This window comes from Callospermophilus lateralis, chromosome 2, assembly GCF_048772815.1.
Source record: "Callospermophilus lateralis isolate mCalLat2 chromosome 2, mCalLat2.hap1, whole genome shotgun sequence".
In the NCBI taxonomy this organism is placed as follows: Eukaryota; Metazoa; Chordata; class Mammalia; order Rodentia; family Sciuridae; genus Callospermophilus; species Callospermophilus lateralis.
In genome coordinates this window covers 36,324,440-36,438,183 of record NC_135306.1, presented here as the reverse complement: position 1 = coordinate 36,438,183, position 113,744 = coordinate 36,324,440, and the positions used below count along the sequence as shown (strand labels likewise).

General features: G+C 42.5%; 4 protein-coding genes across 7 annotated transcripts; 2 read left to right on the top strand and 2 right to left on the bottom strand.

The window, feature by feature from the left end:
• Nucleotides 1-2,061: 2,061 nt before the first annotated feature.
• Rusc2 (RUN and SH3 domain containing 2) lies at nucleotides 2,062-60,912 on the top strand. 2 transcript variants are annotated; one of them, XM_076845845.1, is made up of 12 exons: nucleotides 2,062-2,333; nucleotides 45,911-48,007; nucleotides 54,073-54,714; nucleotides 54,923-55,108; nucleotides 55,281-55,421; nucleotides 57,280-57,356; nucleotides 57,551-57,725; nucleotides 57,816-57,921; nucleotides 58,581-58,627; nucleotides 59,050-59,881; nucleotides 59,974-60,111; nucleotides 60,196-60,912. In XM_076845845.1, the coding sequence occupies exons 2-12, from the start codon at nucleotides 45,979-45,981 to the stop codon at nucleotides 60,395-60,397; spliced, it is 4,575 nt and encodes a 1,524-aa protein (XP_076701960.1). In that variant the 5' UTR covers nucleotides 2,062-2,333; nucleotides 45,911-45,978; the 3' UTR covers nucleotides 60,398-60,912. The 2 variants fall into 2 exon arrangements, with proteins under 2 accessions (XP_076701960.1, XP_076701961.1); XM_076845846.1 differs by lacking the exon at nucleotides 54,923-55,108.
• An 84-nt stretch (nucleotides 60,913-60,996) lies between these two features.
• Cimip2b (ciliary microtubule inner protein 2B) lies at nucleotides 60,997-62,858 on the bottom strand. Of its 3 annotated transcripts, none has more exons than XM_076843308.1 (6): nucleotides 62,797-62,858; nucleotides 62,208-62,431; nucleotides 61,869-62,121; nucleotides 61,658-61,709; nucleotides 61,386-61,515; nucleotides 60,997-61,122 (listed from the first exon to the last, which is right to left on the bottom strand). In XM_076843308.1, exons 1-6 carry the CDS (start codon nucleotides 62,856-62,858, stop codon nucleotides 61,034-61,036), a joined length of 810 nt encoding a protein of 269 aa, XP_076699423.1. In that variant the 3' UTR covers nucleotides 60,997-61,033. The 3 variants fall into 3 exon arrangements, with proteins under 3 accessions (XP_076699423.1, XP_076699422.1, XP_076699424.1); XM_076843307.1 differs by having other exon boundaries at nucleotides 61,386-61,583; nucleotides 61,904-62,121; XM_076843309.1 differs by lacking the exon at nucleotides 60,997-61,122 and having other exon boundaries at nucleotides 61,460-61,515; nucleotides 61,904-62,121.
• An 18,990-nt stretch (nucleotides 62,859-81,848) lies between these two features.
• Tesk1 (testis associated actin remodelling kinase 1) lies at nucleotides 81,849-86,732 on the top strand. The gene is made up of 10 exons (XM_076845842.1): nucleotides 81,849-82,398; nucleotides 82,543-82,664; nucleotides 82,800-82,848; nucleotides 83,412-83,558; nucleotides 83,883-83,965; nucleotides 84,132-84,222; nucleotides 84,458-84,541; nucleotides 84,690-84,779; nucleotides 84,907-85,021; nucleotides 85,555-86,732. The coding sequence occupies exons 1-10, from the start codon at nucleotides 82,180-82,182 to the stop codon at nucleotides 86,439-86,441; spliced, it is 1,887 nt and encodes a 628-aa protein (XP_076701957.1). The 5' UTR covers nucleotides 81,849-82,179; the 3' UTR covers nucleotides 86,442-86,732.
• Nucleotides 86,681-93,977, bottom strand: Cd72 (CD72 molecule). Its single transcript, XM_076845844.1, has 9 exons — nucleotides 93,804-93,977; nucleotides 93,591-93,698; nucleotides 92,905-92,976; nucleotides 92,256-92,345; nucleotides 91,622-91,957; nucleotides 88,715-88,857; nucleotides 88,024-88,133; nucleotides 87,239-87,370; nucleotides 86,681-87,004 (listed from the first exon to the last, which is right to left on the bottom strand). Exons 1-8 carry the CDS (start codon nucleotides 93,883-93,885, stop codon nucleotides 87,244-87,246), a joined length of 1,068 nt encoding a protein of 355 aa, XP_076701959.1. The 5' UTR covers nucleotides 93,886-93,977; the 3' UTR covers nucleotides 86,681-87,004; nucleotides 87,239-87,243.
• Nucleotides 93,978-113,744: the final 19,767 nt, after the last annotated feature.

Genomic DNA, 113,744 nt, shown 5'->3' with positions numbered 1-113,744 from the left:
TCCAGCTATGCAAAACTCCAACCCTTGCCCTTATTCCCCTTTCTATAAAACCTCAAAGTCACTGTCAGTCCCTCCAAGACAGAGCTAAGGATATGGGTTGCCTTTTATTCTCAGTGTAGCTATACTGACTCAAGTTCTTTTCATGCTTTTCACCATTACCAAAGTTTGTTTTGTGGGGCAAGTGGCCAAACCTGATTTGATGGATCCTCAGAGTTAGGCCTCTAGCCTAGAGACTCCAGCAACATGTCTCTAGACAGAAATGAAATAAAAACAAAAGACCTCCCCACCCAATAAATAAATAACAAAAAAAGAGGGATGCACCATCCAGGGCAGGTTTCAAGCTGAACATCAGCCAGCTTCTGGATAGCCCCAAGAACCTAGGAAGTAGTCTCTTTTTTTCTAGATCTGGCTCTCCTCCGGACAAGATGATGTTCCTTAGCAGACTGGTTTTCTGGTTATTCAGGCCATTTGGCAAGTAGAAGATGGATATCCACAGCCCTTGATATTCCATCAAGTCTAACCATGAGTAGGGGTATAGCTCTCTTTCTCCCAATTCCAAATTCTCAGGGAAGGGATTCTAATTGGCTTAGTTTAATTCCCTACCTGGGGTCATTTAATAGAGGGATCACACTGTGCAAACATGTGGCTTATCTCTTCCAATCCCCTCCCCACTTCATCCTCATGTAAGTCCTCAGAACTCAATTTTATCTTGCCATCGGCATAAAGCCCTTCTGTGTCTCTCCACTATTTGCAGAAGAGTTCCAAATGTTTACTATGTCATAGGAGGCACTTCATCTTGAAATCCTGACCATCTCTCCCGGGCACTCTCCACTCTTTCCCACACCTTAGTCCTACAGTTATTTTGCCCCTTGTCCTTTCTGCACATGCAGATTCCCCCACAACCTTTTACCTTCTACTCATTCTTCAAAACTCAGTTCGCAACACACACACAAATAAATAAACAGAAAACTCAGTTACCACCACTTTGTGAACCCGAGGATGCATTACATACTTGTGACACTTATTAGCTTCCTTGACTGTGATCAGACAAGGCTGGAAGTCCTAGAGCATGGGGTCTCAGATGCTAGAGCATGGAACCTAGAATGGCTTTTTTTAAAAAAAAAAATTGAAATTATCGAATTTTATTTAGCATACCAATACAATTTAATCTGGTAATAAGAATGGCTTCTGGGCTGGGTTTGTGGCTCAGTGGTAGAGTGCTTGCCTAGCATTCATGAGGCACTGGGTTCCATCCTTAGCACCACATAAATGTAAAATAAAGATACTGTGTCCACCTAAAACTAAAAAAATAAATATTAAAAAAAAATAAGAATGGCTTCTTCTTAGTGGACTTCCAGTAACTATCTGCTGAATGACCCCCGCCCCCAACCTCTTCTTGCTAAAAGTAGCAGGAGACACAGGCATCCTGCCCTGAGGAGAGGCACGGGGTTTCAGATTTTCGAGGACTTCTTAATCCTGGATATGTATGGGTTACTTTTAAAAATATTAAAGCCTGCCTGGCGCCCTAGCACACGTCTGTACACGGCAGGCTGAAGCAGGAGAACCCCAAGTTTCAGCTCATCTTGGCAACTTATCAAGACCCTGTCTCAAAAGTAAAAAGGACTGGGGATGTGGCTCAGTGGTAAAGCGCCCCTAGATTCGATCCCCAATACTCCGCGCCCCCACCACCAAATTAAAGCCTGGGCCACACCCAGCCCCTACCTTACCCCTGCCACAGTGACTAAGTCAATTGGTCTCTGGTGAGGTCAGGCCTTGTTTTTGTTTTGTTTTTTGTCTTTGTTTTGTCTTTACACTTCCTCATGAACTTACAATGCGAGCCAGGATTGAATATCGTTGCTTTAGGCGAGAGTGGGAGCCCACACAAACCAGCCCTCCAAACCACCAGGCCGCCGCCCCACACTCCCGCGGGTTCCAGCGCCCGGCAACAAACAGCAGTACCACGCCGGACACCGCCCGCCGGGGCGGGGCGAGGGCCTCAGGAGGCGGGGCCACGGCTGCAGCTTCACCGCTCCCCTCGCGGGAAAGCACGGCGCGTGACTCTGGCGCGCCCAACAAGGCGCGAGCAGGGGAGCTGGGCAAACACCTCGGGCCCAGCGGACCGAACCAAAGCGCGGTCCAGAAGGGCTGCATTAGGGCAACCCAGATCGGACCATCGGCACCACGTCTGCAGGGGGGACCGGGCGTTTCCAACCCGTCTGGAGAGGAGGGGAACGCCGGCGGGCACCGACTGCAACGCGACCCCTGGAGGGCGCGAGACGTTGCCGCTGCAGCCGCCGCCCGCGCGGAAGGACGAGGCTGAAGCAAGAAGCGAGGTAGGAGCGACTCTCCTGAGGCTGGCGGGATCCTGGAGACCCACTGCCCCCAAGTTTCAAGTGGCCCCTTGGACCAGGCCCTCTGCCGGCCCACCCATTCTGTCCTCAGCGTCCCCGGCCTGCCCCTTAGCCCTTCCCTCCCAGTCCCACCCTCCCGGCCGTCTCCAACCCTCTGGGTGGATCAGGTCCCCAGTCCTTGGTCTGTATGGTCCGCGGAACCCTCAGACCAGCACCTTTCAGCCTTTTGGGCACTACCCCAGATCTGTCCCCAACCGTCTTCTCAAACTGGCCCCGCGGAGAACCCCCGAGACCGACTTGCGTCCAGTAGTCATCCTTGTACCTAAATTTCCTGTGAAAGCCCTTGGGGAGGGGAGCGCAGCCGACGGGCACTCGGCCGGGGACTGCAGCCCGCGACTGCAGCGGGGACCACGGTGCAGCCAATTCCAGCCCGGGTCTTCGCGCCTTTGGCTCTTGGTTCCCAAGTTGGTCTCTACCCGGAGCTGGCTTTGGTTCTCCCTCTTTCCAGTTTTACCTGGGGAAAATCTTTGGCTTGGCAATTTGCCGGTTCCTTCGTACTGCCCTCTTCTACGGCTAAGGGCACAGTGATCCCGTTGCCCAAGGCCAACTGTGAACCGCCAGACCAGCCCTTGCAGACACAGGGGACTACTCTAGGAGGCAAGGACTCTCTAGTATTCATCTTTGTTTCCCCAGTCTCCAGCACAATGCCTGGCACATCGTAGCACTTATTAAATATCTTATTAGTAGATGAACGAATGAATCCAATGCAGAGGCGGTGGGGCAGAGTACTTTGGTGGGAAGGGTGTTCCTCCAGTTATATGAAGTGGAGAGAGGAAGAGCTTTTAGAGGATTACTTCAGTCTTTCTTCAGTTCTTTCATCTAATCATCTAATTTCATTTACATAAGAGCTTCTGTGTATCAGTTGTTTTCTGCTTCTGTTTACAAAAAACAAAAATGGGCCGGCCTGGGGCTGCAGAAATTCTTTTTTATTTGTTTATTTGTTTTAATTTGTTATCTATGACAACAGTGCATTTCAAGTCATACATATAGAGCACAATTTTTCATGTCTCTGGTTGTACACAAAGTTTAGAGTCACCATTCGTTCCTTCATCCATGTACTAGGGTAATGATGTCCATCTCATTCCACCAGCTTTCCTACCCCCCTGCCCCCTCCCTTTCCCTCCCTCCCCTTTGCCCTATCTAAAGTTCCTCCATTCCTCCCATGCTCCCCCCACCATCCCCATTAAGGATCAGCTTCCTCATATCAAAGAAAACATTCAGCATCTGTTTTTTGGGGATTGACTTCAGAAATTAATTCCTTAGAGGCTACCCAGGTATTCTTGAAAGAGCTTTGCCGGTGTTACTGCTCCTCTTCCCATGAGACTAGCTGCTCCCTCTGGGGAAGAATTCTGGAGGCCAGCCACAGCCCTTTAAAGCTGGCTCAGTGGAGCTGGTCAGCTTGTGCTTTGGGACAGTTGGAGAAACGAAGAACCTCAGTTATTTTACCCTTTCTTTAGTTCCTGAATACCCCCTTCTTTTCAGAGACTGCTGGAATAGACATTCCATGCAGACTGTAGTGTGAGAGATTGATTTCCCAAATGCTACTAAATTATGATTAAGCCAGGTGGACAATTTATGTCTCTTTGAACCACAGTCAGGCAAGGATTACTGCTTGTAGGACATTGTTGATGATAAACAAGAACACAGGCCTTTTAAAGTTGGGATTCTCAAAGAAACATAGAACCTGAAACCTGTTTTTGTTGATGATCTGAAAGGATTGCATTTCCTGAGGATAAGACAGGGTTCAAGGACCTCAGTTTTGGCCCAGGTCCAGAGGAAAATAGGTGGTATTACTGAGTGGTGAAACAATGGCCGGAAGGCTGTAGGAGTTTATAAGGTAGGAAGTAGTTGCCTAAGTAGTGGTAGCATTATTGTACATGGGCTCAAAGTCTTAGCAAATAAATACAGTGGTTGAGTGTGGCTCAGTGGCAGAGTGGTTGCCTGGCTTGGAGGTCTTGGGTTCAATCCCCAGCACCTTGAAAGGAAGGAAGGAAGGAGGGAGCAAAGGACAAAAGAAAGAAGGAAGATAGAAAGAGATTGGAGTTTCTTAAGAGGCTCAGTAGATCTTAAGTGGTAGTAAGGTTTTGGTGAAAGGAAGGCAATTCCAATCAGTATCCCTGGTATCCTGTTACCTGTGTGTCCCTCCTGCTGCTTGGTCTTGGGACTACCATTATTTCCTTCTGCTTTCTTCTTAATTGTATATTGGTGTTTAAGTTCCTTTTTGAAGCCAAACCTGCCTTAACTGGTGGCTGAATGTGTTCTTACCCATTTCTAGCATTGATTTATCCTTTTCTGATTTCTTTCTGTCATCCTGTTATAAAGTAAATTATATACTGTTATAAAATAAGTCATAGGTCATGGAAACCCAAATGAGGAGGGGCTCCTGAGCTGGATTAAGCAATACAATTTTTTTTGGTAACCAGTACTTTTTTTGTTGTTGTTTTGGTATTGGAGATTGAACTCAGGGGCACTCAACCACTTAGCCACATCCCCAACACTATTTTGTATTTTATTTAGATCAGGGTCTCACTGCGTTGCTTAGTATCTTGCTGTTGCTGAGGCTGGCTTTGATCCTCCTGTCTCAGCCTCCCAAGCTGTTGGGGTTATAGGCTTTCGCCACCTCACCTGGCTAACCAGTATGTTTTTAATGGACTTTCTACATTTTCCTGTCTAGGTTCCCTGTTAAGGTAAGACATCAATAATCCCAGAACACTCTAGATTATTTTATTTTCTCCTCACTTCCAGTACTTCAGATCATTGCCATATAAAATACAGGATGCCTAGTTAAATTTTAATTTCAGATAAACAACGGAGAATCCTATATTTTTACTTGCTAAATCTGGCAACCCTAGTTCATAGAGAGGCTTATGTGTTCTCTCTGGGGCTTGCCTGCAAATATTTAGGACAATAACTCACCCTTTTCCTCCTATTACTCATACACAATGACTGTGCATCCTATTAAAACTCAGTTAAAGAGATAGCTCACTGCATGCTGGGGTAAGGGTAGGCTCTATAAGATGGTCTGATTGTTCAGCATTGAGGTTACCCAGAAAACACCCACTCAAACACTGGCATGTAATATTTTAGCTTCTATCAAATGAGGCTGTGTTTGAGAGCATTTTTTGAGTGGCCAGATGTCAACATTGCTCTGAGAAAGCTGGCGGGTGTTGGGAGTGGGATTCTAACAAATATAACTCATAGCATAAACTCTGTTGTACCACATTTACTCGTTTTTTAAAAAATTATGGTAAAATATGCGTAACATAAAACTTACCGTTAAATTAACATTATGTATATTCACACTATTGTACAAACATATCACCATCCATTTCTAGCACTTTGTTCAGCTTTCCAAACTGGGACTCTACCAATTAATTGGACACTAACTCTGCACTTTCCCCCATTTCCGTTTCCGGAATCATCACTCTGTTTTCTGTCTTTGTGAATTTGATTGCTCTAGGTACCCTCATGTAAGTGGAATCATATGATATTTATCCATTTGGACTGGTTTATTTGACTGCAGGTAATGTCTTTAAGGTTCATTCACATTATAGCTTTTATCAGAATTTCCCTCCTTTTTAAGGCTAAAAAGTTTCCATTGTATATAATATTCCACTGTGTGTGTGTATTTATACACTACATTCTGTTCACCCATTTTTTGTTCATGGACACTTGGGTTACTTGTACCTTTTGGCTACTATGAATAATGGTATCATGATCATGAGTGTGCAAATATGTTCTTCAGCAAACGTGAGTTCTTGCTTTCAGGTTTTAATGTATTTACAGAATCATATGATAATTTTATACTTAATTTTTTTGAAGAACCACCATACTATTTTCCACAGTGACTATATCATTATCTATTCTCACCAGCAGTGTGCATGGTTCTGATTTTTCTATATTCTTGCCAACACTTGTTATTTTCTGATTTAAAAAGAAAAACATCCTAATGAGTATAAAGTAGTTTATTATTGTGGTTTGATTCGCATTTCTATAATTATGTATATCTTTGGAGAAATGTCTTTTTAAGTCTTTGCCTCATTTTGAACTGGGTTGTTTTCTGTTGTTGAGATATAAAGTTCTTTATATATTTTGGACAATAATCCATCATCAGATACATGATTTGTGCATTTTCTCTCATTTCATGGATTACCTTTTTACTCTGTTGATAATGCCCTTTTATGCGCAAAAGATTTTAATGTTGATGAAGTTCAATTTATCTATTATTTTCTTTTGTTGAATGTGCTTTTGAATCATAGGCAATCATTGCCAAATTCAGTGACATCAGCTTCTATCATTGTCTAAGTTTTTTTAAATATAGTTTTAGTTCTTATGTTTAAATCTTTGATTCATTTTGAGTTAATTTTTATATGTGATTCAAGATAAAAGTTTATTGTTTTGCATGTGGATATCCAGTTTTCTCAACACCATTTTTTGAAAAGACCATCCTTTCTCTATTGAATGGTCTTCTCACCCTTGTCAAAAATCATTTGACCAAAAATATATAATTTCTAGGCTGTTTTTCATTGGTCTATATATCTGTCTTTGTGCCAGTGCCATTACTATCTTGATAACTTTAGCTTGGTAGTAAGTTTAGAAAAAATCATGAAGTACAAGTTCTCCAATTTTGTTTTTCTTTTTCAAGATTGTTGTTTTGGCTATTTAAGATCACCTGAGATTGCATATGATTTTTTTTTTCCAGTACTAGGGATTAAAACCAAGGTGCTGTACCACTGAGCTACATTTCTAGCACTTACTCACTTATTTTTATTTTTTATATATGTTTTTTGGGAGTTGTAGACAAACACAATACCTTTATTTTATTTATTTATTTTTATGTGGTGTGAGGATTGAACTCAGTGCCTCACATGTGCCAGGCAAGTGCTCCACCACTGAGCCACAACCCCAGCCCCTACTTACTTACTTTGTTTATTTATTTTTGTTTTAAGACAGAGTCTCACTGAAATTCTGAGGCTGGCCTTGAACTTATGATATTCCTATTTTAGTCTTATAAATAGCTGGGATTATAAATGTGCATCATCATGCCCAGCTTCCATATGATTTTAAAATGGATTTTTAAAAAATTTTTGTAAAAAAAATTGTTGGGATTTTTAATAGGATTGTATTGAAACTAGTTCATTTTGGGTAGCATTGACATCTTTTTTTAAAATATATTTTTAGATGTTGATGGACCTTTATTTTATTCATTTATTTATATGCTGTGCTGAGAATTGAATCCAGGACCTCTACCACTGAGCCACAACTCCAGCCCCATCATTGACATCTTAACAATATATTTTTTTTAGTTGTTGATAGACCTTTATTTTATTTATTTATATGTGATGCGAAGACTTGAACCCAGTGTCTTTCACATGCTAGGCAAGTATATTACCACTGAGACCCAGCCCCAGCCCGACATCTTAACAATATTAAGTTTTCCATTCCATGAATACCACACGTCTTTGCTTTTATTTGTGTTCTCTTTAATTCTTCTAGCAACATTTTGTAATTTTCAGTGCACAAGCTTTTCATTTCTTTGGTTAAAATTTATTCACGAGTATTTTATTCTTTTTGATGTTACTGTAAATGAAATAATTTTCTTGATTTCCCATTCAGTTTGTTTTATCATTAGTATGTAGAAACACAACTGATTTTTATGTGTTAATTTTATGTACTACAAACTGTGCAAAATTCATTTATTCTAGTAGGTTTTTTGTTGTTGTTGTTGTTGTTTGTTTTCTTGGAACCAGGGATTGAACTCAGAGGCACTTAACCACCGAACCACATCCTCAGCCCTTTTTTTATATTTGATTTAGAGACAGGGTCTCACTGAGTTGCTTACAGCCTCACTAAGTTGCTGAGGCTGACTTTGAATTCATGATCCTCTTGCCTCAGTCTCCCCAGCCACTGGGATTACAGGCATGTGCCACTGTGCCTAGCTCTAGCTGCTTTTTTGTGGAGTCTTTAGAATTTTCAACATATAAGATTATGTTATCTGGGAACAGAAAAATTTTTATTTCTTCCTTTCCAATTTGAATGCCTTTTATTTGTTTTTCTTGCCTAATTGCTCAGGCTAAGACATCCAATACTATTGGATGGAACTAGCAAAAGTAATCTATATTTATTTTTAACACATACTCCTTTATGGATTTTATGATTTGGTAAGCAAATCCTTAGTAGGTACCAAGGAATGTTGAAAAAGTTAAATTAAGCCAAAAGCTGTGGTGCATGCCTATATCCCAGCTACTTAGGAAGATTACTTGAGCCCTGGAGTTCAAACCAGACCTGTCAGCATAGCCAAATCCTGTCTCAAAAAAAGAAAGGAAAAGTTTTTATACTTAAATTATAGCCTACGTACTCTAAATAAAACAAAAATGTATAATACATTTTAGAAAGATTTTTAACCAAAACACTTAAAATTTTTTTAAAAAATTAATTTTGATAAGGAAGAAAATCTCTGTTCCTTGGAATTCTTGGTTTAGCCCACTTTTCCCCATTATCCTGTATGTGGATCATTATAAAAACTTAAATTCAATAATAATATTTTTTATTTATTTGGTACTAGGAATTGAATACAGGGGTACTTGCTTACCACTGATCTGTATCCCAAGTCCTTTTTATTTGAGACAGGGATCTTACTAAGTTGCTGAGAGTCTCACTAAATTGCTGTGGCTGACTGGGCATGGTGACACTTGCCTGTAATCCCAGCAACTCAGGAGGCTGAGGCAGGAAGACTGCTAGTTCAGAGCCAGGCTCAGCAATCTAGTGAGGCCTTAAGCAACTTAGCAAGACCTTGTCTTAAAACAAAAATTAAAAGGGCTGGGGATATAGTTCAGTGGTTAATTACTCCTAGGTTCAATCCCCAGTATCCGCCCCCACAGACCCCCCCCCAAAAAAAATTGCTGAGACCGGCCTCCAATTTGCCATCCTCCTGCATCAGCTTCCCCAATTCTGGGATCACAAGCATGCACCACCATGCCCAAAAAATACACTTGCTGTAACTGAAATAATATTTGGATATATGTATTTTGTTTACAGAATTGAAAATTTCGGACCTAATGGGCTAATAAGATAGTCCTTTTGTCTTCTAGAAGGTAAAGACAGTGAGCTCTGAAATGTCTATTGTGTTTTGGCTTCTTGTGTGAGGTCCTGTGGACAAGGAAAATGGACTGATAACTGGGTAGAGAGAAGAACAGGGCCAGTCAACTTTTGACCAGAATTTAATTATTTTAGGATTAAGATAATTCTTACTTGTTTGTCTTAGAATCCCAAAATCTATATTTGACTTGTTTACCTGTCTTTATACTTTTGTGTTTCCTTTCTTATGAAATTCCTTTCAGAAAGAAAATATAGCATTATATTTAGTGTTAGGGAAAAATGGAAAGTTATTTTTATTCATGCTCAAGTAAAAGGAAAAAAGAGAGTAGAAATCTTCTAAAGGCAGCATAGGTAGGATTCAGATGACTCCCAGGTAAAAAGTAAAAACCCCTGAAGAGAAAGATGGAGACCTACTGCTGGTCCCGTTCATCCTGGAGTTGTTTCTCTTCCAAAGTGTTCTTTTCTTGTTCTTTGAATGCTATTGTATCCTGTTAATTTAAAGATTCAGCCAAATTTTGTTACCCAGAGCAACTTATTTTCTGAGAGTTCTGAATACCGAGTTTTTCTGTAAGGTACTAATGATTTACTTTTAATATCCCCTAAAGGAGAGTGACTTAAACATTTCTGTCTCATCTATGATTATATAACAATATATGATTATATAATAATACAAGGCCTTAAGCAACTTAGCAAGACCTTGTCTTAAAACAAAAATTAAAAGGGCTGGGGATGTAGTTCAGTGGTTAAAACTTAATGGCTTAAAACTATAGTTAGTTGTCACTCATGATTTTGTGAGTTGACGAGGTGGGTTTTCTGCACCCATCCTTAAAAAAAGGAGTTCTAGGAATATTTTGAATAGGAGCATTGCTGGAATGGATTAAATCTCCCAAAGCAACTACTTTGAACAAGTCTCTAATTTGGATGTACAAGAGTTATTCTACTTATTTAAAATAGTATTTTCCTTATACTTGCAGCTATAAATTAACTTCTTAGTGTAACTTAGTGTAGTGTTTGTTGCAGTTCGTATGATTTATATAATGTTCATTGCCTGGCATCCAACACAGCAACCTACAGTCTTATTCATTCTTAATTATAGTGCTTGGAGAAGGGAGGCTCTGTTAAACATCTGTGAGTCTTTCTGACAATCAGGTAGTAGAGATAGATAGCCAACAGGAGCATTATCTCATGAGGGAAAAGGAAGCTATGGCTTTTTATTGGATTATGATAGTCTAGTAAAGCACAGAGAATTTCAAACTTGTTTCATCCAGAGGGTAGCTCTTTGTTCAAGTTTATTTTACTGGGAAGGGTGCATAAAAAGGTAACAGTTGAGCTGTTGTGATTGAAGGCATGGAATTGGGAGAATTAGAGTCTAATTTTTTCACCTCCCTCTTTTTCTCTACCTCCCCTTCTCTCCCTTCTCAGTCCTCCGAGGGAGAAAGAGGTTGAGAGAAATGGTTGGGTTTGGGATTCTCCAATCTTCAGTTAATATCCATTAGTAGCCAACTATGTTTTCAGGAAAAAAAATAACCAAAATATGTACTCAAAAATGCTTCATCAATTAATTTTTTAATAATTAATTATTATTATTTTGTCTTAAAACTCATAGGGCACCAGGGATTGAACTCAGGGGACTTAATCACTGTTCCACATCCCCAGCCCTATTTTTTATTTTATTTTAGAGACAGAGTCTCACTGAATTGCTTAGCACCTTGCTGTTGCTGAGGCTGACTTTGAACTTACGGTCCTTCTGTCTCAGCTTCCCAAGCCGCTGGGATTATGGCTGCCCTTTGTCTTTTTTTTTTTTTTTTTTAACATTTATTTTTTGGTTAGACACAATACCTTTATTTTGTTTATTTATTTTTATGTGGTGTTGAGGATTGAACCCAGGGCCTCGAGCATGTTAGGCCAGTGCTCTATCGCTGAGCCACAACCCCAGCCCCAGCCCTTTGTCTTAATTTAATGATCTACATAGAACCAGCAATAAATGTAGATCTCTTTTAGCCTAAGATCTGTGCTAGTTTGTCAGCCTGTTTAAAAGCAGAATTAAGAATTTTTCTAGCCATGCTTTCTAGCTTAAAATATGAAAATAATCTTTGTTTTTAGAATATTTAAATGATGTATACATTTTTTAAACATACACTTAAAATCTATGTATTGAATGTTGCTGTAGCTCATTTCTTTTGTTGACTTCTTGGTCCAGTTTCCTCTAGACCGTACTTTCAAACTTTTTAACTTTTATCCCATACCTGACATACTGATTTAGTAAGTCTGGCATGAGATCCAAGAATCTACTTGCCTAATAAATTCCCATATGAGGATGATTCTGCTGATCCTCAGACCACACTTTGAGTAGTACTGCTCTTAGTCAATGTAAAGGCTTTTTTTTTTAAGAAAGAGTCATAATGCACCAGAAAAATAGCGCCACTGTTTTAAGAGTGTGAATTATGATATATTATACTGGGTTTTCTTCCTTTAAAGAATTAGTATTATAAATCTCCCACTCATTCAAGACTGAGAAATTGTGGAAAATAGTTCTAAGGAAATGCTATTTGCTGCCCAGACTTTACCCAAGAAAATGCTTACATTTAAATGTCTTTATGAAGAAAGATGACATGAAGGACACATTTTCCCTTTGGAACTTAAAAAAAAAAAACCTTCTCTATTTTGTTTAAAAATAATATCTGAAAAATATTTTGTCTCTTTTTTTCTGGTTATAGATAAAATATTTGCTCACTTTGTAGAATCTGCAAAGTGAAAGCAAGCATAAAATGAAACATATCATTGAACAATTCTTGGAAGCCAAATTTTTAATAGCTTATGGCACATTCAAACAATTGTTCTCATAATTTCAAACAATGGTCACCATAATTTATTAACTCATACTTTGTCTCTGATAGTTTTTTTAAAATAGAATTTGGAAATTGGAGTTACTGAGTTAAAGGATTTGAACATTTTTAAGACTTGAAAATAAACATATATTTTTTTCCCAGGGCTGGGGACATAGCTCAGTTGGTGGAGTACTTGCCTTGCATGCACAAGGCCCTGGGTTCAATCCCCAGCACCACACACACAAAATAATAATAATATTATTATTATTATTCTAAGTTTATTATGAAGGTTATACCAAAATATATTTATATTGGCAAAGTATAAAAGTACCAATATTACTTAACCTTCACTGGAATTAATTATTATTATTTTGTCTTAAAACTGATAGGCAAAAGATGATATTTTATTGTTTTGTTTTTTATTTTTTTTTAGTTGTAGATGGACATAATACCTCTATGTTTTTTAATTTATTTATTTTTATGTGGTGCTGAGGATTAAACCCAGTGCCCCACAAGTGCTAGGCAAGTGCTCTACTGCTGAGCCACAACCCCAGTCTGGTATTTTATTGTTTTAAAATTAACTCTTTTTGTAGTTCATTAGCTATATTCTGTTCTTTCTTCTGTGAAGTATTGGCTCTTATCCTGCCTGTTTTTATGTTATTGGTTTGAAGTGAAATAAACAAGTCACAGAAGGAAAATACTGCATGATTTCATCTATATAAGTTATCTGAAATAGTCAAAATCATAGACGCAAAAGGTATGATCATGATTGCCTAGGGCTGGAGAAAAGGTAAATGGGTTGCTGTTCAGTGGTTATAATGTTTCAGTTATACAAGATGAGTAAGTCCCAGAGATCTGCTGTACACCTTTAGGGTTATAGTTAACAATACTCTACACATAAAAACTTGTTAGGAAATGGGCATAGGGGTGCTCAACTGATATTCTAGCGACTCTGGAGGCTGAGAAGGGAGGATGCTGGGTTGGGTTAGGGATGTAGCTCAGAGGTAGAGAAAAAAAAATTTGTTAGGATGGTAACCTAATAATTCTTACCATAATTTTTAAAAATCTTAGTTTTTAGTTGTCAGTTTTCACAAGTTTTTAGGATACTGGCCTTTTACTATATTTGTGGGTAATACTTATATTCCTTTTAATTTTGTTTCTGAGTCTTGACATACAGAATTGTATAATTTCCATGTGGTCATATCTTCAGTTGTATCTTGCAATTTCTGTACTCCCTTCTTTCAGCAAATGTCCTGAGTCTGGGACTGTTGGGCTTGGATCTCCAAAGAACTCTTTTTATGTACGTGGTTCTTCCTGACTGAAATCCCTTCTCTGACTGCTCCCCCCATATTTCTATTCTTATGAATTTCTATTCTTATTTCTATTCTTAGACATTTGACCTTCCTTGTGAAAACTTTCTTGATCACCCTGTGAAAATTTGGGTATAATTTCAACTATGTTTTCATTGGTTTTGTTTGGAGCTACATTATAACAAGGGAAAAAAGAAAAAAAAATGCCACATGGTGGTGCATACCTGTAATCCCAGTGACTCAGGAGGCTAAGGAGAGGGATCAAAAGTTTGAGGCCAACTTGGGCAGTAGAGTAGGACCCTATCTCAAAATAAGTAATAAAAAGAGGTAGGCGTGTAGCTCAATGGTAGTGTACCTCTGGGTTCAACCCCCAGTACTACCAAAAGGAAAAAGTGAATAGAAAATCAAGTAAGTAGAGACAGCATGGTTGGCCAATGAAAGCTGGCTATTGGAGAGGACAGAACAATAATGTGGGGTCAGGGAATTTATCTTTAAATAAAGAGACATTTTATCAAGTTAATTTATGTGCATGTGGTTAAGAAGTCAAATAGGGTAATGTATGAACCCGTATTATTACTACATAATTTGTAACAACTTGTAATACATGACTGTGTTTTGGTTTGTTTAGTCTTGTATGTATTTGTCCCTAGTTCTTCCCAAATTCTTTAGCAAATCTGTATTCCTCCCAATCTAATTTTCCAAATGGTCAGACAGTTCCTTTTTCCTTGGCATTGAGGAATGTTGTTCCTCATTCTTCATCTCTTCAACTTTCTTGCAACACTAAGCTTAAACATCATTTTGCCAGAGACCTTCCCTGACCCACTCTCTTAATCAGATCCTCTCACTATCCTATGCTTTTTATTTGTGATATTTATCACAGCTTATAATGGTATTTTTATTTGTACAGTGGTTTGTCTGCCTTCCTTCACTAGATGGTAAGTTCTTTGAGGACTAGGATACTGCTGCATTATTCACCACTATATTCCTAGCAATTATCTCAATTTTTGGCTCATAGGAATTTTTGCACAAAGACTAAATTATTAGCCCTTGAAAGAAGTCTTGAGAGAGGGCCTTAAATTACAGCACTGGTTGTAGGAATTAGAAGAGAGGATGGATAGCTTTTTGTTTTTTTGGTACTGGAGTTTGAACCCAGGGACACTTTACCACTGAACTACATCCCCAGTCCTCTTTCTTTTTTTCTTTCTTATTTATTTATTTTAGTAGGGGGTACTGGAGATTGAATTCAGGGACACTCAACCACTAAGCCACATCCCCAGCCCTATTTTGTATTTTATTTAGAGACAAGGTCTCATTGAGTTGCTAAGTGTCTTGCTTTTGCTGAGGCTGGCTTTGAACTCATGATTCTCCTGCCCCAGCCTCCCAAACTGCTGGGATTACCCAGTCTCCTTTATTTTTTATTTTGAGACAGGGTCTTACTAAATTGCTCAATCCTTCTGCCTCAGTCTCCCATGTTGCTGGGATTACAGGTGTGTGTCACCACACCCGGCAAGAGATTCTTTTCTTAAGCAGAGTTATGAGATTTGGGGAGGGCCACACGATGTTCCGTCTAGAAACAATTAGACCTTTTAAGGAGAATCTTATCAGCCCATGAATTCATGTGGAGGACTCATTTTCACTGTGTTCTGTTGAAAGTGAGAAGTTCGGGTCATCATATATTTAACAATAGTCATTGGGTAGGAGATTCTTGATTTGTGGATAACTTGCAAATCCACTCTAACCTTCTTTCTTTGTATTCCTTTAGAATGTTTCCTAGGACAGAATCACTTTGCTTTTACATCTTACAGGGAAACAAAGAACAGAACCATTAAAAAGGGCTAAAGAATTTGAGGTACCATGCCTATTGGAAAGAAAACATTGGCTATGATGGTGACTTTGGTTCACTATCGTAAATTAGTAAATTGCATAGTACTAGGGTCTCAAAAAGGCAGTAGCAGGCATTTTGGTACAAGAAAAGAAGATTCCTGATTCATACTTATTAAATTTTCACTTACTGAGCCCTACACAATACCAATTCCTGATGTCTTATATATCTTTTCTGTAACTCCTACCCCCATCTGTAGAAGTATTATCATCGTTGTTTAGAAATGAATCTGAAGCCAGGTGTGTGGTGCATACCTGTAATCCCAGAAACTCAGAAGGTCTGTCAAGAGGATTGCAAGTTTGAGGTCAGGCTCAACAAGTTAGTGAGACTTTGTCTCAAAATAAAAAATAAAAAGGGCTGGGGATGTAGCTCAGTGGTAGAGTGTCCCCTGGGTTCAATCCCCAGCACAAAATTTAAAAAACAAAACAAAAAGCGTAAAAACGTAGGGCTGAGGGAACTTGCCTGGTACTGCAGAATTTTTTTTTTTTTTTATGGACACACAATACCTTTATTTTATTTATTTGTTTGTTTGTTTGTTTTTATGTGGTTCTGAGAATCAGACCAGGCAAGTGCTCTACCACTGAGCTAAAACCCCAGCCCCATAATTTGTTTTTAAGAAGGGTTATATGCCCATCTTTTTATAGTTCTCTGCATTGACCAGAAAGAAATGAAAATGACTGGAAGCTGGAAAAACCAAAGCAATGTTCTATTTTTTCATATAATGGCTAGTAGTTAGCTAAAGTGAGTTCCTATGCCTTAAATAAACACATGTAATGTAAATAGGCACTAAACTCCAGCAAAATGAATGGGAATTGAAATGGAGCTCAAATAAGAGAGCAAATTATTGATAAATTCTAGTGAATCTTCAAGAACCAGAGTTTTTAATTCAAACATAATTTCAGTTGTCAATACAGTATAAACTGGACTCTGATTAATAAATATAATACTTTGGGCTCTGGAAAGAGCTGACTTTATGATTTAACTGTCGTCTTTCTTTTGAATGCAGCCATTTCAAATACCTACTTCATAGTTTGCATAGTCCTGGTTATTTGTTTGGTTTTCCTCAGTGAACTAGAAGCTCCATGAAGGCAGGTACCAGGTCTGTTTGTTCATATCTACAATCAGTGCCTGGCACTTCATTGGTGCTCAGTTAATATTTTTTACTAATTTATATAGTCTTTATCTAGATTTTGGCATCTCAAGGTTCTCAGGATCATAAATTCCTTCACATACCTGCCTGAAGCAGGAAAGAACATTCTTCCAGAGCCCTGCTGGTATGCTTCTGGGTTAGGCTGTTACATTCCCCAGGTCCTACCTCTTTGGGTGGAGCCCCCAAGGCTTGATGCCACATGGGCTGTGTTTTTGGCAAAGGGGCTTGTCCTTGTTCTGAGGTTCTGACTATAAATGGACTATGCTATTTCCTGTCCCCAGGTGAACTCAGTGGGGCTGCAGCTGGCTGTGAGAGTTGAGTTACTGCTTTCTCTTCTGGACCCTCCCTACCTCTAGAGATGGCACCAGTATAGGGTGACCAAGTAGGAAATACCAAACCTTTTCCTGAAGTTCTAAACAGCTTAAGGAGTCCTCCAGATGGAGCTGGAATCGCTCCCAGTGAGAAGAGCTGGATCTTACGTAACTTTATAGACAGCCCTTTTTAGGAAAAAACAAACTGTTCCCCGGCTACTGCTGGACTTTTTGAGACACATCCTGAATTCTTTCTTTCCTAGCTGCTCAGCATTCCCCATTGAAGGCAGCTAACAAGACAAAACTGAAAACTGGTAAGGTTAATGGGGAAAATAGGAAAAGGGAGGGAGAGAGGGATGTCCATCATTCTGGCTGGAACATACTGTTCTGGCTCTCAAGCTGCAGCTCCCATCCAGGCAGTAGAGGGAGCACAGTGTGGTGTGGAGGGAACTCTGAAAGAGGAGTGGTACCTCTCTGCACATTCCAGAAGACAGCCTTTGTATTTCTTTTTCCTTTTCTTTTTTTTTAAAGAGATTTCTTTCTTTCTTTATTTTTTTTAAATGGGCCTTTGTGTACAATGCTGAGAATTGAACCCAGTGCCTCGCATATGCCAGGCAAGTGCTCTACCACTGAGCCACAACCCCAGCTCCAGCCCTTGTATTTCTTGTATCCTCCTTAGCACCCCCACACTCTAACAAGAAGGACTATAAACATGTACATGGCTATAATAAACCACATTCTGCTCTGGAGAAAGATGTTTTTCTAGTTTAGTTTGGTGAAGATTCAGTTCCTCCTTAGTTCAATTCAGGAAACATTTTTAAGCATCTACCATAAGCCTTTGAAGGGTTTTTGTTGGTGTTATTGTTTTTGTACTGGGGTTGAACTCAGGGGCACTTAACCACTTAGCAACATTCTAGCACTTTTTTGTATTTTATTTAGAGACAGGGTCTTGCTGAGTTGCTTAGGGCCTTGCTAAGTGGTTTTTTTTTTTTTTTTAATTGACTCATGTACATATTTATGGGGTACCGTGGGACATTTTGAAACATTTATTCAATGTGTAAAGCATAATGGCATATCCATCACCTTGAACATTTATGATTTCTTTGTGTTGGAAATATTCAGATATTCAAAATCTTCTCTACTAGCTATTTTAAAATACATGATAAATTATTCTTTAAAGGTGTTTAAAGAGGCTGATGTAAATAGACTTCATCTTCAAAGGATAACTCCAAAAGGAGATCAATTTCAAGGTTAATGTAGAAATTTAGTCAAGTAATAATTATAGGTTGGTCTTTAGTCTGTAGGGATAGAGAAGGGTGAATAGAATCAGTAATACTTGATGATCATTGGAATACAGTAGGATGTATAAAGTAGAAAATGACATAAGTAACCAAAACTCAAAATTGATGACTTAAAATAAGTTGGAAGGTTTTTTTTCTCAACAAAAGCAATAAATACAGCCAGCCCTGGCAGCTTCATAGTCATTTGAGACCCAAGCTCCTTCCTGATTTTTCCTCTGCTATCCTTAGGCCATCTTTATGATCACTCATACCCTACTAGCAGCAGGATAGGAAAAGGATGCACTCTGTTCATCATAAAGGGACTGCCAAGAAGTCCACACAGCATTTATATTGTAGCTTAAAATGGCCACTCCCACTGTAAGAGAGATGGGAATGTAGAATTTTAATTGGGCAGCATCAAATCCAGCCAAATACCAAGGTTCTATTAAATTAAAAGTGAAAAGGAGAGTGAATAATTCATTGGCAGCTAACAATTTGGCACCTGGGAAGATGGGCAACTAATTTGATTCAGGCAAATTGTTTACGAAAGAGCAGAGATTTCACAAAGGTACACATGTAACACTTGAAAAGAGATGACTTTGATCAGTAGGCACAGCTTTAACATTTAAATCTTATTATTGTGAAGAATAAACAATTTAGTTCAGATAAATCCCCAGCACAAGTATCAATATAGCTATACTAATTTAATCTGAATCACTATCATGTAAAATTGCCATATTTGTGATTTTAAGTATCTTATCATTCATTAATATTCTGATTATAGAAGAAGGTAGACCAAACATATTGCTGCTATTTAGAACAAAATCCAAACAAGGTACAAATTAAGGCATTTGCTTAATCTCTACCACAGATATTAGCAAGGGCTTTGAGAGTCAGGCAAGAGATCCAAGCCCAACTCTTCTAATTTCAAGCTCTGTGATCTTGGATAAAGTTAATCTCTTTAAGAGTCTCAGGTTTCTCAACTCCAAACAGCAGTGATACTATCTACTTTGCATAGTTATAGTAAAGATTAGAAATGCATTTATGACAAACATCTAGTATAGTTAGTAGCATAATAAAAATAGCTAATATTATTATAAGTATTTGTTATTTGCAAGAAGTCATTTATTTCCTTCTATCTTGTGGCACATTGAGAGGTTTTCCTCCAAAGATTTATAACCCTTTGTACATTATTCTTAGGTTGCTTCTATAGCATTTTGGTTCCTGTTTACAAAGCCTGTAACTATTTGTGATAGCACCTCCATTCACAGTCTCCCCTTCATCTTTGCTCAAAATGAACTCTCTCCTAGCCTCAAACCTTTCATCGATATTTATCACGTCCAAGCCCATCTTCCTGTTAATGGTTTTCTTACCACATATGGAAGTAGGGGAGGGGTTGGGGCCTAAGCCAATTGAGGTATGGATTTGGAACCTGAGGGCAGGGGGAAAAAATGTCTTGTAGAATCATGTTATAGTATTGTTAAGCAGAAATAGAAAAATAAAGATGGTTTATAGTTTCATTCTGATAATGCTTACTGCATTACTGCTAAATTCCACAGATGCTTTTGAAGTACTTTATGTGAGGGAAATTAGCCAGTCTGTCAGACCCAATACAAATAACCTCAGGATTCTTCCTTTACATTCCTCAGTGGCTCCTTAGCGGGGAGCTGCCTCTGAAATGTCTGCATCAGCCCTGCAGGAGGAGGAAAGAACATCTTCTGGGATCAGAATTTTGAGATACAGACCTTGACTAATGAGACCTTTAATGTCTAGAGTAGGGGTCAGCAAAATGTGGCCTATGCCAGGGTGTTTTCATATGGCCCACAAACTGAGAGTGTTTTTTACTTTTTTTTTTTTTTTTGATAACGGGGATTGAACTCAGGGGCATTCGACTACTGAGCTACATCCCCAGCCCTATTTTGTATTTTATTTAGAGTTAGGGTCTCACTGAGTTGCTTAGCACCTTGCTATTGCTGAGGCCGACTTTGAACCCTCGATCCTCCTGCCTCAGCCTCCTGAGCCACTGGGATTACAGGCATGTGCCACTGTGCCCAGCTGTTTTTTACATTCCCAAATTATTAAATTTCAGATGTTCTTACCACAAAAATGATAAGTTTTTGAGGAGATATATATCTCTTTATATAAAGATATATATCTCTTTATATAAAGAGATATATATATCTTTTTGAGGAGATATATATATATGTGTGTGTGTGTGTGTGTGTGTGTTAATTAGCTTGATTTAATTATTCCATATTGTATTCATAAATCAGAACATTGCTTTTTACTCCATAAATACATATACATTGTCAATTTACAACAAAACATAAGAAAAAGAATATATGGCATAACAATGTGGCCCACAAAACCTAGATATCTATTCTCTGGTCTTTTGAGTTTGCTGATCCCTGATCCAGAGGCCTTTTCTCTAAAAGGAGGTGGGTCTCATCAGACCCTGTAGGAGTTTTAGATGTCTGTTTTAAATCCCAGGATAGGCACTGGCAGAAAGAGGTGTCGGCATCAATGAAGAATAGTTCTGGAGACCTGGCCAACTAACCCCATACTGAGGAATTGCCAGGCTAGCAAGACCGAAGGCTTGTGTGGGGCTTAGAACACAGTATTGCCTTTGTTCTCACTGAGTAGTGGCATATGTTCCTTCATTGGTGTTGCTTTCTCAGACCTTTTAGGCTAAGTTCAGTAAGTCCTGTTGCTGATGCTGTATCAGTGGGATACATGCCTCAGATTGGAATACTGGGCCCCCATATGGGATAATTCAGTTTGTGACTCCTGGATAGAGCAAGAGGATGCTTCTTTTTGCTACCATGTTCCCACCCAGGGATGCTTTACCACTGAGCTACATTCCCAGACATTTTAATTTTTTATTTTGGGCACTAAGGCCTTAGGGCCTTGCTAAGTTGCTGAGGCTGGCCTTAAACTTTCAATCCTCCTGCCTTAGCCTCCCAAGTCGATGGATTACAAGCATATACCACCACACTAATGGAAGTCACTTTCTTATGTCTCCATAAGCAGATTCCTATTGCACATATTCCTCAAATCAGAGGTAGGGATTATAGGCCTGAAAGAAAGGCATTAAACCTTAATGGACAGACTAGGACTACTTCCCAACATCACTGTGTCTTAGAAGAGGGAAAACCCCAGGAGGCAGCCAGGGCTCTCTACTTACATACATGAATGACAGTTCTTTTTCTGAAATACTTAAAAGGATTTGATAGAGTTTACATTTCCTGTTATTTGTTTTTATTTTTCAAATATTTTTTGTTGCTACAATATCAGAAGATGTATACAATTAGACCCTTTTCAAGGAAGTAAAAGAGCTTGAAAAGGCAGGTACCCTGCCCCAGATGACCCAGCAAGCCAGGGAAGAAGCCAAGAATGAAAACAGTGTTTCTATTCTTGGGCATCCTGCCACTGTCTTAGGCATGGGTAGCTTCCAGATAGAACTGAGATCAAACTTCTTTATCACTAGTGATCAGATCTCATTGCTTTGGGGCTACATTGTTTTTCTGATGACCAGGTAGATAAACCTTGAATGACACAAAAAGAATGTATTGAATGAGTGGTTCACTAGCCTGCCTTTCTGCCAGCACCCTAGCTCCTCAAAGTATTGGTATGTTGTGTCACTGATGATGGTTGTGACTCAGCCACGGTCAGGAAGATGACAGAGTTATTGTTTCTGTGTGCATGACTGCTTTCTTTGCACTTCAACATTCCTACCTGGTGTGTAGTACATTCTTGTCATTCCAAAGAAGTCTGCTGTGTACACAGTCCCATAGGCCAGTCTACATCTATTTACATCAGCTGTCCAGCTGCCAGCCTCCTCACGCTCCTATCTGCCTAATGGAACAAGTAGAAAAATGTGTCAGGAGTTGCCTTTCAGGGAGGTAATTGGGATATCCATAGAGTTCCAGATGCTATGGTCAGAGTATACAGTTCCTAGGATCCTAGCCCTTGGGGGACAAAGAATCTTTCAAGAGGGATCATCTGGGCACTGGCTCTTGGCCAGATGATGGCTGATTTCTTGGTGGTTTAATTTTATTGTGTAATGAATGTCTAGGAAAGAAACTCTGGTGACACAAATTTTCAAGGAATTTTATATTCCTGCTAAAAACTATGCAAATCAATTGAGGACCAGCTTAACCCATTCTTTGTCTCAAATATCTTATAAAACTCTCCAAGCAGACTTTTCTTTTTCATCTTAACACTCTCTGTACTACTCTGGGACTTGTGAAAGGGTCCGCTTTTGGTTGGTTCAATGGCAATCTCCTTGATTTGATTCATCATTTCAATGCAACCAGTTTGTGAGTGGGCGTATGTGTGCCCTGACTAAAACAATGTGTTAGATCTTTTGTACAAGACTCTGAAGAATGCTGTGAGCAAAAGTTTTCAATTTGAGGTCCATCTGGTCCCAAAGAGTTGGGACTAAATACCTGGACCCATGAAAGCTCTGTTTCTTCCCCTTCCCTGTCACTGTTAATGCTAAACTGATTTTCAGCAAAGCTGGCTTCCTCCAGAATCCAACTTAGCAACCTGGAGAAGCCTGAGGCCACTCCTATAGCAGGAAGCTGTCCTACATTTGGGCAGTAACCAGTAGAACTTGATACTGACGCCAGAGTGTAAAAATAAACACCTCCTACCGTCTGTCTTAATCCATTGGCATCAGAGTTGCTATTATTAGTCTATAGGCCTCACAGGCAGCTGTGATGGGCAGACAACAGCCTGGTCAGACCTATTCTGCCATCTTGAGATCAGAGTGTTCCTCCCCTTTACCTCCTGGGATGTGATCTGGGGCCCCAGGAGAAGCAGCATCAGTCTGGGCTCATACCTACAACAGGTATGAGATGGAGTCCTATAGTGTCTTTAGTCTGCAAGAGCCTGAGGCTCCCAGCGCCAGCTACCAGTCTACAGTATAATGAGCATAGATGACTGATTCAGGCCTAGTGTAGAGCAGGGGAAAAAAGAGAATATGACTTTCTTTCTATTCCTTTGACTCTTTTTTTTTCCAGTTGTAGATGGACACAATACCTTTATTTTTTATTTTTATGTGGTGCTAAGGATCAAACCCAGTGCCTCACACATGCCAGGCGAGCACTCTACCACTGAGCCACAGCTCCAAAAAGAGATTTTTTGCTCCCTGACTTCCTAGACCTGGAGTCTTTAAAACTGGGAGAGAGGAAAGGACTCTTTCCTCTCCCAGCGGTATAATAATATTAGGGACTTATTACTGAGCACTAATCATGTGTCAGGTATTACATAGAGTATCTTATTTAATTCTCCGTCAAACCTTTGAGGGAAAATATGCCAGTATTACAGCTGAAAGACCTCAGGTTTGGTGAGGTTTACTGATTTCCCAAAGTTACATAGCTGGCAAGTCATGTGTTAGGTTTTTAGGCCAGGCCCATCTTTACACCAAATCCGAGCTATGAACATTATAGAACATAGGCTCCCGAAGCCTCAAGAACTGGCCATACTCCAGCCACCTGCTTTTTAAAAATTTAAAAATAAACAAAAACAAGCTGGAGCCGGGCTTGGTGACACACACCTATAATCCCAGTGGCTCAGGAGGCTGAGATAAGAGGATCTCAAGTTCAAAGCCACTTTTAGCAATTTAGCAAGACCTTATCTCAAGATAAGAAGGGCTGGGAATGTGGCTCAGTGGTTAAGCACCTCTGGGTTCAATCCCTGGTGTAAAAAAAACCAAAAATACACAAAACAAGCTGGGCTCAGTGGCACCTGCTTGTAATCTCAGTGCTTCGGGAGGCTGAAGCAGGAGGATAGCAAGTTCCAGGCTAGTGTTAGCAATTTAATGAGACCCTGTCTCAAAATTAAAAAATAAAAACAAGGACTGGGAATGTTACTCAGTGGTAGAATACTTCTTGTTTCAATCCCTATTACTATGGGAAGAAAAAAAGAGTTAACAAAAAATATTTGCTTACTATAATATTATAACTTAATATTGAGTTATTGGTACATAAAAATGGTTTCTGCTGCCACTTGCTAGCAAGGCAAGTGCTTTTACCAAGCCTGGTGACTGTCTAAAGTCTATTGGAAATTAAGGACACCTCCAGGAAAAGGGTTTGACTCTGACAGACTGACAGTACTCCTGACATGACCCCCTGCTGAGAACATTGCCAGATCAGAACTTGGTTCCCTAGAGGAGCAAGGCTTTGATGGCTTCTTGTGGACATAATGAGGGAAGGGTGCCCTTAAATGAAAAGATTTCCTTGAAAGGCAGCTACGCTTCCCTCTCACTTTATCCTACCTCCCCCACCCTGGACCCACAACTGGCTTGTGTAATTCAATCCAGATTCTTCTCATAACCTACTTCTCAGTGCATATGTGCCCTTTTATTTACAGCTTTGGACAAACTGATTGGATAGCAGCTTACCAGCCTACATGTTTCATCCACTGTCTAGAGGGAGGGAGAGCAGAGAACACTCTGACTTTACTTCCTAGAGCCCAGAAGCCAAAAGGATCAACCAAAGAGTTAGCAAGGTATTAACCACACTGAGCAGTTAAGAAGCAGCATAGGAGTCTTTTGTGTTCCAGCCACCTTACTCCTGCAAAATACATCTTGAAAACTGTCCTGCAAGCAAAAGCAGGCCAAGCTGGGGCATTGAGCATCCACCTCTGGTCTCTGTGTTTTCCTGTTCCCTGCTGCTCAGCTATAGGTAGCATTGAGAGCCGTTATCCTGTGGTCTCTGCTGCATTCTCAGTCCCCTCATCTGAAGAGCTCTGACTGTCAAGGTAGGAACTAAATCTTCCTAATTCCCTATAGTCCCCTCTCCCCATAACGTACATCCTCAAAAGAAATAAGATCTACAGAAAATTCTCAGTCTCTAGGGAATTAAAACCGTAGCAGTTAGAAGCCAGACACTTGGGAGCATATGTGTCCACACAGTCATGCTGGAATGCAGGAGGGTGAGAAGGAGAGTGTTTATTAACACCTTGCACAGGAACCTCCCTGGGGCTTCAGATTTTATTTTGGCTTAGTTTATAATTAGGCCTGAAAGGGACCTTAAGAGGTCATCTGAGTGAACCCTCTGCCTCCAAATAGGTACAGTTAGTTGAGCTAAGGAGGGAATCAAATGGTTGCCCTGGTGGAGAAAGCATCCACTTTATGACTGGTCCTGTGGAAAAAAAAGAAGTTTTTTTTTTTTTTCTCTAGGAATAGTCCCTTTTGGACAGAAAGAGACCCTGGAACAAAGCTAGTTTTTTCCCAATTTTTATGGAATAAAGGAAAGCCACCCTTTGCTATGAGGGTCAGTATTTTCTAGCCTGTTCTTTCCTAGCTATAATTTCCTAGTGCTGCAGTCTCCATTCATTGAATGGAGCCTTGGGAGCTTGAGGCACTGCTGAGCCTAGGAAGTAAAAGGCTTGGAACTTGTTGAGGATTCTGCCCAAGCTGTTCTCTGTCAGTGATATTTTTTAAAGGTGTCTGCAAATTTTCAGTTCATAAGGGAGAAAACAGACCTGGGGAAAAGAAAGTAGGCCCACACTAGGTAGTCCTAGGGAAGAGCCCATTTGCTTTAGGCTTTTTCCAAGGTGTCTATATTTGACTTTTAGGGGTGGGGTGGACTTTTCTACAACATAGGTAAGAAGTCTAAAGCAAAGCATCTTCTGTGCTTCAAAAGGGACACTATATTAGGGATCCTAAATAGGAAGCAGCTGGTGTGTCTGGGACAGCCTTCAGCCTAGACCCTTCCAGCACACTCCCAGAATGCTGCCCAGCCTTACTTGGAGACCAAAATAACATGAAACCAGTTAGAAACTAGCCTGAGTGAAGAACAGCTATACTCTACCCCAGGGAAAGACTGATGACCTCCTGAGCATTGGCTGCCATTTCATTTGTAGAAATCAGACTCCTGAGGCTATAGCCAGGTGCGCAGACATCGAACAGCTTGTTTGTTCTCTTTTTTACAACTCAGGCTCAGATGTCACAAAAGTCCCTGTTACTACCACTTCTTTTTTTTTTTTTTTTTTTTTTTTTAAAGAGAGAGGTGAGAGAGAGAGAGAGAGAGAGACAGAGAATTTTTAATATTTATTTTTTAGTTTTTGGCAGACACAACATCTTTGTCTGTATGTGGTGCTGAGGATCGAACCCAGGCCGCACGCATGCCAGGCGAGCGCGCTACTGCTTGAGCTACATCCCCAGCCCACTACCACTTCTTAACTATCCAAATTCTTTCAGCAGCTCTCCCGTATTTCACAGAGAAGTACTTGTCTTGTAGAAAACTCAGAGCTTCTGTCTAATTTCATGGCATCTAAAGATGTAGAACTTTGATAGCTGGAGGGTGGTTATACAAGCTGACTTTCCTGAGTTCATGTACAGGACAAAGTTTATTTATGTTCTGGAAAATTAAGTATGCTATTGGGGCTGGGGGTGTGGCTCAAGCGGTAGCGCGCTTGCCTGGCATGCGTGCGGCCCGGGTTTGATCCTCAGCACCACATACAAACAAAGATGTTGTGTCTGCCGAAAACTGAAAAATAAATATTAAAAAAAAAAAAATTCTCTCTCTCTCTCTCTCTCTCTCTCTCTTTAAAAAAAAATTAAGTATGCTATTAGTGAAGTTAACCAGTATTATTTTATAAACACTTGGTTTAGTAGCCACAAAGAAAGAGAAGAGATGATTTCTGTCAGTAAATCATTTGTTTCTCTTCCTGTATTCCCAGCCCCAACAAACCATGCTCAGTGCTGCGTTTGCCTTTGCCCAGGATCTAATAAGCCATAGCATCCCTTCAGGATGCCTTTGAGGACCAGGCACAGTGGCACATGCCTATAATCCCAGCAATTTTGGAGATTGAAGCAGGAAGATCCTAAGTTTAAAGCCAGTCTTAGCAACTTAGCAAGGCACTTAGCAACTCAGTGAGACCCTGTTTCTAAATAAAATACAAAAAAGGGTCAGGGATGTGGCTCAGTGGTTAAGCACCCCTGAGTCCAATCCTCAGTAACAACAACAACAAAAAAAGATGCCTTTGTGGGTCTCCAGAGTGGGGGAAAGGGAGTCAGAGTGTACAGAGCCTTCACTTCCCCTGCTTCAACCAGAGTAGCTATTTTATGTATTTGGGCTGGAAAAAAAATTTTTTTTTTTGAAACCACCACTCTAACCCTCTTCTCACATCCTGAAATGTCCTCTTTGCTGCCCTGGCCCCCTCAAGAAGCATATTGACAATGATTTTAACAAAATTATTATTCCTTCAAATTGGACTGTTACTTCTGAACATTAGCCAGTGCCTTAGACATAGCAGAATGCAATAGTAGATGCTTGTGGCTACTTGGTTGATTAGTGACTCACTAAGTGATATTAATTAATAACTCCAGAATGTTTCTAGTTCAGGAAAGAAAGTACAGCTTATCATAATTAATTTGGATTTGTTTTAATTTGACCATTTCTGATCTTGGCTACTGGAATTAATCACACAGTCTGAAGTGAAACCATGGCCACTCACAGGTTGTTGCTGATGTAAAGGATACCTGCCTAGGTTAATCCAAAGAAAGTACCCCTATAAATTTCTAAAGAAGTGTCTTGAAGTGAAAGGTCAGCTTGAGTGCTTATTAGAAAAGACCAGAGACTATTTACTAAGATCTTATATTTCTTATCTTTTTTGTTGTTGTTGTTACAAATTACCTGTCTGGAAGTTTCCAAACCACTCAGTGTCTTAATTGTGGAAAAATGAAGATCTTTTTCTCTGCTGAGATACACTTGTTGTACCATCTAACTGTTTATCAGCAGCCTCCAGTACACATCTATATTTGGAAGGTGGTTTGCTCTATTTTTTGTCTTTAATTAACTTACGTGTTTTATAAAAGTTATAATGTATTAAGTTATTTGTAAAGCTAAATAACAGAAAAGGGACATTAGTGGGAAAATTTGCCAAATTCAAAAAATTCTACAAGTTTAATTAGTAGTAATATACTCAGTGTTTATTTCTTTTTTTTTTAAGAGAGAGAGAGAACTTTTTAATATTTATTTTTTAGTTTTCGGCGGACACAACATCTTTGTATGTGGTGCTGAGGATTGAACCCCGCACGCATGCCAGGCGAGCGCGCTACCGCTTGAGCCACATCCCCAGCCCCTCAGTGTTCATTTCTTTGTTTTAACGTTTGTACCACAATTATGTAGGAGGTACATATGCTAACAGTAAGGAATTAACGGATGTACAGAAGAAGCCAGTTGTGGTGCACATACCTGTAATCCCAGCTACTCAGGAGGATGAGGTGGGAAGATCACAATTCTAGGCCCAGAGCTGGCATTATAGCTCAGTGGTAGAGCACTTGCCTAGCATGTGTGAGGCACCGGGTTTGATTCTCAGCACTACATATAAATAAATGAAATAAATGTCCATCAATTATAAAAAGTAAACATGAGGCCAATCTGGGCAACTTAGTGAGACCCTGTTTCAAAATAAAATTAAAAGGGCTAAGGATGTAGCTCACTGGTAGAACACACATGAATTCAATTCCCAGAGCCAAAAAAAAAAAAAAAAAAAAAGATGTGCAGAAACTCTGAACTCCCTTTTGTAAATTCTGTAAATCTAAAATTATTCCAAAATGACTTATTTTTAAAGATTTCTACCTAACCATAAGGTCTTCACAATGAAGAAAAAAAAAACCAAATAGTACCAAATCTGGGACAGTGTGAGCATCAAAATCAATACCAATAATGGATTGTGACTCACTGAGTTAAAAAATATCCATACTTATACCAAATAAATAAAAAAAGAAAGGAAGGAAAAGGAAAATCTTTTTTATATTAAAATGCCAACTAATAAATGTACAAGGAATAGTAAAGAGAAATTTTTCATGTTCAGCCATCGTAGTAATTGACTAATTCGGATAATAATTATCAATGACTGTTAAAAAGAACTAGAAGAAAACATGCTGGGGAACAGGACACAGTCTGAAAGTAATCTCCCCATAGGTTACCTATTAATTACAAAGGAGAATATGGTAACTTCACAATGGAGAAGCCTGGCAGATACTGTCATAATCAAAGGTTCAAAGTTAACATTATCAATAAAGTGACCAAATAATCTCCTGAGTTGGGTTTTGTTTTTTTCTTCTCTGCATTGTGTCTATTTCTCTTGGACTCCTGCTTTCTGTTTTTGTTCTACTTTGTTCTTTCTTTTAAAGGCTGTCTTTGAAAGTTTGGTAATCTAGCTACTGATTAATATTTAAGAATCAAGTATTAAAAACCTGATTGGAAATCTTGTGGGAGTGAATAGGCACATTAGCTGGTGAATTTGTATGCAGCAAGCTGACTTTCTCATGGGGGAACACCCAGAAATCTGTATCTGATAGTCTTCTCTGGATTAATTGAGTTTCTACAGAGAAGTTATCTGCCAGGGCTAAGGGTAGAATAAATCAGTTTAGCTATTGGTATTCTCCTGAAATAGAAAGGAGTCTAGGAATTCTCCAATGGAGACTTTCACTTCTCCAATTTCCATTTTGGCCCCTCATTCTTACTTCTGTGCCTTGTTTTCCTGAGTCTAACCTAGTTCCATTTAAATTTCTCTGGAATATCTCCAGTTCCCTTTGGGAGCAGGAGAGGGATCCATCTCCTGATAGTGTAGGGTAGATGGTGGGGATTGGGAGTCTTAAATTGCTGCTTCTAGACTTGAACCAACATCCTGGTTTTTAACTGTTTAGTACTTCATCCTACTTTCAGGGTACTTGGTCTCTAATTCCTGAGTCATTCTAGGATTCTTCAGACGTGAATCTATTTGAATCTTTGATAGCATCTCTCTCTGTATGCACTGGTTTTGTGTCTAATATTTGTTTTCCTTGGTTGTTTTTGTTGAAAGTAATTTTTGAGAGATGGCAAGGGTATACCTTTACTCTGTTTATTAAAACTTCAAACTTCATAGATATATATCTTTTCTTTGAAGTTTTACATACAAGATTCTGGTTCTGTCACCACTGCAGTCTGCTCAAGTCCTAAACAGATTTTTTTTTTTCTTTTTGATCCTCCTAAGTTATAAGGACAGATCCAATATATAACTCTAAGAAAAGAGTTCCCCATTTTTTTTTAATATTTATTTTTCAGTTTTCGGCAGACACAACATCTTTATTTTATTTTATGTGGTGCAGAGGATCGAACCCAGTGCCCAGCACATGCCAGGCGAGCGCACCACCGCCTGAGCCACATCCCCAGCCCAAGAGTTCCCCATTTTTTAAAAAATATTTTTAGTTGTAGATGAACTTTATTTTGTTTATTTATTTTTATGTGATGCTGAGGATTGAACCCAGTGCCTTACACATGCTAGGCAAGCGCTCTACCACTGAACTACAGCCCCAGCCCCAATTCCTAGCATTATTTTTGGTAGTGGGAATTGAACTCAGGGGCACTTTACCACTGAGCCACATCCCCAGCCCTATTTTGTATTTTATTTAGAGACAGGGTCTCACTGAGTTGCTTAGTGCCTCGCAGTTGCTGAGGCTGGCTTTGAACCACGATTCTCCTATCTCATCCTCCCAAGCCTCTGGGATTACAGGCATGCACCACTACGCCCAGCTTAGTTCCTAGCATTTTTAAAGAGTAAGAACAATGCTTTACTTTTCTGTAAAATGTGTAGTTTCATACACACAAAGTACTTTCATACACACTTTTGAGTAGGTTCCTCTTCAAATCTATCGAAGGATCTCTCTCTCTCTCTCTCTCTCTCTCTCTCTCTCTCTCTCTTTCCTTAGGCTCCACATCCTTTTTTTAGCCTACTGACTTCCCCTAAAATAGCTTGGTCCAGGCATAGAAGTACTCAGAAGCCAATGGTTGTGTTCATATCTGCTTTATTTTCACCACTCCTAAATTTCTCAGTTACTTAAGAAAGTTATCATGTAGTCACTGAGTTCTGAAGAGTGTTGGAATTGAGGGGTGTAGAGAGGGACCCTTATTCAGTCTATTCAGATTTACCAAAGGTTGCTATCCCATTTTAGTCAGTTGTATGGCTTGTTTGTGGGGCTTTTTTCTTATCACTTGATGATAATGTATATTATAATTATTGATATTTACTGTATGTCAGACACAATATTAAATATTCAATAGGATGAATTCTTTAATGTTGTAGGTGTTAACTTTTATCACCATTCTACAGGAAGTGAGGGTAAGGAAAAGCTAGACCCAGGATCACACAACATACCAATAGCTATTATATCATTTTCAAACTATTATTGATTCAAATAAACAAATTTACCTTATAGACAACTGAAACAATTACTTTTTTTTAATTCATTTATTGGAGCTTTTTTTTTTTTTTTTTTTTTTTTTTTTGGTACCAGGAATGAACCCAGTGGTACTTAACCACTGAGCCAATCCCCAGCCCTTTTTCATGTTTTATTTAGAGCAGGGTCTTGATGAGTTGTTTAGGACTTCCCTAAGTAGGTGAGGCTGGCTTTGAACTCTCATTGTTCTGCCTCAGCCTCCCAAACCTCTGGGATTATGGGCATTAAATCCTGAGGGCCTTGCTAAATTGCTGACATTGGTCTCAAAACTTGAAATCCTCCTTCCTCAGCTTCTTGAATTGTTGGGATTAGAGGAATGTGCCACCACACCCAACTATATGTGGCTTTTTTACATTTGAAGTCCTAGCAGTCTAAATCGATTATTTTATTGTTTATTATTCACTTATGGTTTCTTGTCTTCACATTATAAACTAATTTTTGCATGTTTTTTAATTTTGAGAATTTGTGGGCTTAAGTTGGGAGATATTTTCCTTCATAGGAGCTTTGTCTCCTTCTGCTAAGAGATATGGGGCACCACCAAACTTAGATCACTTGAACTTCCTTCAGGGGTCTCAGTTTAATGCAGAAGTCTCAGATTTAGATCCCTTACCTTTCCAATGGTCCAAGGCTTGTCTTCCTAACAGCAATGATGCTTTTAGTTCAGGCCCACAAGGAACCCTTCTTATTATACAGTTTATGATTTTTCATCCTTTTGGGGGTTTGGGAGAGTAGCCTTGGAGATTTCTCCTATTTACTGTGAGCACTGAAGTGCTTAAAAATATGTACTATATGGGACCTAATGTTTTTCAGTGTAAGAATTCCTCATAGTATCTCATTCATAATAATGCAGAAAACAAAACTCTGTATAACTTAATATTCTACTTCTTATTAACTTATAAGCTTTTTTCAATGCCATTAAACATTTCTTTATACACATAATTTTTATGGTTTCATTATTTTCCATTATATTGGTAAACTTTAATTAGCCTTTTAAAAATATTTAGAATATTCTTATTTTTTATTTTTTAAAAGTTATACTGGAATAAACATCATTGCGTAAATATGAGGTAAGTCAAGGGGCATGAGGGTATAAGGGAAAAGGATAACTATTACTTTAGGACAAAGGTTGCTAACTCAAAAGCCTTATAGGAGCCAGGCAAATAAATAAAGTGAATAGTTCAGAGTTTAAGATCTTGGCATTAAAGATCTATTTACTAAGCATTTTATTAGGACTCAGCTTTTTGGTTTTTTTCTTCCTTATTTTCCTCTTCTCCATTTTATAAGCTATTTGCAGGTTATGCTAACCTGCAAGCTGACATGGTTCCAGCTAGCCTGCTCTGCATATCATTCAGTAGCTGTATCAAACAAACTGGTGCCCTACTATGTGTTAAGATCCTGTGCTCAGAAGTATCTATCAAGGTATAAGACATAGTCTCATTCTCTAAAAATGTCCTTTTATCAATAGATAAATAGTCAAATAAAATGGCCAAGGCTTGATACTAAATGAGTTGTACTGAAGAAGTTCAGGAGAACTTCCATGATAAATAAAAGTTTCTAGACATGGTAGAATCTGAGCTAGAACCTTTTTTAAAAAAATGGCAAGAGAAATAGGGGTTACAGTCCAGATATCTTCCCAGTGGCATGAACTAACGCTAAAAATTTGGAATAGATTTCAATGGAACATGGTTAGGATAAGAATGAACTTTGATTGCCTCCTTAAGGAATTTGGCTTTATCCTTGGATGGCAGGGGCCACTGATGGCTTTTTACCAGTAGAGGAACATATTGAAGGCACTACTTTGGGGAAGTTAAATTTGTGTCAACATATATGATACTTGGGGGAGGACAGAGCCAGAAGAAAAGCAAGAAAACTAGTTAGAAGACTACAATAATTCAAAAGAGAGGTAATGCAGGACCAAATTAGGATGATAGTAATGGGGACAGGATCTGGTGTTTAATAGGCTACTGGAGATTTGCTTCTGGAAGTTCAGTAAGAATGTAAGATTTAAAAATCAATAGCAAAGGGCTGGGGTTGTGGCTCAGAGGAAGAGTGCTCACCTCACATGCGTGAGGCACTGGGTTTGATCCTCAGCACTACAAATAAAGGTATTGTGTTCACCTACAACTGAAAAATAAATGGTTTTTCTTTTTATATCAATAGCAAAGATATGGGAAGGACTAAACCCAGCTTAAGTTGAAGGAGACTTCAGATCTGAAACTTTCTGTAAGTCTGCATTTGAATATGGGCCAAGAATTGTTTTATTAAATAATGAGGAAAGAAAGATATAAGAAGTAGAACTAGGAGGATTAGTGTTACAGAAACCAGAAGGAATGGTGTTAGAGTAGGAGAAGATGGCTAATCATGTCAAATCAATTAAGATATTATAAGTTAAAAAAATTAAAGCTGCTTTACACAATTCAAATATTACAAGAAGACAGATTTCTGCTGGTTAAGAAATGATGCATAATCCCAGCAACTTGGAAGACTGAGACAGGAGGATCACAAGTACAAGGCCAGCCTCAGCAATTTAGCAAGGCCCTAAGCAACTTTGAGAGAGATCCTGTCTCAAAATAAATAAAAAGGGCTAGGGATGTGGCTCAGTTGGTTGAGAAAATAGAGTTAACAGGCCATTCTTTTAAGAATTTTGTTGTTGAAAGGGCAAAAGAAAGAGAGGATTGTCTGAGTTGACATGCCAATGATAGCCTCTGCTTTCTGGTTCACCTGAGATTCCCCCAGTTACAGGGCTCTCAAAGATTTCTGCCTCTATGGAGCCAAGCAACACCCCTTAAAAGGCTGCTGCTGCTTTTTTATCTCTATACATATACCTGGCCCAGACATTTTATATATATAGAATTTAAAAAAAAGTGATTGTTTTATGTTTGTTTACTTTCACAAAACATAATGTTTTCATGGTTCATGTGTGTTGTGGCATGCATCAGTACTTCATTCCTTTTTATGCTGAATAATTTTCCATTATGTGGATATCCTTTCATCTGTTGAGTATGTTGGTTTTTGTTTCCATTTTTTAAAATATTATGAATAATGCTCCTGTGAACTTATTTCTTTTGGAGTCACTGGCATTACAGGCATGTGCCACGCACCTGGCCTCAGCTGCCTTTTTTTTTTTTTTTTGGTACCAGGGATTGAACTCAGGGGAACTATACAATCACATAATTCCAGCAGCTCTGGAGGCTAAGGCAGGAGAATGGTGAGTTCAAAGCCAACCTCAGTACAAGTGAGGTGCTAAGCAACTCAGTGAGACCCTGTCTCTAAATAAAATACAAAATAGGGCTGGGGATTTGGCTCAGTGGTCGGGCACCACTGAGTTCAATCCCTGGTACCAAAAAAAAAAAAAAAAAAGATAATTTGTTAGTTTCTGTTAATGTTTGCATCTATAACACAATGTAATTAGAAAAATAATGGCAGTATGCTTTCTCTTATGAAATGGTGATGACAGTTGATACAGAGGTTTTTTTTGTTTGGTTGGTTTTTTGCAGAGTTGTTTTGATATTGTTTTTAGTGATACTTCTGAACAGTTAAAAAACTGGCAGTCCTAACTGGATATGGTGGCACATGACATGTCTGTAATCCTAGTTAGTAGGGAGGCCAAGGCAGGAGAATGGCAAGTTTGAGGTCAGCCTTGGCAACTTAGCAAGACTTTTTCTCAAAATAAATAAATAAATAAGAACGGTGGTTGTGGCTTAATGGTAGAGTTCTAGAGTGCCCCTGGGTATGGTTTTTTTTGGTTTTGGGTGTTGTTTTTTTTTTTTTGTTTGTTTGTTTTTTTGGTGTGTGTGTGTGTGTGTGTGTGTGTGTGTATGTGTTTTGGTTTTTGGTACCAGGGATTGAACCCAGGAGCACTTAACCACTGAGCCACATCCCTAGCCCTTTTTATTTTGAGACAGGATCTCCCTAAGTTGCTTAGGGCCTCACTAGGTTGCTGAAGCTGGCTTTGAACTTGCAATCCTCCTGCCTAAGCTCCCAAGATGCTGGAATCACAGGTGTATGCCACCGAATCCAGCTTGATGCCACAGTTTTGATGGGAATTTTGCTTTCTTGTCTTTGAAGTCAACCTGAACATCACTGGTTCAGAAAAGAGAGTGATTATTTCTGGCTCTGAGGTGATTGGTGAAGACTTGATAGAGGAGTTGCTTAGAGTTTTGTAGATTTTAAGATAATTCTGAAGATGGCCAAGTATAAATCTGAATGAACAGAGGCAGTAAAGAGGCTTTTGAAACAGGTTTGAAGCTATTCAAAGTAAGGTTGGGTGGAGGAGAATAGACAGCCAAGGTGAAGGACCCTGGAAGCCAAAATCAGGAGCTTCAACTTCTGAGAATGACAAACCATTACAAGGGACAGGAGAAGTGATATGTTGAAGAAAGATGGTGCTTTAGGAAAATGAATCTGGGAGTACTGGAAGGTAAATTGCAGGTGGGAAAACTAAGAGGCTGTTGAAGTTTATAGTGTATTTGTATTTTGTTTCTGGCTATAAAATAATTTGATCTTTCATCAAAAGCTGTATAGATTGTTGGCTTTTTGGAGAGTTGTTTTGATACTCTTGTTTTTAGTGATACTGCTGAACCAATTAAAAAATTGGCAGTCCTAGCTGGGCATGGTGGCACATGACCATAATCCTAGCTAATAGGGAGGCTAAGGCAGGAGGATGGCAAGTTTGAGGTCAGCCTTGGCAACTTAGTGAGACTTTATCTCAAAATAAAAATAAATAAACAAATAAGAACTGGGGTTCTTTTAGTTGGGAAATAGGTTTCAATGTGGTCTGTGATGTGGTAAAATTAAATCAAGCACTGAAAGTATGCCACCTTGCATAGGTGACTGGAACCCTTTCCCAGGCACATTTGAGTGGTTGGTTTAGCCTCACAGAAATTTCAGGGTCAAAGACTATGGGCTGAGAATTCTCACAACAAGAACTAGAACTCCAGGCACTTGGTCAGGAATACCTACTTTGCCTAGCCTACAGCTATTTATCCAGTCCTCTTAGTGGTCTATACCAGTTCAGGGAGAGATGAATATGGTGACCAAAATCTCTGCTCCTTTCAGCCTCCCTGAGGGGACTGCTAATAGTTGGTTAGTTTTATGAACAGGAGCTTCTCTCCCTTCTTCCCTTCCTCATTGTTTCTTGCTTTGTAGGATCAGGGGACCATGGCCCCTCAAACAAGCCAAAGTGGTCTTTTTATCCACTTTCATTCTTTTCTATAATTCATCTTAGTCACCCTGGTGTCAGAGGATATAAGCTTCATGGAGAAATAGAGGAAGTAAGAAAGAGAAAGAAAACTACATTTCTTCTGGATCCTGAGAGGTAGCTGCTATGGTCTTGGACTGTGGTTTCTCTGAAGGCTTCTTTTTTGAGGACCTGAAATCCAAAGGCTTCACTGTGGAGTCCAGACAGTGTATCTGCTCTCCAGATCTGTAGGTTCTGTATTTGCAGATTCAGCCAACTATGGATCACAGTATTCCGGAGGGAAAAATTGTGTCTGCACTGAACATTGTTTGGTAGAGAAAAAGAAAGGTTTGTACAGACTTTTTTCCTTGTCATTACCTGAATAATGCAGTATACTAATTATTTATATAGCATTTATGTTGTATTGGGTATTATATGTAATCTAGAAATGTCTTTAAGTATACAGGAGAGTAAGCCTAAGTTAGATGCAAATACTATCCCATTTTATATAAGGATTTGATCATTTTCAGACTTTGATATCCACAGAGGAACTGGAACTAGTCCCCACATACTCACAGATACCAAGAGATGACTGTAGGGAACCTTGGGAGGCACTCTATAGTCAGGGATACTGCTTGGGGACCCAGCCCACTTTGAGAGCATCTCTATATTCAAGGATAGCAGCAGGGAACAGTGGCATGAAATGGACAAAGTGCTGCCACTTACTGTACAAATGGCTCTTGCTGTGGTTTCTCTACTCTTATTCCCACAGAACTAGCCCAGAACTTGGACAGGAAAAGGGCGGAGAACTCAGGAATTCTATAGACAACTAAAATTTTTCTCTGGCCTGAGAGAGACCACTCCCTTTCCTCAGCCTTCCTTTCCCCAGGGAAGATGGGCTTCCTGCCCTCTCAGTCTGGCTGAAGGATTCTTCCTCCACAGAAACCCACTTTGACCCAATTCAGAACTGATCAAAAACTGATGTATGTGAGAAGCCCAGTTCTGCTTCAGCTGGTAGACCTGAAGATCTAGGGAACTGAATTGAACTGTGTATTAGGAGGGGGACCTGCAGCCACATTGGTCCTAAGGCCCACAATCACTCTGTACAGAAGCCTTCTTATAGCCCAGTCCTTTTAAATAGACCCCATCCATTTGCCTGAGGAGCCCCCGAGGAAGCCTGGTGCTAAGACTGGTCAGGCATCCACAAGAACTGAGTTCCTTCTGACAGAATGGTCCCTGCAGCCTCCCTTCAGGACGTCAGGAATCCCCTCCCAGACTGACTGCTCCACCCTAAGGCTAGTCTGGAATCCTAGTGAGAGGAATGAGCTGGAAAACAAGGAGCCATTCAAAGTGGACAAAAAGCAGGGGTAGGGGAGAGGTTTCTGACTAAGGTCTGAAAGCAGGGCCAAAGGAAGGAAGCTCCCGGGCTCTGCCCAGGCTATTTCCCTGACACTTCTAAGAATTGCAGAGGAGTTAGGCCCAGGCCTAACTCTCCTTATTTTTCCTTTGCTGTATTGAGATCTTCCATCTTCCAGCACCGCCTGCCCTCCGCAACTGACTCCTCTCTCCACCCTCCCGTTCCCTAGGCTAACAGGCCCAGAGGGACTGATGGGGAAGGAGGCTGAGTGGCTGTACTGTGGGCATGCCTGCTCCTTTCCCTCCCCCCTTCCCTTAGCAGCAACGTCACCCGCAGCACCAGTACCAGCAGCCGCGGCAGCAGCAAGGAGACGGGCTGGGATTGCGCAGCCTCCCTGCATTAGCTAGGATGCCATTGTATTAGCAGAAATCAGATCTTAGGAAATCATCCCAGCTCTCCTCCACCCCACCCCACCCCTCTGTGATCCTGTGAACAATGCCTCAGCTGGAGCTGTCCAGGTAGACCTCGGTGGGAGTGCAAAAGGACAGGAGCCTCTAGGTCCAGCTCAAGGCTCTTTACAGAGGTATGGCTCAGCGGTACTGGGGGGAGGGGAGCGGCAGAGCCTAAGGATCTCTGATCAACATTTGGGCCCTGGCTTCTGAGGGTTGGCTTTGTCTGTGAAAGCGAGTGCGTATTAGCAAGTTCCAGATAAGCTCACCCGTGCATGCATTTGGCTACCATGCAGGAATGGGGAAGTGCAGAGGCTTGGGCTAATGCTATTGTGCCATTTTGTCAAGAAGCAGAAGATCCTATGCTTCCTTTCTGGGCATTTGTAATGAAGCTGCTGTAGCCAATATAATCAGGATTGGGGGTGTTAGGTCTAGAAACAAAGGTTTAATGGGAGGAGACCCCTAAAGCTACTGTAAGTTTATGATGGAGACTATACTGGGATCCACAAAGCTTTCAAGAGGGGCTGGGCAGCCTTTCGCTTCACACTCATGCATATATGTGTGCACATAGACTCATACACTGTCACTTTATCTTCTGGCACTGTGGGAGCCACTCAGCCCAAATTAAGAAAGAATGTTGACCAAAGCCCCATAGTAGGGAGAGAGGATGTGGGGGAAGAGCAGTTATTGTAATGATTCTTATAATCAGCCTTCTTATACAGACTTAGCTTCTTCCTAGCAGAAAGAGACAAAAGCATAAGCTAAGTTAACATTCTCCAATCCACCATCCTTCTCTCTTCCCTTCATCCCTGCCCTAGAGAAAACTCATTCAGGATAAAGGCTCACCATCAGGACCTCAAGTCAAGGTCAGGTTGTTAGAGAATAGTGACAGTACATTACCCCACACACACACACCCTCTTCCTTCAGGAGGCCAAGAAAGAGGGAATGGGTTATAGCAGTATGTGAGGGAATGTGACTAGCAGTAGGATATTGATGACCAAAGACAGGGAAACTTTTCTTCTGAGGTTTTCCTGTTGCTGAGCAGGTAAAGAGTCCCTTAAATTTCTGTTTCCATTAACCACCTTGATTGAGAATTCAAAAACATGGTAATAGGAGACAAGCGTTCCCTGGTGTGCAAATATGTGTTTGAGGTATACACTGGAAACTCGTGGGAGTGTTTAGTTCCCAGAAAGTATTTAGGAATGAACAATAGAGCAGGGGAAAGGGGGTTTGTGGGACCATGAATGGGGCAAGGAGACAAGGACTGGGAACTGGAGCAGGAAGGACAGGATTGAGGACTCTACAGAGTAGAAGAGCGTGGGAGCAGTAATAGGAAAGAGACTGTGGGCTCAGAGAATAGAGGTGAGTAGGTATGGGCTCTAACCGGGGAAGCTAAAGTGTAGGCCTGCCCAGGAGGTGGAAAGTAGCTGCTCTGGGAACAAGGTAGTCACTTAGACTTTAGGAAGAGGGTGTGGCCCAGATCTTCCCCCCACCCACCTTTGGGAGGCAATTATGATGGAAATAGTTGAGAATTAGACAAACTTGGGTTTGAATCCCATCTCAACTATAATTGTGTGGAAACTACTAAGCTTCAATTTTCTCTTCTGTAAAATGGGAATTATTATGTCTACTTGAAAGTGTTATAGTGGATGCCTATTGTGTAAATGGTCACTAATAAATAACATTGTTTTGATAGACCAAGAGACCCATTTGGGACCAGAGTCAGTAAAAGGGCTCTTACGGAAAGCTTTCCCTGGATCTGGAGAGGCAGATTACACCACCTCATGCTGGCTGAGCCCACCCCTCTACTAGCTACCCAATAGCCATAGCTAGAGGGCTCATCTGAGAGAGCTTCCTTCAACTTTCTTTTTATTCTGGACTTTCTATTCCTTCTCCAGCTTCATCTTCCATGTCTCTCCATTAATCAGGGTAGAAAAGAAGTTTGGAATGAGCTTTTCCACCTCTGTTTTCTCTTTGCCTTTGTCAGAGTTATGGGCCACAATATTAAACCTGTCTTGACATAGGACAAGTCAGTCCTAGGAATCTTAGATGTGCTCTCAGTAAATGTTTCTGTGGTATTTGAAATCAAGTCAAATATACAACATTCTCTCATTACATTCTTAACTGAACAAGAAAATTTTTCAAAAGTTGAGATTCCTGATCCTATCTTAATTCCGTTATTTATTCTCTAAGTAATCTTAAGTAAGAAATTTCATTTTTCTGGGTATCACTTTCCTTATTTTTAAAAATTAAGATGGCCCTGCCTACTTTGGTAAGTTGGTATGAGGATCAGTGAGATATGATATATAAAAAGTGCTTTGTAAAAAATGTGAAGGGGGTGAGGTGAGGCATTAATACAAGATTTCATGAGATACCTGCAGAACTTCTCCATAGTTGATCAAATTGAATTGTCTATGGAGGAAGTGTTGGCAAGCATTGCCGTGGTTATATGGAGATTGGGAAGGAGTTAAGTTCTTCTCTGAGATACACAATTATAAAATAAATGAAATCATGAGTAAAGGGGCTTGATACTTAAAGTAAGATTCCATATAACCTAAAGTAAAAGCCAAAACTATATAGCTCTTAGAATAAAAGCAAAAAAAAAAAATCTTTATGATCTTGGGTTAGATAAAGATATCTTAGGATACAAAAAGTTTTAACCCTAAAAGAAAAAAACTGAAAAATTGAGCTTTATAAGAATTAAAAACTTCTAACAATTTAAAAAAACGCCGTTAAGAAAACAAACAGCGGCTGGGTTTGTAGCTCAGTAGTAGAGCACTTGCCTAGTACGTGTGAGGCACTGGGTTCGATTCTCAGCACCACATAAAAATAAATAAAAGAAAGGTATTATGTCCATCTATATCTAAAAACAAAGAAAAACAGTTTTCCCCCACAGATGCAAAACAAGGTCCTCAGGCTGTGGAAGCTGAGATTGAAAAGAGAAATAAGGGTAGGGAAGGACTCAGACACACAAACAAGCCATAGACTGAGAAGAAATATTCACAAGACATGTATCTGCAGAAGACATGTATCCAAAATAAATTTGAAAACTCCTACAACTCAATAAAGAAAAGACAACTCAATTTTTGAAAAATGAGTAAAATAGTCCTCAGATAATCAAGCACCTACCAGATTTCAAACACTGTAATAAGTTCTAGGGACACAGAGTTGATTGTGTTAGTCTCTAACCTCTGACCTGCATTCTAAACTGGGAGACAGAAACAAAACAAAACAGTCAGTGCCCTCCAGCCAAGGGTTCCTATGCTACCTTCCATATATATTTGTTCTTATCCCCAGTTTAGAGGATAAGTGTTCTAGACTGTATCTGTGCATCAGTGTTTTGCCATATGAATACATGCATGTGCTGGTGATTGTTCTAGGGAAAGAATCATAAACTCTTGTATACTTGTGAATAGTTCTTGAAAATGTTACTTTTAAAAGGGGGAAGTACCCAGTAAAAATCATTTGTGACTATAACCCATAGGTGCTCTTAAAATTATGTATGTGTATAAGAAATTTCTCCATACTTCTTTTAGTCCAGGCCTTGGAATTATGGCCTGGACCTTAGGGAAAATCTAGCACTATCTGTAGGGAAAAAATCTCCCTTTAAAAAAAAAAAATAATAATAATAATCCTTAAATTGTGTTCATAATGGGTATTTATTAGAATATACAGATGAAACAAAAAGAATTTAAAATAATCCAGAATCATTCAATAGAGGTAGGAGCTATTAACATTTTGTTGCATATATTTTAGATTCTCTTCCATGCATATACACATATTTTTTTTAATGTGCCATACTATACATGCTGTTTGTAATCTGCTCTTTTCATATAATATGTTGTGAACACTTGCCAGACATGATGGCATGGTGACAATGACATATGTCTGTAATCCCACTACTTGGGAAGTTGCAGAAGTATCATAAGTTCAGGGTCAGCCTGGGCAACTTATAGTGAGACCCTGTCTCATAAATAAATAGTCAGATAGATAGATAAAAGTAAGGCTGACCTAGTGGTGGAGAGCCCCTGGGTTCAATCTCCAGTACCACATACACAAACTTAAAAATATTTTGTGGGGCTGGGGTTGTAGCTCAGTGGTAGAGCACTTGCCTAGCATGTATAAGGTTGGATCCTCACCACCACAAAAAATAAATAAATAAGCTGGACACAGTGGCGCACACCTGTAATCCCAGGAGCTGTGGAGGCTGAGGCAGAAGGATTGTGAGTTCAAAGCCAGCCTCAGCAAAACAGGGTGCTAAGCAACTCAGTAAGACCCTGTCTCTAAATAAAATAGAAAATAGGGATGGGGGTGTGGCTCAGTGGTCAAGTGCCCCTGAGGTACCCAAATAAATAAATAAAATGAAGGAATTATGTCTATCTATAACTAAAACTTTTAAAAACATTTTGTAAACATCTTTCCAAGTCAGTAATCATATTAACACAACATCATTATTATTATTTATTTCAAACAGGGCCTTACTATGTTGCCCAAACTGACCTTGAACTCCTGGGCTCAAGTGATTTTCCTGCCTCAGCCTCTCAGTAGCTGGGACTATAGGTGTGTGCCACCATGCCCAGCTAAATAGTGCATTATTTTATTTCATTTTTTAAATTTAATTTTGTGCTGAGGATTGAAACAAGGGGTGCTTTACCACTGAGCTACACCCTTAGTTCTTTTTTATTTTTTATTTTGAGTCAGGGTCTCCCTAAATTGCTGAGACTGTCCTTGTACTTGTGATCCTCCTGCTTCAGCCTCCCAAGTAACTGGGATTACAGGTGTGCTCTACCACACCCCGCTTAGTGTAATATTTTTACGGTTCATTTATATTGTAGCTTGTATCAAGACTTTGTTCCTTTTATCACCAAATAATATTTCCTTGCATGTACATATCACATTTTGTATATCTATCAGTTTTTGGATATTTGGATTGTTTCCACTTGAATAATGCTGCTTTGAATGTTTGTACACAAGTTTGGAAGTAGAATTATTGGATCTTGTAACTCTGTTTTTAATATTTTGAAGGACTGCCGGGTCATTTTTCCAAAGTGGCTGCATCATTTTACAATGCCCTCAGCAATGTTTGAGGGTTCTGGTTTCTTCACACCATCAACACTTGTTATTTTATTTTGTATTTTAGCTATCCCAGTGGAAGCAAAGTGGCACTACATTGTGGTTTTTATTTCTCTATTGACTAATACTGTGTGCCTTTAGTTACTTTTATGTCTTCTTTGAAGAAGTATCTGTTTAGATTCTTTGCTCATTTTTAAATTGTGTATCTTTGTTGATTGATTGATTGTGGCACTAGGGATCAAACCCAGAGCCTTGGGTATGTTAGGCAAGTGCTTTACCAGTGAGCTACATTCTGTTATCTGTTGAGTTGTAAAAAGTCCTTTATATATTTTGATAAGATATATAAGATATATATCTTTTCGGGCTGGGGATATAGTTCAGTTAATAGAGTGCTTGCCTTTCAAAGATATATATCTTATCAGATACATAATTCGCAAATATTTTCTCCCATATAATGAATTGGCTTTTCACTTTCTTGGTGGTATCCTTTGAAGCGCAAAGATGTTTAATTTTTGTGCAATCCACTTTATCTGCTTTTTTATTTTTATCACTTTTGCTTTTGGTGTCCTAAGAAACTATCACCTAATTTGAAATAACAAATATTTACTGTATATCTTCTTCTGTAACTCATAATCTTGTAACTCAGTTTAGCTTCTCTGGTTTCTGCCTTCCGTTATCTCTACCTCATTACCCAAGTCAACATACAAGGGTTTGGAGTCCAACAGAGAAGACTTCCTCTCAGAAAAGGGAGGAGGAAGAATCTAAATACTTGCTTCTTAGTTTTAATGATTTAATTTAACATAAATAATTATATTTTATTATAATTTTCCCTCACACATATATTTATTAGCCATTTGCATTTTTTCTTTAACAAGTATGACTTGTTCGTGTCTCTGAGCATGTGTAACTTACTTGCTCTTTCCTGTACTTTTCATGAAGAGCTGTGGCCCTGTGTCAAAATGAGTTAGAAATCTTCAGAAATCCATATCAGGGGTTCAGTTAAATGATGAATAAAAGAAAGATAGTGGGGGATTTAGACTCAGAGTAAATAAAAAGAAAATGATAGGAATAAAAAGGGAAAGAAAAGAAATGAATGAATCAGGGAAAATGATATATGAGGAGTCTAAGTGAAGAGAAGACTGTGGGGACCTGCACTTGGAGGTACAGAGACTAGAACTAGAGGAAGCCACTCTGCCATGGTACAGCCAAGAGACCAGAGAATCTCAGAATGGACTCTGTGTCCTTGGAGCCAGGCAACCTTGAACAAGAGAGAACTTCAAGGTATCAGAGGTGAACTTGGAAAGAAAGACTTTCTAGGGAATTCTAGTAGTGAAAGTTCTGGGCTCAAACTTAGCAGAATTTGGATGGTTCAGAAGGTCTATACCCTTAGACAAATATCAGAAATATATTGGGCCCATCATGTGTGCCAAGCCTTGTGTAATGGTATGATAGAGTGAAACAAAAGAGGAGGGAAGAGGCCAGCATCAACCATACTTGCAGTCGTCCTAATGTCCACTTCAAGAAGCTCCAGTATAGTAGTGTGAATATTAGAATTCATAGTCATTAGAGAGAAGAAGGACAAGTATTCTGGGATTCTTAGGAGGAGAAGGGGGTCAGAGGTGACAGCCACTTGGTCAAATAATATAGTATATTTAAAAATACATTTCTTGCTGGGCATGGTGGCACATGCCTATAATCCCAGCTATTCAGGAAGCTGAGGGAGTTGAATCTCAAGCTGACTTCCTTATATACAAGGGCAGCCTGTGAAAGGGCTCTGGGTATAGCTTAGTGGTGGAATGCCAGTGGGTTCAATACTCAGTCTACAAAATAAATATATTCATTTCTTACAAATTTATAGCTATGACTATATAATGTATTGGTCTTGATTTCTCCGCCTGTCCATAAACTTGAATGCTGAACTCTGTGTGAGGCATATCTGTATCCCCTCTGTGTCTTGGACCTTTTCAGACATCCTAAATGGTTTTCCCTTAATTATGTCACTATGCAGAATTAGTCATTGTTTACTGTTCAGAATGAGGTCCTTGCAAGAGAATGGGAAAGAGCTGTCCCTGAGATCCCCAGATCTTTATATGTGGTCTTTTGTCACAATTGGATACATGGTGACCTTAAAATGAAGAGGGACCCTAGGACCTGGATCTGAGCAATGCAGAAAGTATGATGGGGTCCCCACCTGCCTTATCAGGCTGTGCTATCAAGGCTTCATCTTGACCCAGAGCCTTTTTTCCTCCTGGACTCTTCTCCACTGAAAATACTGTTGGGAAGGGCATGTCCCTGACTTCCAGGGAGGTGACATTAGGTTCCCTTTCTTTCCCTCTCTCTCCAGGTGCCAAGGTCTCCTGATGAAATGTGTTCTGCCCCACTGGGCTCCAGGGGCAGTGTCTGGTGCTGTTGATGCCCTTGTTCGAACTTTCCAGAATGGATAGTCCTCCAAAGCTGACTGGAGAGACCCTCATCGTGCACCATATTCCCCTAGTGCACTGTCAAGTTCCAGACAGGCAGTGCTGTGGAGGGGCAAGTGGAAATAGTGGAAGCACAAGACCTAATCCTTTCTGTCCACCCGAGCTGGGCATCACCCAGCCTGACCAAGACTTGGGACAAGCTGACTCCCTTCTATACAACAACCTGCAGTCTACTCCAGGGACATCTACACGGTCAGCAGATAGCACCAAAAGTAGAGGACGGGATGGAAGAGGCTCTGGGGTCCCCAAACGACACAATCCCTTCTTGCTGCAGGAGGGTGTGAGTGAGTCGGGACTTGGGGACCTGTATGATGACAGCATTGGTGACAGTGCCACCCAGCAGTCCTTCCACCTGCACAGCACCAGCCAGCCCACCTTCCATCTATCTTCTTTCCAATTACCACCGACTGGCCCTGGAGGGGGCAGGCCATGGGGAACAACACGCAGTCGGGCTGGAGTGGTGGAGGGACAAGAACAGGAGCCAGTGACCACCTTGGGTACTCAGCAGTGCAGCACTAGCCACTGCTGCCGGCCAGAGCTCGAAACAGAGACCATGGAGCTGGATGAGTGTGGGGGACATGGTGGAAGTGGCAGTGGAGGGGGAGCCAGTGACACCTCTGGCTTTTCCTTTGACCAGGAATGGAAACTTAGTTCAGATGAATCCCCAAGGAACCCTGGACGCTCTGGCTCAGGAGCTCAGCACTGCCGCTGCAGTAGCACATCCAGTCAGTCTGAGGCAGCTGACCAGTCCATGGGCTATGTCAGTGACTCCTCCTGCAACAGTTCAGATGGTGTGCTGGTCACCTTCAGCGCCCTCTACAACAAGATGCATGGCAACTCCCGTGCCAATCTCAACTCAGCCCCACAGTCCTGCAGCGACTCCTCCTTTTGCAGCCACTCAGACCCTGGCGCCTTCTACCTGGACCTGCATCCCTCCCCAGCTGAGTCTAAGATGTCTTGTGAGTCCCACCACCCTGAAAGTGGAGGAAGGGAAGTGGGCTGTGGTTGTCCTCACACCTCATCTCCTGAGCTTGATGCCAACTGTAACTCCTACCGCCCACACTGTGAGCCCTGCCCAGCGGTGGCTGACCTCACAGCCTGCTTCCAGAGCCAGGCTCGTCTTGTTGTGGCCACACAAAATTACTATAAACTTGTCACCTGTGACCTGTCCTCCCAATCATCCCCAAGCCCAGCTGGCTCTTCTATCACTAGCTGCTCTGAGGAACACACCAAGATAAGTCCCCCACCAGGCCCTGGCCCAGACCCAGGCCCCAGCCAGCCTTCTGAGTATTACCTCTTCCAGAAGCCAGAAGCTCAGCCAGAGGAACAAGAGACAGTGGGCTCCTCCACAGAAGCAGTAGCTGCCATGGGCCCCACTGTGCTCGAGGGGCAAGTGTACACCAATACTTCACCCCCCAACCTCAGCACTGGACGTCAGCGCTCTCGAAGCTACGACCGCAGTCTTGAGCGCAGCCCTCCTGTCCGCCTGGGCTCACTGGAACGCATGTTGAGTTGCCCAGTACGTTTGAGTGAGGGATCTGCAACCCTGGCTGGGTCCAGCTCCCCACCCAAGAGGGTCACCTCCTTTGCTGAGCTAGCCAAGGGCCGGAAGAAAACTGCAAGCTCTGGGTCCCCACCACTTCGGGTGAGCGTTGGGGACTCCTCCCAGGAGTTCTCACCCATCCAAGAAGCCCAGCAAGATAAGGTGGACCCACTGGATGAGGGCACTCGCTGTAGCCATAGCCTTCCACCCATGCCCTTGGGGCCAGGCCTAGACCTACTTGGCCCAGAGCCCTGGTCCACTCAGGTCTGTCAGGGCCCCCAGTCCAGTGAGACTCCACCAGCTGGCCTCAGAGCTACTGGTCAGGTTCCCCTGGCCCCACTGATGGATCCAGGGTCTGCTCTCCCTGGGAGCCCAGCCAACAGCCATACCCAGAGGGATGCAAGAGTTAGAGCTGACGGTAAGGAACTCAGAGGCTGGAGAATACCAAGATATATGCATGACGTCCTTTGGTGATAGGTCCCCAACAACCACCCCATACATACCATGAGGGATTCCTCAGGCTAGATCTATTATCTTTCCAGTTCAGGGCAATGTCCTTCTGCCCTGGTGGGGGTGGGCGCAGCAGGGGTGGGGAGCAGAGGGAAGAAGAAAGAGGCTTAAAAAATACACTGGAGGGCTGGGATATAGCTCAGTTTGTAGAGTGCTTGCCTTGCATGCACAAGACCCTGGGTTCAATCCCCAGCACCACCAAAAAAGAAAAAGAAAAGGCCTTTATAACAAATTCGAATAAAAAAGTAAAAAAAAAAAAACACACACACACACTGAAGAGATGGAATCTACAGGACTAAGATATTGATGTATTAGGAAACAAAATATTCATAAGATTGTGATTCTTAACCCAGATGACTGGAAAGATGATGGTACCCTGAATAGGGATTAGAAACATAAGTAAATTTTTTTTAAAAAATATTTTTTCTTAAGTTTTAGGTGGACACAATATCTTTATTTTACATTTATGTGGTGCTGAGGATCAAACCCAGTGCCTCATGCATGCTAGGTGAGCACTCTACCACTGAGCCACACCCCAGCCCAGAAACAGAAGTAGAATTATTGAAAAAAAGGACAAAGGAGTTGTTCAATTTTGGATATTTAGGAATTTGCAGTGCTTAAGAGACAACCAAAGGCTGTGTCCAACAGGAAAACCGCACTGGATAGCAGTGGAGTCCATTCTTTATCAATTATTAGAGCTATCCTAAGAACTTGAAATTTAAGCTAGGGACCAGGGCACGCACCTGTAGTCCCAGACACTTGGTACATTTATGCAGGAAAGTTGCTTGAGCCCAGGAGTTAGGCAATATAGTGAGACCCTGTCTCTAAAAGTAAAAATGAAAAAAGAGAAAGAACTTGTGACCTAGCCTCCCTAGGCCAGCCTTTTCCCTATTTGTTTTATTGTATTTTAAGTATTATTATTTTATATCAGCCTTTGTGTTAAGGTGGTGCTGGTGACAGAAATAATGAGAGGGACAATCTGCCCTCAAGGAAATCCAACTAAGGAAGGAAACAGATCATTCAAATGCAAAGATGGCAGTATATGCTGCTGGTCAGAGAGAGGGTTATCTAAATCAGAATGGAATGTCAGGGGAGGATGGCTAGCACAGTTTACATTTGAGCCCAATCTAGAAAAATGATGAGCATTAGGTTTTGTGGAGACTTTTAAGAATGTTCTGGGCTCATGGAATAGTCTGTACAAAACCATAAAGGCACAGAATAGCTTGATGTGTCCCAGGAATTGCAAGTACAGTAGTAATTCATTATAGCCATTGTAGGATGGGAATGGAAGCACTAAAGGATTTTAATCAGGGAAGTAGCTTTGTTACTGCTCTTAATGTTTGTTGTTGTTGTTTGCTTAGATCCAAGTCTAATTTTAAAGTTCACTGGTAGTTTGGATGGGCAGTGGACTGAAAAGGTGTCTCCATGGAAATCAGGAGAGACCACCATATAGATTGGAAAGTTTGTGGAATAAAAATAGTTGAAGCTATGTGAGTAGATAAGAGCATCCAGGAAGAATGTGTGGAGTTACAAAGCCAACAAGGAAAAAGGTCTGGGGACACTATGATTTAAGAGTGAATAGAGCAACCTTCAAAAGAGATTGATATTGGGCTGGATATAACTCAGTTGGTAGAGTGCTTGCCTCGCATGTACAAGGCCCTGGGTTCAATTCCCCAGCACCACAAAAAAAAAAAAAAAAAAAAAAAATTGAGGTGAAGTCAGGTGTGGTAGTGCACACCTAGAAACCCAGTGATTCAGGAGTAAGAGGCAGGAGAATTGCAAGTTTGAAGCCAGGCTCAGCAAAGTAGCCAGACCCTCAAGAACTTAGTAAGACCCTATAACAAAATTAAAAAATAAATAAATAAAAAGTTCTAGAGGTCTAGTTCAGTGGTAGAGGACCCTGGGTTCAATCCCTAGTGCTGGAAGGGCAGGGCTGACTTAAGATGACTTTGCCAGAAAATAGAAGAAAACCTATAAGAGAGTGAAAAAGAAAAATCACCGCAAGATAATGCGGACAGATCTTGAGAGCAACTGTAGGAGTACTGAGGGCAGAAGCCAGATCTCAAAGAGCTTGGAAGGAGAGGGGGGAATACAAAGGGAACAAGTTCTCCCACAGCCGCACTGCAGCCTTAGGTTGGGTCTTTTGGCTTCTCAAAGGAAAGGGGTTAAAAGTGTTGGGCTGGGAGTGTGGCTCAGTGGTAGAGCAGCTGCCTAGCATGCGTGAGGCCCTGGGTTTGATCCCCAGCGCTACAAAAAAAAAGAAGAGTGTTTTCAAAAAAGTCACCTGTGCTGTTGGGGATCTCAGCCCATCAGAAGACTGCACACACCCAAACATACATAAACAGCTACCCTGGGGCAGAGTTAACAAGGAGGTCTGTAGGGAAGAGGCAGGTTCAGGGATTGGCCAGAGAGAGCAATTTGGAACCCACTTCTTCTTAGACTACAATGTCTGTGAGTGTATCTAGTGAGATGCTGTGGCTGGCATTCCATGAGCATGAAAAGTCTGGTCTGAGAAAAGAGAGGCATTCGCCTCTATCAGTGAGATATGGTTCTCTTCTATAAGTCTCTAGTAAGTGGGCTGAGGTCGTGTCTCAGAGGGAGAGCGCCCGCCTAGCATGTGTGAGGCACTGGATTCAATCCTCAGCACCACATAAATATAAAATAAAGGTATTGTGTCCACCTACAACTAAAATATAAATTTTTTTAAAAGTCTCTAGTAACCTACCACAGGGCTTTTATCCTGACTTGATACACACAATTGTAGTTGGACACCATACCTTTTTTATTTATTTATTTATTTATAAATATTTATTTTTTTAGTTGTAGATGGACACAATACCTTTTTTTGTATGTTTATTTGTTTTTGTGTGGTGCTGAGAATCGCCTAGCATGTGTGAGGCACTGGGTTTGATCCTTAGCAAAAATAAATAAGGGCATTCAGTCCATCTACAACTACAAAATATATATATAATTTTTTTCAAAGTTAAAATCATAGATATATTCATAGATTCCAGTGGGAAGAGCTGATAGTTCCCCCACACTTCTGACCCAATGAGTGCTTACTGGTGTTCCATGGAGTTCTGGGCACTACATTTTAAGAAGAAACTGGAAGACTTGGGCTGTTCACCCAGAGAATAACAAACTCAAGTGAATATAGCCTCTGTCTCCAATTTTCTTAAGCACTATCACATAGAAAAGTGATAAAACCTGCTCTCTGTATTCCCTGAGAGAAATGAGACACATTCCCCAGAGTGGGCCTCCTTCTTATCTGATTCTCCTGCCCCAGTTCACACCCTGGGACATTATAAGGAGGCTTTTTAAAGAGTAGGAATAAATAGTTAATTCAGACATACTCTGTGTAGGTGGTACAATAAAGCTGTGGTTGAGAGGACCTAATCTGATAGTCAGCATCAGCTCAGCCTTGAAATGTGATTAAGTAGAAAGAAGGATGATGTTCCGAATGGAGATAGCAGTGTGCTTAAAAATGGGGATGGAGTTGGGCATGGAGGGGCAGGTTTGTAATCCAGCTACTTGCCAGTATGAGGCAAGAGGATCACAAATTGCAGGCTGCCCTGAGCAATTTAGACCCTGTTTCAAAAATTTTTTTTCAAATTTTTTTCAAGGACTGGGAGCATAGTTATTTGTAGAGCACTTGTTTAGCATGTGACAGTCCCTTGGTTCAATTCCCAGTGCCAAAAAAGAAGGGAAGGAAGGGGGGGGAGGGAGAGAAAAAGAAGGGAAAGAAGGAAATGGGGATGGGTGGGGAGAACAGAGTTAAGGATGGTAAGTATGGAAGTCCTAGGGAAGAGCAGCCTGATTTATGCCATGTGCAGGCACCTACTCACCTGAGAACATTTGACTTTATTCTGTGGTCACTAAAAACCACAGGAGATAAAATAAGGTAAATTATTTCAAAAGGCTATTTATGTATAGTGATTGTGAATGCAGTGAAACTGGCATGAATCAAAACTGGGGATTCATTCAACTATTCAGTACCTACTATGTACCAGGCCCTATTTTGGGCCCTGGGGATACAGCAAAGAACAGTATAATCCCAACTTTTCTGGAGCTTTTACAAAAAGTTATAGGCAATAAATACACAAAAATAATTTCTGATGATATTAAAATGCTAAAAAGAAGAAGAAACAGGGTGATGAGACAGAGTGACCTGCCAGAGGGGTGAGGGTGGTCAGAGAAGGTCTTACTGGGAGGAGTGATATTAGAGTTGATGTCTGAGTAGTGAGATTTTAGAAAGAAAGAAGTCATGGGTGCAAAAGGCAACAAGGTGTTAATGAAATTAGTTTGTAAGGACAGAAGGAAATTGTGGCTAGAACAAAGTAAGCAAGGGAGAATGACACTAGGGATGGTGGGAGGATATAGTTTGAAAATGTCCCCAGGGCATGTTTCTGAAACACCTCCTTAATGGGGCTGTGGTTCCCATCCATCATGACTCACTGATGTAAAAGAAGAGATGAGGTGTAGGAAAACCAGGCTGACATCACATTTTGAGTAGTGTAATGTGGTGGAGAGAACTTAGACCCCAAAGTCAGAATCTGGCCTAGACAGAATTCTGGCTATGAACTTGAGCAAATGACTTAATGTCTCTAAAGTTTAAAATGCTGACTGTCAAGTAAGAATATAGTCCTGTCTCTTATTAATAAGAGTTTTGAGCCACCCTTTCAATGAGCCACACCCAGGGTTTTTGCAAATGTTTGTGGCGCCACCTTGTGTTCATTCACAGGTCCACCACATGCTCTGTGTTTTCTTAGGCATGTAGTATATACACAAACACGGTCCTGGGGTTCTGTGTTTAGTTCTGAACCCCATGAAGTCTTCTGACCTGAAGACTGACTGAAAGAACAAGACATCAACATGCTTGTGCAGAGGGAACAGATGTGGATTCTGAGGTTCCAGTGCCAGGGTCATGGAAGATCAGCAGTGGGGGTAGAAGGATAACAGGAAGGCTGGTTTGGGCTGCTACAAGTAAAGAAGTATTTTTCAGGGTGTGGTGGTATACACCTGTAATCCCAGCTGCTTAGAAGGTTGAGGCAGGAGGATTGCAAGTTCAAGGCCAGCCTTGGCAACTGATCGAGACCCTGTCTTGCTAACTGTTGGGGATGCAGCTCAGTAGTAGAGTGTTTATTTGCCTAGATGATGAATGAGTCAATAACATGACAAAGTTATTGTCAAAGTCAATAACATGACACTGAGAATCTGTGACTCTAACTCTTAAGACTTTAGGCCTTAGAAACAAAGAAAATGGTGTTTCTGTGGGGCGTGGCGGTGCACACCTGTAATCCCAATAATTTGGGAGACTGAGGCAGTAGGATCTCAAGTTTGAGGCCAGCCTCAGCAAGTTAGCATGATCCTTAGGAACTTAGTGAGACCCTGTCTCAAAATTTAAAAAGTAGGGTCTGGGGCTGTGGCTTATTGGTAAAGCACTCCTGGGTTCAGTCTCCAGGACCAAAAAAAGAAAAAAAAAAAAAATGGTGTTTCTGCCAGTAACAAAAATGGAAGAAAGTATCAGGGAAGCTGTTTTAAAGTAGCAAATTTTTAGTGAAATTAGTGAAAGAGCCCTACATCAGAAGAATCTAAAGATCAAAAAGGAAGTCAAGGTTAATGCTGTGAGCTCGGGAGTCATTTATATGAAAGTCTGAACTTAAGCTATTCTATGCAAGAGAGAAAGTGTGAAATGAGATATAAGAATTGTGTCTTAAGGTACATGTACCTTTGAAGTGAAGAAAATGAAGAAGGATTGAACAGCAAAGAGATATAAACAGACCAGTATCATAAAAACATAGGAAACATGTTACAGAAAGAACAGTGTCCCTCCCATGACTCCTGCCCTATTCAGTTCAAACAACCTAGGTCCTGCCCCTCTTTCCCAGGGGGCATCATCTACTGTCTCTGCTTCTGTGTTTTCTTCATGGTGGGTTTCAGTGTCTGATTCCTTCTCCATACCTGTTGCTACAGGGGGTGGTGCTGAGAGCCGACCAGTCCTTCGCTACAGCAAGGAGCAGAGGCCAACCACACTGCCTATCCAGCCCTTCGTGTTCCAGCACCACTTCCCCAAGCAGCTGGCCAAGGCCCGGGCTCTCCACAGCCTTTCCCAGCTCTACAGCCTCTCTGGCTGCAGCCGTGCACAGCAGCCTGCCCCACTGGCTGTCCCCACTGTTCCAGGCCCTTCCCCAGCTCCCTCAGGGGAGCCACAGGTGTCCACACCCCGAAACACTGGCAGAGGTGCCAGGAAAGCTGGGCCTGAGCCAGAGACCTTACGGCCATCACCCCTGGGCAGCTACTCCCCCATCCGGAGTGCTGGCCCCTTTGGGCCCAGCACTGACTCTTCTGCCTCTACTTCGTGCTCCCCTCCTCCAGAGCAGGCCACAGCCACAGAAAGCCTGCCCCCATGGAACCACTCCTGTCTTCCTACCGTCCAGCCTGCCACCTCCCAGCAGCCACAGAAGGAGGATCAGAAGATACTGACCTTGGCTGAATACCGACTCCATGGAACAGGAAGCTTGCCACCTCTGGGCTCCTGGAGATCTGGCTTCAGCAGGGCGGAAAGCCTGACCCGAGGAGGTGGTGAGGGCAGCATGGCCTCCAGACCCAGTAATGGTATGGACTTCATCCCCAGCCCAAGCAATTCTACCTCTCCTTTGAATGGTTTCTTATATTCTAGCCTGGGGTCAGGGGTTGAAATATTTGCATCTCCTTCCCCAGCGCCCTAACCCTAAGGCTTTAGTGGGCCCACGGGTTGGAAGTGAAATGCTGTCTCCTTTTAACTCTTGCTTGTCTGTTTCTTCTGCTGATCTTCTGCTTCCAGCCAACCACCTATCCCCTCAAGCCCTCAAGTGGCGGGAATACAGGCGGAAGAACCCACTAGGGCCACCTGGTTTGTCAGGGAGCCTAGACCGAAGGCCACAGGAAGCTCGGCTGGCCCGCAGGAACCCCATCTTTGAGTTCCCTGGTTCCTTCAGTGCTGCTAGCCATCTGAATTGCCGACTAAATGGTGTGTGGGCAAGGTCCCTAGTACACCCAGGGCAGGCTCTGCCACAGCTGGGAAGGGCTGGAAAAGGGATCAGTTCCATAGGAATGTGTCTCAGAGAGGGTCTAAGATAGTGAACTGAGCTGGAACTCTTGGAAAGAGAGTTGTTTGGGATTGATTTTTCTCTTATTTACAGGTCAGGTAGTGAAGCCGTTAACACTGACCTGCCCTGACTTGCAAGACCCCTTTTCCTTGACTGAGAAGCCTCCAGCTGAGTTTTGTCTGTCCCCAGATGGCAACTCAGAAGCCATTTCCATCGACCTGCTTCAGAAGAAAGGTACATACAATCCCCAGCTCAGGCCAGGGATTCTGCTGCCACTACCTATGTACGTCTGTTGCCCTACTATCTAGGCCTCCAGAATATCTCCATGTCTTAAAAGTCAAAGTGCTGAGAAGGACCTGGAGAGCACTGGAGCAAGAGGTAGAGGTTCATGTACTGTGAGTGAGCAAGTGTCATTTTCAAATGCTTAGTCATCAGACCTCGGCCCCTACCCTCACTGAGCCAAGGATAGTGAGGGATGGGTGGTGGGAGCATGGGGGAATGGAGGAACTTTGGACTGGGCAAAGGGGAGGGTGGGGATGGGGCATGAGGATAGGAAAGATGGTGGAATGAGATGGACATCATTACTCTAGGTACATGTATGATTGAATGAATGGTATGACTCTATATCACGTATAACCAGAGAAATGAAAAGTTGTGCATCATTTGTGTACAGTGAATTCTGTGCATTCTGCTGTCATGTAAAACTAATTAGAATAAATTTTTTTAAAAAATATTTTTTAAAAGTATAGTGAGGAAGAGCACTGTGTAATAAGTGCCTACGTGCTGTAGTGGGCATACTGAAGGGACAAGAGGACCTGGCAGCTTCTGGAAGCATGTTGGTGATATCTGATTAGATGAGGACTGACACGAACCTCCCTATTTGGCAAATAAGTGACCACTGAATTAAAAGAGCAGTTTCAGGGAGATGGTGGGGAAATAATTGAGTATAATTGCAGGCTAAAAGATAGAAGCCTGGAAGGAGGAAAAGATGAAGCTAAAGTTTCTTGCCCAAGTTCCTTGGGCAGGTGAGATCCAAAGCTTAGGGATAAGAAAGAACTGGGCAAGAAGAGGAACAGCCACTGCCTCCAAGATAAGGGGGAGGGAAGGAGGAGGCATAAATCTGATATACTGTTTTTTGTAGGGTTTGGGTTTTTTGTTTGGTTGGTTGCTTAGTTTCATTTTGTTTTGTACTGGGGATTTAACCCAGTGTTGCTTTACCACTGAGTCGCAACCTCAGCCCTTTTCATTTTTTGTTTTGAGATGGGTCTCATTAAGTTGCTTAAGGCCTCACTAAGTTGCTGAGGCTGGCCTCAAACTTGTGATCCTCCTGCCTCAGCCTTCTGAGCTGCTGGGATTACATTGTGTGTCACTATGCCCAGCAAATCCAATATAAGTTTTGGAGGGAGAGGGAAGTTAAAGGAATTCATAACCAGTCGCTTCTGTTCTCTGTGTGAAGTAGATCCAAGGGCTTGAAGTGCAGTAAACATTTGATACAGCAGCTTAAGGGTTTAGCAGAGGGTGCTAACTAGGCAAATACCAAAGAAGTGCCTTTGTTTGGCATCAACATGAGGGACCTGGATTTTCTCCATCCTCAGTCAGTGGCCTGTTTTCTCAGAGCAGATATTGATAGTAAAATTGATCCAGGATCAGAAAGGCTGGGAAGTGAGAAGGTTGAGGGTCTTGGCAGAGGTGGCACTGAGTTGGGCCCAGGCTGGGAGGTAAAGAAATGAGGGGCTGGGCATGGTGGGCACACCTATAATCCCAGCAACTTGGAAAGGCAAGGCAAGAGGATTGCAAGTTTGAGGCTAGACTCCACAATCAGTGAGACCCCATCGCCAAATTTAACATTTAAAAAAAGGGATGAGGATGTGACACAGTGGTGGAGCACTCATAGGCTCAATTTCTCAGTACCAGGGTGGGACAGGGAGTACAGGAGGGGCCTGAACAAACAGAAAAAGGCAAGGACTAGGTGTCTCCGTGAGACCCAGGGACACTGCGAGTAAGTGTGGGAGCGCTGCCCCTTCCACACCGAAGTTCATTCCAACTGGATTGACCAAGAATTGGTTCAAGGACTTGTCAAATTCTCTTGCAGGACTGGTAAAAGCTGTTAACACAGCTGTGGACCTCATTGTGGCCCATTTTGGCACAAGCCGGGATCCTGGGGTAAAGGTAGGCAAGAAAATCTGTAGACCTTCACCCTGTATGCTGCTTTCTTGCTTTCTTCCCTTGCTTTCTTGCATTTAGAGCCCAGAGTTGGAACTTGGGGATGGGGATGGCAAGAGGAGAAGGAACCCTGAGGGCTGACTTAGAGAACCAAGGTCAGACTTCACATGATTTCCTGAACTTCCCTACTGCATCTGCAGGCAAAGCTGGGAAATAGTTCAGTGAGCCCCAATGTAGGCCATCTGGTTCTGAAGTACTTGTGCCCTGCGGTCCGGGCTATTCTAGAAGATGGGCTCAAGTCCTTTGTATTAGATGTCATCATCGGGCAGCGTAAGAACATGCCGTGGAGTGTAGTTGAGGCTTCCACACAGCTAGGTAAGTTTTGGGTGACAATATCGGAACCCCATACTGGATTTAAGGCCACAGAAGTCAGTTGTGTAACCTCCAACTCTGCCTTCCTCCCAGGCCCATCCACGAAGGTCCTGCATGGCCTCTACAACAAAGTCAGCCAGTTCACAGAGCTCACCAGTCATACCATGCGCTTCAATGCCTTCATTCTTGGCCTGCTCAAGTGAGTGTGGAACAGCAGGCTCTTCTCTACAGCCAGCCCTGTCGGGCTCTGCCTCCTCTCAAGAACCAGCTCCCTCAACTGAGATAGAAGGAGTAGATCTGTGCCAGGGCCCAGGCTTCCTTTCTTCCCAGCTGGCTACAGCCTCTCAGTAGGCACTGCTTTCCCTTTACACCCACAACCCTCTGATACTGATAACCAACATGGCCTCCTGCTTTTGCAAATCCATATTGTGGCTTATTTGGAAATTAATTGGCTTTGGTTTCTCTGGATCTTGTGATCCCTGATCCATTCAACTCCAGCTCTGCTTCCAAATTCTTCTTGAACTGTAGGGCCACCTTAGAACCCATGCAGTAGTAGTATCCTTTCTTAGGTATGGGCCCAGGTCACCCCCTTTGGCTGCCTGTCCTCTCACTTAGTAGCCACGCTGACTTCCTGGGTCTTGTGCAGGCTTCTAGGGGAAGTGACTCACTTGTAAACTACATGTCTACCCCATTCCTCATGTCCCCACTGACTTTCCAGAATTAGATAGTATTCAGGCCATAGAAAGAGATTTCATTTATATTTGCTCTCTGTATCTGACCCCTGTACTGCGTACTTTGTACCTTATTATCTGGCTCTATCCACACAAGACTCAATTTTTTTCACCTGTCTCCCTACAGCATCCGGTCCCTGGAGTTCTGGTTTAATCACCTCTATAACCATGAAGGTAAAGTCCAGAACCTGCTGTGTCTCTCAAAGTCAATACAGGCCAGACCTCAGAGACTCAAAAAGAGGGAGAAATTACTGTATTTTCAGGTGCTGGAGGTGGGGGCGGGTTGGGTACATGCAGAACACACAAGCCTCTTCCTCAGAGCTTTGGGCATCGACCCAAGTCCTCTCCTGGTTTCTACTTGACTTAGACCCTTGCAGGCAACAGGAGACTCAGGCGGTCTGGAAGTTAGAGTGACCAGAAACTCCTCTCTTTCAGATTCAAAAGCTGTCACTTCAGGTAGTGTAGTTTGTACACTGCAACGCTGCAAGGGGCCTGGTGTGCACCGTAACAGCACACTGCTGGGCAGCAGCATGTAGTGGCTCCACCTCAGTGTCTCACTCAGGTCAGGCTCTGCTCATTCCCTCTCTTTCCCTTAGATATCATCCAGACCCACTACCATCCCTGGGGCTTCCTGAGTGCAGCTCACACCGTGTGCCCTGGCCTCTTTGAGGAGCTGCTGCTACTGCTGCAGCCCCTGGCCCTGCTGCCCTTCAACCTCGACTTGCTTTTCCAACATCGGCTGCTACAAAGTGGGCAACAGCAGCGGCAGCACAAGGAACTGCTGCGGGTGTCCCAGGACCTGCTACTATCTGCCCACTCAACGCTGCAGTTGGCCCGGGCCCGTGGCCAGGAGGGCCCTGGAGACATGGACAGGGTAGCCCATGGGGAGCGAGTGAAGGGTGTGGGTGCTCCAGAAGGAGGAGACGAGGACGAGGAAGAGGAGACAGAAGAGGTGGCAGAGACATCTGGGGGCTCAGGCCATGGCAGGTGGGCCCGAGGTGGGCAGGCTGGCTGGTGGTACCAGCTCATGCAAAGCTCCCAGGTCTACATTGATGGCTCCACTGAGGGTTCTAGGTTCCCTCGAGGTAGCAGCAATAGCAACAGTGGCAGCAGCAGTGAAAAAAAGAAAGGGGCAGGAAGTGGGGGGCCTCCCCAGGCTCCACCCCCCCGAGAGGGAGTAGTGGAAGGGGCTGAGGCCTGCCCTGCCCCTGAGGAGGCCCTTGGCCGGGAGAGGGGCTGGCCCTTCTGGATGGGAAGCCCCCCAGACTCTGTGCTTGCTGAGCTGAGACGCAGTCGGGAGAGGGAGGGGCCCACTGCCCCACCAGCAGAAAATGAGGAAGGGACCTCAGAGCCTTCTCCTGGGGGCATCAAGTGGGGACACCTCTTTGGTTCCCGAAAAGTTCAGCGGGAAACCCGGCCCACAAACAGGTGAGATCCTCCCCTTAGTATGGATGTGGACTAGGGAAGCCTGACCTAAGCCAGGGCATGGACAGAGACAGAGCCTGGCTGCTCTCCTCTAGGCTGCCCTCGGACTGGCTGAGCCTGGACAAGTCCATGTTCCAACGAGTGGCACAGACTATGGGTGCCCGCCGCGAGACAGAGCCCAAGGAAAGCCTGCAGGAGCCACACTCTCCAGCCCTGCCCTCCAAGCCCCCCTGGTGAGCTGGGAGAAATGGAAGGATTGGGGAGTTGGGTTTGACTATCAGTGGGGTTTTTCTGACCTCCGTTTGTTATTTCTCCAGCGAGGTGCAGGCTCTGTGCCACCATCTGGCTACAGGCCCAGGACAGCTGAGCTTCCGCAAGGGAGATATCCTGCGGGTGCTGGGGCCAGCTGGAGGAGACTGGCTGCGCTGCAGCCGTGGCCCTGACACTGGCCTGGTGCCTCTGGCCTACGTGACGTTGACTCCGACTCCAAGTCCAACCCCTGGAAGCAGCCAAAACTGAGGCCCTGTGCATGCTGGTGGCCTCAGGGACCCTCATCAACCCCAGACTCAGAGCCCAAGAGCCCTGCCCAAGCCCTCTGACTTGGCTACAGAAAGTAGACTGAGAGCTGGGGGCCACATATCCCTGTGCTGGCACCTGCTCCCTGTGCTCAGTATTAATTACTCCCCTTTAACTGTCCCAGTGACCTCGTCCACACCTCTACCCAGGAAAGGAGGGAAGGGGTGCAGCACTGGGCTGCCAGGATTCCTCTGGCCCATCTGGGCCAACCCTTCCAGGGGTCTACATAGACAAAGCAAGTACCTGTGGCAGGAGATGACCTAGAAGGCCATCTGTAGGGTTCCCTGGGCAAGGTGGTAATAAGAATATGTAACAGTATTGGGGCCAGATCCCTAAGCCCCCTCAAGCTGTAAATAGGCTGTGACCAGTGCCTGGTCGTCCGAAGAGGGAGGAAGAGCCCAAGCTTCTGTTTATGTATTTATTTATTTATTTATTACACCTATTAATAAAAAAGGTGCTCGGCCTCCAAATCATTTCCTTTGTGCTCCCACTCCCCCACCCCCTGCCCGCCAACTCTTTTCTTCCAAGAATATGGCCAGGATAGAATGAAAAGGAAGGGAGAACTTGAGATCCAGGTACCTAAGCCAGGAGCTGCTTTTGGGTGGTGCTGAGGCCCAGAGCATCATGAGTGAGATGCCCAAACGTATGACCAAACTGGAACTTATACCCTGTGTGGCCAAGAGAGTCTGTCATATATAGCCAGTAGCCTGAAAGCCATGTAATTCTCAGCCAGTTGCCTAGACCACCCAAACTCTGGTCCTAACTCTGCCCTGTGAGCTACCTTAGTTTCCTTTTTTGTCTAATGATAAAGCTGAATCATATGATCCAAGATCCCCCCATTTGTTTTAATCTTCCAAGCCATGCCCCCTCCCATTCCACACACATAAAATAAACATTCCAGTCCACAGTGCCTCCCTCAGGCTAGTCTCACCTGGCACATAGCCCCCATAGTGAGGTAGAAGACCTAGGTTCTGAAGGTAGGTCCTGGGAAGCGGGGGCAGAGTTTTAGAATCCTTCTGGGCCCTGCCCAGTGAGTTCTTCTGCCCAAATTCCTGCAGTGCCTGGTTGGTGAGCACTGGAAAGCTGGAGCCAAAGAGGAAGCGGGCACGGGGTACATAGCCAGTGAAGCCTGAGTGGATGGGGACACTGAGTTAGACATCCTGTGGGCCTCCCCATGCCTTTGGTCATTATCCACCTCCTTACCTGACATGAAGAACTTCTGAGGGTCTGTATCATCCATGGAGTAGGGGGAAGCCTTGCGAAGGAAATTGATAGAAGAAAAATAATGCTGTCATGTTAAGCCCCTGTTCTCTTACACAAGCTCCCAGGAACATGGGCATTCAAACCCCGACCCCTGTACCCACAGTCACACTACGCATGGTCAACCCCCGGCCTGGACGCAAAGGAAAAGCACCCCAAAACACTTCTCACCAGTCTTCTTGGTCTTACTTGTTGTTTCTCCTGCTTCAGCTCTGGCTTCTTCTCTGCCTCCAGCTCTAACTCTGATATTGGCTCTTGGTCTTTCTCCTTGTCTTTTTCCCCCTTGGCCTCCTTTGACAGTTTTTTACTCTCCTGCCCACCATGCCACTGAGTAAAACCATTCAGAGCCTCAGCCCAGACCTGGTTGCAGTTCTTAGCAAAGATGAACTGTGCCTGGGGTACAAAACCTGGTGTGCAGAGAACAAGGAAGATATGTTAGTACTGCGGACACATGCTATGGGATGGCAGCCCCTGTTCAGGCTGGTATACAAACCTGTGTACCCAGGGATCATGCTGGAGCTGAGCCTTTCATGCCCATGCCTGGGAGGGAGGCTCTTCCTGGGAAGCTCAGGTGATCTTGGAGGACGAATGGGAGGCAGAAGTGTGCGGTGGGTAGGGGGCCAGGCTAGGCCAGGAGGGCCTCGAAGTAGCTGACCAGTCAGCTGCCCGTAGGTCTGGCCCATGCTGAACCGAAGTAGTGGGCAATGTCCAGTGTACCTGTAGCACAGGACCCACCCACTCACCTCCAGAATCCCCCTGCCTCACCATCCCCAAAGACAGAAGGACCCTCTAAAGCCTTGATATTTCTGGACTTGGCTGTGCAGATATTTGGAGCAGGTGTTTCTAAGGCCTCTGCCTGGGCTTCCAGTCCTACTTCTCTGCTGTTCCCATGGAGAAGACAACACAGAACTTTGTGACAGACCAGCTATTGCATCCTCTTGCTTTTCCTCCCTGCCCAGCACCATAGATACCTTGGATCTCTCAAACCAATACATCCACTTGACCCCAAGGGTTAGGTGACCCAACTCCTATATCTAAGTCCCAGAAGCCAGCCAGAGGAGTACTCTGAATAGAAGTCTTACCCTGGGATATAATGAGGGTTCAGAGGACTGAGTCCTGGGATGAAGTTGCTGGACACAGCCATGGGAACCCAGGAAGTTCCTTTTGTTTCCCTTCCTGCTGAGCTTCTGTGTACTGTGTCCAAGGCTGTGAAGCCAGAGGAAGGAGGCGGAGCTGGAGGAGGAGGGGGTAGGGTAGCACTAATGTGATGACTAGTGGGAGCTAAGGCCAGCAGAGCCAGAGAATGGGCTCACCGGTGTCTGCCACAGGACAAGCCACCCAAGGCAAGGAAGAGGCTGAGAAGTCCAGTTTGTCCACTCCGGTAAAAAGGAAGCCTTGAGGTGGGAGGGCAAAAACCTCTAGGGCCCTTCAGGTCTCTACCAGAAGTCTTCCTTGAGGCCTCCCTGTCTGTGATCAGGGCCTGAGGAGGTATAGCTGTGGTGCCCCTGTGAGTGAGGTCCTTGGGAAAAGGTATGAGGGGAGATGATTGGGGAAAAAAGGAACCTGGAGAACTCTAGGTAGTAAGTTTTTTTTCATTGAAGTAGTTTAACAAGCATTATTTGTTGAATACCTGTTATAATCTGAATCACCCCTTAACAGATATGCAATGTTCTGCTTGGCATACCAAGAGTGGTATGTGCACATTCAAAAAAGCTAAGTTCCATGGCTTTGGGGCATGTCTGAACCCCACGTCTGTTTACAAATGCACACAGCACTACTCACTCTATACTCTTGTGCTGTATGGTTCAAATTAATGTACACTTGGAGGGGGCACTGGGGAATTGAACCCAGGACTTCGTGCATGTCAGACAAGCACTCTTACCACTGAGCCACATCCCTGGCCATATATATATATATACACACTATGAAACCAAAATGTTTGTGTAGAGAAGAACATAGCCATGAGGCCAGGCAGATGTGGGCTCATAATAACTTGTGGCCTTGAGTGGACACAAACTCTCAGAGCAGGTAAATTCTTCTGAACCTGAATTCCTAAACAATATGTGAAGGTTAAAATAACCTAACCTACTGACGTACGAAAGGATAAAGTAAGCTAGTCTGTGTGAAAGAAGTGGCACACAGCCACCGGAAGTGCGTTTCTTCTTTTTGTCTGATGTTATTTCTCAGCTTCTCACACATGGAAAATCAATGGTCTTACATTCAGTGGATATAGGTTTTTTGTTTTGGGGTTTGTTTGGTTTTTTTAGAACACACACACCCCACCACACAGCTCCTCAGGAAAACCCTCAGAGCCCAACTGCCATCACCAGCTTCCCACAAGCCTCTCAACCTCCCCCACTCCTCCTGCTCTTGAGGCTGATTGGCTGGTCACGTGGGCAGAGCCAAAAAAAGTCCCCCAATGAGCAGCTATGTGGTCTGAAAGGGCAGGGAAACAGCCCAATGAGCATCACCACAGAGGAGCCAATCAGTTGGCAGCTAGAAGTTTGCTGGGACTGCTGTGAGCCAATCATCAGCTGGCAGCTGGAAGTTTGCTGGGGCCCCTTGGGCTGTGGCTCTCAACACTTAACCACTGAGCTACATCCCCAACCCTTTTTATATTTTGTTTTTGAGATGGCCTCGCTAAGTTCCTGAGACTGGTTTTGAACTTGCAGTCCTTCTGCCTCAGCCTCTCAGCTGCTGGGATTACAGGCATATGCCCTTAATCACCATGCCGAGCAATATAGGTATTCTTACTGGAAATTCAGGGGAAGGAGCTTTGAGGTTAGTGCTGGAGTATAAAACTAAAGGACAAATTAGAATTTATTAAGAAAATGAACCAAATTCAAAGAGAAGAAAAAGCACTATAAAGACCAAATCGCAGAGAGAAGGAGGAGCATGATTAGAACTTAGCTCTGGGCTGAGTCAGGGCCGGGCTGGCCACTTTCCCAACTAGATTCACTGTTCATCTTCCCAGTCCCAGGCTGTGACTGCCTGTGCTGACCATGCACAACACTGACATCTCAGGGGATGTCAGGAGCCCCAAGGAACACATTTCACATTCCTCACTGTTCTGCCAAGGATAGCCTTGGCATGTGTCATTTAGGAGACTGGCTCACAGTTAAGAAAATCTGCTAGAGTGAAGGTAGGAGCTGAGGGGAGAGCCCAGAATAACAGAATTCTGTCTGTCAAGGTTAACAACCAGGACTTTAGACAGTCACTTCTGGTCGAAGTTTCTATCTATTTTCTATCCCCTACTTCTATTTCCCTTCTAACAATTGGCCAGGAACTTAAGGGACAGCCAGCCTTAATTAGTTTAGGCCCATACTGATCCCCTAGCCAATAACTAGGGAAGCATTCTGGTGTTTTGGGCAATATGAGGGAAAGTCTGCTGGGGCAAGGTTGGGGGAGCATCTTGGGAAAAGTTTCTTTGCTCTTAAAAAGACCTGCACATGAGAAAAATGGCTACTTCTGCCTCTAAACATTCTGGGAGTGTGAGGATAGAACCTTGGTAGCCTGGAAAGCTAACCTGGAGACAAAGCCTGAATACATCAAAGATGGCTGACAGAATATAACACCTGAGGTTTTGACAGTAATGGAGAGCCACTGAATTAAGCACCTTTTTATTTCATTATTGTTGAGACCACTTTGTTTTGTTTTCCATAAAGCCAAACACATCATAACTTTAAAAGTTAAATTAAAAGGCAGGCACACACCTGTAATTGCAGCTACTTGGGAGGCTGAGGCAAGAGGATCACAAGATCAAGGCCAGCCTGGGCAATTTATGAGACTTTGTCTCAAATAAAGTGAAAATACAAATATATACATGGACTTGGAATGGAGATAAGAGAACACTCCTGGTTTCAATACCCAGTACCATAAAACATATGTAATTGATACAAATTCTAGCTTCACTATATGAACACTGGCCAAATTCTTGAGCCTCTGTTTTCTCATCTATACCATGGGAAATTTTAATGTTACCATCTCATAGAGTAGGATAAGATAGATAAGATGGTATGTAACAGGCAATTATCTCAGAATCTAGTTTATTGTAAGTGCTGACTAAGCAGCAGTTCAGGGGAGAAGGGAAGAGGTAAGGGCAACAACAGATGTTAGGGGAGAGGGTCTGTGAAATTGAAAAACAGAAACATTAGAACTTGGAGTATAGATTAGGATGTAGGGACTAGAACAATGTTTTTCTGCAAAAAAGAACATGGCAGTTAGAAACAAGTGATGAATTAAAATAAAAGTACCACATAAAAATAAATACATAAAATATAGATACTGTGTTCATCTACAACTAAAAAATATTTTTTAAAAAAGAAACAGGATTATTCTTAGATTTATGGTTTGTGAAGAAGCCTACTCCATTATTATTTCCTATTACCTTTATTATTTAGGATACATAGCCTATTACCACTATTATTTCCATTGTATAAAGAACATTTATAGCCAGGCACGGTGGCACACACCTATAATCTCAGTGGCTTAGGAGGCAGAGGCAGGAGAATCGGAGGTTCAAAGCCAGCCTCAGCAACTTAGCAAGACCCTGTCTCAAAGTAAAAAAATAAAAAGAGCTGGGGATATGGCTCATTGGTTAAGTGCCCCCAGGTTCAATCACTGGTACCAAAAAAAGAAAAAAGAACATTGCTAAACACCTAAAGAATGTTCTGACCTGTGAAAAGGATTGAAGATTACTAAGGGATAGTTGGAATCCTTATTGCCTCTGTGGTTCCGTCCAGGAGATAGTCATGGTAATTCAAATACAATTTGCTCTTGATAGGAGTTGCCACACGTAGTGGCCAATGTTGGATTTGACTGCGTAGAGAAATGTTTAACCTGAGATTGTACCCACCCTCAAGATGAAGGGCCAGTTAGGAAAGTAACACAAAGCCAGGAGTGGTGACACACCACTCAGGAGGTTGAGACAGAAGGATTGAGGCTAGACTGGGCAACTTAGTGAGGTCCTGTCTCAAAAAGAGCTGTAATGAGCCAGGCACAGTGCACACCTGTAATCTCAGCAGCTCAGGAGGCTGGAGGCAAGAAGATCTTGAGTTCAAAGCCAGCTTCAGCAAAACAAGTGAGGCACTAAGCAACTCAGTGAGACTCTATCTCTAAATAAAATACAGAACAGGGCTGAGGATATGGCTCTGGGTTTGAGTGCAACTGAGTTTAATTCCTGATACCCCCCTCCAAAAAAAGGGCTGTAATGTAGCTAAGTGATAGATCACCCCTGGGTTCAATCTCCAGTACCACTCAAAAGAAATTGGGCTGGAGGGACAAGCAGCATAGAAGAGAGGGGATACTCTAAGCACAGCCCTTGCTTGGTAGTGTGATACTAAACATGTACTGAGGACACTTTGTACCTAATGGATGGCAGCAATCACATCATGGGAAGTCAACTTTCCTTTCCTTCTAAGGAAGTAGGGAAATAAGATGATGTATTTTCCTAAGTTGCTGTAACATGGAGTGGACTGAAAATTAGACCAGGGGTGAGGCGGATAACTGAAGCTGGCATTTCCACTTGAAGCTATTAAGCTAAAAGGAGGCTTGGGTAATTCTGGTTAGTAGTGACCTGATCCACAAGAGAATCTAAAACAAACCCTCATATAAGACTCCTACAGATTAAAATCACAATCAAAGATTACTAGTGTACCAAAAAGCAACCACTATGCATGAGTCAGCAGAAGCATCAAACCCAGATTTATATCTCTCAAGAATTAACAGTAGTTAAAATATTTACAAAACATTCCATAAAACTTTTAAAATATTCCATGAGCTTCTAAAAAGTAGGGACCAACATAAATGAACCTAGATCACATTATGAGAAGTGAAATAAGTCACACATAGAAGAAGAAATATTAATGATGCCACTTGGGGTGATTACAAGGAGCTGGGAGAGAGAAAAGGAAGGTGCTGGTCAAAAGGAACAAAGTTTCAGTTATGCAAAATAAATAAATCCCAGACATCTACTATACAACACACAGGGCTTCTAGTTAGCAATATCTTATTGCATACTTAAAAATTTGCTAACAGGTTAGACTTTTTTCCCAAGCATGCTCTTCTAAGATGCTAAGAAACCAAAAAAGGGTAGATCTTATGTTAAGTGTTCTTATCACTAAATAAATAATAGTGCAGGAGCAAATCTTTGGAAATAATAGGGCAAGAGAAAACTTTTGGAAATACTGATGTCATTGATTGTGGTGATGATTTTATGGGTATACTTACCTCCAAATTCATCAAGTTGAATACACCTAAATACATGCAGTTTTTTATGTGACAATCATACTTTAATAAAGTGGTTAAAAATAAACTAGGGAAATCAACAGAGACCAAAAACTAGGCAAAGATTATAAGCCAGTTTTGTCTTAATGTTGTCTCATTTTTTTGTTTTGTTTTTACAGTGCTGGGGTTCAAGCCCAGGGCTTTATGCATGCCAGGCAAATGCTCTACCACTGAGCTACATCTTCAGTCCCTCAATGTTGTCTTAACCATCACATGAACTTGAGGTTCATTTTCACAGGTTCATGAAGTGCAGAGAATAGGAAACAACGCTTGGTGACCACCCAACATACAGAAAACCTTTCCAGCATAAAACTGGCATACTGAAAGATCTGCCTCTCAATCTTAAAAGTGAATTAGAAATTAATCTGCCTTATCCCCTTCCTCAAAGGACTCAAGGAAAATTGCCTATAAAACTTGGTATCAGTGGAAAAGAGGAGCTTATCTCTCTTGAAAATTCACAATTACAAACTGGGTCACACGTGATTTTGCAAATAGGATTCACTCCACTTGAGTAGTCTGAAATACTATCAAGATAAGATTTCAGATGGGCACGGTGGCATACACCTTTAATTTTAGTGGCTTGAGAGGCGGAGGCAGGATGATTGCAAGTTCAAAGCCAGCTTCAGCAACTTAGTAAGGCCATAAGTAACTTAATGGGACCCTGTCTCAAAATAAAATATAAAAAGGTGCTGGGGATATGACTTGAGTAGTTAAGCACTCCTAGGTTCAATCCCCAGTACCAAAAAAATTAATCAGTTTAGGGGGCTGGGATTGTGGCTCAGTGGCAGAACGCTTGCCTCAAATGTGTGAGGCACTGGGTTCGATCCTCAGCACCACATAAAAATAAATAAATAAATAATAAAGGTATTGTGTCCATCTACAACTAAAAAAATATTTTTTAAAAATTAATCAGTTTAGGTCTGGGGTTGTGACTCAGCGGTAGAGCACTCACCTAGCACGTGCAAGACCCTGGGTTCGATCCTCAGCACCACATTAAAAAAAAAAAAAAAAAAAAAGTGAAATAAAGGTATTGTGTCCAACTACAACTAAAAAAAAATTAAAATTAAAAAAAAAGTTTTGAACAACTAATAATAAAAAAATAAAAAAGAATACACCACAAAAAAAATAATAATCAGTTTAAATTAATTTTAAACCAGTAATATACACAGGGACCTTGGAAAAACCCAAAACCCAAATAAAAATCTTCTAGGGAGGTACCCACCACCTTCAATGCAAGACAAAGGGAAAAAAAAAAAAAAAAAAGAATACCCACAAATTTCAAGAAATCTGAGCTTACAGTATAAAAAATTGAAATTACATGAAAAAAATTACATAATACACAGGAAATTAGTCATCATGAGTGAAATAAACAGAAACAAAGATGGTATCAGATCCACAGAGACTTGGGATCAAAATTATCAGTTTAATTTTTTAATAATTATCAGATATAAAGATACTTTTAAAATTATGTTTGGGGCTAGGGTTGTAGCTCAGTGGTAGAGTGCTTGCCTAGCATGTGTGAAGCAGTGGGTTCAATACTCAGCACTACATAAAAATAAATAAATAAAGGTTAAAAAACAAAGACATTTCTTAAAATCAAAGCTATAATAAAGAATAATAACATAAAGCCAGTCTGGGGATGTGGCTCAGTAGTAGAATGCTTGCCTGGCATGTGTAAGGCCTTGAGTTGGAACGAACATTTTTTTAAATATTTTTTTAGTTACAAATGGACACAATACCTTTAGTTTTTATTTGTTTATTTTTATATGGTGCTGGGAATCAAACCCAGGGCCTCACACATGCAAGGCAAAAGCTCTACCACTGAGCCACAAACCCAGCCCCTGGAATAAACATTTTTAATAACCTCTCTATATAAAAATACAGCAAGAAAAGCTCAATGAACTGGCACAGAGTGGTACATGCCTGTAATCCCAGCGACTAAAGAGGCTGAGGCAGGAAGACCACAAGTTTGAGGTCAGCCTCAGCAATTTAGCAAGATCCTGTCTTAAAATAAAAAATTAAAAGGGCTAGGGTTGTGGCTCATTGGTTAAGTGCCCCAAATTCAATCTCCAGTATTGAAAAAAAAAGAAAAGTACTCAATGGACAGGCAAAAGCCTTTGGCATTTTCCAAAAGTTTAAATGTACATACTCTGTCCTGAGAAATCATGTTGTGCACCTGTACATGATAAACATTCTTTTGCTACTTTCAAGATTTCATCTTTGTTATTCAACAGTTTGACTATGAGTATAATCCCTACAACAACCATTAATAAAATTAGTAAATATACATAATAACATACTTATCCTATAAATATAATGTTGCTTTAACCTTAGAAAATTAATTAATATAATAAATTGTCCTTTTAGAAACATTTTCTTCCTTCTTATATCACCTGTTATATGAAACTCTTAGGTAAAAACTAAAAATCAAGGTGCAAATATTAGAAGGAAAGAAATAAAATTGGGCTTGGCCATATTTATCACTTTGGTCCCTGGAATGTTGACAGGGTTGATGTGACCCAAAAACAGGAAAGCAGTTGCACAACCATGCTGATCTTCTTGCCCTCTCTTTTCATCACCACAAGAAGAACATGTCCAGGCTATTCAGCCCGTCCAGGAGGACAAGAGACAGGTGGAGCAGAGGAAAACTTCTCCAGCAGATCCTAGTTTGGAAAGCTGTCTTCAGTCAACCCACAGATTTCTGAAAATAAATAATTGTTTGATGCAACTGAGTTTTGATATGGTTAGTTACATGGCATTCTTGTGGTGATTGGTATAAATAGCTACCAAAAAAACCTACAGTAAACATCACACTTAATAGTGAAATGTTAAAAACATTCTTTTAAAGATCAAGACTAAGTGTTCCTACTCCCGCTAATTCACTCAACGTTATATGAAAGTCTTAAGTAAAAACTAGAAATCAAGGTGCAAATATTAGAAGGAAAGAAATAAAATTGGGCTGGGGATACGGCTCAGTGGTAGAACCCTTGCCTGGCATGTGTGAGGCCCTGAGTTGGAACCCCAGCACTGAGGAAACAGGAAGGAAAGAGGGAAAGAAGGGAGGGAGGGGAAATGCAGAGGGTTTTGAATAGAGAGGTAAAATGATCTGACTTTACATTTAAAAAAAGAATACTCCAGGGCTTGAGGGTATAACTCAAATGGTAGGGCATTTACCTAGCATCACAGACAGACAGACAAAACAAATCAAAAAAAACTTTGGATGCTTTGTAGAGAGTGGCCTGCAGAGGGGGAAAGTCATTAATAGGAAGCCCAAAATGTATGATATTACAACAATCTAGGTAAGAGACATAAAGTCTTAGATTGAATTATAGATTTCAAAGGTACAGCATAGCTGGGAATGTGGCACATGCCTATAATCCCAGTTATATTGGAGGTTAAGACAGGAGGATCAGCAAGGTTGAGACCAACTTCTGCAATTTAGCAAGACCCTGTCTCAAAATTTAAAGAGGACTGGGGATTTAGATTATTGGCAAAGTGCCCCTGGTTTCAGTCCCCAGTACTGGTGGTGGGAGGTACAGCTTATATGTTTTGCTGATGAGCCTGATAAGAGGAAGTGAAAATGAAAAAATAGTTGTTTGTACCCATTGATTATTAAAAAATATTTTTAACTGTAGATGGACACAATAACTTTATTTTGTTTATTTATTTTTTTATGTGGTGCTAAGGATTGGTGCTAAGGATTGGTGCCAGATTAAAATATTCTTAGAGGTAAACAAGAACACTGATACAACATATTGAAATCTCTGGGACACTATGAAGGCAGTTCTGATAGTTCATTGCATGGAGTCATTCCTTCAAAAGAAGAAAAAGTCAACAAATAAATGATATAACATTACATCTCAAAGCCCTATAAAACGAAGAACAAATCAACCCAAAAGCATTAGAAGACTGGAAATAATTAAAATCAGAGCTGAAATCAATGAAAGTGAAACAAAAGAAATAATTGAAAAAATTGACAAAACAAAAAGTTGATTCTTTGAAAAAAATAAATAAAATTGATAAACCATTAGTCATGCTAATGAAGAGAAGGAGAGAGAAAATTCAAATTATTAACATCGTGATGAAAAAGGAAATCCATTATAGACACTACAGAAATACAGAAGATAATTAGAAATTATTTTGAAAATTCGTACTCCAATAAAATAGAAAATATCGAAGGCATCGACAAATTTCTGGAGGCATATAATATGCCCAAACTAAATCAGGATGATATACACAATTTAAACAGATCAATTTCAAGCAAGGAAATAGAGGACGCCATCAGAAGCCGACCAACCAAGAAAAACACAGGATCAAATGGAAACACAGCTGAGTTCCATAAGACCTTTAAAGAAGAACTAACACCAATACTCCTCAAATTATTTCATGAAATAGAAAAAGAGGGACCACTTCCAAACACATTCTATGAGGCCAATATCACCCTGATTTGAAAACCAGACAAAGATACATCAAAGAAAGAAAACTTCAGACCAATATCTCTAATAAATATAGATGCAAAAATTCTCAATAAAATTCTGGCAAATTGAATATCAAAACATATCAAAAAGATAGTGCACCATGATCAAGTAGGGTTCATCCCAGGGATGCAAGGTTGGTTCAACATACGGAAATCAAAAAATGTAATTCATCACATCGATAGACTCAAAGATAAAAATCATATGATCATCTCAATAGATGCAGAGAAAGCATTTGACAAAATACAGCACATTTCATGTTCAAAACACTAGAAAAACTTAGAAAAACTAGGGATATCAGGAACATATCTCAACATTGTAAAAGCTATCTATGCTAAGCCCCAGGCCAACATCATTCTAAATGGAGAAAAATCGAAAGCATTCCTCTAAAAACTGGAACAAGACAGGGATGCCCTCTTTCACCACTTCTATTTAGCATAATTATTAAAACTCTAGCCAGAGCAATTAGACAGACGAAAGAAATTAAAGGGATACGAATAGAAAAAAGAACTCAAATTATCACTATTTGCCGATATGATTCTATACCTAGAAGACCCAAAAAATTCCACCAGAAAACTTCTAGAATAGATGAACTCAGCAAAGTAGTAAGATATAAAATCAACACCCATAAATCGAAGGCATTTCTGTACATAAGTGACAAATCCTCAGAAAGAGAAACTAAAAAAAACACTCCATTTATAATAGCCTCAAAAATAAAATAAAATACTTGGGAATCAACAAAAGAGGTGAAAGACCTCTACAATGAAAATTACAGAAAGCTAAAGAAAGAAATTAAAGAAGATCTTAGAAGATGGAATGATCTCTCATGTTCTTGGATAGGCAGAACTAATTTGTCAAAATGGCCATACTATCAAAACTGTTACATAGATTTATTGCAGAAACTTCTAAGAAGATATACAAGTGATCAACAAATATATGAAAAAAATGTTCAACATCTTTAGTAATTAGAGAAATGCAAATAAAAACTACCCTAAGATTTCATCTCACTCCAATCAGAATGGCAGCTGTCAAGAATACAAGCAATAAGCATTGGCGAAGATGTGGGGGGAAAGGTACACTCATACATTGCTTGTGGGACTGCAAATTGGTGCAGCCAATTTGAAAAGCAGTATGGAGATTCCTTGGAAAACCTGGAATGGAACCACCATTTGACCCAGCTATCCCACTCCTAGTTCTATACCCAAAGGACTTAAATCAGCATAGTATAGTGACGTAGCTCTATTCACAATAGCTAAACTGTGGAACCAACCTAGATGCCCAACTTTAGATGAATGGATAGGGAAACTTTGGTATATATACACAATGGAATATTACTCAGCATTAAAAGAGAATAAAATTATGGCATTTGCAGGTAAATAGATGGAGTTGGAGAATATCATGCTAAGCATTAAAAGAGAATAAAATTATTGAATTTGCAGGCAAAAAGATGGAGTTGTAGAATATTATGCTAAGTGAAGTAAGCCAATTCCAAAAAACAAAGACTCAATGTTTCCTCTGATTAGTCGATGCTGATCCATAATGGGGTGGCGGCGGAAGAATGGAGGAATTTTGGATTGGGCAAACAGAAGGGTGGAGAGGAGAGGGGCATGGGGCAGAAAAGATGGTGGAATGAAATGGACATAATTACCCTAGGTACATGTATGATTGCACAAATGATGAGACTCCCCTACATCATGAACCAGAGAAATGAAAATTTGTACTCCATTTGTGTACAATGAATTGAAATGCATTCTGCTCTCGTGTATAACTAAGCAAAACAAATAAAAAATATATACTAACAAATGAAACAAAAAAATTAAAAGCGGGGCTGGGGATGTGGCTCAAGCGGTAGCGCACTCGCCTGGCATGCGTGCAGCCCAGGTTCAATCCTCAGCACCACATACAAAGATGTTGTGTCCGCTGAAAACTAAAAAAAAATAAATATTAAAATTCTCTCTCTCTCTCTCTCTTTAAAAAAATTAAAAGCACACTTATAAATATCTCTGAGGTCATGGAAGAAGCACAAGAAAAGTAAATTTTAAAAGTGCTTTGAACTAAGTGATAATAAAAGCTTAAAATGTCAGGATCTCTGGGACAGAATGGTACTCAGATGAACACTTATAACTTAAAATATATATATCAGAAAGAAGCTAGAATAACAATCAAATTATTTTCAAATTATGTAATAGGAAGAAAAAATAAGAGTAGAAGCAAATATATATGAAACAGAAAAGAAATAATAAAGCTAAAATTTTATAAAAATAAAGTTTAATCAGGAAAAAAGCAAGAACACAAAAATTAATATCAATGGAAAGGGGGCTGTCAAAATAACTCAACACATGCTAAAAATATATTGTTATAATACAATTGTATACCAACATATGTGATAGCTCACATAACATGATCTATATTAGAGAAGGATCTCTGGGCTGCTGAGAAGAAAGTGTATTCACTGACAGATGAAATATTCTATATGTGTCTGATAAGACTAAAATATTAATTGTAATTTTTTTCTATAGCTTTTTAAATTTTTGTTTGGAGAATCTATCCAGTGGTGACATAGGCATGCTTAAAATTACTTACTATTATTGTGTTGTGGTCTATTTGATTATTGAAATCCAGAAGAGTTTGTTTGATGTTAGTAGATGCTCTATTGTTTGGGGCATAAATATTTATGAATGTTATCTCTTGTTGATGTATAATTCCCTTAAGGGATATGAAATAACTTTCTTTGTTCCTTCTGATTAACTTTGGCTTGAAGTACATTTTATATGAGTATCGAAACTTCTGCTTATTTATGTGTTCCATGTGAATGATATGTTTTTTCCCATTCTTTCACCTTCAGTCTGTGGATGTCTTTGGCTATAAAGTGAGTCTCTTGGATCAGCATATTATTGGGTCTTATTTTTTAATTCAATCTGCCAATCTGTGTTTGATTGATGAGTTTAGGTCATTAATATTCAAGGTTATTACTGAAATATGGTTTGTATTCCCAGTAATTCGGGTTTATATCTAATTTTTAATTTGAATTAATTTCTCCTTTGATTGGCTATTACTTTAATGTAGTTCCTCCCTTTGCTGGTTTTCATTTTTTTTTTTTCATCTTCATGGAATTTTTCTATTTGTTCTAATTAGTTATACATGACAGTATAATGCATTTTGACACATCATATATAGAGAGAGAGCATAACTTCCTATTCTTCTAGTTGTACATGATGTAGAATCATACTGGTCATGTAATCAAATATGTACATAGGATAATAATGTCCAATTCATTCTACTATCCTTCCTACTCCATTACCCCCTCTCTTCCCTTCACTCCCCTCTGCCTAATCCAAAGAAGACCTGGGTTTTTAAACCCTGACATTATTGACATTTTGGCCCAGAAAATTCTTTATAGTAGGAGGCTGTCCTGTGTCCCCTGTGTAGGATGTTTAGCTATATCCCTGGCCCCTACTCACTAGATATCAGTAGCACTTCTTCCCATTGTGACAACCAAAAATATCTCTAGACATTGCCAGTGCTACTAGCCTCATAGAATGAGTTTGGAAGGATTCTCTCCTTTTCTATTTCATGAAATAATTTGAGGAGTACTGGTATTAGTTCTTCTTTGATGGTCTTGTAGAACTTGGCTGAGAATCCATCTGGTCCTGGGCTTTTCTTGTTTGGTAGACTTTTGACAGCATCTTCTATTTCACTGCTGGAAATTGGTCTGTTTAAATTGTGTATGTATTTCTTGGAAAGCTGGGAATGGAACCACCATTTGACCCAGCTATTCCCCTTCTCGGTCTATTCCCTAAAGACCTAAATAGAGCATGCTACAGGGACACTGCTACATCGATGTTCATAGCAGCACAATTCACAATAGCAAGACTGTGGAACCAACCTAGATGCCCTTCAATAGACGAATGGATAAAAAAAATGTGGCATTTATACACAATGGAGTATTACTCTGCATTAAGAAATGACAAAATCATAGAATTTGGAGGGAAATGGATGGCATTAGAGCAGATTATGCTAAGTGAAGCCAGCCAATCCCTAAAAAACAAATGCCAAATGTCTTCTTTGATATAAGGAGAGTAACTAAGAACAAAGTAGGGACGAAGAGCATGAGAAGAAGATTAACATTAAACAGGGACGAGAGGTGGGAGGGAAAGGGAGGGAGAAGGGAAATTGCATGGAAATGGAAGGAGACCCTCAGGGTTATACAAAATTACATACAAGAGGTAGCGAGGGGAAAGGGAAAAATAATACAACGGGGAGATATGAACTGCAGTAGAGGGGGTAGAGAGAGAAGAGGGGAGGGGAGGGGAGGGGAGGGGGATAGTAAAGGATAGGAAAGGCAGCAGAATACAACAGACCCTAGTATGGCAATATATAAATCAATGGAAGTATAATTGATGTGATTCTGCAATTTGTATACGAGGTAAAAATGGGAGTTCATAACCCACTTGAATCAAAGTGTGAAATATGATATATCAAGAACTATGTAATGTTTTGAACAACCAACAATAAAAAAAAAAATTAACAGCAAAAACTTGAATAAAAGCCCATCAATCAGAAAAAAAAAAAAAATTGTGTATGTCCTTCTGACTCAGTTTGGGTAGATCATATATTTCTAGATATTTGTCAATGTCTTTGAGATTTTCTATTTTTTTTAAGGGGGGGGGAATTTTATTATTTATTTTTTAGTTTTCGGCAGACACAACATCTTTGTTTGTATGTGGTGCTGAGGATCGAACCTGGGCCGCACGCATGCCAGGCGAGCGCGCTACCTCAAGAGCTACATCCTCAGCCCCGAGATTTTCTATTTTGTTGGAGTATAAATTTTCAAAGTAGTTTGTAATTATTTTCTGTATTTCAGCAGCATCTGTTGTGATATTTCCTTTTTCATCACAACTTTTAGTAATTTGAGCTTTCTTTCTCCTTCTCTTTGTTAGCATGGCTCAGGGTTTATCAATTTTATTTATTTTTTCAAAGAATCAACTTTTCAATTTGTTAATTTTTTTCAATGGTTTGTTTCAATTTCATTTATTTCAGCTCTGATTTTAATTATTTCCTGTCTTCTACTACTTTTGATGTTGATATTCATAAGTATGCCATTTAATTTTAAAATAGTTTTCATTCGAGGGTGAGGTTCTATATATCTTAAGGTGATTGATTTTTTTTAAAAAAATAATTTTAAAAAAAAATTTTAGTGTAGATAGACACAATATCTTTTTTTTTTTTTAAATATTTATTTATTTATTTTTTTAGTTTTCGGTGGACACAACATCTTTGTTTGTATGTGGTGCTGAGGATCGAACCCGGGCCGCACGCATGCCAGGCGAGCGCGCTACCGCTTGAGCCACATCCCCAGCCCCTAGACACAATATCTTCATTTCATTTATTTATTTTTATGTGATGCTTAAGATCGAACCCAGTGCCTCACACATGCTAGGCAAGCACTCTGCCACTGAGCTACATCCCCAGCCCACAGTGATTTTAATGTAATAAATCATATAGGAAACACAGTCTGCATGATTTCAAATTTAAAAAAAACTAATGGAAATCCTTTTTAAATTGATTGTATTGGTTATATACATGTCAAAACTTATCAAACTGCATACTTGAAATATGTGTGTTTCAGCCGGGTGAGGTGGCACGCACCTGTAATCCCATCAGCTCAGGGGCACAGAGACAAGAGGATCATGAGTTCAAAGCCAGCCTCAGCAAAAGTGAGGCACTAAGCAACTCAGTGAGACCCTGTCTTTAAATTAAATTCAAAATAGGGCTGAGGATGTTGCTCAGTGGTTAAGCACCTATGGATTCAATCCCTGGTATCAAAAATTTAAAAATAAAAATAAATAGGGGTGGAGTTCTGGCTCACTGGTAGAGCAAGTGTGGGGCACTGGGTTTGATTCTCAGCACCACATATAAATAAATAAAATAAAGGCATCAATATCTAAAAAAGTTTTTTTTAATATATAAATAAATAAATAAATAAATAAAGGGCCAAGATGTAGATCAGTGGTAAAGTGCCTCTCTGTTCAATTCCCAATGCAAAAAGAAAAAAAAAAAATCACCATTGCTTACCTTGACAGAAGTACTAAAACCACCTATAAATTAATCTAATTTAAATCTGATCAAATGTATAACCATCAACTTACATGAAATAAAGGGGACTGAGGAACATACTAATTTATACCACAAGCTTCTCATCAGAATTCAGACTTTTTGAGAAATTTTATAGGAAAAATTACATGAATTCTTTTAAAAAAAGATGGAGAATGGATTTAAGAAATTTAAAATGATTAAGAGACATATCAATTACAACATAAGAATCTTATTTGAATATCAATTCAAGTAAATAATTTTTGAGAACCAAGCATATCACCAGGCTGGTGGCACATCTTTGTAATTCCAGTGCCTTGGGAGGCTGAGGCAGGAGGATCCTAAGTTAAAAGCCAACCTCAGCAACTTAGCAAGGCCCTAAGCAATTAGTGAGGCCCTGTCTCAAAAATAAAACATAAAAAGGACTGGGAATGTGGCTAAGTGGTTAAGCACCCCTGGGTTCAATCCCAAATACAAAAAACAAACATAAGTCAATAGGGAAATGTGGACAATTGGATATTTGGTATTGTTGTTTTTTAAAAAGTGTGACAATATCAGGCCTGGTGGCACTGGCCAGTAATCCCAGGAGCTTGAGAGGCTTAAACATAAGGATTACAAATTTGAAGCCAGCTTTGGCAATTTAGCAGACCCTCAGCAAGCAAGAGACCCTGTCTCAAAAATAAAAAAAGGACAGAGGATGTGGTAAAATGCCTGTGGATTCTATCCCTAGTACAAAAAAAAAAAAAAAAAAAAAAAAAAATTGGTGTGACAATGATACTGTGCTTTTATTTTAAAGAAGAACCAGCCTTCAACCTTTAGAGATAATAAAACAAAGTAGTTACCAATGAAATGATAATGGACATAAATATGCACCAAACAGTTGGTTCCTGGAATAGGGCAGGGGCATAGAGGAAACAAGACTGGGCCATGAATTACTCATGGGGAATCACTGTATAGAAGCTCCATCAAAGTAGGTATTTCATGTGCTTCCACATATGAGAAAGCAGGCACTGCTTTTCTCCCTTTGTATATTCTACATCCATTGATGGCATCTTCATCATCCTTTCTTATCATCTATCTTCCAACCACCTGCATATTTTCTTCTCCTAATTTCTTTTTTATCTTGGTTAATGCCACCCAGTATCTCAGCTAAACACTTAACAATTAACCTGGTTTGGGCTGAGTGGTGCACACCTGTAAACCCAACTACTCCAGAGGTTGAAGCAGGAAGATCACAAGTTCCAGTCGACTTAGTGAGACCCCGTCTTGAAACACATAAAAGGGGTTGGGATTGTGGCTCACCGATAGAGCTCGCCTAGCATGTGCGAGGCCCTGGGTTCGATCCTCAGCACCACATTAAAAAATAATAATAAGTAAACAAAATAAAGATATTGTTCCCAGCTACAACTAAAATATGTATATTTAAAAAATATATAAAGGGCTGGAGATATAGCTCCCCAGTGGTACCACACCCCTGGGTTTAATCACCCACCATCAATTAAGCCAACCATGTTGATATTAATTAAAACGAGGCATAAATTCCTAGTACTTAAAGGTCTCACACAACTTTAGAAAGCAAATTCAAAAAAATAGTCGTAGATGTTAACAATAATTTAATTGGTGAGTGAGCAGGTATTGGTGAGACCAAAGGTCTCCGGAAAAATGAACATGGCCTAGGCAGAGATTGCTCTCAGCGTTGGACTCCCTAAACTAGCTCTACAAGGATTGGAAATGACTTTCCCTGTCCTCTCTCTACACTGGTGTGATACCTTCCCTTATACAACGACAGTCTTTCCTATACCTCTCTCAACCCAAACAAGTGATGCATCATCATCCAAGACCTTTATTTCTTTCTCATTAGCCCTTGAAAAGCAAATAGCAGTTCTTGGTTCCAACTCTCATAAATGCGTGACAGAAATCGGTTAGAAGGTAGTCACCCACGCGATGCAGACTCTGTTTATATTTCTTAGTCTGCAACAGAAATATAGTGCTTTAAATTTCTTAGAAAAAGTTGAGACTTTGCTTCTTCAGCTGTCTCCACTCCAGAGGCCCGCGCCTTCCCTCCACTCTGCCATTAGGTGGCAGCAGGCTCACTGACGTTGGAAACCTCTAGGCAGGGAGCCGACTGCCCCGAACCATGACGTCACCAAATCCCGGTGTTGATTGGTTTTTTCTCGGCTGACCTGGAGGAGGAGCCAGTGGCAGAACCGGAAGCGTTGAGTAAGGCGAGTTCAGCGTCCCAAGACTGGGCTTGCGCATTCAGGACGCCGACCTGACTTTAAAAAGGGCAGCTGCAGCTCCTCCTCTGGCCTGAGGAGGCAGACCCTCCTTCTACTTGACGGAGGGAGGAATCAGATTGAGGGTTCACATTGATAACGGCAGGGCAATACGGAGGGGAGGAGTCACCTTGAGAGGAGGGGTCACAATGACTGGTGGAGTCACCCAGAGAGGTTTCACTGTGGGAGGAACATACAGAGGAGGGGGTGCAGCACTGAGGGATTCTGATGTACACTGATGGTGGCACTGTCTTTCTAAGGAAAGGGGAGGGGTCTCAGAGGGAAAACGGTCTTTGAAGGGGTGGGATCTTGCTGAGGGGCAGGCGCTCGCGGAAGGAGGGGCTTCCCGGCAGGTGGAGGCTTCACTTAATAGAGGGTCATTTGGACAAAGAGGGAAGTCCAGGCTGGGTGGCCACTGAGCGGAAGCACTGGAATCTGAACTTTATTTCGGGGAGGTGGGATGGAGTGAGGAGGAATCGGACCAAGCCAGGGATGGGCCAGCCAGGGGCTCTCTATAGTCCTGGCGTGTCACTAACGCCCGAGGAGAAGGTAGAAGGCGTTAGGGACTCCAGACATTTAGTGTGTAGGGGTCGAAAAACCTGGGAAATGGACAGTCGGAGCTGGAGCGCAGGCCGGAAAGGTGGACGGGTTGCTGGGCTGCCTACGATTATGGCTGGGCCTGAGGGGTCTGATTATCCGCCATGCTGATCCATGGAGCCCAGGTGGAGGCTTCCTGAACCTATTCCTCCACGGACGTGACCCGAGGGAGAAGAAAGGATTTTCAGGGCAGCTCAAAGACGTTTGAGCAGTCCGCCCTTAATTCCCTATTTAAACCCGGGCCTGAACTCACTTGACCCCGGCACCCCAGGCACGCTCACCTAGAGTGTCGCTGCCAAGGACGGAGGTTGCGTACCTGGGGGGGCGTGGCCGCTCCCGGAGGCCGGACTCCAAGGAGTTAAGCGCAGCAGGGCCCAGCCCCGCCCCTGGCAGGCCGCGAGCCTGATCCCCGGCGGCGAAGCGGAGCAGCCGCCGCCCGCCGCCTCCGCCTGCGGGGAGCCCGCCCGCCCGCCGGCTCCCGGGAGCGCCGCTGCCACCACCGCCCGGCCCAGGCCCAGGCCCTGCGCAGAGCCGAGCGGAGCGGAGCGGCGTCCACCCGGGCCCAGCTAGCTGGCGCGGCGGGGGCGGGCCCAGGATCTTGGGCTGGTCTTCCATTCTCCCGGCGGGAGCGGGAGTCCCGGCACCCCTGATCGGGCAGGCCCGCTCTCATGGCGAGCGCGGCCTGCCCGGGCCCCGGGGACCCTGCCATGTGAGCCAGGCCCGGGCTGGGGGCCCGGCCATGGCCGGGGAACGGCCCCCACTGCGGGGCCCTGGGCCCGGGCCCGGAGAGGCGCCGGGGGAGGGGCCGCCTGGGCCGGGGGCTGCAGGCGGAGGCCCGGGCCGGGGCCGCCCCTCCTCCTATCGAGCTCTCCGCAGCGCTGTGTCCAGCCTGGCGCGTGTGGATGATTTCCACTGCGCCGAGAAGATCGGGGCCGGCTTCTTCTCTGAGGTCTATAAGGTAAGACTCGCGGAGAGCACAGAGGGGCGGGACCGAGCCTTCAACTAGAGGCTGGAACTTGGGGGCTCGCCCCCAGGGTAGAGATCCCGGACTCCGGCAACCCACCCAATCTGTCCGACACTCACCGGCCCCTACTGCCCCCAGGTTCGGCACCGACAGTCAGGGCAAGTCATGGTGCTGAAGATGAACAAGCTCCCCAGTAACCGGGGCAATACACTACGGGAGGTGCAGCTGATGAACCGGCTCAGGCACCCTAACATCCTAAGGTGAGCAACTCCAGCCTCTTGCTGGGCACCTTGCTGGGCTGGAGGGAAAGGGGAAGAACCAGTGCGAAAAGTGGGAACTAAGGAGGGGCCGGGTCTCTTACAGCCTGCCCTCCTATCCTCCCCATCTTCTTCCAGGTTCATGGGGGTCTGTGTGCACCAGGGACAGCTGCACGCTCTTACAGAGGTGAGGATAGGTTAAGAAAGGGGAACCCACCTTCACCACTACCACCTTCACCAAGGGGAAAGGGATTAATGGGCCTGCTGAATCTACAGAGAATAAGGAGAGGCATAGGACCGCTTCCCAGGGGAGGGTCCTTGAACTTCCCTGTGAATAAACCACATATAGGAAGCCTCATCTGGTCTCATTCCCTGTGTCCTCTAGAACACAGCAGTCTCATAAACTTTATGCAGTGATGAAAATGTTCTGTGTGTACTGTCCAGTACAGTAGCCACCAGCTACTCTGCGGGGGGTGGGGGGGGGGTGTGCTACATCATGGGAAATGTGGCTGGTGTGAATGAGGAACTAAATGTTTAATTGTATTTAAATTTAATAACTCAAATAGTTTCACATGGCTAGCAACAACTGTATTGGACAGGGCAGCCCTAAGAACATGAATGGAGGCCCTTAGAGCACAGATGCACACTTCTGACTTTTGTGATCCTCCTGAATATCCCCTGGATGATAAGTGGGAGACCTAGAATGCAGGCTGAGACCTTGACACTCATTCTCCTTCCCCTATGCCCCAGTATATGAATGGGGGAACCCTAGAACAGCTGCTCAGCTCCCCTGAGCCCCTATCCTGGCCAGTCAGGCTCCGCCTAGCTCTGGATATTGCGCGAGGCCTGCGGTACCTGCATGCTAAAGGTGTATTCCACCGAGACCTCACATCCAAGGTAGGCTGGCAAGGTGGGTGGAGGCATGACTATTAGGTTATAATGTATTAGGCCCGATAGATGTTGGAATGTGGATAATAGATATATTAGGATATTAGAGTGGCAAGGTATTGGGGAATCCCGGGGTCCTAGGGTGAGAGGCTCTGAAGGACTAACTATCACACTGTTTAAAGTGTTGGACAATATTGCAATATTGGGGTGCACTGGAGAACTGGGAGAAAGGGTGGGGTTATGCTGGAGTGACAGAGCTTTGGGGTATATATACTGAGAGACCAGAGAGCAAAAGGTGATAAGTGTGTGAGGATGCCTATATGTGTGTATCAGAACTGTCTGGTCCGACGGGAAGACCGAGGCTTCACGGCCGTGGTCGGTGATTTCGGGCTGGCTGAAAAGATTCCTGTGTATAGGTAAAGTAAATACCCTATTCCCCCACAAGCCTCCCAGAGGTCTTCTCTTGAAGTGAAGCCCCCAGGGACATTTCCCTTGGGGTGGGGAGGGTCCTCACTTTATATCTTTTTGCCTGGGGAAAATGCCTGAGTGGATGTTTCTGACTATCCGCCCCTGCCCCTGCAGGGAAGGGGCAAGGAAGGAGCCATTGGCTGTGGTGGGTTCCCCATACTGGATGGCTCCAGAGGTGTTGAGGGGTGAGCTGTATGATGAGAAGGTAAGACATTAACTGATCAGAGCCCCAAGGGCCTTCGAGATGCTCTCATAAGCCCCATCCCAACCAAAATTCTACCAGATATTCAAGATTCCCCAAATCCCCCATGCCCTCACCATCATCCTCCTCACACATGAAAATTGTCAAGACTGCCTCCCCAAATCCTGACCTAGTCCTACAAAATTCTGAAGTGAAAACTGTCAGTTGTCCCCCTGACATTATTATCTCCTACCCATAGGCTGATGTCTTTGCCTTCGGGATTGTCCTCTGTGAGCTTATCGCCCGAGTACCTGCAGATCCCGACTACCTACCCCGTACAGAGGTGAACATCTCTAGGTTTGAAACAGAGGGAGACTCCAGGCTAAGATGGCCCATAATCAAGGAGGGTTCCCTGGAGGTAGAGGTCCTCATAGAGGAGCGGGAGGAGAACCCAAGGAAGGCTGACTTAGAGGCCCCGCTTGTATCCTCAGGACTTCGGCCTGGATGTGCCTGCTTTCCGAACCCTGGTGGGTGATGACTGCCCACTGCCTTTCCTGCTCCTGGCCATCCATTGCTGCAGCGTAAGAGCCTTTCTTTCCCTCTCAGCCCCCCTTCCCCATCTATGAGCTGATATGACTGCTCTAAGGGTCTCCAGTGATAGGAGGAAAACTCAGGAACCCCATAACACCACCTATGTCTACCCACTAGATGGAACCCAGCACCCGGGCCCCCTTTACTGAGATCACCCAGCACTTAGAATGGATCCTTGAACAGCTGCCTGAGCCAGCACCCCTTACCAGGACTCCCCTGACACACAATCAAGGTAAGTAAAGCCAGGTGTGGTGGTGCACACCTGTAATTCTAGCAACTCAAGAGGCTGAGGCAGGAGGATCTCAAGTTTGAGGCAACTCAGTGAGACACTCAGCAACTTAACAAGACCCTATTTCAAAATAAAAAGTAAAAAGGGCTGGGGATGTAGCTCAATGGTAATGGGTCCGTGGATTCAATTCCTAGTACCAAAAAAAAAAAAAAAAAATACCAATCAGGGGTAAGTGAGCATGACCTTGACCCAATAAAAGTCCTTTTGCCTGTCAAAATTCAAGGGAGTTATTCAAGGTTAAGTGGATTTAATAATAGTTTGAGAACACTAGGAGTTGGTGTGGGCTGGGGAGGACAACTCAGAGAAGATGGTTTTCTAATGCTAGAGCCCAAGGGAGAAGAGGTAAAAAAAAAAGGTGGGTAGGGGTGACATTTCCTCTTTCCAAGAGCACCCTGTGTGACTCCCTTTTCTAATGAAGCACTCAGAAGCTAGGATCAAATGCTAAGAAAGGTGATCACGGACTTCTCTGTCTATAGGGTCTATTCCAAGAGGTGGTCCCTCTGCCACGCTTCCAAGACCAGACCCCCGGCTCTCCCGAAGCCGGTCAGACCTCTTCCTGCCCCCATCACCAGAATCACCCCCCAACTGGGGGGACAATCTGACACGAGTCAACCCCTTCTCACTACGGGAAGATCTCAAGGGTGGCAAGATCAAGCTCCTGGACACACCCAACAAGCCGGTCACGCCTCTGCCCCTTGTTCCACCATCACCACTGCCCTCTACCCAACTGCCCTTGGTGACTACTCCAGAGGCCCTGGTCCAACCTGGGACACCTGCCAGACGCTGCCGCTCACTACCCTCATCCCCTGAACTCCCTCGACGTATGGAGACTGCACTGCCAGGTCCTGGCCCTCCCGCTGTGGGTCCCTCGGCTGAAGAAAAGATGGAGTGTGAGGGCAGCAGCCCCGAGCCAGAACCCCCAGGACCAGCTCCCCAGCTGCCCCTGGCGATGGCCACAGACAACTTTATCAGCACTTGTTCCTCAGCCTCCCAGCCCTGGTCCCCTAGATCAGGTCCTCCCCTCAACAACAACCCCCCAGCTGTGGTGGTGAACTCCCCACAAGGCTGGGCGGGGGAGCCCTGGAACCGGGCTCAGCATAGCTTGCCCCGGGCAGCAGCCCTGGAGAGGACAGAACCCTCACCACCCCCTTCAGCTCCCCGGGAGCCAGAGGAGGGGCTGCCCTGTCCCGGCTGCTGCCTTGGCCCTTTCAGCTTTGGTTTCCTGTCCATGTGCCCCCGCCCCACCCCAGCTGTCGCCCGCTACCGCAACCTGAACTGTGAGGCGGGCAGTCTCCTCTGCCACCGAGGGCACCACGCCAAGCCACCCACGCCCAGCCTGCAGCTGCCTGGGGCACGCTCTTAGCAGTGGGGCCTGTGATCTCAGGCCTCCAACTTTGGCCTTCAGGACACCCTGTAAGGACAGAGCACACTTGCTGGACAATGCCAGCCCCAGATGGGCTGACTGGCTCTTCTCCCCGTAGGGGAGCCTCAGCATGGACTCGAGGGACAGAGCACTTCCTATCCAACCCCTGGGCTCACTCTCCCACGGGGATCACTGAACCAGACACAGCATTGCTGACACACGAGACTAACACGTGCAAATTATTTAAAAATATTTCAATAAAAACTGCCTGGCTGGCTCCGGGCCGCCCCATCCACTCAGCCCTTGCGCCCTGCTCCCCCTACCCATTTCCAGTATGGGAGGTTCTTGGGGGGGGTCAAAGTCCCTTCTAGAGACTTCTTTATCCTCTTCCCAGGATCAGTCCAGTTTCTGGGACAGGTTTTCAAGCAGGCTGGCTAGAAGTGTCAGGTGTGGATCAGTCCGTTGGCAATGCCCACACTCAGGGGGTGCCTGGGGATGACAATCTTGGATGTGCAGGCCACAGGTTAGGGATCAGAGTCACAAGCTCTTGTTAGCATGAGTGTCTAGAAGGGTAAAGCATCAGTGAGCTCCACAGTTGACTGTCACCAAACCTTCATCCACCTTTTGCTATCTTTTCCCCAGCTCTCTGGACAGCCACATCACAAGACTTTCTGCCCAACCTACCCTTACATAAGCAGACCAAGTCATCAGAGGCTGAGGATGTCAAACCCAGGAACAATTTTCCCCTCTGTCCCGTCCCTGGACTCCCATGCCTCAGCCCCATCTCTCATGCTTACCCCATTCATTGCAAAGAATGATCCCCGTCTGGAAACCCGAAAGATGACTGCTCACAGATGAAGGGAAGGGAACTTGTACATGTTTCTGACTGTATATACCACCGTGAATATCCTTTTTGTATCTTGTTGCATCTTGAGTTTAAGGACAAGATTTAGAATGATTAGAAGTGGGAAATGCTCTGGACCCCTTCTAATCCATCCTACCATCTCTCATTTTGCTATGCATAAAACTTAGCCTAAGTCCATATCTGGCCATGGTTCAGAGGCAGATTTCTAGACTCCAGCTACAAAAGGCTCTAAGTCCAGGGCAGAAAAAAATTACCCAAATCTTAAAAATGAAAACTTCAGATAGGGAACATAAGGATGTCCTTAGGTGTGATTCAAAGCTACTCCACTGCTCCCTTGTTCACTTCCCTGGGATGGCTCTTATGCCCCAAGTGGTCTGGACTGAGAAAGTATGACCCCAGTTTGGGCAGCCTTGTCAAGGGATGGAGAGTCAGAATGCAGGTGTGAAGCCCTAGCTAAATTCTCAGTTTCTCCCTCTGAAAGATGACATGGATCCCAACTTAGTAATTTTTTTAAAATTATGCCAAGGACTTCTAGACACCAAAGATAGAGAATAAGACTGCTCTAAAGTTATTAATCAAATAGGGGGAATAAAAAAATAGGCAGATACATTATTGATTTATAGAAGAAATTTGGAAGTTGGGGAAGAAATTTTTTTACTATGTCTTTATGAGGGGATTATGGAGTTCAAAATGCCAAAAAAGTCCTCACCAACTTACTCATAATTTTGTAAACCAGAAGTCCTCCATTGGTCCTTATTAGAAGTTGAGCTAATCCAATATGAATAGAAACCACCATGTGAAAATATAGGTTCTCCACTGGACTGATACTATGAAATTCAGAGAAACCAGAGATGTGTAGATAGTGATGAGAAATATAGGAGAAAATCAAACACTCTAGGAAAAGGCCTATAAACTTTGGCAAAGGGACATAACGGCTCATCAGTGACTTGTTCCTGCATCCTTCAAGTGCCACTCTGCAGATGCAGTCTCACTCTTTAGTTCACCTCCCAACTTGGTAAGAATATCTGCTATCCTTTGGAGGGGAGTTGCTATGTAGACTGTTCTGGTCCCAAAGAATCAGTTATTATGATCCAACTCACCAAATCTGGCACCTCGCAGTCAAAGAGCTGTTAAGCAGCCCATAGGGCTGACGCAAAGTAGAGATTATAAAAGTTTCAGCTCTCATGCCAACTCTAATTAGTTAGTAGAAGCCACCTGAAACACAGGACTGAGAAGACACAGGCCATTTTCAAGTTCAGTGGCAGAGAGTGTTGTGATTATCAGTATTTGCCATGGAAAAGGAATGCCATGGCATGTATGCCAGGTGTGCACTGCCATTCCTGATTTGACGACATACCTCCCTTCATCTAACAGTGCCCCTTTGTTCTGTGGGTAAGGGTATGCTTACTGAGTAATCATGTCTCCTGAATGTGGCCAAGTTGGAGGATAGAGATTTACAATAGTTTTGGCTCTCCTCCCAAGTCTGACGAGTAGACGAGAAGTAAAAGCAGCGATATTCCTTCAGTATCCATCTCACTGGACAGCAATGGCCTACAAAGCAAAATAGTGCAACATCATAACCCTTAGGACCTAGGATGAAAGTGACTACTCACAATCTGGTTGCTAACAACATTCCCCTAAGTCTAATCTTGGCACCTTCATGGACTTCTAGTCCTTGATCTTTGCAATCTTCCTTTCTTTTTCCTCTCCTGGAAATGCCTTTCCTCTGCATATACAGTTAAAAAAGAAAAAAAGTCATTTAACAATTTTTTTTCTTTTTGGAAGTGGGGATTGATACCAGGGGTGCTTAACCACTGAGTCCCAGTCTTTTATTTTGAAACAGGGTTTTCTTAAGTTACTTAGGGCCTCTAAGTTGCTGAGGCTGACCTCAATTTATAATCCTCCTGCCTTAGCCTCCTGAGTCTCTGGGATTGCAGGTATGTGCTAGCCACCATGCTAGCTAACAACATTTCTTAATAATCTGGGAGGTTTATTTTAGTTGGACTGGTCATTATCCCTAATTTCTGAAAGATTACCATCTATTCCAACAGTTTGATTATCCTCACCTAGGCCCCTGTATTTGGTCAACAGGCCTCCCATTTGTTCCTTCATCTCATTTGCTCCCTAAAGCATTCCCCACTGCCCATATCAAAACTTCATCACATTCCTCCAGCTACTAGCTACCTCCCCTCTCTACTCTTCCATAAGGAAACAACCTTCCTCTTTTGCTCAGTCCCTATTTTGTAAATACTCTCCACTTTCCTCCTTCCCACCTCAAAATTTCTGTCTCTGTTCTTCTTTTCCTGATTATCCATAAGAAATAGACATCCCTCTTTAACATCCTATATTCCAATCTGTGCTCATAATCTTAACCCAACTCTCTCCAATGATTTGATTCATCAGTCCTAACTCTATCACTTAAAAGTCAGCTGGGTTGGGACTGGGACTGTGGTTCAGTGGTAGAGTTCTTGCCTAGCATGTGTGAGGCACTGGGTTCAATTTTCAGCATCACATATAAACAAATGAATAAAAAAAAAGTCCATCAACATCTAAAAAAAATAAACAAAAAATCAGCTAGGGGGCTGGGGTTGTGGCTCAGAGGCAGAGGACTTGCTTAGCACGTGCGAGGCCCTGGATTCAATCCTCAGCACCACATAAAAATAAATAAAGATATGGTGTCCAACTAAAAGCTAAATATTTTTTTAAAAATCATCTAGGTATGGTGGTGTATACCTGTAATCCTAGTTACTAGGGAGATGGAGAAAGGAGGATCTCAAGTTTGAGGCCAGCCTCAGCAACTCAGCAAGACCCTCAGCAACTTAGCAAGACCCTGTCTCAAAATTTTAAAAAAAATTTATAAAAAGGGCTGAGAGATTCAATCCCTAGCACAGGGGTTGGAGAAGTGGGTAGGCTAAAATGCAAAATAGAGCTGAGGGCCTGATGACACACACTACCAATGCCAGCTACTTTGGAGATTAAAGAAGGAGGATAGCAAGTTGGAGGACAACCTAGGCAACTGTCTCAAAATAAAATTTAAAAAATGTCTGGGGATGTAGCTCAGTGTTTACCTAGCATTTGCAAGGCCATGTGTTCCATGTCCAGTACAACCAAAATTTTTTAAAGTGAGTTTTGCTTTTATGGTACTAGAGATCAAGCCCAGGTCTTCACACATACTGGGTAAATGCTCTACCACTAAGCTACATCCCCAACCTGAAAGTGAGTTTTTACCAGTCTAGTGTAAGAGATAGACAATGGAACAAAGGGATGAGTTATTGAATGATGGACTCCAGAACATGAGATGAGTAGGGAGATAAATGAGGATAGGAAACAGCTGATGGGAAGAAAGGAAACTGGAGTCCCCAGACTGGAGGAGGCCTCAGTGAGGTGAAAGAAGTAAAAGTCTGAGCAGTTGTGATCAGAGTAGAAGTCTGCAACCGATGTTACAGCAGAGCAGTATGGGTTGCAGCTATAGGAATGGGTGGCAGAACTGTCAAGGGACTGTGGGCCATAGTAGATAAGAAGATTTAAAAAAAAACAAGGGCTGGGATGGGAGACTACATGTAATCTTGCTGCTTTAAACCTGGAGAAAACATTTAGATGCCCTCTGAGCAAAATAGAGCCCAACCCCCAACATAATCCATGAAAACTCCAGTCCCCTCAGGCCTGGCACCCTGTCTAGAACCCCAGCCTGCTTCTGCACAGCCTTTTCTCTTTTAGGTGTCCCTTTACCCACCTCTACATACTGGCTGGGCTCCTGCTTTGAAAGTGGAAGGATACCCATCCTGGTCCCTTAAACCACATGATGGGTGCCACATGTGCCTGAGAACTTTAGCTATCTTGCCCCACCTCCCGACTACACCTAGTGTTAGTCAGTAGTTCTTAACTTTTAGGGGGATCTCTGATGTATTGAAAATTAATTAAAGCTGCCACCAAGTCTTTAGAAAACTGTACAAACAACCAATCCCACATACAAATTCAAGGTGTTCCTAGATCCGTGCTGTCGATGTCAACCAGATGAAAACTAATTTTGCCATGCTTCTTTAAACAGTGTGATTTGAACTGCTGGCTGCTACCCACTCCTCACCAGATCTGCCTTAGAGCTAGGGGAGGCCCCTAAATCCAGTATGCTGCTTGATCTTTCTCCACATTGGCCAAGGTTGCTTAGCTCAGGCAGCCACTCTTCTGCTTCATTGCCCCTTTCCTGAACAATCCACTGATCCCTGGGAGCTAGATAGAGCCCTGACACAGTGTTTCCTTGCTTCAATCCATCCTTCACAGACCACCTCTCCCACCTCTCTTCTCCCAGAGCAGTTACCTTGTGGGGAGCATGTAAAGAAGGGTTTCAGTGTGTTCTGCATGTTGTGTAGCCTCTCCTGCAAGGCCCTCCTCTGGTCCTCCTCCCTTTGCAAAGTCTCCTGGGTCTTCTCCTTGTCCAACTGGCAGTCCTTTAGTTTCCCCTCAGCAGCCTGGCGATTTTCCTGCGCCACCTGTAGCACTTCCTGACTCTGGGCCAGCTTTCTCTTGGACTCTTGCAGATTCTCTTCCTTCTGCCCCAGCTGAGTTATCCTTAGGTGAAGCTGCTCTTGAAGGCTGCTATTAGTGTCTTCCAGAACACTGCTCACCTGCTGGAGTTTCTGAGATACCTGCAGATCTGGTTAGCCATAAAGAGAGATTTAGAGGGCATCTTCTCCAGCTGGACCCTAATGTCCTGAAACATTTTTATGAAACTTTTTGCATAACAGGCTAAAATATAAGACCTGATTGCCTAAAGCTTAAAGAGATACTGGATTAGATAAGGAAGACAGGGCACTGAAAATAGACCCAGCAGGAAACCAGACCAAAAGCTGAGGATGTAGTGGTAGTGACTATGAACTCTTCTGTGAAGGGGACGATGGGGGAGAGGAGAGAAGTAGTTTGAGGTGAGTGGGAAATGGGGCAGCCATACTCACAGCGGGTTCCCAGGCAGATGGCAGCCACCCCTAACAGCAGGCAGGTGAGGAGCAAGCTGAACAGGAGGTATCGCAAGCAAGCTGGACTACCTTAAAGGACAGGGATGAAGGGCAGTCGGTCCCAAGAAACAATTTACAGACTGAGGGCATGGGCAGCATCGGAGATTCCAGAGGAGGACATTCTTAAGAGGAGGGCAAAGGAGCAGTGTGGTGGGGTTTTTCGGATGGTGGGAGGTTTTGCAGGTAGAGGAGAGAGGGAGTTCTAGAATGTAGGTTGGGGATTTGTATTTGGTAAAGTGAGTTGAGGCGCATTGCCTGGTAAAGGGGAACTAAATCTCAGAAGAAAGAGGGAAAGGGGATGACAGGATTTGTATATTGAGACCAAATGAATGGTGGGTAGTGATCTGGATGGACCCGTCTTGGAATAATCCCTACCGGGATGTGGCTTAGGGGGCAGGCAGCGGGGTGCTGCGAGCTATCTCAAGTCTGCACCCTGGGCTCATCCCCAGAAAGAACCGAACAGGATGGGGATCAGCGCTCAACCCCCTGCTTTCGGGCCTCAGTCCCACCCGTTGTCACGTCAGGGTCGCCACCCTCCAAAGCATGCAGGAGGGGAGAACGCCTGGGGCTGGAAGGGGACAATACCCACAGGGGAGAAGCCTTCCAACAGGCGGCGACGTCGCGGAGCTCCAGGTCGCAGTTAGCTGCTCTGACTTAAAACCTGCGCAAGAGCAACGTCCAGTGTGAAAGCCCCAGCTCACGCCCCTTATCCGCAGCTCGCCCCACACCGGGACTCCGGGCTGCCCTGAGACACCCTCTGTCACTGCTCCAGGACACCCACACCACTCCCGGAGTCCCTCTGCTCGCCCCCCCACCCCCCGCGCCACATGCCGCGACTCTCTCAGCTTCCTCCCGGTCTTGGTTCATCCCCACCCTCCCCTCCACTCCCTCCCACTCTCCCTTTATCCCTTTATCTTTACCTCAGGGGCCCTTATCTGCCTGCCCGCAACCGCCATCCCGAATTGCTCTCTTCCCTCTCCCATCCCCCTTCCCTCCTCCGGCTCCCCATTTCCCTCCAGAACCCATCTCCCACAGGGCTGCCCTGAGTCTTCCTCCAGCACTTATCAGCCACCCTCTCCCCCTCCTCCCCCGACACACTTGTCCCCCTGGGATCTCCACCTTGCCCCTGAGACTTTTCTTCCCCTAGTTCCCATTTATCCTACTCTCTTCTAAGAACCACCCTCCTCATTTCTCCAAGGCCTTGTCCTCCCAAGATTTCTGTGGACTCCCCAGCTCAAGAGAACCCCATAAACCCATCTCCAGGGCTCTCCATACCTGATTTGTCCCCTAGTCCAGAGGAGGCCAAGCCGGAGGGCCCCCCTGGGACTGAGGGCACTTGGACATTTTCATAGGTGAGTTCCCCATCCTCATAGGCTTCTGGGTCTGGGGAGAAAAAGAACCAAAGTGGAAGTCAGGTGTGGTCTGTGGGATGAGGGTGGTTGTGAAAGGGGATAGACAGGATGGAGGAGTCCCATGTTCCCCCCTTACCCTCTCCTAACTGGCTGGAGACAATCTTTTTCAGAGGTGCCTTCACGAACCGCAGGTCTGCATAGGTGATAGCGTCAGCCATGGTCCTGAGCACCTCTGCAGGCTGGAGTCTCCCCTCTCATCCACAGGACCCAAGCCTCCCTGGCCACTCTCCTCTCTCCACACTCTTAGATTCTGTGATCTCTGTGATTGCACTTCTTAGCTCTTTGCCCTCCCACTTGACAAAAGAGGAAGATGTGAATGAGCCTCTGACAGATGGGCTCAATGAAGCAGAAGTCACCTTGGGTCAGAGCCAAAAGGGCAGGAGGGAAACACTTGGGTCCAGAGCACAGGCCAGGGGCTAGGCCTGGCCCTGGGTCAGCCCTGTGTCCCCCCACTCTTCATGTATCCTACTGGGGCTCCACACTGCTGGGCTCCAGTTATCTTCTCTGATTTGCCCTCTCCTCCTGACTGCCCTGTACTGGGGCTTGTTGATGTGTGGTTGGAGCTCTTTTGTGCCCAACTGACACCAGGCAATCTTTCCAATCATTGTTCCAGAAGGAGGTTTCATCTTCCCCATCAGATTGTGTCTCCTAGCATGGAGCCTTAGCTCTTTGTCATTCTGGGGTTTCCAGTAGGTCTATGAGTGAGTCCCTGATTTGGTGATTCAAATGGGTGTCATATCTCCATCAACTTGGGGGCTTTCAGGCTGTACCCATCTTCTCTCTTGTGTAACCCTCAGAACTGCCACACAGAGCCATAGCTGGGACACCTCTGGGGAAATCTGTGGTAGCACTGATCTTCATTCACCCTGTGAGGGCCAGGAAACCAATGAGCCTGGAGTTTCACAAAGATCAAGCTACAGCTTCCTAGACCCACAAATAAGGCAAAGAAATTTCTTCTAACTTTTTTTTGTGTAAAGTTTTTATTATTTATTTATTTTTGGTACTGGGGATTTGAACCCAAGGGTACTTTACAACTGTGCTACATCCCCAGCCTTTTTTATTTTTTATTTTGAAAAGGGGTCTCACTAAGTTACTCAGGACCTCAATAAGTTGCCCAGGCTAGCCTTGAACTTGTGATCCTCCTGCCTCAGCCTCCTGAGTTGCTGGGATTATAGGTATGTGCCACCATGCCCAGTAAAATTCTTCTTTTAAAAGGTCTCAGGGAAGTGATGGCACATGCCTATAAGCAGAAGGATCACAAGTTCAAGGCCAGCCTGGGCAACTTATGGAGTCCTTGACTCAAAAAATAAAAGGGCTGGGGATATGACTCAGTGGTAAAACACCCTGGTTTAAATCCATAATATAAAAAAAAATCAAAAGAGATATAACTCAGTGGTAGCATGCCCAGGTTCAATCCCCAGTATTGTAATTAATTAATTAATTAATTAATTAAAATGAAAGGTATTGAGGGCTGGGGTTGTAGCTCAGTGATAGGGCAGAATGTGACACTCTGCATCGAAACTCCAACATTAAAAAAAAATAACCTCCCAACTTTGTCCCTTTATACCCATCCCCAAGGAAAAGGAGCATTTGTGTATAGGAGAGACCGCCAGAAATTGGGATGCCCTCCAAGGTGGTGAGGACCTGGCTGATGGAGCAGAGAGGGAAACCAGGGGAGCGGAGAAGGAGTTGCTGAGCAGCAGTGCTCAAGGGTGCTCCCTAATGTTCTTTTACCAGGATTTGACTCTCCCAGGAATGCCAAAAGGGCCTGCCTCAGGGGGTGGGAAACAGCTGAGACCAGACAGATATGGAGTAGGGAAAAACCCAGTCCCTTTCAGAGCACATCCGCCCCCTCAGAAACCCCTCCTGCAGCTGTGGGGAGGAAAAGGAAGGTCCTCACCACATGCGAATAGCTCATATGACTGGTGGTGTGTGTCAGGCTCTGTGATGGGCCGCAGAGCACACGGTGCACAGCAGCACTGTCCAGCCTGCCCCAGAGAGGGTGGCCACTGGGGCAGAATGGCACACCTGGCACCTGAGGATGTGTCTGAGGAGAGGTGGATGTATGTGTGTGCGTGTGTGTACTTGTGTATGCACACACATCCCCAGCACTTTGTGATCTGTTAGGGGTGTCATGGGAGGTGAGTGTCTATGTCACAGCCCACTTGGAGGATAAATGGATCCTGTGGCCCAAGGGGTGCCTGTGAAAGCTGTTACCTTTTGCCACCACAGGGAATGATGGTCCATTTTCAGAAAAATCATCATGGGTCATGGCAACAGATTCTACAAGTATTTCCTTTTTGAGTTTCACTGTTTCCTAACGCGTCCCTGCAGCTGTTAACGGTCCTTGCTTGATTAAAGTTTCCAACAGCCCAATCCCCTCCCCTGGGCACCCTGGCATGGCCTCCCCCAGATACAGACAGTGGCGTGTGCTGGTGACTCCCTGGGGGCCTTCAGGGACCTGTGATAGTGGGAAGCTACAGAGCAGCTGGTGCCAGGGTGGGTGGGGACAGTCAGGGCACTGCCTCTATGGGGTACAGGGGTGACAGTAGGCAGCATGTGAGTAAATTCTATTTATAGGAATTCCAAAAACTGTAGAAAATGTCCTAGTTTTCAGAACCACTGCACAGGTGAACATGACCTGGATGCCAGGTAAAATGACAAAGTCAAGCTTCCAGTATGCACTCAAAAAAGAGAATGGGCATGTAGTCTAACATGACCCTTGAAGAGGCTTAAAAAGGGGTTACCCAAGTGGAGCTGGGCTGGGCTAAGCTGTCCATCCACATCTCCACATCTTCATCAGACTTGGTCTGTATATCTCTCCTTCGTAGCTGTTTTGGTGAGTTACATATTTCAAGACATTCTGCATTCCATTCCTTATTATAGTTCTTTGTGGTCCTTTTGAGTGAATAGGGTAAAAGAAGGGAATTCTTGCCCTTCTCTAGATATGTCACATAGGCCTTTGCAATACTCATATTCACATTACCTTTCTAGGCTGGACATCAGACATGATGCCTGTGACTTACAGGTGTACCCCTACTGTCCAAGTTTTTTTAGTAACCCGTGTTTTTTTTTTTTTTAATTCTGTTTTCAGTTGTAGATGAACACAATATGTTTATTTTGTTTAATTATTTTTACGTGGTGCTGAGGATCAAACCTAGTGCCTCACACATGCTAGGCAAGTGTTCCACCACAGAGCCAAAAACCCAGCCCCGACAGTGGAGTTTTTTTTTTTTTAAGAGCTGAGGGTCAGTGTTGTGTGTTTCAAACTTTCCAGGACCATAACGTCATCATCTGAATCTGGGAGGACCAACACCAAAGTCTACTTCTTGCTGTCTCTTGGTTGTTCCACTGCTTATTGTGGGAAACAGGTTGTGAAGGTCTATAAGGGGAGGGGGCCCAACTGTGAGGGCATGGGGTGGGATGGCATGGGGAAGGGCTCCTCTCTGTCAACTTTGATAAAGTCTAGTCAACATCAGGAAGTCAGGAAATTCTCCTAAGACTCTGAAAGTCAGGTTATGCTTTATCTTTACTGTAACTCACTGGCTTCTAGAAAACCCGAGTCAGGTGACAGGGTAGACAGAATAATGACCTCCCTAAAACATTCACACTCTAAACCTTGGAACTGGCAAATACATTACTTTACCTGATAAAATGTAGATGTGACTTATGTGAAGGTCTGTTAAATGGGAGGTCATCCTGTTTAATTCTAGTAGGCCCGGTCTAATCACATAGGTTCTTTTTTTTTTTTTTTAATTATTTTTAGATGTTGATGGATCTTTATTTTATTCATTTATTTATATGTGGTGCTGAGAATTGAACCCAGTGCCTCACACATGCTAGGCAAGCACTCTACCACAACCCCCACCCTCACATAGATTCTTAAAAGGGAGAACCTTTAAATGAGAAATTATACCCCAATGATTCAAAAGTATGAATCGCCAAGATCATTGTAATGTCGTGTGTAGCTATTAAAAAATAAATAAATTAAAAAAAAAAAAAAAAAAGGAGGAGAACCTTTCCCAGCCATGGGAAGAGAGATTCAAGGAGGGAAGATTCAAGGATCACAAAGGTACAACATGAAGACTCAAGTCACAGTTGCTGGCTTTTTTTTTTTTTTTTTTAAGAGAGAGAGAGAGAGAATTTTAATATTTATTTTTTAGCTCTTGGCAGACACAACATCTTTGTTTTTGTATGTGGTGCTGAGGATTGAACCCGGGCCGCACGCATGCCAGGCAAGCGCGCTACCGCATGAGCCACATCCCCAGCCCCAAGTTGCTGGCTTTGAAAGTGGAGAAAAGGGATCATTAGCCAAGGAGTCCAGGCAACCTCTAGAAGATGGAAAAGCAAATAAACAGAAAGGAACCCAGCCCTGCTGTCACCTTCATTTTAGTTGTAGACCTGCATCAGACTTCTAACCTGTAAGATAATACATTTTTAATGGTTTAAGCCATGAAGTTTGTAGTGCCAAAATTGAACAAACATGATTCTATGGTTGAAATGGCCAGTCCTACCACAGGTGTGGCAATTTCCTGTCTCTAAAATGCGAGATGTCCAGATCTCAATCAAGAGTATGACTGCAGCTGGGTGCGGTGGTGCATGCCTGTAGTCTCAGCAACTCAGGAGACTGATGTAGGAGGATCAAGAGTTCAAAGCCAGCTTCAGCAAAGGCAAGGTGTTCAACAACTCAATGAGACCCTGTCTCTAAATAAAATACAAAATAGGGCTGGAGATGCAGCTCAGAGGTTGAGTTCCCCTGAGTTCAATCCTTGGTCCCCCACCCCCAGCCTCAAAAAAAGTGGGGGGTATGATTGCTAGAGACAGGAGATGTAACCTTGAGCAAAGGCCTCTTTTAAAACATCAGCCACAATAGCTTCAGAGTCAGGAAGGAGAACTACAGGCCATCTGATAGTACCATCAAGGGGACTTGTAATTCTTTGATCCCTGAAACTTAAGAGCACTGGGAAGACTCTGGTGACTTGCCCCAGGCCTCTCCTTAGTCCTGTCTTGAATAGTGACACAGATAATAATGGTATATACTGATGGCACAGAGCTGAGAAGAAAAGCAAATACCTTGCTTCAAAAGGCAAACTCAACATTCAAGCATTGCCACAGGCAAAACGATGGCTCCTATCTGCAGAATGAAGTGTCATAAAGGAAAGGACAGTGGGGCACAGTGGTGCACTCCTGTGATCCCAGCACTGGGAAGGCTGAGGCAGGAAGGTGGCAAGTTTAAGACCAACCTCAACAACTTAGTGAGACCCTGTTTAAAAAAAGACTGGGCATGTAGCTCAGTGGTAGAGTGTTCAAGTTTCAATCCCTGTACTGCAAAAAATTAAAAAGCAAAAATAAAGGATAAGAGCAGGCATTTATTTATTTAAACAAAATTGGGTGTTCAAAAAATAAGTTACATGATCATAAACTGAAGGGAGAGCTTTGGCTTAACAGATTATGTACAAAAATTCAAGGTGAAAGGCAGCTATGAGGCTTTTTAGACTTGAATGGATCTTAGAGAGCCCAACCTATTTATCTTACAAATTAGAAAAATGGGCTCTGTGGGCCGTAAGCTCATTATGAATTACCTAGTGACTAGGAGGGTTTGGACAAAAGACGTCCCAAAAGACATTTACCAAGTGTGTCAGTACTATGTCATTTACCAAGTATATCAGCACTATGTCAGCCACACCTAGAGCTCCTCCTAAGGGGGCAAACCTCTGCTGATGAGTTGGCCCTAGACCCCCAGAATTGTGATTTGTGATCCACTTCAACCTTTCTGACCTCAGCTGGTTGACAGAGGCAAGAGAACAACTGCCTTGAGGCTGGCTGGGCACAGATAAGACAACGGCCAGGAAATCAGGGATGACATGAGGCTTATCATGTGTCCATTCTCAGGAATGTAAGTGGAAAATGTAGAGATGACTTCTCATTAGCAGTAGGAGGTGAAGGTTAAAAGATGCTTAGAGTCTGTCAACCCAGAGTGGAGTCCTCCACACTTAGCAAGGAGGACTGGGCTACTTCTGGCTCACACACTTAGTGAGGAATGCACATCCTGGCAGAGGTAACTGACACTGAGTATCACGAGGGGACAGAGTTGCTGCTACAAATGGGAGCAAGAGGAAGGGATCCGCCCTGGTGCCTCGTGTTGCTCTGTGTCCAGTGATAGAGCCACTGATGGGTAACCTTGACAGCCTGAAATGCCGGTAACCAAGGCTCAGAACTCTTGAAAACTAAAATCTGACTTACCCACCAGGCAAGCAGTCTAGTCCAGCAAGAATTGCTGCTTGAGAGAGAGGAGAGTCTAGAATGAATGGTAGAGGAAAATGAAGATGATCCAGTTGCAACCTTAGAACAACCACAGCAAGTCAGTGGCTTGTGCCCCTGACTCTCCTATTTTAAGTTTGTCTTGTTTTGTTGCAGTATGGGTATTGAACCAGGGATTTGCACATGCTAGACAAAAACTGAGCTACATCACTGGCATTTTTTATTTTAAGACAGGGTCTTGTTGTGTTGCCCAGATTGGCCTTGAATTTGTGATCTCCCTGCCTCTACCTCCCCAGGAACTGGTGCCATTGTGCCCAACTGTAAATTTTTATTTTTCTTTCTCTTCCCCTTTCTTTCTCAAGAAACTGACCTGAAGAAACAGTTACAACATGAACTTAATGCAGGACATGAGTAGAATTGAGCTAAGTGGAAAGTATGGCAAATTCTGTGAGGGGGTGGTAACTGGGGTTACGAATACACCAACAATCTCACCCCTGGGGTGGGGAAATAGTCGAGAGGATTATGTTTGGCGCAGGCTCTCAGAGTTCCCCAATGGTTTTTGGTCCCAGTTTTGCACTATGGACGTAAAACAGTATCCCATTTTTACTTTAAATTGTACATCTCTTAATCCTAGTAGATTTGCACATATTTCCATGTTTCTTAGCCAGTTGGATTGGCTTTTGTTTTGAGGTTAGAATTCTTTGCATTTATTTTTTCTCCCCTGCCCTGAACATTATTTTGAAACATTTTAAATCTAAAGGAAAGTTGAAAGAATAATACAATGAACACCTGTATGTCCTTGTTAAGGCTCAATCAGAGAAGCAGAACCATAAGGATATGCATATTACTTACATATACAGGCAGTCACGTGCTGTATAACAATGCTTTCATCAATGATAGACGATATATACATGACGGTGCTCCCATAAGATTATAATGAAGCTGAAAAATTCTTATCACCTAGTATTTTTACAGTGCCTTTTTTTATATTTAGATACATCAATACTTTCATTTTTGTGGTACTGGGGATTAAACTGAGGGTCTTGCACATGCTAGGCAAGTCTCAACCATTGAACTACATCCTCAGCAGGAACATCAGTACTTACATTATGTTAATGTTACCTACAGTATTCAGTATAGTGACATGCTGGATGGGTTTGTAGCTTAGGAGCAATAGGCTCTATCAAAGAGTCCAGATAATATAGTTAACTATCCCATCTAGGTTTAAGCACGTTCTATGTTGTTTGCTTAAGGATTAAATCACCTAATGATGCATCTTAGAATGTGGCCCATCATTAAGTGGCACGATTGTAGTACATACATAAGCACTTTTTTCAACTAAGAGTGGGATAGGGAATTGCTTTTACACAATAATACAGTTGTAGGAGCTGAAAAGAGACTCTGAAAGGCATCTTTGCTTCTGATACTGGAGTATGGAAATATGGGTGGAAAATAGGGAGAGCAGAGATAAGCCAGGATCCATGGGGACAGACTCTATTACTGCCTCTATGGTGATGCTATATATGTCCTGCAGGAGAAGCTGTGCTTCTAGCATACCCTGCTGCCACATGGAATGCAGTCCCTGCTACTTAGGCCTAGCACATAATAGGCACTCACTAGCAATCACTGGATGTACCAGGACTGTTTATTATGTTGTCTTTACTTTTCCCAATGAGTTGATTTGTTATTTTTTAAAATATACAATGACCTAGTTTTGGATTCTGTTTTATTCCACTAATCAATTTTTCCCCTTTATCCAGTAAGTGGCCTTACAGTGTGTTCTGATATTTGCTAAAGTAAATCTCTCTCTCTCTCTCTCTCTCTCTCTCTCTCTCTCTCTCTCCCTTTGGGGGTGGGTGGTGGTGGTGGTGGGGATCAAACCCAGGGTCTCACAAATGGTAGGCAAGTACTCTGGACTAAGCTACATCCCCAGTTCTCTCACACTTAAAATTTTTTTTTTCTGGGTTTGATCCCCGTACTGAATATATACATAGAGAGATATACCTTTTTACCTCATACTGGGCATGGTGGCACACACCTGTAATCCCAGGGGTTACGAATACACCAACAATCTCACCCCTGGAGTCTAAGGCGTCTGAGGCAGCAGGATTGCAAGTTCTAGGCCAGCTTTAGCAACTTAGCAAGACCCTGACTCAAAATAAAAAAAATAAAAGAGCTGGGGGGACTGAGGTTGTGGCTCAAAGGTGAGTGCTTGCCTAGCATGTGTGAGGTACTGGGTTTGATCCTCAGCACTACATGAAAAACAAGTAAATAAAATAGTTATAGAAAAAATAAAGGGGAGGGGAAGGGAGGAATGAAGGACAGCAGAATAAAATAGACATTATTATTGCTGTGGGTACATACATGACTGCATGACCAATGTGATTCTGCAACCTGTACACTCAGAAAAATGAGAAAATATATCCCATCTGATTCAAATGTATGATATGTCAAGATCATTGTACTATCATTTGTAACTAATTAAAACAAATTTTAAAAAAGAGAGAGAGAAATAAATAAATAAATAAAAGAGCTGGAGATAGGGATGGAGCTGTAGCTCAGTGATAGAGTGCTTGCCTAGCACATGTGAGGCACTGGGTCCCATCCATAAAAGAATAATAATAAATAAAATAAAGGCATGCTGTCCATCTACAACTAAAAAAAAAAAATTTTTTTTAAAGAGAGAGAGAGGGGCTGGGAATGTGGCTCAAGCGGTAGCGCGCTCGCCTGGCATGCGTGCGGCCCAGGTTCGATCCTCAGCACCACATACAAACAAAGATGTTGTGTCCGCCGAAAACTAAAAAATAAGTATTAAAAAATTTTCTCTTTTTCTCTCTCTTTAAAAAAAAAAAATAAAGTGAGGGGCTGGGATTAAAGCTCAGTGGTAGAGTGATTGCCTAGCAAATGTCAGGTTCTCCGTTCATTCCTTAGTACCATATGAAAATAAATAAAGATATGTTTCCACCTACAACTAAAATAAATTTTTAAAAATATAGATTCACATTTTTTAATAATATTGTATAACTTTCTTCTTTCTTCTTGAGTACTGTGGGGTTTTTTTTTGTTTTGTTTTGTTTTGTTTTGTTTGGTACCAGGAACTGAAGTCAGGGAAGCTTATCCACTAAGCCACATCCTCAGCCCTTTTTTTTTTTTTTTTTTTAGAGACAGGGTCTCACTGAGTTGCTTAGGGCCTTGCTAAGTTTCTGAAGCTAGCTTTGAACTCACAATCCTCCTGGCTCAGCCTCCAGAGCTGATGGGATTATCGGTGTGCACCACTGTACGCAATAAGTACTGTGCATTTTGTGGTTAAATTTACACACATAGCCTAGTGGTTACAAGGGTAGCATCAATGCTAAACTGCCAGGACTCAAATTTCTACTTGGAAATGTTACTGGCTACTGCTCTGAGGTAACTCATTGAATTTCTCCGCTCCTCAGTATTCTCTGGTAAAAATCATCATTATCATTGTCATCTCAAGAGGATGTTGTAGGATTAATACAAAGTGCTTAGAATGGTGTATGTTACCATTATTATCCTAAGAATTTTATAATTTTGTAATTGGAGATTGAAATTGTGCTGGGCATGGTGGGACCCTCCTGTTATATTAGCTACTCTGGTGGTCCAGATGCCAGCCAGGGCATCTTAACAAGATCCTATCTCAAAATTAAAAAGATCCTATCTCAAAATTAAAAAGAAAAAAATCTGGGGATATAGCTTGGTGGTAGAGTGTTCCTGAATTCAATCCCCAGTATTGTAAAAAAAGAAAGGAAAAGAGGAAAATTTGAAATTGAGATTTACCATTTGAGATGCTTATTACTAGAGTAAAATATGATTTGTTTTCATTATATTTATCATGGATCCAGTTACCTCTCCCAATTGCTTTAAGTCTTTATTACTAGAGTCTTTTGGATTTTCTGGTAATACAATCACTTCAGCAATTCAAAGAACTTTAAGCTTTCTTTTCAGATGGTTATAGTAATTCACTGTCTTGTCTTACTGTATTCAGTAAAATTTCCAAAATATGTTAAATAAGAAGAAGAATGGCAGATATCTCTGTCTAAATTCTTCCTGAAATATATCTATTTCCTCTAAATTTTAAGTTGGTTGCTGAGGAGTTTTAAACTGTAATTTCTTATCATTCTTTAATTTTTCCTTTTATCTGTAGGAAATAAATAAAATTAATAACAACTAGTCTTGACTATTTTTACTCTCTTTTAGGCCCCTTAATTGTGCTTGCCTAAGGTTTACTTTTTTTTTTTTTTTTTTTGGTACTAGAGATTGAATCCAGGGGAGCTACATCCCCAGCCCTTTTTATTTTTTATTTTTTTAATAGTAGACAGGATCTCTCTAAGTTGCTGAGGGTCTTGCTAAGTTGCTGAGGCTGGCCTCAAACTCGCAATCCTCCTGCTTCAGTCTCCTGAATTTACAGGCATAGACCACCATGCCCAGCTACCTATTTTATGATCCCTTTAAAATAACAACTTTTTGGACTTATTCATCTTTTTTTTTTTTTTTTTTTTAAAGAGAGAGTGAGGGGGGGGAGAGAGAGAGAAAGAGAGAATTTTTTGATATTTATTTTTTAGTTATCAGCGGACACAACATCTTTTGTTTGTATGTGGTGCTGAGAATCCAACCCGAGCCGCACGCATGCCAGGCGAGCGCGCTACCGCTTGAGCCACATCCCCAGCCCCTTATTCATCTTTTTTAAAATTTTGTTTTTCATTTCTAAATGCTAGCTTCTGTCATAATTATTTTCTGTTTTCTTTTGGTGTCTTTTCTTGGTGTTTTAATAACTTTTAAAAATGAGTACTCCCTTTATTTTTCCTGTGGGTTTTTTTTTCTTTTAAGCTTGTTACCTTTATGGTAGTTTAGTGAATAATATATGATACAAGGTAATTAAGAAAGTATCCAGTGTTGCACTATTTTTGTTCATTCAACATTTATTTTGGAAATGTGGTGAGTTGTTTTTTCTTTTTTAAAACCAGCTTTATGGGCTGGAGTTGTGGCTCAGTGGAGGAGTGCTTGCCTAGCACTTATGAGGCGCTAGGTTCAATCCTTAGCACCAGGTAAAAATAAATAAATAGAAAAAGGTATTGTGTTCATCTATAACTAAAAATATTTTTTAAATAAAACCAGCTTTATTGCATTGTAATTGTTGTATTTTTTATTTTTTGATGGTATTGGGGATTGAATCCAGGACCTCATGCATGCTAAACAAGCGCTCTACAACTGAGCTATATCCCCAGCCCTTGCACTGTAATTTTTTAAAATTATTTTTAATTTGAAACAGTCTTTTGCTAAGTTGCCCAGGCTGACCTTGAACTTGAGACCCTCTTACTTCTGCCTCCTGAGTCACTGGGACTACAGGCATGCACCACCTTACCTGGCTACTGCATGTAGTTTACATACAACAAAGTTGATCAGTTTTGAATTGTAGCATCCTGAGTTTTGACAGATGTATTCAACTCTGTACCCACCCTGTCAAAACACAAAGTATTCCTATCACCCAGAAATTCACCCCTTCACCTTTGCAGGCACTTCCCCAATCCTGAAATTCAAATACCCCCCTGTTTTGACATTGTTACACAGCTCTGCCTTTGTTTATTTTTCTGATAACTCTCTTCATCTTTATTTTAAAACTCTATCGCTTTGCTTTAATTGTATTTCTCTTAAGTTATATGTATCTGAATTATTTGATTAATAGCAAAGTGTGACAGTCTTTTTGTTTTTGCTTTTGGTACAGGGGGCACTTTACAGACTGAGCTACATCTTTAGCCCTTTTGTTTTGAAACACAGTATCAATAAGTTGCTTTAGGGCTTCAGGAAATTGCTGAGACTGGCCTTGAACTTGTGATCCTTCTGTTTCAGCCTCTGAAGTGGTTGGGGTTACAAGTGGAGACAACTGTACCCAGCCTGACAGTCTTTTTAATGAGAAGATTCACTTTACTTGTGTTTACTGGTAAAGAGTGATGCTTTTGATTTTATTTTTTCCATCTTACTTGTTTTTGTTTCATTCTAATGTTTTAGGGGGAATAGCACATAACTTTTATTTATATTTCCACGTTATGAAATTTCCAGAAAACAGTTTAGACACAGGGGCTTTTTATGCCCTAAGGAAATAAGAGGGCCTGGAAACCACTTTAGGGGAAGTCATGTTGGACTAACTGGAGCAGAATTGGGTTCCTGGAACCAGGCGCCATGGCAAACCTGGAAATGTACCATTATCCAAAATAAATAAATAAATAAATAAATAAATAAATAAGTATTTAAAAAAAAAAAATAAGAGATTCACAGCACCCATTATAGAAGGTGTCCCATTTACCAGAGCCAGCACAAAAGTATCTTGTATTAGCTTTGTGGAAAGAACTTGAAATAATTCTAGAAAAAGCCAATTAGAAATTTAAGGTAACTTTTAGGTAATTTTTCTTTTTAGCTAGCTTTAAGTAGGAAGAATGGAAACATGGATGAAACTATGGAAGATGAGACTTGTCATTAAGGTCTGTGGAGCCCAGGCAGTGAGGCTCACCTGTAATCCCACTCGGGAGGCTAAGGAAGGAACACAACTTCCAGGTCAGCCTCATCAATTTAGAGAGACCCTGTCTCAAAAGATTTTCAGGCTACATTTTTCACAGGGTATTATTTGTTTTAAAATGTTTACATTGACGCTGGGGATATAGCTCAGTTGATAGAGTGCTTACCTCTCTCAATGCACAAAATCCTAGGTTTAATCCCCAGCACCACCAAAAAAAAAAAAAAAATGTTGCCTAAAATGTTTACATTGTTGTTAACTCTTCTTTACCTTAATTGAATGGATTGCTATTCATTACTTTTTTCCCTTATTACTTTGGAGTTTTTCATCCTATTATTAGTTATCATCCTCCTCGCTGTTCTCAGATACACACGACTCTTCTAGTATATAAAACAGAATAACTATTTCCAAAATATTATAATGATCTCCTACTTCCTCCCCACCCCAGTGAAATGTGATCTTGAGATTACTTTCACTACCCTTCTTTCCTCCCCCTTTTCTTCCCTGCCTCTCGTCCATTAGACTTCGGGAACACTTTACCTTCCCTTTATCCCTGCCATCTGATTCCAGAGTAAGATAATTTACTTTTATTAGAATTTCCCTTGCAGTGTGTTCAGTTTCAAGAGTTCTTATTTAGCATATGGGTTACACATTATAAATAAGTTTGGATATAAATACATAGATCATGGTTCATTACTCCCCGCTGCTTTTTTTCCTCTTTTCTTCATCTTCCCCTGTCTTAAAGTTCTGATTCATTTGTTCCTTAATTAGGGTCTTCTCTTCTCTCAAAAGTCTTTCTCAGATGAAGCATAGTGACTTCAGCAAACTGTCAAATATCTTTTATTCTTCCTTGACTGGGTTCAAGTTGCAGGCCTTTTACTCATTAACCTACATTCACTTTTGCTGCCTTTTAACTTCTAGGGTTGCAGATGAGAATAAAGACTTTGAAGCCTGTCAGGTGGTGCACACCTGTAATCCAAGCGGCTCCTGAGGCTCCCGAGTTCAAAGCCAGCCTCAGCAACAGAGAGGTGCTAAACAACTCAGTGAGACCCTGTCTCTATATAAAATACAAAATAGGGCTGCAGATGTGGCTCAGTGATTGAGTGCCCCTGAGTTCAATCCCTGATTAAAAAAAAAAAAAAAAGAAAGAAAAGAAAAAAAGTCCTTGATTTCTGGCAGAAAAAGTGTGTAGGACTCTTAGGTCTTTCCAGTTTCCTTACCTGTTACGGCTGTGTGTCTTTTTCTATCAATCTGGTCTGGAATTTAAGTCTTTTTCCAGCACTTAGAAATGTCATCTATTATTTAATCATGACCTCTTCTTTTCTGTTCCCTTTCTCCTGGAATCCAGTGTGTTGCAGACCTCCTGGGTCTGTTTCAGTCTCTCATCTTTCACTACCAGACATGCATATCTATATTTTTATTGTACATTTTGAGATATTCTATTTCATTTTCTGGACCCATTTTGGGGGGGGTCAGTAGCTGTCCTCTCTTTTGGTACCTTTGGTACTGTTATCACATTTTCTAGTTCAAGGAAATCTTTTGTGTTTGAGCTTCATACTCACCTCCTTCAGGTTCTCATATTTTCTGCTAGGCATTCATCAGTTTCGCAAACATGTCTATTTGCTCTCTGGTTTATCTGTATTTTCCCAGCTTCAAAAGTTGATTAATGCAATCCACTAGTAGGTTTTTTTGTTTGTGGCTCTTTTTTGTTTGTTTTTGGTGGCAGTGTTGGGGGATGGTCAGGGAGACTGCAAAGTTATTGATTGTCCTTGAGAAGCAGGTTGTTTCTGGGACTTGTTTTATTCCTGAAGATCCTTGTCCTTGGCTCTGATACTGTCCTCCAGAACTTGTCTGCAGGGAATTCTTTGCTGGGAGTCCAGCAGAGCCCAGTGAGAGGGGAAGTGGAAGGATGAGCCTCATTAGGATTGCCAACTACCCGAATCTTCCCGTAACTTCTCCCCACCACTCTGGTAGTCTGTGTATTATTGACAAATACTTATTTGATAATCATCAAAAGACTCAGAAACCATTAACAGTAGTTGCCTCTGGGAACTACCACTGAGAATGTGGTGAGGAAGAGGTTTATATCAGGATTTTTATCTATTTTTGCACTTCTGGGGATTGAACCTACTGAGCCACATTCTCAGCCCTCTTCTAAAAATTTTTTTATTTTGAGAATTTTGAGACGGGATCTCACTAAGATGCTGAGGCTGAACTCAAACTTACAATCCTCCTGCCTCAGCCTCCCAAATTACTGGGATAGTAGGCATGTGCCCCCATGCCCAGCTATTGACTATGTTGTAGGATGTTTAGCAGCATCCTTGGTCTCTTCTCACTAGCATTTCCTCCTTACTTTTGACCACCAAAACTGTTTAAACAAGGCAGGGAGTACAGCTGAGTAGAGAGCATGAAATTAGTATGAACAAGGCTCAGGACTTGATGACAGTACTAAAAAAAGAAAAAAGAAGAAGTTTCCACACAAGCTCCCAAATGTCCCCTAAGGGGCAGAATTCCCCCCTGGTTGAGAACCACTGCTGTATACCCTTTATTTTTTTAATATTTATTTTTTAGTTTTAGGTGGACACAATATCTTTATTTTATTTTTATATGGTGCTGAGAATCGAACCCAGTGCCCCACGGATGCTAGGTGAGCGCGCTACCACTTGAGCCACATCCCTAGCCCCACTATATACCCTTTCTATAACTGATTCTATTTGATTTTTTAATCACGTGCATACACCATTTCTATAATTAAACACTTCACAGAGGTCACAGACAGAGAAGGAAATGTGAAGCTGTGGTGAGGAAATAGAAAATGTACAGTAAAGGACAGGGAACTAAATTAGCAAAGTAGGAAGAAATTTGGATATATGTAAAAAAAGTAGAGACAGAGTGAGTGAACAAGGATCAGAAACAGGAACATGAAGACCCACATTCTTCTGTCACTGAGGCCCCAGTACTATAGAGTTCCAAGATCCAGTAACATACCGCAGGGGTCCTGTTATCATAGCCATTAGGCCTCCCAACTGCCTCATGTGTCCTCATAATAAACACTCCTTTTCCTAGTCTGTTCTTACAAAGTCCTAGGAGATTTAGTGCTCACCCAAAGGCAGGCTGCCACTGTACAGGCCAGTACCCGTTCGTACTTCTTAGCCCCACATTTTACGATGGACTCTGATCAAGCAAAACACTGAGTAATGAGTAGGCTGAAAATACAGCTTATTAAAACTATAGAAAGGATGTTAGAAAACCCTTCTTGGAAAGAAAAAGCATACATCCATAAGAACTGGTACTAATTCCTCAAAATTGCCATATGCAGGAGAAGAAGACTGTTGTATGATTGTAGATCAGGACAAAAGTTACAACGATACGTATTTGGTTTGAAATAAAATGTTTTTTTTCAATAAGAAAGATTGGAAATGAGTGCTTGACCAGTAGTGAGGTCCCCATCTCTGCAAGTGTTTATAGGGTGGTTCCTGCAGTAGGCATAAATTTGGACCAGATCTTTTATCCTCCTTCTAGCTATATAATTCTAGAAACTGATAAACAAGGCAATAAATCAAATTAACCCTCATAATAAGCAGAAATATCTCAGGGTCAAGTGACATGATAGTGCATGTGAGTTTAGAGAAGTGTGGCTCATGGAAGAATTGAGCAATAAGTCAAGATATCAAGTGGTTCAGCATCTTCCTTTGCCACTGGTCTGCTGACATTTCCCTACAGAATTACTCAGAACTCTGGGCTGCAAGAGATAAGGAAACCTAACTTTGACTTAAGCAAAAAGGGAATTTATTAGCTTTCATAACTGAAAAGCTCAGAAGGTGGATTTAGCTCTGCATGATTTCAAATTAAGTCATTAAGGCTTTTACCTAACTCTGTTTCCCTCCTGTAACCAAAACCAGCTTGGAATTTAAAACCATCTTGACAGACTGCAAAGCAAAGTCAAAGATGGAGGGGCCTTAGCTAGATGATTCCAAGTCCCCTTCGCAACTATAAGTAATTCCTTAAATTTTGTCATTGAATCTTTGTCTCAAAAACCATTCTTGTTTGGGTCTTAAGTTTATTTCTATTCTCTTAGCTGAGATCTCAGGAAGAGAGGGAAAGTTGGGTCCCCAGAAGTTCTAGTGGCTTCCTTAAGTATCTGCCCCTGGGAAGCTGCTTGAGACAGGGGACCCCTGGCTGGAATCATACACCAGTAAGGCAATGGATCCCACCAAGAAAAGCACCTGGAGCTATGGAAAGGGAAAGGAATGTCAGCAATGACAAGCTGACCAGCTAAAGATGTGAGTATATTCTTAGTTTCAGATCCAGTTGGGAAGCTGTCATGGTCCTGGTGTTCATCCTTCAGGAGTTAGGCCAGAGTATGAACTTTTTTGATGGAGACAAGGTAAGAAAGTAAGAAAAAAATGAAGGGTCATAGAGGAGAAAAGAAGGCAAAGGAAGTTCAAACCACACATGTTGCATCCATCCATGAAAAATAAAATCGTTTTAAAGAAACTCAATTTGAGAGCGACTGCAAGAGGACAGTCATATCACCCGGCTTCTCATAAGACCGAGTCCGCTAAGTTAGCGAACGAGTGAGAAGGTTGCAGCGCTTGAGCTGGGTGTAGTACCGAGCTGGACTCTGGGGCGGCCTAAACAGTAGGACTACAACTCCCAGGATGCCGCGGAGGTGAGCAGTATTACGACTGCACAGAGGTGGCGGTAATACCGTGCCTTGCCCCTTGGGGGCGCTGGCGTCTAATTCTGGGTGCTGAGGGTACTGGCTGGGAGAACGGGTCTAGGGGCTGAGGTCTGCCTCCTGCGTTTGGAGCGTTGGAGCCCTCAGCCCTGATTCCTGGCTCGTACCAGATCCCCGCCTCTTCAAGGTGAGCTCTGACGATTTCCTAGCTCGCACACTCTGAGCCATCTTCAGAAACGCAGCAGCTCTCAGAACTCCACATCCTGCTGCCAGTGGCTACCCGCATCCGTTGTCCGCCCCCTAACCACCTTCCCTCCTACGCAGCCCAGCTGCCTGTTCTTACTGCGACCCGGGCGTCTCCTGGGGAGGCCCAGGTTGTGATCCTCTGAAGTCTAGGGACCCAAGGGCATTTTGTTTCTAGAGAGGGTGTCCCCTTCTCATTGTGGCCATCCGGCCAGTCGAGAATCAAGCGCAGGGTTCCCTGCTCTGTGGTTTTCTTTGGGACTCATACTGAAGTGGGAAGGAGTGAAGCTTGGAAGTGAGAACCTCAGCTTCCCCTTTCTTCTGCCCCTCAAACCTCAGGTCTGTCAAGCTGGACTTAACGTCTACAGAGGCCCTAGAAGGAGATGACCTACAGCTCAGACTCAACGTGATTTTTACCCCTGAGCCTGAGGTGGTTGGAGCTTTTGCCAGAGTGAGGGATGGATCATAGATGGGCTACAGGAAAGGTGGAAGGTGCCCCGCTACTGGAGTGCAAGAACTAAGCAGTGTGCGAGAGACTGTGTTGTTACCAGGGCAACGAAGCTGACTACCTGGACCCATTTGGAGCTAGGTTGTATTATTGTGGTAGAGATTGAGAGTGGGGGTTTTTTCGAGTGCTAACCGGAAAGATAGAGGATGTGATAGATGGTGGCTCTCCATCTCCTCCCTACTGGGGATTGAAGGAGGACCTTGCACATGCTAAGCCAGTGTTCTATCACTGAGCTACATACCCAGCAGCTTTTTTTTTTTTTTTGTATTGGGGTCGAACTCAGGGGTACTCAACCACTGAGAGATATTCGTATTCCCAGCCTTATTTTGTATTTTATTTAGAGGCAGGGTCTCACTGAGTTGCTTAGTGCTTCGCCGTGATGAGGCAGGCTTTGAACTCACAATCCTCCTGTCTCAGCCTCCTGAGCCGGTGGGATTACAGGTGTGCGCCACCCCACCCGACACCAGCAGCCCTTTTTAATTTTTTTTTTTTTTTTAATTGTGAGCCAGGACCTTGCTAAGTTGCCCAGGCTGACCTCAAACTTGAGATCTTCCTGCCTCAGCTTCCCCAATAGCTGGGATCATACACATGTGTCATCACTCCCACCCTAAGCATATAAAATCTATCACCTTCTCTCCATCCCCACTGCTACTGCCACCAATTTCTCTCAAAGTTTGTAACATCTTCCTAAAAGCCTCCTGGCGTCAGTGCTGCAGACCTCCAGAAGCCAGGGGAGTTAGTGCCTCTCTACCATATCTGTGTTCATCCCTTGCTTTAAACCCTCAGTGACTCCCCTCTACCTCATCTCCAGGATAAAGTCCAAACTTCTTGGTGTGGCTTATAGGCCCCATGTGATCTGGCTTCTGTCTCCCACCAGCCTTATATTACCATTTCCCCTTTCATATCCCTCCAGCCCTGGTGGATGAATTTCCATCAGCTCCTCCAAAGAAGCCCTTTGCCATATGGTTCCCCCTGCTCTTCTGTTGTGATTCATACTACATATTATGTTCCTGCTTATAGTTTCAACTATAAGCTCCTCCAGAGTATTCTATTTTTCTCTTATTTTAATAATTATTGAGCACTCTCTTCTCCGTGTTTTACATTTGGTAATTCATTTAAGTCACACAACATCCTTTTAAAAATAGACATTAAGCCTGGGCATGGTGGCACACGCCTGTAATCCCAGCAGCTCCTGAGGCTGAAACAGGAGGATCACTGGTTCAAAGCCAGCCTCAGCAACCGTGAGGTGCTAAGCAACTCAGTGAGACCCTGTCTCTAAATAAAAAACAAAATAGGGCTGGGGATGTGGCTCAGTGGTTGAGTGCCCCTGAGTTCAATCCCTAGTACATCCCCCCCAAAAAATAAAAATAGACATCAATATCCTCTTCATCTTGAAAACCTGAACTCAAGTCTGGGCACAGTGGTACACACCTGTAGTTCCTGCTACTCAGGAGGTTGAGGCAGGAGGATCACAAGTTCAAGGTTAACGTGAGCAACTTAGCAAAACCCTGTCTCAATATAAAATTTTCAAAAAGAAAGGGTAAGGCATGGTGACACACACTTGTAATACCAATCACTCAGGAAGCTGAGCCAGGAGGATCAAAAGTTCTAAGCCAACCTCAGCAACTTGGTAAGGCATATAAGAGAATCAGAAAGACTGTGCCTCAAAATAAAAAAATAAAAAGGGCTCCAGCCTACCATGCGTGAAGCCCTAGGTTTGATCCTCAGTACTGCAAAAAGAAAGGGGGGTGGGGCGGGAATGAATGAGACTGAGGCTCAGTTGCTCAAGAACACA

Bases quoted from the DNA above. Each gene is read 5' to 3' on its own strand.
- Rusc2 (XM_076845845.1), top strand. From the start codon at position 45,979: ATGCCCTTGTTCGAACTTTCCAGAATGGATAGTCCTCCAAAGCTGACT. The intron at 55,109-55,280 runs GTGTGTGGGCAA...TCTTATTTACAG, and splicing joins TCTGAATTGCCGACTAAATG to GTCAGGTAGTGAAGCCGTTA. The intron at 58,628-59,049 runs GTAAAGTCCAGA...TCTTTCCCTTAG, and splicing joins TCACCTCTATAACCATGAAG to ATATCATCCAGACCCACTAC.
- Cimip2b (XM_076843307.1), bottom strand. From the start codon at position 62,858: ATGGCTGTGTCCAGCAACTTCATCCCAGGACTCAGTCCTCTGAACCCT. The intron at 62,432-62,796 runs GTAAGACTTCTA...CCTGTGCTACAG, and splicing joins AACCCTCATTATATCCCAGG to GTACACTGGACATTGCCCAC. The intron at 62,122-62,207 runs GTTTGTATACCA...TCTGCACACCAG, and splicing joins CATGATCCCTGGGTACACAG to GTTTTGTACCCCAGGCACAG.
- Tesk1 (XM_076845842.1), top strand. From the start codon at position 82,180: ATGGCCGGGGAACGGCCCCCACTGCGGGGCCCTGGGCCCGGGCCCGGA. The intron at 82,849-83,411 runs GTGAGGATAGGT...CCTATGCCCCAG, and splicing joins AGCTGCACGCTCTTACAGAG to TATATGAATGGGGGAACCCT. The intron at 84,542-84,689 runs GTGAACATCTCT...TTGTATCCTCAG, and splicing joins ACTACCTACCCCGTACAGAG to GACTTCGGCCTGGATGTGCC.
- Cd72 (XM_076845844.1), bottom strand. From the start codon at position 93,885: ATGGCTGACGCTATCACCTATGCAGACCTGCGGTTCGTGAAGGCACCT. The intron at 92,346-92,904 runs GTGGGTATTGTC...CTGTCCTTTAAG, and splicing joins TGTTGGAAGGCTTCTCCCCT to GTAGTCCAGCTTGCTTGCGA. The intron at 88,134-88,714 runs GTAAGCATACCC...TGAATTTCATAG, and splicing joins TCAGGAGACATGATTACTCA to TATCAGTCCAGTGGAGAACC.